Source organism: Callorhinchus milii, unplaced genomic scaffold (assembly GCF_018977255.1).
Source record: "Callorhinchus milii isolate IMCB2004 unplaced genomic scaffold, IMCB_Cmil_1.0 Scaffold5, whole genome shotgun sequence".
In the NCBI taxonomy this organism is placed as follows: Eukaryota; Metazoa; Chordata; class Chondrichthyes; order Chimaeriformes; family Callorhinchidae; genus Callorhinchus; species Callorhinchus milii.
This window is the reverse complement of record NW_024704746.1, coordinates 10089500-10205231: the sequence shown is the minus strand read 5'-3', so window position 1 is coordinate 10205231 and position 115732 is coordinate 10089500. Positions and strand designations below refer to the sequence as shown.

Genomic DNA, 115732 nt, shown 5'->3' with positions numbered 1-115732 from the left:
TGATCACTTAAACAAGTTAATGTAGAGCAACTGGTACGAGTGGAAAATAGGAGACGAGCACTGAGAGGAGTGTAGGAACCTGGAGGATGAATTTTGCGAGGATAAAGTGCAAGACATAGCAGACAATTGAACTAAGAGTTTAGTCATCGATTCCTTTCGTATCCAGTTAACTGGTCTCTGTCCAGTTATTTTTTAAAATTTTTTTTTATATATAAACAAAAACAAAAGGCCCACCCAAGTAGCAAGTAGACGGCCACAGATATCGTTGTTCCTATTGACGAGGCCAAATCACTAGTGTGGACTGCTAAAGAAAAATGTGACTTGGACGTCTCACTGACTCATAGCTCCAAGGTTTAGCAGCTTGGTTTGTTAAGCAAAATCAAACCCAACTCCTCCACTTGGCTAACTCAGGCTCACTGCACGTCTCCCAACCTTTCCGTGCCTCCAGTTATGGCTAAACCATCTGATTCTGTGACTTCACCTCTCAAACTCCCTCCCTCTTACCCCTTGCTTTACCTGTCTACTTCCTGCCTCAAAGCCGACTTCTTGAAACACACCCATGGCAACTTCCCTCCACCGCCCCAGCCGGGGTCAGGGTACTATGTAAATATAAGTTGCTGTTGTTTAAATGAATGTACACTTTAAGTATTGTTTATTGGTCACATACTCATGGCAATAGTTCTACATTCCTTGGGCACACACATCCATTGATCCATATGATAACCAACCTTGATAGTGTGCAATTGGGGCCATTTCACATATACCAGTGAAATCATCCCTTCCATTCTCCATTCAAACCTCTAAAGGCTCTTTGCGAAGACATGGATTCCCCAAGCACTGGGAAACAATAAAACTAAGACTGCCCTCAACTTGAGTGCTTCACAGCTCCCAAAGTACTTTGAAAGAACATCATGTACAGGACAGAAAGTTATGCTTAAGTCAAGCATAGTGTAATCATTCTACTTCAATATGGTTTATTTCTCTCTCTCCCTTCCGTCTCCCCCATCCAAAGCAGTTTTTAAAGGAAGACAAAGGTCTTAATCTTTAATACTAAAGCAAGGAAACCAATAAAGTGACATCCCACATATGCATTAGATACACTTATCTCAAAAGGAAAAATCTCTTAGAAAGGAGATCCCTGGGGAACCTCTCGCTTTGCATCAGCAAACAGCTTGAGGACTGCTGTTCATGTCTTGCATTCAGTCCCAGTGATCAAATAGAAGCAGAGAACAGAGCATCAAATTAACTTGCTTGGGAGAGCTCCATCTCAGATAGTCTCAGAACACACACCCTTATTCTTTCTCATCTTGTTCATTGGTAAAGCTAGGAAACTTTTCCACAAACTCTTGTCTTGATCAACTATAATCTGTAAGATTTTCCTGATCTGGAAATGAGAGGTCCTTTTAAAAAGGAACTCCGCAGTAAGTTTGGATCCGTGCCTACAGAATTCAGATTAAAGCAACTTCAGGTGAATTAAAGATCCCATTTGAGACGAGGAGGGAGTTTCACCTGGTGTCCTGACCAACAACCTCCCAGGTAAAATTGATCATGGTTGTTTGTGGGACATTGCTGTGCACAAACTGGCGGTTGCATTTGCCTACAAATACACTTAGTCACTACATTTGACAATAAACAAAATTGTAAAATGCTTTGAGATGTCGACGATGTGATAAGGATACACCAAGTGCAAAAATTATAATTCACAACCACACATTGGTCTCGACGGTGGGTCATGTATGTGGTTCATACACAAATCCTGGCCAACAATCCCTCAAATATAATTGATCACTCACTCCATGGCTGTTTATGGGACATTCCTGTTCACTGCTGGCTACCATGTTTCATCCACAAAACACAGTCAATCCACTTTACAGTATATCCTGTGAAGTGCTTTGATATGTCTCAACTACGTGATAAGGCATTATATCAAATGCAAGGATTAATAATAATATTCCTTGCATTTGATATAGCGCCTTATCACATATTCTAGACGTCTCAAAGCATTTCACAGAATATACTGTCAAGTGAATTGACTATATTTTTGTGGGCGAAACACGGCAGCCAATTGCACACAGCAGTGTCCCACAAACAGTTGTGGATTGAGTGACCAATTTTTAAAAATGTTTTTAAGGAATTATTACCCCCAGAAAAGTGATCCAACAATTGACTAACAACTGGGTCCTTACTTACTGCTAGGTAAACAGAGGCATGTGGAGTAAGGAAACTTGCCCAATGTTTTGCCCTGTGGGATTCAAACCTAGGTCGGTCGCTTGAAAGGCGAGTGCTCTAACCACTGAGCTACAGAACTCCACATTACTAGCATTACTGTTAAATGTACAAATAATTAAATACACAAATACACACTTTGATCAGCAAATAATAAAGCAATGACATTTTTTTTATTAAAAAAGGATTATCAGAGAAACTAATAGGAATGAGCTGATGAGATGATAAAATAATGATAATTCCTGCATTTGATTTTTCCGCCTTATCACGTCGTCAAAGAAAGAGCCAAACAAAAACTGCTTTGGCATCATAAGCTTTTATTATTTTAAGTCCATAACTTTAGTATCAGAGAGGGGGAGGGGGAAAAAAAACTGTTTCCGCCCATGATAGAATACAATGAAGCAGAGATAAAGACTGGAAAACACACATACATGGAGAGAGTTGGAACAAAGAGGAGTGAGGGTTAGGTGTTGGGGGAGAAGGATTTAAAAACAGAATAAGTGATGAATCAAAATATTCACTGTTTAGACAGCCTGATCGGCAGCTGCAATCCTTAAAAGGAGCTTTTAATAAAGAGAATTGGGGCAAAACCAGAATACATTTTCCATTCAGTTCATAAAATGCGGCTGAATAGTTATTGTAATGGTTCACAGTTGGTCTCTTCATAAACATTGCACTTAGCATTTTGTAGACGGATTGGATTTTACTGCCAGACGTAACTTGGTTTTCCTCCATCCATAAAGGTAGGGTATTACCATCGAGAAGAAGCAGTAAGTTAACAAGAAACCGATGCTCAGACGTCAGAAAGACCTGGTCAAATACACGAGGAGAGGAAGCGCTTTATTTTTTTTAAAAAAACACTGAATCCTGACATTTCTGGCAATGTGAGAACCAGCAGTTAACATTCCTCAGCAATTTATGAACCAATGGATGTACAGCGCTACTCCCACTTTGGCCATGACTGCCTGCGAAGAGTGTGATTTAGCGTGTGCCGTGGAGACTCCCATGTGTCAGCACTGAACTGCCACTCCAGGAAAGGGTCAGGGAGGAAAAACAGCAAATAGAAAAAATGTCTGGAGGGCAGACGTCCAACTGGCCCAGAGAAACAAGCCCTTTGGGGAAACTTTGTGACTGTCAGCTGAGGCACAGTAGCTCCACATCTCCAATGCTCCTGCAATTAGTGAATTTTGTTCCTTGATATTTGCGCCTTTTCCCAATCCCTTTTCCCAACTCCTCTTCCCCCCGCCCCCTCACACCCACAGAGATCTCACTCACCCAATAAACCTGCAGTGGAATTGATAAACTAAGCTTAGAACGCCCACCCTGATGAGATTTGCACAGCTGTAAGTGAAACACTAACAGCAGCCTGTGCCAGTGTCTGTAAAGGTCACTTGAAGCACGGCTGTCAAACCTGATTATAACAAATGGCATCAAAGCATCGATGTTCCCAAGTTGAACGAATCCATAATGTCCTGACATTTACAAACGGCCTGCATTCCAAGCTCGCAACACACACAACGATGGTCCCAAATGACCAACGAGTTGCTCATAACCACCTGACCTACTTTATAGCACATCATTGTACTTAAGAGGAAATCTGATGCATATGTAAGGGAGAAGGGAATAAAGGAGTGTGAGAGAAAGGAACAGGAGGGACTTATATGGAGTATAAACATTGGCACGGACTAGTTGGGCTGAATGCCCGGTTTCCGTGCTATAATTTTCTCTGTAATTGTATGTAATTCAATGGTAAACTATATGATAATCTTGCAATTTTAATCTGGCAATTAAAGTAGTTTTTCAATGAATGTCCTACATGAAGTCTGACCAGCTCCTTTTAACACAGTCAAATCTCCACTTTCAATATATGGCTGAAAGAAAACACTAGGAAGTTTTGCAGCCTCTTGAATTTTTTAAAAATCCCTACCAAATGACATACAATGTTCACAATGAATCCTCCCCTTAGACTTGCAATAGCTTTGACTCATTGAACACTGCATAATCGGAATAATAATCCGTGTATTCAGTATTGCGCTTTTCACATCAGGGGGACATCTCAAAGCGCTTCACAAAATTTACTGTACAGTGTAGTGACCGTGTATTTGTTGTTGAATGTGGCAGCCCATTTGAGCACAGCAATAATCCACAAAGAGCCATGAAGCGAATGACCAAATTTATTTGTGGGATTGTTGGCAAGGACCCAGGGAGAAACTCCCTTCTCTTCATTCAAACACTTGCTAACGTGGCAAGGTTAGTTGTGAAGTTTTATTGTTCAGAACTAAAATCAGCACGCTGAGCTCAGGCACATTTACCTTGTGATCCCAGGGGAAACGCATCCATTCCAGCAAAAACAGACAGGCACATATATCACAGCATTCACTGTCAGAAAGGCTCGCAAAATATTTCACATAAACACAATCCGACACAATGAGCCACGTTGGAAACACGGCACAAAAACAGAGGGGATAGAGCCAGCAACAACAATAGGTAGTAAATCTATCCACCTCGGTAAGTTAATGGCCTGGCTTCAAGTTAACATGTTTAGCAATAGAATGTCAGAATAGAGTCAACGCCTCTACGGTGGTCTCTTCAGTCCACTTCCTGAACTGGATAGTTCCTCAGTAGTCCAGGGCACTGCTGATGACAGACTAGCCAGCTTGGTTCATCAGCTGGTCTTGGAGGACAGATCGATCACTGGAAGCAGAGATTTTTCTCATTCTGCTCCCCTTAACCCTACCAAACAAAGCTATAACTGGCAGATGGTCCTAGCTGGACAAGCAGTAGGAAGTTTGCCATATAACTAAGATAGATAGCAAGCTATGCATTTTTAGCTGGTAGAACTCCAATAGTTACCCTAATGCCTGCTCTGGAATCCCCAAGCTTTGGCTCTCCCAACCTGCACCTATTATTCTTTGGAATTTGGTTAGCAAGGTGCATCCCTCCGGGGAGAGAACACTTTTCATTTCAGACAGTGGGAAATTTCCATAGGACTGATGTGATCTCCTTGTTCTGTGAGCCTGTGCAAACTCAATGGGCTATTTTTACGTTTTTAGGTAACAAATGTACGTTGAACTCTCAATCTGGTTTGGATACTCTTAAGCATGGTTATGGGCTTCCATAGGTGCCAGAAATCTGGCTGACCTCCCAAAAAATAGCAGTAAATACAAGGGGGGAGGTGTAAATCAAAACTTGAATTATTTAGACTCCAAAGAGAAGGTATAACAGATACATCAAATCAGCGTAGTTGTACACCTTTTTCTAGAGTGCTTTATTTTTCACATAATATAAACTGGGTTGTTCTCCTCTAAGTACGAAATAATATTGCAGCCACATGACTTCACAAAGTCATAAAGTAGTTTGTGTGTGTGTTCTTTTAAAAAAAATTGGCAAACTATTTTGTTCCACGACTTACTCAAAAGTGTTTGGCCAGCTATAACAAGGGATTTATTTTGCTGCCCAGCACATCGTAACATGGCCATCCTCCCATGCTGAGTCATACTGCCGGCCCTCAGAATGAAGTAGAGCAAAGCCAATTGCTGCCCACAGGCATCTCGCACAATCGGGCACAATGATGCTCAGAAATTCCTAAACATACACTCTGCTGCCCTCAGCAAAACTGCACCTCCAGCAAATGCCATTCAGTCTAACTGGTGGTGACTCAGTGTCCTGCTTAGTAAGCCTTGATCCAGTCCTCAGCTCTCATGGGATGGAGCCAAAAAAAAAGCTTATCAATGGCTCATCTCTATTGAAGTTAAAACAACAGTTTCCCCAATTGAAACAACGCTGTGTTGTTCTGGTACTGAAGCAGATCACTTGCTTGAGAGCTCACAGCTAACGGTATTCTAATTCCTGGAATTACAGCACCATGACACACATTAACACACAAGGCTAAGTGTCATTCTGAAGCTTAAACACATGAGGACAAAAGGTCAAAAATATATATATTTTTTAAAAATGTGGATCAAAAATCGGAATAGGATGTTTAAGGTCAGACACCCATCTGATAGATTTGCCCTATGAAGGGAAGGACAACAACAACAACAACAACAACAAGATTCCATTTATAGAGCGCCTTTCACGTCAGGAGGACGTCCCAAGGCGCTGCACAGTTGGGTCATGACCCGAGCAGGGGGGAAATGGTCAGGGTGAGGGGAGGGAAGGGAGGGAGAGAGGAGGGGGAAATGGTCAGGGTGAGGGGAGGGAAGGGAGGGAGCGAGGAGGAGGAAGAGAGTCGAGAGGGGAGCTGAAGGCACGGTCAAAGAGAAAGGTTTTGAGACCGGCCTTGAAGGAGGAAAGGGAGGAAGCAAGGCGAAGGCACTGGGGATAGAGTTCCAGAGCCTCGGGGCTGAGAGGCTGAAGGCCCGACCACCGATAGTAGGGCGGTTGGGGCGGGGGACGTGGAGCAGACCGGAGCCAGAGGAACGGAGGGTACGGGCAGGTAGGTAGGGGATAGTAGGTTGGAGAGGTAGGAGGGAGCAAGGCCGTGAATGGCCTTGTAGGTGAGGATGAGGATCTTGAAATCAATCCTCTGGGGGATGGGGAGCCAGTGGAGGAGAGCGAGGGTGGGAGTGATGTGGTCCCGAAGCCTGGTGCGGGACAGTACACGAGCTGAAGAGTTCTGAATGACCTGCAGCTTGTGGAGGGAGGTGGCGGGAAGGCCGGCGAGGAGAGAGTTCCATAGTCCAGCCTTGAGGTGACAAAGGCGTGAACCAGGGTTTCAGCAGCGTGAGGGGTGAGGTAGTGCCGTAATCTGGCGATATTCCGGAGGTGATGGAAGGCGGTGCCAGTTGTGGTGCGGATGTGAGGGAGAAAGGACAGCTCAGGGTCGAACAAAACGCCGAGGTTCCTGACTGGCTTTGAGAGGTGGAGAGTGCAAACTAGGACAAACTAAAGGGAGAAATTGTATGCTCCAACACCTCTCTGCCCTAGTAAAGGCATAGTAATACTCCAGTCTAGACATTGTCTAGTGTGAAATGAGCTCCAGTCTCACAGAAACATCAGTCCCAGCTAACTAATTGCCCCCTCTAAGTCACACCTGTCACTTTCCTCTTCGACCATGCTTCGGTCACTCTGTTTTCCCCCCCACCCCCTATCTGACTCGGCATCAAGTTCTATCCCTGTTAAGCGCTCCATGACCCAATCCACCTGAAGAGGCAAGACAATATAGATCATGACAAGCTGTATCAACTTGTCCAGAATAGTAGAACCAGAGTACACGGCAGTACTGTGATTGAAGGGGTTAAATTCAGAAAGAATCTACGCAAACACTATTTCAGTGAGCGAATAGTGAACCTATGGAATAGGCTCCCTAGGGAGACGATTGAAGCAAGAAATGTTGATTCTTTCAAGCACAGATTAGATATTTTTCTTTTAGGAGAGAACATTATGAGATATAATACATAGGTAGCTTGGGACATGTGTGCATGCGACCGCCAGGAAGGTGGAAGGCGAACTAGATGGACCTTGGTGTTTCTTCATCATCTAGTATTTCTTATGTTCTTAAGGGCACTATCTAAATGTAAGCTGTTGTCCTATCTCACCCCCAGGCCCCCACCCAACCCCTCCAATGGGAGAAGAAATAAGCAGCCAATGATCTTCAAAAGGGAGGAAACTGCATCATATCTTTCACTGTGAGCACAGACTTGGTCCGTTCCAAAAAAACATCTCATCCCCGCAACCTCTCTTCTGGCGGATCCATTTCTCACATTTTCCAACACCACGAGCCAAACTGTGTCTGGACAGCAGCTCTCCTCATGTTCCCGACCATAATAAATCATTGTCAGAATAGGATAACATCAATTCATTTCCCAGTTTTAACAGAAGGCATCTGTAAAATTAATAATTTTAGGAACTGTTAATTGACCTAAAAATAACTGCAGTACGTCACTGCAAAGGGTGGGGAAATAGTGAAGAAATATCGAAATTCTACTAAATTATATGAATTAAAACTATAGGTTCTGAACAAATATGCATGAGCCTGTCACAGTTGGTAGTTCTTTTGCCTCCGAGTCAAAGGTTGTAAATTCAAGCCCCTCGTCAGGACTTTGAACTCATATAATCTGGGTTTAAACTCCAATGCAGCACTGGGGGTGTGTTGTATTGTTGGAAGTGGAGTCCTTTAGATGAGATGTTAACTTAAGGTCCCGTGTGCTTGTTTAAGTGGATGTTAAAGATCCCCCAGATAATATTGATCATTCACTTCATGGCTGGTTGTGGGACATTGGAGCCCACCCAAGTACTTACACTGAAATGTCAGCCCAAACTATTATGAATTCAATGTCCTGACATGGGGCTTCAACCCACATCTTTTGACTCATAGTGTGATCTATGGATTCAGGCTGACACATGCGAATTAGATGAGAAAATGGATTCATAAAATGCTTTTACTCCAATTCTTGGCTGTAAAGCAGCACAAGACCAGCACATGGTTGATTACAGTAAAGGGTCAGTGCACAGATACCAGGTCTGTGTCTCCAGCAGGAACAGCTGAGTAAAAGGCAGTGACAGTGTAGGATTTCATATGTGGGCGTAGGTGCTGGGGCTGACTCAATAAGTAAGCGACTGAATGAGCAAGATATTTATGAATTTTGACTTGAGACAAGCAGCAAATAATTTTGTACTGAGATGGAGGATGCAATCTGTGTTAAGTGTTTCCTTCCTCCTCTCTCCTTCCCTCCCTCCCTCCATGAGTCCAAGGCCAACTAAATGGCAGCCCCGAGGCAAAATGACCCATGGGAAGCTCAGCAAATGTTTACTTGGAAAAAGAGACTCGGTGCCGGTGCAGCACCACAGGAACAAGTTGAGTCTTTAATGATGCAAGCAGCGCCACAGCACGGATTGGGGCAGTTCTTCGGAATAGTGAGCAGGAATGAAACCAACGTCAATCCCTGACGTTTTACTCTTGGGAACTATGTGGAGTAATGGCAACATCGATGCCAACTAAGCTCGTCTTAGCCCTTGAAATGAAATCTGAGACACTGCAGACAATCGAGGCCCCCTTCTAAAAGATAGGGGAGGTCCATCATAAACGAAACTGATAGGACTTTTGAATAAAAGCAAAGCACTTTGCATTGAAAACATTCCATGCTGCTCTTCCTTTATTCTGCCTTCGCCCCTGTTTCAATGTCCCTTCACTGCAATGACCATTGCACTGAATCACCAACACAATTTGGTCAACCAGCAGAGCACTGGCGCTACCTAGTGGAAATGAAAGACATTCACCACTTCAGACTCAGAATTCCAATCAGGATTGCCTTTTACATTTCATAATTATCTTTCCTTATCACCTTGTGGAGATGTCTCAAAACTGCTTCACAAGATTTTTTTGTAACGTGTAGTGGCTGTATATTTTGTAGGTGAAGACAAGAAAAACAGCTATGAAGTGAATGATCAATTTTTATCTAGGGGAATACTTATTCTGAACACCAATTGCATTAGTCTGATCACTGATCTCATTATATTATCATACTATGATTACATAAAATAGCCTTTATTATTAAAACGGAAAAGTAAAGTCAAAGCTATAAAGTAGACACCTACAGAGAAGAAATAATTAGACAGGATTATCTTATTGATTGAGTTGACAGACATACACAAATAGTACAACATCCTTATTAAATGCCTGTTCCAACATCTTTCAAAATAACACTATGAAACACTACTGTTGGCATCCCACTTGTTCATGACATCTATATAACTCTGTTCAATTAGTCACTGAGGGTGACTAATCCATTTGTTATGCAGTTGAGTTGCTCAGCTATTCAGTATAACAGGAGTTAATCTAACAGTCTTACTTGTCTTCTGTAGCCTGGACTGAACCAACCAAATCAAATGCGCATTGAGTACAGAAGTATGTGCTGAACAACAGGATGCACTGAGTTGATTAATAAGTCTAGATACAACTGTAGTGAATTATTCACTAATCTGTTCCATTTACACGTCTCCTTTATCAATTTTTTGGCAAATAAATCATCAAATCCAGAAATACTACAAAATCTTACGCATCGATTGAACAACGTGCACCTCAGCCATAAACTGAAGAGAGTTTTTCTTCCCGGTATTCTGGCCAACATTCCTCCAGATACAAAGGCACAACCTAGTCTGAGTTCAAAGTCCTGATGTAAGGCTTCAACCCATGAGTTTCTGACTCGGAAACAAGAGTGCTACCAACTGAGCTAGGCTGATGCCTAAAAAAAAATGCACCAAGAGAGGTTCTTTGTTTTCACACATGTACTATAGGAGAAACACACTAAATGTCAACACACGGTTGTCAACTGAACCCGAAAGCTCTTTCAAAACACGTCTCATGACATCGAAAGAAAGAAAAACACTCAAAGGGCTACCCGTGCAATTTTTGAAGACAGCAGTTATGAGCGTCCCTTTTGCAATGTCGCATTTGAAATAAAAAATTAAAACTGTCATTAAATTAAAGTCAACTCAGTGCTTGCCTGTTCTACACGCTCTGACTGCAAAGACCTTGCAAGACAAACTGCTTGGAGAGTGCAGATATAATAAATATTGTACCAAAACATTTCAGCATGAATAATCGTAAAAACTTAAAGCCTTCGAAAAAGATGGAGCATGCATTCGCACATCCTCAGTCAGTGATTCGTCTGTCAAAACCCATTTTGAATTTATTTTCAAACGACTTTATGCTGAACATGAACATTGTACCTGTTGAAATTAAATCTCAGTACCACTTCACGCGGAAGTCTTGATTGCCTGAATAATAACAATAATATTCAAGATCCTCATCCTCACCTACAAGGCCATTCACGGCCTTGCTCCCTCCTACCTCTCCGACCTACTATCCCCCTACTTACCTGCCCATACCCTCCGTTCCTCTGGCTCCGGTCTGCTCTACATCCCCCGCCCCAACCGCCCTACCATCGGTTGCCGGGCCTTCAGCCTCTCAGCCCCTAGGCTCTGGAACTCTATCCCCCAGTGCCTTCGCCTTGCTTCCTCCCTTTCCTCCTTCAAGGCCGGTCTCAAGACCTTTCTCTTTGACCATGCCTTCAGCTCCCCTCTCGACTCTCTACCCCCTCCTCGCTCCCTCCCTTCCTTCCCCTCACCCTGATCATTTCCCCCCTGCTCAGGTCCTGACCCAACTGTCCAGCGCCTTGGGACGTCCTCCCGACATGAAAGGCGCTCTATAAATGAAATCTTGTTGTTGTTGCAATAATAATCCTTGCATTTGATATAGCGCCTTATCAAGTTATTGCGATGTCTCAAAGCGCTTCACAGAATTTACTCTATATTTTGTGGGTGAAACGCATCAACCAATTGCTCACAGCAGTATCACACAAACAGTCGTGGATTCAGTTTGCTAGGTAAACTTGTGGAATAAGGAAACGTGCTTAAGGTTTTGCCCCATCCGGGAATCGAACTCGGGTCCTCTTGCTTGCGAAGCAAGTACTCTAGCCAATATGTTACAAACACTGTAGACACTGGAAGTGACCTGGGCCAGGAAAGTAAGAAGTCAGATCTAAAAAATTAACATAGGCTGTCCATACTTATAGAAAACATCCATCCCAGCCCTTCACATCATCACCCTTCATATCCTGACTTTGGGAAGAAAATATGCAACAAGCAGAAGACGATTACAGACCTAAAGGTTCGTGCAACCCAATTGAAGGGGCTTTCCTCGATGCTGATTTTTAAAACAAAGACTTTCTCTTCTGCCAAAGATCATTCTCCGACCTTTGTAGACAACATAGAATTACAACCTTTACAGCACTGAAACAGGCCATTTGGCCCAAATAGTCCATACCTGGGTTTCTGCTCCACACAAGCCTCCACCCCTCTCCTGATTCCCCTCCCAAACCCCTCTCCCCACTTCTCCCTCTTGTACAAAGAATCAACACAGATGATCCTGCAATTTTCAAAGAGACTCTCACACCCAATATAGTATCCTGGAAGTACAATCTCACAAATATCTCTGCCAGTTTTCTTTTATTCTATCTGTTCTAGTAGCACAAAGGTTACCTTTCAGCATTGTAACATAAATGTCTGCTGCAGGGGTGCATTGTACAGAGATCGAAATAGAGGCGGAGAGATTGTTACACCAGCAGAATGGCAGATTGTGTTAAGTGTAATCATTGCCGTACAGAACGAAACAGCCCCACTCTGTGCAGCATACAACGATACAGACCCTCTCAACAACGACAAATTAAATTTATATAACACCTTTCATGTCGGAAGTATACCCCAGGCACTGGACAATTACGGATTTGCACCCAAGCTGATGGTTCAAATCAAGAGGGATAGAGGGTAGGATGGGTGGGGGTGGGAGTGTAGCTGAGGGCACGGTCAAAGAGGAAGGTCTTAAGATGAGCCTTGAAGGAGGAGAGGAAGGGGTAAGGTGGAGCAATTTGGGGTGGAGTTCCAGAGGGTGGGGGCAGAAAAGCTGAAGACCCGACCACCAATGGTGGAAAGGGCAGGACAAGTGCAGTACAGAACAATACTGACCCACTCAGTGCATCATTCCACATATAGTATTCAGACACAGGGAAGGAAACATGTTTCACTCTCCATTTACAGTAGAAATCCATCCGATCAAAATGAGTAAATAGTGCGGCTTTTCCTGGGTCTGTTGTTGGAACGTGAAAAGGCATTCAAGCCATCAACACTAAGGATGTAAACAAACATACGAGTCATTTTTTTCCACAAATAAAATAAGCTGGTGACACATTGGGCACAATATTTTCTCTATCGCTCTCTCCCTCTCTCTCTCTTAAGGCATTTGTGTTTATTGAAAAACAACAAAAATAACAACAGTTCTTAAAACCCAGTCTTATTTTATCCTTGTACAAAGTCAAGGAGCCTCTGACTGCAGTCAGACACTTGAACCCAGGCTGCACTTTCTAGCGATCAATAGTTCCTGATATTACTGGAGTTGCTGCTTTGAAGCAACCAATTTTTTTTCCACATAATTTTTTTTAATCTCCGTTGGTTTTTAGCATCAGTGCTGGAGCATAGTGAAAATATTAATATCAATAGAATACAGATCACCTCTGGCCCAATATTACCCAGTCACATGCTTCACAAGCAGGAATAAATTGAACTCGTCTCTTAGGCAACGAATACCTGGATGGCCTTTTTATGCTATAAATACTTTTCAGTATTTTATCTGTTTTTCCATTTGATATCCATCCAAAGAGTTTTAGATTCCTCCACCACCACCCACTCTACTCCAAGGAAAGAGCTCCCTTGCTAAGATATTTTCTTCTTAGCGTCAGTCACTATTCAGACACTGAAGGTTTTGCTCTGCTGCTAAAAATGTACGATTCCTGCTCAAACAAAAATAGGGTCTCTCGGGAATACTGCATTTGTAAAAGGTATCCAACCAACTTCAAGCCATGATAAGCTGTTGGTCCATAGGTTTAAAAAGTAGTAGTAACAATAATAATGACCCTTGAAATTGCCAATGGCTATTTGAATAATATAAAATGAAGATCCCCACAACTCAGATGTAGGAGAACAAATGGCAGTCAGTGAATAACAAGACTGTAATTCAATCAACCAATTCAAAGAATACTGTATTTTTGAATAGAATTTCAAGGTAGTTTTATATCATCTTAAAATGACAGCCTGGTGTTCGCGTTTGTCATTTATAACAGTAACTGTCAGTCTTCAATCGTCATTAGAAGGCAGGCACTGTAGAGATAGTCAAGAAAATATGAGGGAATAAAAGTAGAGTGGATGTGGACGTTGAAAATGAATTGTATTCTGCTCAATTGTAATAGATTTCTCTTTCCTTTCTTCCCTTCACACTCTGATCCCCAGGGAGCACAAAAAAACACATACTGTGTTCCGTCTAATAGACTGAAAGGGTGTCAGCCTGGCTCAGTTGGTAGCATTCTTTCCTTTGAGTCACAAGGTTGTGGGTTCAAGCCACATGTTGGGATTTTGAGTTCGTAGTCCAGGCTGATGCTCGAATACAGTATCGTGGGGTGCATTGCATTGTCGGAGGGGCATCCTTCAGATGAGACATTAAACTAAAATCTCTTCTGCCTGCTCAGATGGACATTAATACTGGTGTGTGTGTATATGCCACTAGCCGTCTAACCATCACCGCACCACTACTGGTGATTAAATTTGCCCCAAACATTGTTGTAATGCTATCAGATTTTAATCCACAGCAACATATTGGGTAAGAACTCTCTCTGCTCCATTGCCAATGTAAGGCTGCAATTCAATTAAAGGCTCAGATGATGCTATGAGAACTCGGGTATGGCAGTTATAGTCTTGTATTCACAAAGAGGCAGACAGCTATTTGTGTTCATATGAATTATGGTTCAGAATACACATTTTACCTTTGCAGGCAATGTGCTTTCTCCACCCCCCCCCCCCCTTCCACACACACACACACACACACCACACATCCCATTGAAGACTTTGTTAACAGGCACTGGCTGGATTGACAACAGGATTCCCACTATATTAATTAGGAACTGAAAGAATGCGTTTAACCACACAGATCAGCAGCAATTAATACAGGTTGTGCAATGCTGAGGTTCGCACCAAACCTGTGCAGAAAGGAACCCCACAAACCGCACGCTGCATTGTCAGAGGGCATCCTTCAGACATGGGACATTAAACTGAAGTTGTTGTTGCTGCTCAGTCAACCGCAAAACCTCAGTCACCGTCAGAAGAGCACCCGTCAGGCTGGTCCCAGGTGCAGGGACCCCCTGACTGGCTCAATACTCAACTCAGAGTGCAATTAACAAAATGCACAGGTTTTTTTTTGAAAAGAAAGAGACACCAAATCACTGTTAGGAAGAACAGTTTCCAGGTTCACTGCAGTGTAGCCTGCAGGGGGGGGATTATTTCCAATGATTTAATGGTAACGCAATAAGATAGTAAAGCTACTCACTTGCACCCTCTCACTGCAAATGATAAAGTCCCAAAGCAGCCCCTTGAGCAGCCCAATCACGTTTATTTCCGAACTACCCATGGTTTATCACCAAACTATCATAACTACCCATGGTTTATCACCAAACTATCATAACTACCCATGGTTTATCACCAAACTATCATAACTACCCATGGTTTATCACCAAACTATCATAACTACCCATGGTTTATCACCAAACTATCATAACTACCCATGGTTTATCACCAAACTATCATAACTACCCATGGTTTATCACCAAACTATCATAACTACCCATGGTTTATCACCAAACTATCATAACTACCCATGGTTTATCACCAAACTATCATAACTACCCATGGTTTATCACCAAACTATCATAACTACCCATGGTTTATCATCAAACTATCATAACTACCCATGGTTTATCATCAAACTATCATAACTACCCATGGTTTATCATCAAACTATCATAACTACCCATGGTTTATCATCAAACTATCATAACTACCCATGGTTTATCATCAAACTATCATTACTAAACAATGATTTGCTTAATTTGCTCAACTACCATAATTAATATGGTTATCATTAAACGACCATAACTACCTGCAGTTTATTACTAAACCATCATTACTACCTATGGTTTATTGCTAAACTACCATCACTAACCATATTTTATTACCAACCTACCATCACTACCCGTGTTTTATTGTTGAACTACCATAGTTTGCTTTACTATTAAACATACAACTGCAGCACATCTGACATTCGTTAAGTGTCCCTTGTTTTAATGGATGTTTAGATACCTCTCACCTGATTCCTTCCTTCCCATCTCCCTGCACACAATAACGTAGAGAAAGAAAGGGCTCCATTCTTACCTGACAGTCAAGAAGGAAGCACTCCATCACAACAAGATAGAAGCTGCCCCTTTTCCTCTTTATTCACCACTGGTCTGTCTCCCTTTGCTCTCTGCCTGTCTCGCCTGTGTGAGGCTGTACTCTGCAGTCTCTGTGCTGTAACAAGACGCTGTGCCCGTCCACGCAGTTAGGCTTCTAAGCCCATTACCTCCTCTCCACCACACACACACACACACTCCCTCAAATAGACTCTCAGTCTGGGCACTGCGCACCATCTGTTTAAAGAGACACCCACACAACCCATCACACGTTAAATAAAAAAAAATCAAACTTCCCCAACACTGATATGTCATCATTTGCAATGTGTGTGATTCACTATCTGTCTCATACTTTTTTTAAAATAAAAATGCTATTCCATTTATGTACAGCTGCATAGATTTAAAGGGGCCACTTTTTTCTCTCCTTTTTAATCAATACAAATAATGGAATGGATAAAAGTCTGGAAAACTCTATATTTGTTTTGAATTTTACATTTCGTTTTAAACAAATTAATTTAAAAAATGCCATTAAAAAGATGGTCATATCCACACACCATCATTTAAAACTTAAATCATTGCAGCATACGGAAATATGCAGCCAACTTAAATTACAACAAAAAAAATTTGCATTTGTATAGCACCCTTCATATGGGGCAGCATCTCGGAGCGCTTAAATAATTCACCCAACCACCCAGAAGCTGGCCATTGGTGTACTCCAAACATCAGGATCCACACTAACAGCTACAGGAACCTTCAAAATACACAGTCAATACACTTTACAATAAATCCTGTGAAGCGCTTTGAGACAACCTCCTGACGTGAAAGGCTCTATATGATAATAATAGTCCTTGCATTTGATATAGCATCTTATCACATCATCGAAATGTCTCAGAGCGCTTCACAGGATATACTGTAAATGGATTGACTACATATTTTGTGGGCAAATGCAGCAGCAATGTTCCACAAACCGCCATGGAGTGAGTGACCAATTTTGTTTGGGGGATTGTTGGCCAGGACACTGGGAGAAACCTATTCTCATTTCAAATAGGGCCATGGGATCTTTAATATCCACCTGAACAGACAGCTGGGGTCTCGGTTTCATGTCTCATCCAAAGGATGGCACCTCCGACAAAACAACACACTCTCAGGGAAGCATTGGAACATCAGCTTAGACTATGTGATTCCAAATGCCAACTTGGGGCTTGAATCCACAACCTTCTGACTCAGAGGCGAGAGTGCTACCACTGCTGACACACAATTCAAATACAAGGGTTATTTTTATTTTATTATAAGAGGATGGGTAAGCCTCGCAAATCACAAGCAGGGTGATTTTTTTTCCTGCCAGATGTATGACACACTACTATGCTTGAGAGTATCCAAACCAAAAGAGTTCGGTGCATCCCATCTACACATGGAAATTCCTATGTATTGGAATGGAACGCACACTCTCTCCTGGAGGGATGCATCCTGCCTACCTAATTCCAGAAAGTATTAGGCTGGCAAGAGTTTAGGCTTGGAGACCCCAGAGTGTGCATTGGAGTACTGCTGGAGTCTAACCAGCTAAAATCAAATAGTTTGTATTTTTGAACTCTTTTCTACAATAATCATTCCATTGAAATCTCTTCTCTACTGTACTGTTGTTCCACACAATCAATCACATTGCCTCTAAGGTTTTTCTGTAATTTTTTAAACTAAAAGGGAATGCCTTACCATTTCTCAAACCTCAGCAGAGCAAGCGTAAGAAATGGCACATTTAAGGCACAAAATTCCATCTAGTCATTAGCCTCCAAGACTATCTTGTCTTGAAATTTAAGGCGGCAAGGATTGTGGAATTATCTTAAATTTAACTGCAATTTGGAAGACTTGTTTCTGACCTTGTTAAAAATAGGCTTCCAAATGAAGAAGCAATCTAAGAATTTTCCACCAAATCCACACCATCATAAATGTTAAGATAAAATGTCCTTATCTGGACTACCTCACCTGTTAAGCTGTTAAACATTTCTGGCCACAAAAATCCACTATCCTCTATTCACACAGGGCAGACGTAAAAAACTCCGGGACTATGTGAAGATTTTGCCTGAATCTTTCGCTACCAGTGATTGATTTGAATTGGCTTGCGGTCAATGGAGATATTTCCAAAATATCCACACTTTGAGTTAGATCGTGGAGTTCTGTAGCTTAGTGGTTAGAGCACTTGCCTCACAAGCGAGAGGACCTGGGTTCGATTCCCAGGCAGGACGGTCGTTAGGCAAGTTTCCTTACTCCACATGCCTCTGTTTACCTTGCAGTAAATAGGAACCCAGTTGTTAATTGATTGGCAGATCACTTTTACAGGGGTAATAATTACTTAAAAATTTTTTTTAAAAAATAAACAATTTGGTGACATAATCCATGACTATTTGGGGGACACCTCTGTGCACAATTGGCTGCTGCGTTTCACCCCCAAAGAAATACAGGCAATTCACTTTACAGTATATTCTGTGAAGCGCTTTGAAACATCTCAAAGATGTGATAAGCTGTTATATCAAATGCAAGGATTATTATTAATATTGTACCTCAAAAAGTATGTACAAATGGGTTAATCTCCCGCATGATATCTATTGCCCTCTTTATAGTTCTTTTGCCAGTTTATGTGTGAGACTTGAAATTGACCATGTTAGATTTCAGGGGTCATGACAGCTGAACTCAATCCTGTTCTCATCTGACACAGCCAACCCAGCAGGAGTACTGGACAATGACTAGGAGACTGATATTCTCCTCCCTAAGCCAAGGAACTGTGGTCAATTGCCACAAGGTGGGATTTAAGATAGAAGGGGGTAGAAGGCTAGAGGAAGGGGGATCCAGATGTTAGGGCAGAGTGATTGAAGGCTCGGTATGGAAGGAGTGGGGGATGTGCAGCAGACCCATGTTAACTGAGCAGAGGAGACAAGTAGAGGAATGGGAGTGGGAGTAAAAGGCAGGAGAAAGACGAAATGGCTAGTTTTTTTTCAGAGAGCCAGCACTGAATGATGGACTGAAAGGCCTCCCTCTGTCCTGTCCTTCTATGTTTCTGCGGTCAGTTGATGGAACACATCGCCCTGTTTTTCTGCTGGCGATTCCATCGTCTTTTCCATAACACTTCAATTTTTTCTGCATAAAAAAATTGTTCTGCTTTCTTTTTATCAGCCACCTACAACTCACGATTTATAGTAAGAGATTTATGTTAAAAATACTTTTTTTTCTCTTCAGAATTTAATTAAAAACCGAGGCATAGCCAGTGGACAGATAACATCTCTCAAAATACACTACACTTGTGGTTCCCTCATTAGTAGGCACAGATACTGTAATAGAAAAAGGCTCCATGAAAGCAATTGTATTATTCACATTTTGGTACTGTTATGTAACTTTAACTCATTGAGGACCACGGCAGTCATTCTGGAACCAAATTATAAGCCTAGGAACTCAACTGTTGCTGAAAGTTTAGTGAAGATGCAGAGATGTTCTTGATCTTGACAATGCATTGACATTTGTTCAAAGTATTTGCTTTGGCTATCCACGTGAGGGTTGTCAGGGTTGCAAATGGAATAGCGGTCAACGTACGTCAACACTGGGGAATGGAACATTTTTCCATTTATTGCATTAAGCGCCTGTATCAGTACGCTCAGTTCAGGTGTGAAATAAGGGATGTCATAGCACGGTACCTTCACCTTAGATTTAAGCTATTCACAGGAGAGCCAGCAATAGAATCAGATAAATATTTTCATATTAAACTACCGACGTAACTGTAATTTCACAATGGTGCAAGGAGTGTTCTCTCAATGCCCCCCACTCCAAAAATAAATAATAATTTGGTCACTCCATCCACAACTGTTTGTGAGACACTGTGAGTAATTGGCTGTTGTGTTTCGCCCACAAAATATACAGTAATTTCACTTTAAAGTATATTCTGTGACACGCTCTAAGACATCTCAAAGCCACGATATTAAATACAAGGATCATTAGGTTTATTATTATTTCAATATACCTGCATCATGCATGCACATCGTAGGGGAGAGAGAGAGAACACGAGGAGACAGAGAATAATAATCCAAGGGGCCTTGTTATGCCACTGCCAACAATCATTCATTCACCTCACAACTATGGATTATTAATTATTATTATAATTCTGGCAAGATGCTGTCATTACATTATTCTGGTCAGATTCATACACATGTCTCGGAGGTATAATGCTGCCCCGCCAATGGTTATTCGGATGAAAGAGAAACAAGGGTGCAATTTTACAAGGTGTAAAATCAGGTGCTTACTCCAGTTCCCTTCTTGGAAAACATCCAGTATGTAAGTGAAGTAAGTAGGAGGGAGTGACACTAAACCAGTCATTGATAATTGAATGTTTCAATTTGGCGGGGACGGAGAGAGGGGAATATATCCACAATGTAATTTATCCATCAATAAAAAGTAAGCAATAGGCTCCACAAACCCATCACCTCCATCCTTGCCCAGCTCCGCTGGCTCTCCATCTCCCAGCGGATCAAGTTCAAAGTTCAAATTGAAAGTGAATAACGATGTCTATTAATTCCCATATTGGATCTTTGGTAAAAGAAAGACTGTTGAGATTATCAGAGGAACGGTAATAATTCCTTTCAAATATATAAAAACAATTAAATCCACGACTGTTTGTGGGTCACTGCTGCCGCGTTTCGCCCACAAAATATACAGGCAATTCACTTTACAGTATATTCTCTGAAGCGCTTTGCGACGTCTCAAAGGTGTGATAAGGTGCGATATCAAATGCAAGGATTATTATTATTATTAAAATCCTCTTCCTAACCTTTAAATCCCTCCATGGTCTTGCCGAACCTTACCTCTGTGACGTCCTCAAAATCTACAAACCTGGTTGCTCCCTCCCCCCGCATTGCCCACCCCACCATTGGCGTGTGGACATTCAGCTTATCTGCCGTCACCCTACATAACTCCATCCCGGAGTCCCTTCGACTCACCACTTCCCCATAAAATATACAGTCAATATACTTTACAATACATTCTGTGAAGCGCTTTGAAACATCTCAATGACGTGATAAGGTGCTACATCAAATGCAAGGATTATCAACATTATTATCTATTATTGCAATTGAACAGAGCTGGAAACACACCACACTTTCAGGTGAAAGTAACACAAAGAAGCCTTTTATTCTGAATAAATTTTATTCCTTTTTTTTAAAACAATCACAGACAGAATACAAAGAATTTCAGATTCTGAGCAGAAGCAATAAAGAACAGCTGTCCGTCACCTCCAGGACACAGTGTCAACGCTGGGGACCTTGGCGCAGGATGTAAGAGGCCACACTTAGTTGCAAGGTAGTTACCCAGTTTACTTTTTCTTGCACAACTGCTTACAATCTCTTGACAGTCTTGACAGTATGCAACGTGCTGCACATATGTGTGTGTATTTTCTTTTAAGGGATACAAGCCCAAGATTCCAAGCAGAATGTTTTAAACGGAAAAGAGAACTCTCTGGAAAAATTTCACGTACGTAACACAAAAAAAAATACACCAAACAGTGAAAGACTGGAGCACCCCTTTTTACAATCACCAAAAGCAAGCAAAGTCTTCAGACATTATCCCAGAACTTCATGCACCCATTTGAACCGAACATCTGCTTGTAAAGAATACTCTTACCCATTTGAAATGCGTGCTTAACATCTGCCCGCGACACATTAAATGGGGATTTTGTTTCAAAAAAAGAAAAATGTGATATTTAGCCAATGCACTGCAATAGGAGTCATAGTACCACCTACATTATTTAAGTGTCAGCCTGGCTCAGTTGGTAGCCTATCACCTCTGAGTCAGAAGGTTGTGAGATTCAAGCCCTATATCAGAATTTGAACTCACAGTTGAGGCTGACCCACCAGTGCAGTGATAGGAGGAGCACTGTATTATTGGAGGTGCCATCCTTCAGATTTAAATGCAAGTTGTTCCTTGCATGCAAATTGGTGGTTGCATTCATCTACAAAATACACAGTCATTGCACTTTACAATATATCCTGTGAAACGATTTGCGAAGTCCTCCTGACTTGAAAGGTGCGGAATCAAATGCAGGGATTATTTCATTTAATTTAGTAGTTAAAAGATTGTAACTGAAGCAGCTCATGGTTTAAATTTTTGCTACAAAAATCGACATTAATATTCCTATAAGATAAGGAAAGACAGGCACAGTAGGTTGGGAAAGCACCTCATAATAGTCCTCCTGTGGACTGGTGTCAGAGCATCAGCAGAGAGAGATCTCAAAGCACTCATTAAATTGATACAGAGCACAAAACAGCAATGTCGATAGGGTCTAAATCAAAACTTTGCTAATAATTGAACTTAGTTTCTCACAAGTCCAATTGGGTTATCAAGAACAGGCATAAATGTTTAGCTCTTGGTGAAAAAGAGAACAAAAGGAAAGCAGAAAGCATTCTGATATCAAAAAACAAATGAATTTCACTCCTTCTACTGGGTGGCTTTTCACTTAATTCAGTTACATTTTATGAGTCTCCATTCAAACCTGGTTCCTATACATCATACTGCTTTAAATTAGTTCATGTTATATCATTCTCGTTAACTCCTTGAAATTTTGTACACCTACAGCAGTACATTATATTACACTTCTTTATAAATCCTCCTATGTTTAAAAGACAGCACCCGATGCAAACCTTCAGTGACCAACGCGTGATATAATATATCAAGCCAAAATCATCCCAGATAAATGGATTATGCAATCCATGCACCCAGTGTCCTTATTACACACTATTATTTGGCTCCCAAACAACAGCAGTCGACGGCATGTTATTATTCTGTGTGTTGTGCAGTCGTCTGATTTCACAGAAACACAGAATCTATAGGATTCAGCAGAGCTACGCACAGCTTATTAATAAAGTCGTGAATAATATCTACACAGACTACATAAGTTTTAAAGGCAGCCAAGTTACTTCCCAAATATAAAATTCTATGCGCTAACACATCAGATTTTTTTATTTGAAAGCATTTTGCTTTCATGACCTTTTATAGTAAATCATGACCTTTTATAGTAAATCTTATGCAACATTTTAAGATAATTTGATGATGTGACAAGACACTGTATCAAATGCAAGGATTATTAATTTTTTCCCCCCATCGGGACTTTTGAACTCACAGTCTAGGCTGACACTCCAATACACTCCTGGGGCTTTGCAGTATTATTGGCGGCACAGGCTTTCAGATGAGACATTGAACCAAGATCCCATCTGTCTTTCCAGGTAGAAATCCCGCAATGCTGTTCGAAAAGTGTAGGGAGGTTTTCCCGCTGTCCTGGCCATCAATCCTCAAATAAACGTCGGAACCCATAACGTCTAAACTGACACTCAATGCTTTGCTGAGGGGTGCTGTATTGTCAGAGTTGTTGGATGAGACTTTAATTCAAGGTCAAAAGTATTATTGTTAAGATTCATTGACAATCCACATCCAATTATCCTGGGGCATTTTGTACCAATCTCCCATAGTGGTGAGGTGGTAGCAAGCAGAAGGGATAAAAATTCCATTTAGCATTAAAATCCTGACTGGGTGCTAGAGGATTGCTGGAAGCAATTCATGGCTCAGATTAATACAGACTAATGGCTGAATGATAATCTTTATAGTTCACAGAAGCATTTCAACTTAATTCCTCCCTTTCAATCTATTCCATCAATCTACTGGGTTTTATGATAGATCCTTTGTACTGCTGAATGACACATTCATCATTAGGTGTCAAGGCAGCTCAGTTGACAGCATTCTTGCCTCTGAAGCACAAGGTTATGGGTTCAAGTTCTATGTCAGGACTTTAAACTCACACTAGGCTGATACTCCAATACAGTGCTGAAGAGAACTACATTGTCAGAAGTGTCAATCTTCAGATTAGACATTAAACCAAGGACCCATATGTCTGTTCAGATAAATATTAAAAATATCATGGCACTATTAAGAAATAGAAGGGAGTTTCTCCTGGAAGCTTGGCCGACAATCTCCCAGATAAAATTGGTCATTCAATTCATGGGCTATTTTTGGGACAGTGTTGTGTGCAAATTGGCTGCTGCATTCGCCTACAAATTTTCTATAATTCCTGTGAAGAGATGCTTTGACAATGAAATAAGGCATTAAATTAAATGCAAGCATTGTTATTGTTATTTGCCTGAAATTTCATTTTGCCTTAGCCCGCACAACCATTTTGTTTTAAGATTTAAGATCAGGCAGAATTGTGGAAAATTCCTAGATGCAGTTTGGAAGACAGTTCTTTTAAAGAAACTCAGAAACCTAGCTTCCAAATTCAGGCAGAACTTAATAATTTTCAACAATTATGCACGTTCAAAAATATTAGGACAGTCTATGGTGGAATTGGTGGAAATTTCAAGCCCCATCAAATGTTATCTTTAGCTATCATTAGATTAAGAGTCTACTTATTCCTACATTGGACCAGTTTGGCCAAAATCTTCCAGGTAGATTTATTTCCAACCTCAGGGCAAAAACCTACATTACACTGCTGTAAATTTCTCCAAGCAGCTTATCCTGATGTCCTCACTGAATGGAGACAACCCAGGGGACATGTGGGCACTGTGCATTGTGTCAAGACTGGTCAGTCTCATCAAGAGAGAACCAGCAGATAGAGAGGTCATTCATCACGTCACTTTGGACTGGTGTTTAATCCAGATTAAAGCGTTCTTTTTGGTTGGTATGGTTCAAAGCTTCCAAAAAACCGTTTTTTCTCAACATTATTGAGAAAATTCACCACGCGACTGGATGTTTTATAATATCACTAAAGGAGGCCCGACTTCAGTGCTCAAAGCACGCGCCAAAGCACGGAGGCTCAGAACTCTATCACCTGCAGTTCGGTTTTACACGGCCCCGATTCGAAAGCGACTAGAGAAGCAAACATAACATCAGCTTCCCGCTGCCAGCACTAACCACACAGCAATTGGGGTTTTGATCCCCAATCTCACAGCATAAACTCAGGCGCCCGCTTTGCATAGCAAGCTTATGCAAAAGACCATGGACCACATTGCGGGCAAAGATTTGGGGGCGAGATGAAGGAGCAATTAACATAAAAAAAGCAGAGAGAATCAACTTTCCGGAATAACTGTGCTGGAGAGTTTCATTAGGATCAGAACTGGGGGCTTAATTAAAAAACAGGATTAATCAAATGGAAAACATTGAGGGCTAGATTTCAAACTCAGTAACATCACCACAATTTGAATGCTAATGGGATTTCTCCACATGACTAACAGGGAGAGGTGGGATGTGACTGTTACCTTTGGTGTAGAAACAGGGAATTTAACCATTTAGTGGCACTCGGAAACAAACTGCCAATAAATGACCCCTTAACGGGATAGCAGATACTCAAATTAGCTTATAAACGCTTGATCCCCAAAGCAGGGCAGGAGTTACGAACAACCCAGGGATATTTTCAATCCCAGCTAAAAAAAAATAAATAGGAAAGAGAGAGAAAAAAAAACACGAGCAAACATAATCACACACGCACGCACATAAAATTCCTCTTTAGAATAACAAATGTGGAAGCCTGGAAGTATTTATAGATACTCCGCACCAGCGGAAACACAATAAGATTTACCTTTGAATATTAGCTTGCCCTTTGTGATAACAGCAGTTATAAAATGTAGCCCTCAACACATTTTGTTTTGCAGAGTTGAGTTAGCGATTGCGCAATGAGCACTGCTCATTATTTGGACGCCCCACCGTGCGCAACCACAGGTTAACATCCTCTGCAAGGTTGCTGGTGGCCGCGGAAAGCACCCACTGAATAGCGTTAAGAGAATTTCCATACCCGTAACATTGTCGACCATGTTATTGGAAAGCAGCGCATCGTAGAACGGGTGAAAGCCGAGGGAAGTATTCAATTAGTGTCAAACTAATCCAAACGGGAATTAATGATTGGTCACCAAAATCATTCGCTGTCGTACCCTTATTTGAAAAATAGAGTTAGAAGTATCCCAATCGATCCTACTTCACATTTATCCCAAGAGATTTGGCGCTTGCCTTCTGGAATCTATTTTAACCCACACTACACAAGATTTGACAAGGAGCGACTCTGATCACAGATCAGAGCCCAAAAGCAGCACCGCTTACGGCATCATAGTTCGTCCCGAAAGGCGGTGTCAATTGGGGGTGGGGGATGAAGTGCGTCCGTGTTCTGGGCTTCAGTGCTGATCTCCCCTTGCTCCCTGGTTTTCCTTGAGTGCTTGCGGTTCCAGTCTGTAGGCACGTTTGTATTGTCCCAGATTGTGGAGGTTTCAGTGTCACTGAAGTAACCCTCTTCTCCGGTGTAGTGTGTCGGGAAAACCAACAGCGGCTCAGCTGAGAAGGCTTTCAAGTCTCGAGGCTTGTAGAATTCCATGTAATTTTTCCTGCGAAAAATAGAATCAGAGACCATCAGTTGTTTTAAAAGCCAATTGGAGAAACGCTTCACAAAGTAATGCATTATATAAAAAAAAAGCTTGCCAGACAGAGATATCAATGGCAAGCTATGTGGTTTAGCTGGTTAGACGCCAGCAGTACCCCAACACACACTTTCAACCACCCAAGTCAGGGCTTTGAATCACATAGTATTTAGCAGGCACAGGTTGGTGGGAGCCAAGACTTCAGGACTCCAGAGTTGGGGTAACTCCTGGAGTTTAATCATCTAAAACCATATAGCTTGCCAGTGAGACATTGGTTGACACCGAAATAGTGCTGGGAGTGCGCTGTTTTGTTAGAGATGCCATTCTTCAAATGGAGACATTAAACTGAAGTCCCTTCATTCTTAAAAGATAATGACAACAATAATTATTCATATATTTGATATTACGCCTTTCATTCTAGGGAGATGCCTGAAAGCACTTAACAGAATTCACTGTAGTGACTGCAGACTGTATATTGTAGGCAAGGATGGGTTTTGCTAGATCCAGTTGGTCAGGAGACAGACAGAATGGTGTAATATTTTTGGTATTCCACTGTTGTGCTACATCGGTTTCAATATTTTGGTTCTATTTATTTTACATTTGCAATGAAAGGCATTTCAATTGAATCTAGGAGCTCGGATGGAGTGAAACCTTACAAGGCATGGCTTTGTCCCACTTCACTTGTGTGTCAGCTGGAGCGGAGTGTGTTTCTAAACCAAGTGAGAGCCAGGGAGAGGAACAATGCTCTGCATTATGTGTGGAGCCCCAGCTCTATAGAGAGAGTGACAGAGCCACTGTGCCAAAGCTCCCCTCGCAGATAGACTGAGAATATACACTGTGTCAGTCCATCTCTCAAGGCAAAGGAATGTTTAAACAACTGTGATAGTAACATCATAAAACTTGGCAGATTGAACATTCAGCTTAATTCGTTATGTTTTAGTTTAAATACATTTTTTATACTCCCTTCCCTCTCTTTTTGTTTTCTTAATGGATTGCCTGCTGCCACGTACGATGCTCTGTCAGGAAATGGGTCCCTCCCAACAACTCTTCATGTGCTCTTGAAGGCGAACACACTGCTAATAATAATAATAATAATCCTTGCATTTGATATAGCGCCTTAATTCGTCTTCAAGACGTTGCAAAGCGCTTCACAGAATATGAAGTGAATTGACTGTATATTTTGTAGGCGAAATGCGGCAGGCAATTGGGTACAGCAGCGTCCCACAAACAGTTGTGGATTGAAGTGACCCATTTATTCTTATTTTTAAAACCTTGGCGAGTTTCCCTACTGCACAAGCCTCTGTTTATCTGGGGGGGGGGGGCTTTTTTTTAAAAAAAGTTGTCATTCAAGCCACTGCTCCGTGCAACTGACTGCTGAGTTTTGCCCACAAAACACAGAGTCAATCCACTTTATAATAATATATTCTGTGAAGTGCATTGAGACGTCTCAAAGAATTCTTGCTGTATCAAATGCAAGGATTATCATTATAATAAAAAGAGCCATCACAGTGAAGGCCTGATCTTCAGTAACTTACACGGGATGTTTGTTGTACATGATGGGGAGAAATTCATCCACCGGCAGCATCTTCCCGAAAGGTTCAGCCGCCAGCAGCTTCTTGGACCCCTGCAGGGATATGATATAGCCCAAAGTCCAGTAGGAATAATCCGCTTCCACCAGGTTCTTAACGCCAGGCACGGACTTCTCCGGCCTTTCCACCTGCATCCGCTTCCGACCGATGTAACTGGACCAGGCAATAACAAACAACAGGGGAAGGATGGTCAGACCTGGTTTAAACTGGATGTCAAACCCATCATCATAACAGCTGATGGCACAGAAATTATTTGTGCCATAAATCCAGACACACGTCTAAATAGCAACCAAGCGACACGTCGGGAATGATTGGGGATTTGTGGGTCACAGCAATGCTCACAGAATAGAAAGCTGATACCCCTTTGCTCAACAAACACTGTCCTGAATCAATTCTCCATTGTACCTGCCCCACCATCGGAGGCTGGGCTTTTAGCCTATGTGCCCCCCACTTTCTGGAACTCCAACTTGTGCCTCAAACTCTCTCCACCCCTCACCTCGTTCAAGGTCCATCTCAAGACCTATGTCTTCGTTTGCGCTTTCAGCTATTTTTCCTTTCCCCACCCACCCCCTGGCTTCCACCCGCAGCTCGGGTGCCAAGTCAGTTGCGAAGGGCAATTGTAGGTTAAGACACCACAATGTTTTTCCTTTACCCAGAGAGTAATTAACGACTGGAACAGGTTGTCAGGAACAGTGGTTGAGACCAGAATGCTGGACTTGTTTAAAAATAGTGTAGATTATGTTGTGATTGGAAGATGTTAGGATAGCATTGTGGAAGGATGAGATGAGATGTGATCAAGCGTTTTTAAAGGAGATCAATAGATATTTGGGAAATAAGGGTATTGTGAGTTGTATAGCCAAGGCAAGGAGTCCTGTAGCTCAGTGGTTAGAGCACTCGCTTTGCAAGTGAGAGACCTGAGTTCAATTCCAGGCAGAGGGCGAAACCTTGGGCAAGTTTCCTTACTCCACACAGAGCCTAATAATAATCCCTCCAAAAAACCAAAAAGAATAATAAATTGGTCATTTTCAATCTACGACTGTTTGTGGGACATTGCTGTGCGCAATTGGCTGCCGCGTTCGCCCACAAATATACAGTCAATTCACTTTACAGTGTGTTCTGTGAAGCGCTTTGGGACGTCCTCCCGACGTGAAAAGCGCTATATCAAATGCAAGGATTATTTATTATAAGGAGGTAGAGCTGCAAAGAGATAAAGAGCTGCCATGAACCAGTATAAAGCAGAGCACTCATGTATTTGAGTTGCTTAACATCAAAAAGGTGTTTGAAGTTGATTCTGTTTTACAAATTGATAATTCATGAAATAATAACCTTATGAACAGAATAGTAAAGTAGCATTCAATGTACAGCATGACATTCATTCAGTTGTTGCTTATGTGCTAACTATACTAATAAGCCAAACCAATTTACTCAGTCTGGTGAATTACTGTTCAAATGATGGAAAATCCAATTAGGAACACATACCAGCAGGTATCTGACCCCAATAAGAGAAGGATACTGGGCTGTTCTCCAACACATGACACTCTGTGGACACCTAGTCTAGTCTTGCAGTATTAGGCTGAGTTTTTTTTGAAATCGTTTAAATAGTGTTAGACTCACATCAGATCCCAGTCCAGCTGACTGTCTTCAACATCCGCCATTAGTTTCATTATCTTTTTCCGAAACTGTGGCTCAAACCTCACATCATCTTCCAACACAAGGGATTGCTTCAGATCTCGATCAACCATCTAGACAAGAGACACAAGGACGTACAGGGTTCAACCCACATCAACAACAACTTGCACTTATATGGCGCCCTCCAGGGCAGCGTCTCAGACTGTTTAAAACTTGTGTATGAGAGGTAAATAGAAACATTGGAATAGCACAATAAAATAATAATAATCCTTGCTTTTGATATGGTCCCTTTCACATCAGGAGGATACCTCAAAGCAGTTTGTAAGATTGAAAGCAAAATGTAATGACCGTAATTTTGCAAGTAAATGCGATATCCAGTTTGCACACAGCAATGTCCCACAAATAATAATAATAATAAAATAGCTCTGAAGTGACTGACCAATTTTATTTGGGGGATTGTTGGCCAGGACGCTGGGGGAAATCTCCCTCCTCTTTTTGAACAGTGTCATGGGATCCTTAATGCCCACCTGTACACCTGAACAGGCAGATGAGACCTTGGTTTAATGTTTCGTTCCAGGAACGGCACCTCAAACAATGCTGCGCCCCTCCAGCATTGGACTGGAGTGTCAGCCTGGACTAGAGGTGGCCAAACTTGGCCCGCGGGCTGAAAGTGGCCCAGGGATGGTGAAGAAGTGGCCTCTCACCTGAACATTCACACGAGTCTAGGTAAATCCGTGTTCAATCGGTAGTGTAGTGTTTTCGGTTTTTGCTTGATTGAATATTTCTTGATTTAAGGTATAAATAAACATTCAATCAAGAAAAGGTATATTGTTGAACAACTATAAAGGTTGGCCACCACTGGCCTAGACTACGTGAATTCAAAATCCCGACATACAGGAGTACATTTGCCAAAATTATTGAAAAGCTGGGTTATTGCAATACAAGATCTGAGAGGGAGAAGCTGATGGAGGGGAATAGGAACTAGGGATTAGAGGAGGCAGAGGCTGGTGTGGAGTACAAACACTAGCATTGACTAGTTGGGCTGAATGGTTTCTGGCTGTGACATTCCCTGTGTGTTAAAAAAATCAATTAAGTCATTTCAAAAATACCGAATGGCACCGATTTTTGCCTACCTAAAAACACGATGGCAGTGGGGAAAATAACCAGAATTGTCCTGCATTCCTCAATCTCGGTGTAGTTTAATGGAGCGGATTTGGTGTCAGAATCAGTAGCAATGCTAAACATTCAGTGTCAACTCAAGTATAATTTAGCATTTTGCAAATGGGCCTCTGGGGCTTTCTTCATTCCAAACACCTCTTGTGATTAAACTGACTCTCTTTCCCTCCTTCATGTGAAACTAGTTAATTTAAGCCTTGTGTTTCCCTGTCACAGCTGCAGGTGGCGCTACTCTCTTTGTTAAACACTTCTGTTTCCCTGCAGCAATTCTCCTCTAACTAATGACTGTGGTCAGTGCTTGTTTGTCTGGTTATTCCAACCTGTTATTACCACACTACCTCATCTGTTCTCAAACCTACTCATTCTCAAAGTTGGCGAATGGAGCTATTTTTGAGCAGCGTTTTCTTAAAAACAGATGTCTACATCCAGAGCACAAGCTGAGGAAAGACATGACAATATGCACTCCTCTGACTGGACTTGATGTGTGCAATGTAATGTATAAGCCCTGTGCCTGTATCTTGGCAATTCCAAAGTGGTGTGTAACTGTAGAGGTATTGGGATCTAATTTGCGGTATTTCTCAACAGCGTTCCTTAATAAGAAATCATGTTAGAATTCCAATCAACAGGATGGAAGTCCGCTCTGGAAATGGCATTATTGGAAAGGATTCACATTTACTCAACTCAGATTCTTTATTAAGGAATCCCATTAAGAACTATGGGATTGAAAAAGTAAACCTGGAATAATACTTTCAGATGCACAGAGACGAGAGAACAAGAGAACATAGGTTCAGGGTTGCAATGCACAATTTTAGGACAGACATCGGTATTTCTTTATCCAGAGGGTAATTAATGATTGGAACAAATTATCGGAAAGGGTGATTGAAGCCGGGGTGCTGGACTCAATTAAAAAAAACAGCTTGATGCTATGATGGGAGGACATGAGGTAGGTAATCTGGAAGGACATGTTCAAATAGGCTAAAGGGCCATCTTCATCTGAACTAATCTTGTGAATTTCAGGCCAATTGTCTCAGTGATGGATGGAGAATGTCTAACAATACAGCCTCCAAGAAAATTCGATGGAGCAGACAGTCAGTGTTGTCTTACCTCTTTCCAAATGTAGTAATGGCTCAAGAAGCAGCCAATTTCTCCTCGTGTCAATATTCTCCCTGAGTACGGGTCCTGGTATCCAGGCAGCATTTCTATGTTCAGTGCTTTGAGATGGCTTGTGTTCAGAGCTCTGTCAGTGGAAACAGGCAGCGTGTTATTATGTTGCATTTCTTTTCAAGTCTCAGTGTAGCATGCGTACTTTGTTGCCCTGTAATTATAATCTGAGATTAAACCAGGGAAGTATTCGTCGGTCTGTTCAGGTGAACGTTAAAGATCCCACGGCACTATCTGAAAAGTGAAGAGAGTTTCTCCCGGTATCCTTGCCAACAATCCTCCAAATAAAAATTGGTCACTCGCTCCATGGCTGTTTGCGGGACGTTGCTGTATTCAATTGGTTGCCCTGTTTTGCCCACAAGATACACTTTACAGTATGTCCTGTGAAGCGCTTTGAGACATTGAAATGATGTGATAAGACACTACATCAAATGTAAGAATTATTATTATTGTTAAGGGTGCCTGTAATTCTTTCTTTCTCTACACATGCGTTTGCACATGGTGCATAATAGACCCTATGTTTGAGGGAAGAACAAGTAACCCAGGTATTCACTGCTGCTTAAATTCTGCACTAGACACTGTTAAGGTGATTCACTGTGAGATGTACGGTATAAACTAGTGTGGATCTGTGCGACTTTGAAATAGTGCATTCGTTGAACATTCAACACTGTCTAAACTGCTAAATAGACAAGCAATACGAGCTTGATATTACAGATCGTGGAGGCATGGGTGGTCGGGAATTGAATTTTACAAATAACCTGGAACTGATTCAGTTTGACGTATGTAATCATTAGAAATTGTTACAATTCCCATGCTAAGGTTAGAAAATTACATCCTGCTACAAATGTTTGGAATGTGAAACACTGTACCATGCCTGGCGCTGGGAAAGTGTTCCACCATGTGTGAGTACATTTTATATTCTTGGCTTGTTAGGGAGTACCACAGACCATCCCACAGAGCAGGAGAAGGCAGGAGCAGTGCATTAGACAGATGTACAGTATTTGTATCGGGAACCAATTCAAGTTAACCTCCTGCCAAACCTAAAGCCGCACCTAATTTCCGACGTTATTGGTCAACGACGTGTAAACATAAACATTTCCGTTCAGAGCTGTTATTTTCTTCAGGACTTACTTCCCATCCACAGCGTCCACCACCTTGACGTCTATCTCTTGTGCTTCAAGGGTTCGGAGCATTCGATCTCTGCGGTCCTGCCTGCGCTTCAGGTTTATCAGGAAGATCTAAAGAAACAAGTTCAAGGCAAGTGATTAACCAGCAAAGTCAGGATCGCACATAAGCATTAAAGTTTTGCTTATTTTATATACAATGGGGGAGGAGGGCATATTTCTGTGCTCTTTGTGCGCTTATAATCATGGACAAAGCAGAACAGCACCCTATGTCTTTGGTTTATCCCAGTGCTTTTTGCTTCCATGGAACTTTTCTGCTTTAGTTCTCAGGACACACATAATAATGATATAATAATCCTTGAATTTAATATAGCGCCTTGTCATGTTGAAACGTCTCAAAGCGCTTCACGGAATATACTGTGAAGTGGGTTGACTGTTTATTTTGTGGGCAAAACGTAGTTTCACAATCTGCAAAGCACCTGCTTCCAACATGGGCTCACCTGATGTTAACTAAACAATTTAACCCTTTGTGCGCGACCACGGCATAATGCTATGGGATTACTATTATGATAATCGGTCTAATGATGAGATAGAGGAAGAGCTCAGCAAAAGGGGAAGATAGGGGAAGAGGAGGCACAGAACAACAGAATTAACAACTCGACAATACATTTTTCAATGAAAATAGAAATGAAACTCTTTATATTTTGGCCAAACCTCATCCTTAAGAAGGAATCGGTTCTCTCAATTTAATAAGGGTCCGTGCTGCTTGACTTAGTTTTGTGATTAGGATCCAAATTCTGTTGTTAAGGATCCTGTTGAACTGTAAAAGACCCCCTGGCTTTTCATGCTTCAATAATCATTTCTGACCAAGAGCTCAGAATGACTGTGGTATTAAAGTGGTGCACCTTCTCTCACCTCATCAAATTCCATCTTGTCTGGGTGTTTGGGAGGTACAGAAACAAACTTGGAAGGCTCCATAGCAGGACGGTCGACTGGAATGCAAAAACACAATGAGGAAATACCGCATGCATTTAGCTTTTTATCATACTGTAGCTTTTACAATGTCAGCATTGGCGCGAAAACGCACCTTGAAACTAAACGGCACTGCCAGAATTCAGTCATATAAAACGTGATGTCCAGACTAGTGTGGCTAGAAGCAGATTAAACAAAGAGCAACACCCAGACCATATTGCTGTATATAATGTGCTACAAAGCAAAGGGCTGAGATTACGATTACATGTTACCAGCAGTATCTCCCCTCCTTTGGATGAGTTACCGTCTCCAAACAAGCATCATGGTGTGTGGCTCTGCACACTGTATCCAAACATAATGTTATTTATGACATTGTACTGTCATGTGGCAATGGGGTGCTGTACCTGGTGTTTACCTGGTGTTTGTCATTTGCTAACCCATTTAATAACCTAATAATTAGAACACAATATCAGTAATAAAATAACAGCACCATTCACAGCTTCAGTGTGGGATTACCATCAACTACATTGAGGATCCTGACCAGGGACTGGCAAACAACGGGTCCAAATCAGAAAACATAAAACCACAACCTCCGCACTACATGTTATAAAGATTGTTTGTTGTATGGCAATGATTATCAAGCAGACTGCCATTACAGAATGCTCATAAACACAGAAGTTCTCTCCAAGTACCGAATGCCGATAGCCAACCATTCATTATCACTGCATAGCATTCGTTATCTGGATATAATCTTCTCCAGTTGTTATGCTTAGTGCATTTAGTTCAGGCAGTCAGACAAGATCACAAGAGAGGTTCGGATAAAGAAGTCCTTTGGCCCATCTGATCTCATCCTTCCAGAATACCCACCCATCTGTCCTTATATCACATAATCAAGCCGTTTCTTAATTGAGTTCATGGTGTCAACCACCCTTTCTTGGTAACCTGTTCCCATTGTCAATTACATTCCTTGTAAAGAAATACTTCCTGTATTAAAGGAAATACTTGCTTTTGAACCCTAAACTTGTATCCTCTCGTCCTGCTGTTTTGGGATTACTCTTTTCAATCCCCATTTAGCATTTTATATATGTCTAAAAGGTCCTGTCTGAGATGTCTCTTTTCATGGCTAAAGAGCTCTATCTCATGTTCAGCAGAAAGTGTGAGAGTACTGCTGTGTTTAATGAGCTACAAGCAAACAAACTCTACCCAGTGTCTGCTCTTGAAATGGCTCTTTATGAACCGTATTCAGTGCCTGCTTTTCCTTTTGCCCTGGCGTTTCTGACTCAGGATCTCAATATGCTTGACTTGCACCACAATGTACATTCCAAAACCTCTTGCTCTACTAGAACATAACTTCACAGAACAAAATCGGAACCAGATAATAATAATAATAATAATCCTTGAATTTGATATAGCACCTTATCATGTCTTTGAGATGCTTCAAAGCACTTCACAGAATATACTAAAGTGAATTAACTGTATATTTTGTGGGTGAAGTGCGGCAGCCAATTGCACACAGCAGTGTCCCACAAACAGTCATGGATTGAGTGACCAGATTATTATTATAATTTTTTTAAGGAATTATTATAATAATAAATAATAATCCTTGCATTTGATATAGCGCTTTTCATGTCTTCGACATCTCAAAGCGCTTCACTGTAAAGTGAATTGACTGTATATTTGTGGGCGAAACGTGGCAGCCAATTGCGCACAGCAGTGTCCCTCAAACACTCGTGGATTGAAAATGACCAATTTTTTTTATTTTTGTTTTGGAGGGATTATTATTACAATTATTACAATTATTGTAAAGGGATTATTCGAATTAACAAATCCTAAATACTGCACAATACGGAATCACCAACTAAAGGGTCGGTAGTTGAGTTTCAGCAGGAAATAAGTATGTCTTTGCTTCTTCTTGTGAGTCCTTCATTATTTTTTTATATTCTCAGGGAACGTATGTAGGATTCTGACTGTGTGAGTGTGAATGAGATGTGTGCCTTCCAAAAGAGGCAGATGAGCACATCTGACTGGAGTACAAAGCCTGGTTCACAAAGGCTGGATCAAACCCAACCACTTTCAATCCGAGAGCATTAGATTCATTCCTGCTAGTTGGACCCTGGGATAGTAAAATTCCTGAGCGAACACTTCATTCAGATTTCATGTCTTTCCACTAGTTACAGCTGAGAAAGCTCCAGCTGTTCAGCCATATGTCCCGTATGTTTGCAAGAGACAAGCTGTTGTTTTCGTCTTCACCAGAGTTCGACAAGCTGAAATGATACCAATTTACATCCAAAGAATTTTTAGATGTAATTTGAAATAAGAGGAATCTGGCTACAAAACACATTTGCAGTTATAACCATTCAATGCAAATCCACCCACCTCACCTCATGACACAACTAATGAATGGTGCAATGTATTTCAGTTAACATAATTATTAGTGGGGGTAGTGGGGGCTAGTTGGACAGCTCTTTTAAAGAGCTGGCACAGGCACAATCTCCTCCTTCTTTGTTGTAAGATTCTATGATTAAATTGTTCAATTCATTTCAGATTTTCTTGAAGTAATATTTATTTTTCCCCTCCTTTATAACCCGCACCTCCATTGCTACTCCACAACCACCGAGTGGAGGTGGCTGTGAGCTGTGATAGAGAATGGGGAAGCGATTTGTTCTGCCTGCCCCAGAGATGGAGCGTTCCTCTGCACAGGGAGACACCTTCCGTTCACTGTAATGGAAAACAAGCATTTTAAAGGAAAGGTATAATTGGATTGGGAGACAGGTATGAGTCATATCCAGCAATGGAACTGCTCCAGTGTTAGAATACCAGATGGAGACACTTTGCTTTTTTAGATCTTTGCTTTTCACTTGTAATCCATTAAAAATTGCAGCACGACAAAGCTCAAAGGCATAAGGAATTGATAGACATTTGGTACCATGTACCCGCAGGATACAATTATATCAAACTTTGTCACAAGCAGGTTGCTGCAGTCCATTAACAAGTTGAGTCGGTTACCAGCCAGTTGGCTCAGTCAATGGAACAGATTGAGAGAGTCGAGTGAGCCTAAGCATTCTGCTGATTGGTTTGGGATATTATGCTCCCTTAAACCATCCCAGTGTCTCAGTTAATTTCAAGATTAGTTTATTTCCCGTACTTCGGATTAAGTGATCACAATGTGGAGTAATGGGCAATGGACCTGCAAACCTGTGAGAGGCCGCAGGGGTTCTTAATCTTTGCCTTTGAGAGGCCAAAAGTGGCAAACCCATTGGCTACCCTTCCTTAAGCATTTTGTACAGGTCTCTTGCCACAGGGGACAAGAGGGGAATTAACTACAACTCCACCAACACTGCCTGTTAACAAGGATAGGAGTTTGAACTTGCACAGTCTAGGCTGACACTTCAATCCAACGCCGGAGGTGTGTCGCATTGTTAGAGGTGCTATCCTTCAGCTGAGATGTTAAACCACGGATTGAACTGCCTGTTCATATGGGCTTTAAAGATCCCACAGCACTATTTAAAAAGAGAATGGAGTTTCCCCCAGTGTCTTGATGAAGAATCCCTCTGATAAAATTGATCATTCACTTCATGACTGCTTGTGGGACATTACTGTTTGCATATTGACTGCTGTGTTCCCCTACAAAATACACAGTATATCCTGTGAAACACTTTGAGACGTCTTCCCAATGTAAAAGGCTCTATATGCAAAGATTATTATTAATAATAATAAAAAAGCATCAAAAAGTATCAACCATAGCCAACCGTAGGTAAACTTTGGATGATAGGCTTTGCACACTGGGCTGCGCTTTTTAACCTATACAGGTTAGTAAACCATCCACTGCTTTGCTTGGCGTTTTATCGCAAAGGTTAGGGTGTGCTTAAGGATCAGTTCCCTGCAATAATCATGCAATTCCCTTCACGGCTCTAACCGTGAGCGACTGAACCTGTCCAGCCTTGTTACCATCACACAGAGCTAATGAAAAAGCAAACAGAATTCATTGGGCACCTGAACAAGTTAAATGTTCACGCTTATTAGCTGGGAAATAATGACTCCCATAAATTCAAAAGTCAGTGACTCATATTCTTTTTCTGTTTAAAATAAAATTATTGCTATTGAATGCCTTTAAGGTCATTTTTAAAAAAATATAGGTCACTGGCTAAACTGGTTTGGTCACAAGTATCCTTGTGACTACTTGTATAGTGTTTCAAACGTGTTTACATTGGAAAGAATCCACATTGGTTAGGGCATTTCTTAACGGGATTATACAAGGTTCGCAAAAAAGTGTTGCTTTGCTCTCATGAAGTTGTACAATAGAATAAGAGAATTACAGCACATAAAGTGGCGATTTAACCCATCAAGTCTACTGGTGTTTGCTTCCCCACCACCATTGGAGCTATCTACTTTAATCCTGTTCCTGCTCCATTTCCTATAATCTTCAATATAATTTTTCCTGACGTAACCATCCAATTCCCAGTTAAATGCTATTATACACTCAGCCTGGGTTTAACAACCATTACTTATTAAATAATATTAATGTAGACTCAGTATGACAAATGTTTGGGCTTAACTGAATTACTAAATTAATTACAGTGGCTGCAACAGTATATTAAAAGGTTAAACAGCGCTATTACACAAGGCATTTTTTTATTGCTGGACTATTCCTGCTTTGTTCCTTGCTGCTGATGGCAGATACTATATCTATCTCTCACTTTGTTAATTCCCTAAAGATCGACTCCTGCAAAGTGTATATAATATTGTGGAAATCTGTCCTACACTTAACAGAGATGCACTGCGATGACCTTGATGCATTAGTGTAGCCAATTTAAACTGAAATGTGGACGGGCATTGTGACTCCTACTGAACAGCAGGAAAACTAATGACGCCAACTTGCGGGCAACAAACCGACAGAATCAATGTCCTCATTACCACATGAAAGGATTACTTCGGAACTGCTCTCAAATATCATGCCATGAAAAAGCTGTGTACTGTGAGGGCAGGATATTGTGACACTGCATGTTTCTTTAAACCCAGTGCTTAAAGCAAAGGGAGAGATAAGTGAGTATGCAATGCTCTCATGTCACCCTGTCTCAGTTTCTAATGTGACACAGCCTTACAACGAGCTTGTGAAGGGCGCCAGTGTTGCTGCTATGTGAGACAGACGCCTAAATTAACTTTTTCCATTAGAATCCTGCAGTCAGGCTCACAAATGCAATTTCTCTTTATGAGCCAGCTCCAGTGTGTCCCTTTAATGGTATGCTGCACCCTTAATGTAATGCTCCTTAGCCTTGTAGTAATGAGAAACGCAGTTCATTCACGCTGAGCTGATTGCGAGGGAACATAGCTCAGCTGAAACGCAAGTGTAATGATTAACAAAGACCCTCCCCCAACTCAGCCTTGAGAACTCGACTTACAAAAATTATGTTGAAAATTGGTCTTAAGAAATTGTTCCAACCTGTCAATGTTTTTCCGGACAGTAAATTGGTGTGTGTGCGTGAGAGAGGAAGATAAACACACCTTTAATTCACTGATATTAAAAATATCAAACCTCGTTATTATGGCTTCACAGAACCTGATCTACTCCTTTCTCACTTTGGCTGTCACAGAATTCGAGGTGAATCTATTGACCCACTCAAATGCAGTTGGAGTGCACTGTGATAGATCTGGGTTCAATTGCCGGCAGGATGAAACCTTGGGCAAGTTTCTTTATTCCACACACCTCATAATAATCCCTCAAAAAAAATAATAAATTGGTCATTTCAGTCCACGACTGTTTGCAATTGACTGGCACATTTCGCCCACAAATATACAGTCAATTCACTTTACGGTCTATTCTGTGAAGCGCTTTGAGATGTCAAGAAGACATGAAAAGCGCCATATCAAATGCAAGGATTATTATTACTATAGAGGTGTGAGTGGAGTTTTCATGCGCACTGCACATACACAGAACCATAACCAACTCCCTAACACGTTTGTTAATTACTGAACCTGTTATGAAATGCTGTATTTTTCACCCCTATATATTTCGTGCTTACAGAGCAAAAACGTGCGACTATGAACAAGTACGAAAAAAAGCATTGAAAGTGATACCTACATTTACAGGATTAAATTTGCTTAAACATAAATGTATCCACTCAGTGAATGGAATGGAAATATAGGTGTGTTTGCCAAAAGACATGTTGGGGTTGGGAAACTGTGACTTTTTTTTAAACTGGGGAGTAAGTTATACTGTAGGTTATACTGTTGGAACTGTTACTGTTGCTGCCACTCCCACATACTGTGGGTTTATGATTGGCCTACATCCACCATCTCCTATTATGATAGATCATTGCTAACTCTCACTGCAATCACTAATAGTGGCTCCGAATGTCTTCCTCTAGTTAGTTAAGCAACTGGACAGAATAGTGTGACGAGAGTTTACAGGCTTTGCTTCTCCCCCACCTCCATTTTTAAGCCACCTATTTTGAAAATGTCCTGAACTTAAAAGTCTTGTGACAGATGAAAAGCTTTGTAAAAACTTACTCATTGCTTCAATCAAAACGTGGTTAAAACTTTCAATCTCCTCTTCCAGGGTCTGTTGGGCCTTTAGCGGCACACTCAGGTAGCCGTAGTGCTCCCAGTTGCATATATACATCTGGATACCTAAAGTCGAAAGGAAACAAAATTAACTTGATTAACAGGGCTCGACCTGCACTGGCGTCTTTCAGTGTGGTGTGTAAGGTTCGATTCAGTCGAAGGGAAATAAAGAGTTTTAACATAAACACCTTTTAGGTTGGGAAGTCAACCCCAAAAGGTTTCACAGAATTTGCTGTCAAGTGGAGGGTGTATTTGTAGGGAAACGTAGCAGCCCAATTGCACATAGCAATGTTCCACAAACCAAATGATTAACTTTATTTGGAGAATTGTTAGCCAGGATACCGGGAGAAATTCCCTTCTCTAAACTGCTCAGTATCCAGTGTATCCTGCAAAGCACTTTGAGACAATGAAAAAAGTGCTACGTCAAATGTAAGGATTATATTATAAACCTTATGCTTAAATTAGTCCAGTAATACCTCTGTGTATAATCACTGTATAATGTTTAACTACATTAAACGTCATGCTGTTCATGGAACCAAGGGTCAATTTTATTGCTTTTAATATATTAACAGTTTGCTACCATATTGAGCGAAAAAAAAGTAAAGTGGGTTTAAAATTATTAAAATGTTTATTCCCAAAATACATTGAATAAATGTATTGCTCTTGGGAGCTGAATCTAAGCATTTCCTGCTTTCCATTATATAAGCCTGCCAGAAGTGGGCTGCCACACACTGTGGGTTTATTATTCCAACTGGGTAGACAGCAGATGGCCCAGAACCAAGATAAGGCAAATCACTCTGTATGGAGTAAGACAGATTGTATGGGGTGAAGCTGTACTGCATTCACGTTATTGTGAAGCCCTCTGACACATTGTACAAAGTGAAGCGCTCTCTATATATAAATGCAAGTTGTTGGTATTGCTGTTGTAGCTCGTAGAACATTATTGGACTAACAGCAACCCGTCGGCCTGCCTTTTTGGTTGGTAAATGCAGAGAGAGAAAAAAGTATTACCCTAAAGCAACAGTTTTCATTGTTCACTGCAATCAATTATTGCGCAACAATAAACTATTTATCCTCAGAGTGTTGTCACGGTTGACTGTCCGAAGTTTAAAAGCTGCAAAAGGCAGAATTTATGTAAGCCCCCGAGGAAAGGTCCTGCGTTTGACTAGAACTTAATAAGGTTGGTCTCACTTGTTCTGTGTGATTAGACATATGTCCATCTTATAATCCAGGCCTATAACAAGGGAAAAGATGACAGGTAGCCAACTGATTCCAGTGCTTACTTCCTAGCCTGTGAGTTTGAACCTCAAGGGGATATTCATCTGAACAGGCAGAAAGGAACTTGTTTAACAGCACATCTGAAGGATGGCACCTCAGACAATGCAACAACCCCCCAGCAATGCATCAGAGTGCCAGCTTGCGAGTTCAAACTCCCAATATGGGGTTGAACCCACAATCTTTCGACTCAGTGACACGATTTGAAAAGTGAAGGGAGTGTTTCCCTGTGTCCTGGCCAACAATGCTCCAAATAAATTGGTCACTTGCTTCATGGTTCTTTGTTGGGGCACTACTGCAAATTGGCTGCTGCATTTAATTTACAAAATAAATACTACTTCACAGTACATACAGTGAAATACTTTTGAGTCATCCACCCAATGCGAAAGGTCTTATTATTATTAATCCCAATGGTGTGACTTGCTCTGTATAAATGTACATGGTTTGTTCTGGGAAAAAGTTTACCCAAGCATCTGCTTCACTTATGTTTATTAGCAGAGATCTTAATGTGAAACATATAAGATTCTTAAAGGGCTGGATAGAGTAGACACTGAGGGTCTGTTTACCCTGATAGGAGAATCTATAACCAGGGGTCACAGTCTTAAAATTAAGGGTCAGCATTTTAGAACAGAGTTGAGGAAACATTTCTTCACTCAGAGGGTAGTGAATTCACTACCCCAGAAGACTGTAGATGCTCAGTTCTTGAACATCTTCAAGGCTGAGACTGATAGATTTTTTAAAAATAGAGGGATTAGGGGATATGGGGATAGGGCAGGTAATTAGAGTTAGGTCTGAAGATCAGCCATGATCTTATCGAATGGCGGGGCAGGCTCGAGGGGCTGAATGGCCTACTCCTGCTCCTAATTCTTATGTTCTTATGTTCTTATTTACAGAAATAATTGCAGCCAAATCTGACTGATCCTTCTTCTGGTTTGAATTTGTGTATTCATTGCCCAAATTAAGAAAATACTTTATTCTCAACCATTTTAAACCAAAAATTTACTAGGCATATATAGCATGTGAGATATTGTTTTATTTTAGCTAGGTCTTCGCACTGGCAAGTTTTTTAAACTGAAAGCTCTAAAGATATTTTTCCCTAACAAATTATTTCCCTATTCCAATCTCTGACGGAGAGCGAACAACAATAAACTTACATATCACTTTGCAAGTCTGGATGGTTCAGTGCTGGTGCAGTGCTGTATAATATAAATGACAGGAAGCAACATTCAGTCCATCGAGCCTATGCTAACCCATCTAATGCAGCTTTCTACCCTAATCCCAATTCTCAGCTATTTCCCTACATCGCTTTATGTTGTTTCTCTTCAAATCTAATTCCTTTTTAACTGTTATCATGGGTCATAGCTTCATCCACCTGTGAATTAGGCTGATAATAATAATCCTTGCATTCGATGTAGCGCATTTCATGTCAGGAGGATGTCGCAAAGCAATACATAGGATGTACTGTAAAATGTATTGAGCATGTATTTTGTAGGTGAACACAAACAACCAATTTGCTCGCAGCCTTGAAGTGAAAAGTGTCTCAGGCTCATTATGTTGAACATGTAAACTTTTTAAAAAAGCAAAGACACTTTCAATGTCAATACTTAGATATGGTTTTAAAACCTTGTTATCAAAATGCCAAGGCAATGTCAGCAATTGAGGTGCTCGCTCCAAATTTCTGCATCAGTACCCGACTTGCTCTGTAGCTTAGTGGTTAGAACACTCGCATCACAAGCGAGAGATCCTGGGTTCGATTCCCGAGCAGGGCGAACCTTAGGCAAGAATCCTTACTCCACAAGCTTCTGTTTACCTAGCAGTAAGTAGGAACCCGGTTGTTAGTCGATTGATGGATCGCATTTCCAGAGGTAATATTCCCTTCAAAAAAAAGATTTTTTAAAAAAATTTGGTCACTCAATCCAAGACTGTTTGTGGGACACTTCTGTACGCAATTGGCTACCGCGTTTCTCCCACAAAATATACAGTCAATTCATTTTACAGTATATTCTGTGAAGCGCTTTGAGACACCTCAAAGATGTGATAAGGCGCTATATCAAATGCAAGGATTATTAAGGATTATTATTGTTTGTGCTGTAGCGCAGGTTCCACTAGTTAAAACACATTACAATCTATTTTTCTAGCTGTTAAGCACAAGGCAGCAAAGAAACATCCTCCTAAGGGCAGATTGAGCTGCTCTATGATTGAATCAATGGGAATAATCTTTTTCTCCCCCACAAATTTTGCCATCCAACCATCCCCCAAAAATATGAACACATTAACATTCCCAAATCACTTACTTCACTTCACCACAAACATCCAACAAGATTGCTGTGATAAACTTAACCAAATGCTTTTTTTGGATTATGTAATTCCCTGCACTTGGTCCCCAAGGTCCTAAAGCTCCTGAAGTTCATGAGCACTTGGCTGCAATGGTAATAAATATTCACCTTACGCAATAATACTGTATAACCTAGACTGACTCTTCAATGCTGTACTTGGAGGAGTGCGGCATTGTCAGATGTGCTGTCCTGAAAAGATATTAAACCACCTGTTCAGGTGAACATTAAAGATCCAGTGACACAATTCAAAAAACAGAAGGAGTTTCTCCTGACCTGCTGGCCAACAATGTCCAGTTAATAAATTGTTTTGAGTTTTGACTTTGCAGAACACTGCCACACGTAAAGTTGACTGTGGCTCAGTCGCTACACTTTACAGTAGAGTTCTGTGAAGCTCTTTGAGACGTTTTGACGATGTGTTAAGGTGCAATACTAAATAAAAGGATTATTTTATTAGTAATTATTATTGTTAATAATATTTTTTCTGCCCATCTGCAAACTCTGTAGATCTCAGAGAGTTAGCCCTATCCTCAGAACATCCTGGCTTTCCAAGTGATTCTGAGCAGTCCACAATATTGTAGGTACAGTGTGCCAAACAGAGGTCACAGCTCAATGCTTGTGAAGTCTGCTGCTCTCAGCTTCCCAATTAGAACCATTCCCGTTCATAAGTTTGGTCTTGGTGTCCAATTATGTGGTCAAATAATGATCCAATTTACAACATCCTCCTGGATGCCTTAAGCTTTCAATTTAGATCTGCATTTGTTGTAAAAAATTTCATCAACCATATCTGAAATTCAAGTTACATACACCAACCTGCACTTATGTAGCACCTTTCACACACATGAATGCCTCAAAGCACTTCACAAAGATAATGCAATCACTGCCAATAACTTGGAGTTATTTTACATTCTCAAAGAATTTAAATACGTTTCAGGCATAAACTTGTTTTGTTGTGGATTAAAAGCTACTCCAGTTTAGAATTCGCATCCTCAAGGTATGAATAGAATAATGGTCATCTTGTTTTAGACTGGAGAACAACTTGCATTTATATACCACCTTTCATGCCTGGATGATATATTTTAACTGCAATCAGGGGTTCAGGGTGATGGGAACAAGAGATGAATCTGATGAGATTTGACACATATCCAATTGGAATTGGAAACAAAATCATAATGAAAATAGTATATTGCAAAGAAACTGGGCAATAAACGGAATGGATGTGCTATTGACTCACAAGAGATAAGCAAAATGCCCCTTTCTGATCCAAAATGCCCCAATACCCAGGTAACTCTGAAAAGCTTTTGCCTTCTTATCTGTGATCGGACATTATAGTGTTACAGCAGATGCATATTAAGTTAGTGCATGCAAGTATGTTAAAGAAAAGTAATAAGGGTTTCATCTGTATGCAGTTAGCCAAGTGATATCCCCCTCTGTGAACAACACTGATTAGTCTTTTTTCATAGAGCAAATGAATATAACCAGCGTGAATATTTGAATACATCCAACATGAATTCCTATTCTTAGCAACCTTAGACCTACTTCGAAGGAGCTTTAAAGTATCTGTTTTATACCTCCTCGGGGCCTAATGAAAGCCCGCTGTTGGTGGTGGGTTGATGACTAAAATTGCTAGGTAAATGGGAATTGGATAACGGGAACAGTCTCTATAGGGCCAGTTCCTATTAGAAAACCTTTATTGTACTTTTAACAAGGGTAATGGAAAACCTTTCCCTCATGTTACCCCAGGTAACAAAGCTGTTTCTCTCAGCGTGCTTCCAATCACAAGACTATGGCTGGGGATCCTTTGGGAGGAGTAGGAAATGTCAATTATTGGCAGTAACAAAACTTAAAGCCACCACGCAACTCAAAGGTCAATCTGACTCAATGCCTGATAGGAAAGACCCCCAATTGCCTCAGAGCAACCTCTTCCTTCCCCACCCCGGTTCACTGGCAACAAGACTTTCTGTTCTTTCAACCATGAAACATTCTTTAAGTTATGTACGTGTCCTGCCAACAGAGTCAATGCTTTAATGTATGTGTCATGAAGTCACGTAAAATAACTCAACCAATATGTAAGCTATAGGTGAACGCTAAAACAGAACCTCCCCCATGATCCTGACACACCCCATCCCCAAGCCTTGACACACTCCACCCTTGGGTCCCTAACACACCCCTCACTCAGGCCCTGACACACCCCTCCCCAGGCCTAACACACCCCTTCCTCAAGCTGCTAACACACTCCTCCCACAGGTCCCTGATGCCTACTCACTCACACCCTGACACACTAATAGCTGCAATGAAGCCCATATATTTAAGGGCAAATAATTTCAAATAAGGGCAAGTAAGTGCTCTCCTCTGGTTGGAGAAAAGTGCACACATGAGGAAATGCTTCAACATTAACAACAATTTTCCACTTAAAATGTTCCTTTGAAGAGTTCACCTGGACAGGCGAGATATCAGCAGGGGGGTTCTTTAAATAAAATCACGTGCATACGTCATTATGTACGACTGACTAGAAGAATGCAATAAAATGAAATAAAATTCATTAACTGTTTATTATAAGTCATCCTGCACAAATAGGGTACAAACCTGGACATTTTTCCTATAAAAATTTTGTCACAATCTCTAATGAACGTAGTGAATGGCAGGAGATCAAATTCTGCTTAGGAGTCACTGGTGGTTACAGGCATCCGATTACAGCCATTCCAATTGCTAAACCTTCTGGTTCTTATTATACATGCAATTAATAATCCAAGTTACAACTGAACACTGACCCCACACAGCAACTGATTTAGCCATAAAGTTCCTGCGAGGGACTTTACAAATGGTCATCTGAAAAACTCATGAATATCCACTGCAGTAAATCCAATCCTCAAACAAGTCCAATAAATGTGTTAGCATAGGAAGGCTTTCATAAGCCCATGTTGGCTTAGAGTTATTGCATCACTTCCCAGATGTTTTTAAATTGGATCCTTTGTAACTGTTTCTGATATACCTCACACTACAGATATCAAGCGGGGGTTTGGATCAGGAGGGGTGGAGGGCAGGGAGGTAGGGGAAGGAGGGTGACTGAAGACGTAGTCGAAGAGAAGGGTCTTGAGACGGGTCTTGAAGGAGGCAAGGGAAGGGACAAGGAGAAGGGACTGTGAGATGGAGTTCCAAAGGGTGTGGGCAGAGAGACTGAAGTGTGTGGAGCGGACAGGTCTATATGGAGTTAGCAGGTCACAGAGGTAGGGAGGAGAAATAATAAACAGATTTATTGCCCGTTAGTCTATTGGCATTTCTAAGCTTCTCTTCCTACCTGTGTTTTTTAAGAATTTTTCTTAAAAGGCATCAATTAACAGCAGCCTTCAAATCTGCCATAAGTGAGCCATTTTTAATACACCGAAAAATGATTAAAATACATTTTTAGGATCTTTCCGTTACCTCTTACTGGTAACATCTACTCGTGTGACTAACTGGGAGAGTCTTGGAATACTGTAATGTAGTGGGAGGTTGGAGTTCGCTATGCATTGGTGCTTCAGCTTGCTTTGAATCAGCTGGTCATGCTAAATGGAGGAAAGTCTGATGTTATATCAGGCACACAGCCATTACAATGGGCTGATTATTCATGTGTTCAAGGGGAAGCCTTCTACACATTAAAAATGTGGCATATTAAAAATGTTGTCTCCTCAATGTATCAAGGTATCCATAAATTCCATGGGCTAAGGTTTGACTGTCATTCACTCAGCCAGACTCAAACAATCTCTAAACAATGATAATAATCATCATCCTTACATTAGATCTAGCACCTTTCATGTCAAGAGGACGTCTCACAGGATATACTGTAAAGTAGTGTGACTGTTTTTTTTAGGCGAACACAGCAGCCAATTTGCACACAGCAATGCCCCACAAATAATTTGGTGCAGGTTGGCAAGAGCCAAAGTTTTGTGGGAATATTGGTGTGTAACTAGCTGAAATCGCACTGCAAGCATTGTCTGGCAAGCATTAATAACTCTCCAGCTCTTTGATAACAATAATAATAAACCTTGCATTTCATATAGCACCTTGTTACTTTGTTGAGACATCTCAAAGTACTCTACAGAATATATTATGAAGTGGATTGACTGTGTATTTTGTGGGCGAAACACTATAACATTAAAGCCTGGGTGTATCTGTTCATATAAACAACAAACCATTACCTGCTTCCCTGGCGCTGAAGGCAAAGACAATAATGTCGTCGAAGGCCCAGGTGTAGTCTGAGTGAGGCGGGTAAAAGGCCAGGTGATTGGTAGCTTCCCTGCGCAGGTCAATGAGGAACGTTGAGTGGATCATTGGAACAGGGTAGCAACCCAAACGTTTCCACTCCCTGATCGGAACATAGTCAGGAGTCCTTTTGTAGTATCCCTGAATATCAAAGCAGGGAAACAGACAAAGACATCTGACTGGAGAAAGGACAATCCTTGTAGGTTTGTGACTTGACTTACTGTGATAAAAATTGAATGGCTATTGCAGTACACAGCTAGCAATGGAAATCCTTTGAACGGACCAGTAACACAAGTTTTCTTTCCTTAGTCCTCAGTTTATAGAATTCAGTACAACAGATGCAAAATACATTACATTTATTTCTGACTTGCTTACAATGTAAATCAGTTTTCTGGCTCTGCTTGTAGGGTTGAGGACATGTCTGCATCTCCACATCTACCCCAGATTACTGAGGCCCTTCCTGGCTTCTCCTCAGAACTTGAAGAGCACTAATGGACATAATAATATTTTACTGGCAGTATATATTAAAAATAATAATAATCCTTGCATTTGATATAGCACCTTATCACATCTTCGAGACGTCTCAAAGAGCTAAAGTGAATTGACTGCATATTTTGTGGGCGAAACACGGTAGTAAAGTCCCACAAACAGTCACGGATTGAATGACCAAATTATTATTGTTATTTATTATAGTTAGAATATAATTGCTCAACGACTAATTTTTATTCATTAATAATTTTGTTCACTAAGAGTTGGATTTAGAATCGCTTTTTTAAAGCCACTCTCTTTACGCTCCATTTTACCCTCCTCTCTGCCACCCTACTCTGCCACCCTCCTCTCTGCCACCCTCCTCTCTGCCACATCCACCACAGTGAAGCAGTTGCCTCAGCTTACCTGTGGGGTCATCCCACACCAGAAATTGGAGTACAAAGACCGAGATTCCAGCATCGGAGCAACAAGAGTTAGGTTCTCAGCGATCATTAAATTCAATGTCTGATCATTTGTCAGGAAGTTGTCGCTGTCCACAAACTGGAAGAAAACAGAAACGGTCAGTCAGTTGTCACTAAGAACAGGCTGGTCAATCAGTCACAGCTCGTCAGTCAATCAGTAAGTCATTTAAGACCAGTCTCATTAAGTTAGAGACTACCAGTCAGTAAACTTCAACATACTTGAGGAAAGAAACTTAGAGACACACACACAAAAACTAGTATTAGTTTTCCTCTTGTGTCAAGCAATGATCCATCAGTTCCCTTATATGAAAAGTACGGAGCTGCTTCCCCTTTTTCTCAAATGTACAGCAATTCTAATGGTGGCAAGATGAGAAACTCAAAATGCAATTGCTTGTAAACCGAGATCGGAGGAGTTTTGTAGAATGACTGAAAGGGACGCAGTTCCAAGTGATGGGACTCACTACAGGGATGACTGAATGAACTAGTCACTCCTTTCTTCCTACAGTACATTAATGTTACGGAAGATAAAATCCAGGCTACAGCTGCATGTTAGTTCTATTCACAGATGGAACAGTGCTGTTCATGGGGATTAGTACAGATGCGGCCAAGGGACTGTCACCAGACAATGTGTTGCCTTTTGAGCAATTTAGTGAACAAATATGGCAAAGGATATAAGGATTTCTATGCTCCTGGGACCTACTAGTGGAGTGGATTGAGGCAGGGGGGAGAATATAATGTATAGAAGCAAGGAATCCAGGTTTCACTCAAGCATACGGATGAATATTTTGCAATGTTTGGGATATGAATGAAGATTTTGACTGCTTTTGGAGTCAGGGAATGCTTGTGCACTACTATCCACCAGGCAAATGTAGAATCCATTAAGAAATTTGACAACTGATTGATACGATATTAATTTCATCTGATATGGAGAGAATTCATGTGAAGTGATGAAATGGAAAGTTGATGCTGTGTTATAGGGTGACAGGACGCTAACTGAGGTCTGTGTTGTTTGAAACACAATTTTTGCGAGTTGTAAATGGACTGGTAACCAGCCAGCAAGTGTTTTGTGTACCTGGGCACGTGGCAGATCTGAGCTGCCAGGATGAGTCATTCAGCCAGAGGCAGGAGCCTGAGCTTCTGTTGACTCTAATCTGGCTTCAGGGTCGCTAGAACCAAAATCATCATCCGTATGGAGTTCCAGCGGTTCAGCCTCAATTGCAGCAATCGACAGTTATAAATCCATCAACAATCGTCACATATTAACAAACCAACCAACCAACCAGCTCACAAGCTAGATCATTTGTTCACTCACTCACCAGGATGTATTCTGCCCATTTGTCCCTCGCTGTCTTCATTGCTGATTCCCTGAGCTTCATCACGTGCGTGAACCTAGAATTGGTCCAATGTTTTGGCCCCACTTCATCATTATAGAACCTGAATGGCAACCAAGAGTTATTGGATCAGAGGCAGGAATGAGAGCCAGCCTTGGCAAGAGTTAGCAAGCACCATGCCAACATTTCTTTTCCCACAACAGGACAACGCAATCCAAACGTTTGATCAATCATCTCAATCACTCATTACTGATGGTTAAAAGGCACTGTGAAAAAGATGCAAATGACAGCAAGTGTCCCAGCACTCAGCCAGTACTTCATCTTAAACAGAAATTGTTGCAGAGGAATTATTAAACTGTAATCTTTCTGCAGGTTGTGACTCATGGTTTTCCGTTGCGTTATGGTTTGGTTCACATACAACACAGAACATTCAACCCAACTGAAGCAAAGCAACTACAGACACTCACAGAGCAAACAAAGCACAGGAAGTGACCAAGAAAGAGTTTTGAACTTGGGGTTTAACACAATGGGAATGAACGGGAAAGGGTTTAGTCCATATGGAAACTGTACAACAACATTGAAAGGGAAAGGATTTGGTCCATTGGAAGTCTACCGCACTTGCATTGCCAAACCTCGCTTCACAACTTGGAGCTGCTGCAGTGCACATGGATATACAGTGTCAGGTTTATCCACCAATTTCTGTGCTTACTAAATATGTTTATGATAAATTGGTTACCCGGCCTAAGCCAGTGCAGTACCCCAGGCTTTTGGTGTACTATGTGAACATTGCATAATGGGTTCAAAAAGAAAATAAAACGCCTGGCATACACTTTTTTCATGAAGTTCCCCTTTTATGGGATTCGAAATTCCACTGAAACACTTCTCTATGTTAAAGAACACAAACTGCTTTGCAATCAATGTTTCTCTAGAATGAAATGGAAGCTGTGTAAAAATACGGCTCTGGTAGTTTCAAAAGGGACACTTAGTTGTTGGAAAGGTTCTGTCACTTACTTGGGTTCCTCCATTGGCCTCCACTCCACATAATGGTACAAATACTGCACATTCTGTAACCATTCCCGCAGGACTGCGGTGGTGTTGTCAAGGTTGTGGTCTGTGGCCGCCCTACGAAAGAAGAGCAGTGGTGGTTGAACAAAGTCCCATCGCTTCAGAGTTTGCAACAAATCAGACTGCAGACGGTTCTGCAGCAGTTCTGACCCGATACACAATAATGCTGGATGGCCTCTTGGATAATAGGCCTGTGCATTACTCAGCCATTTAGACTAAAAGAGCCCACGATTTGACCCTGACCTGAGCTATGTTAATTTTTCTCAACCAGGCAAGCATGACTCTCCAGTACCTTTTAAGATGTGACAGTTCTCCTGCTTGAAAAAGCTGCACCTTAAAAGTTCCCCATTTGCGGTGGATAGTATAGGAGATTCCACCTTTAGTACCATTATTGAGACATCTTGAAGACGTGATAAGGCGCTATATCAAATACAAGCATTATTATTATCATTATTCATCATTACAGTAGAAGGTATTAAGGAACAGAGTTTAGCTGTTATTATGTTGTCCTGTTATGTTGCCTGCACTATTCAAACTGATCAGGTTGATGCTGTTGAACCATAAACCTGCCCAAACACAATCCTGCCTCCCTCTGAATGGGTCAATAGAATTATTTAGTTTGAACGTCTAGAATGTTACAACCACGTGTTTTATACTAACGTCCTACATTTTCATTAAAGGGGGCATTGTTGTTAGGAATTTTTGACTTGCAAGCCAGAAATTCCGGATGCAAACAGTGTCCGCTTTAGCACCACTGTGCAACGTGGCAGCGGAATGAGAGTCCACAGCCGACTGATCGGGATCAGCTTCAAGCTGGCTTCAGTGTGAAGATGTTCACTGTTTATGTGACACAAAATGTACTGAGCACTGTGAAGGGCTGAGAGTGACTGATGAGAATTGCTGTTTACTCCCAGATTCAGATGATATCATTAGCTGTGAGGGCAAAACCCCAGCAGTATATTTTCCCAGCAACACCAGAGGCAGTAATTTCAATGCACCATCAACTGCACTTCTTAAACTGTGTTTATTTTTTTAAAAAAAAACTTTATTTTGGCAAACGGATTTTCATTTCTCCTCTAAAAGCACAGGTTAATATGCTAGAGCATGTACCTGGAGCATCATATGCCCTCCAATACCTCGCCCAAGTAGTCACTCTTCATGTAGTTACTGGGTCTTTTGTAGGTTGAATTCTCCCAGTACAACAATGTCCCACGAACAGTTATGGAGTGAGTGATACATTTTATTTGGGAAATTGTTGGCCAAGACACCAGGAGAAACTCCCTTCTCTTTTCGAAATATTCCATGGGATCTTTAACATCTGTCTAAACAGGCAGACGCCTTAGTTTAATGTCTCACACAAAGGATGGCACTTCCAAAAACGCAGCACATCCCCAACACTGCACTGGTGTGTCAACCAAGACTACAAATTTAAAGTGCCGACGTGGGGCTTGAACCCAGAAGCTTCTGACTGAGGTGAGAGCGCTCCCAAATGAGCCAGGTAGACAGCACTGTGTGTCTGTTAATAAGTAACAGAAATTGAAACAGAAGTAACAGAAGACTGTGAGAGCGAGCTGTGGGGTGCTCCTGGCAGAAAAAACACTGTCACCTGGTTCACAGGACAGAATAAGTCAGGATATTATTCATGAGCTTTGAATCATGAATCAGAAAAGACCACAGAGACTTATTCCCAGTCACTGCTGGCCACCGTACTGGGTGAACAAACAAGAAAAGTAAATGTTATTTTTCCACGCTAAAATCCAACAGAACCTCACTCTTATAGCAACACTGAAAACATGGCATCAGCATTTTAGGCTTACTGACACCAGTGCAGATTATTGGAACTAACTCCATTCACAACACACTGGTGTGTCTCGGCTGTAGGTGAAGTGGGTTTAGAGTCAAGCTGAACCACCGCTAGTAAGTCTAGTGATTGATGCAGTAATACCATGGGTGGATGTACTCATCAGCCTTCTCACTTTCCCGTGGTGGCTTATTATTTTCCCTTATTGTCCATCCTTCGAAGTCTATCAACAACAACAACTTGCTCTTATGCAGAGCCTTTCATGTAGGAAAATGTTTCAAAGCACTTTGCAGGAGATTGAGCAGAATAGGAGTCGATGGGGAGTGGGGAGAGGGAGAGATCATGGAGTTGGAGGAACGATGCAGTCAAAGAGATCGGATTTTACGCGGCATTTGAGGGAGGGTACAAGGTGAAGGGATGTAGGCAGAGAGTGCCAGTGATAGCGGGACACAGTAGCTATCATACACCAATCCCATTATATATTATGCATTTCCCATTATAAAGGCATACTGAAGAAATTATTATTGTAGTCCCCAGAGGACAATAAATTTCTCAGTGTTTTTTCTCCTGGTGAAAGATGAACAGGCGTGTCAGTCACATCAGGCTGAAATGTAGGAAATGCATGAAAAATGCAAACATATGTATGTGTGTGGATGGGATCTTGCACAATGATTCACCTTGATGTAGTGGCATATTCAAGGATTTTTCCAAAAGATAATCCTCAAATCCCACTGAAAGAGCCCTCTCCCAAAGAAAAAAGGACCACACATTCATTATACGTTACAAAGTCTGCCGCACAATGTGCATGTAATAGACATAGGACCATGATCAGGTCAGATGCTAGAGAGGTAGAAGAAGAAAATAATACAAACAAGAGGCTTAAAATAATTCTTTCAATAATTTGCAGGGTAAGAAAAACTAACTCTATGACCTCCCCTTCTCCCTCACTTGGCATCCGATCCCGTCTATGTGAAGTGCTCAGAGATGTGATCCTACTTAAAATGTGTGTCAACCTGGTGCAGTGGTAGCATTCTTCCCTCTGAGTTAGAAGGTTGTGTGTTCAAACTCCATGTCGGGACTTGAAATCACATGGTCTAAGATGACACTCCAATGCAATGCTGGGGATGTATTGCATTGTCCTTCGAATGAGACGTTAAACTTACGCCTGTCTATTCAGATGTTAACGAGTTTCTCTGGTGTCCGGGCCTACAATCACCCAAATAAAATTGGTTACTCAATCCATGGCTGTTATCGACATTGCTGTGTGCTACTGACTGCTGCGTTTTATCCACAAAATACAATGTATCCTGTCAAGAGCTTTGAGATATTGTTGGTGTGATAAGGCGCTATATCAAATGCAAGGATTATTATTATTTAGAGGGCTGTACAAATGCAAGTTTTTGTTCTTACAGTGCAACTTAGGGTGGGGGATGAGGGCCAAGAGTTCTTTCCCTGCACACCTCTGTCTCACAGCCCCAACTGCACTGGTGAGAAAGTAAAACTGGTTNAAAAAAATGAAAAGATTGAGGACAGGAAATAGATATCACACATTCTTATCTTCTGCCCAGTAGCCTCAACACGCAGATAACAGCCACTAAAACACCTGTATTTTCATGTCCTACAGCTGGGGGTTTCAGTTTTGAGAGAAGTAAGGTGACTGCGATGCCCAGATCTAGAGACTTGAGGGACCAAAGGGAGACCTTCAGGAACAAGGGCATTGTCAAATTGGATCTCTGTTGGACATTCAGTGAAAAACAAAACACTAAATACAGCTTGCTACAACACATGTGGTCCAAGCAACACACAATGCTTGCTTGTCCATAAGCTCCCATGCATAGAATAAAGGCAGTCTAACACATTCAATAGATAACAGCTCTGCTGTTATCTGATGAATGTGTTAGACTGCTCCGCTCCAACTATTTTCCCACAAGTCATGAGCAGATTAAAAATCAGTCTACAAGTAACTATAAATTGGTTCCTGCTGGTTGTAATGTGGCCACTCCATAACTGCGCAACCTCCCACCCTCACCACACCACACTCCCCCAAGGTTTGTGGTCAGTCAGCACAACAAAACAGACCTGAGCCTCACCTATAAAATAGCTTTATAAAATAGCCCACAAGAAAATGTTACACAATTACCACCAGCAGCACACAAATAACAGAGAATCAAAACCACAATAAAACAAGCCACTCTTTACAAGCTCACTATCTCTCTGGACTCCAGCAGTACCGCAACACACACTCTGGGGTCCGTAAGTCTTGGCTCTTGCCTATCTGCACTTAATACTTTCTGGAATTACCTTAGCAGGATACCTCCCTCCAGGGAGAGAGTGTGCATTCCATTCCAACTATCTATCTCTGGAATTTGCATGTGAAGGTGGGATGCATGGAATTCTCAGCTTGGTTTGGATATGCTTAAGCATGGTGATTGCTTTCCGCATGCGTCAGACACCCAGGTGACAAAACAAAATTGTTTCCTGGCTCACGATGCAACAGCTGCAGTGAGCACTCTGATATCCAAACATGACCCATCATCTCACAAGTAACACAGACCCAAAATATCACCATAGCTTGCCACTGAAGGCACTGACTGGCAAGATTCCCATTGTTTATCCAGTTAGGACCACTCCATTAAGCCTTTGACTTACAGGGTTAACAGGAGACGAGTAGGAAGAATTGCTGCTCCCACCTGCAAATCCTGCCGATGAGCCTTGTAATTAAACCAATTAATTTAAATGAATAAAATTAATTAATTACATAAATTCTTAAATTAGAATTCTTAAAAACAGCTTTGCTTTTAAATGATGAACCAGCTTACGAAATAACGACTGAATTCAAGAATTTTCCACAATTCAACGAGATCTTATGTTTCAAGAAAAGTGGCCTTAGAGGCTAAGAACAGGTGGAATTTGGGCCTCTGGTGACCAGCAACTAAATAATTTGGGAACTACAGTGTAAAAGCTAGCCTAGCCACAAATAACTATCATTACAAATCTCCATGATTCAGCCTCCTACACTCACAGTAAAAACTTAAAATGTTTAATTGAGTTCAAAATGGTTATTTGAAATGCTTAACACAGCACCTTTCCTAATTGTATAGCTTAGCGTTGTATGGGGCGTCACCTTTACCCACTAGAAAAGGTACTGACTCAGTTCAATATCAGGAAATGATCCCTTTTGATGAAATCAACCAGGTCAGCTTCAGAGAACACATGGCAGGGCAAGTAAGCCAGCAGGTGGAAACTTGTGCATTAGACAGGCAATGTTCATTTAAAGTACATTAAAAGCAGTCTTCCACACCCTTCCTCCCAACACACACACACAATTTTCTCCTGAATTCACGCTGTGTTATGGTTACACAGATACTGGCAGATGTCCACCTGGCCACTGTTCAGGTGTCAGGCTAGACACTGGGTTTCAGCAGCCGCCTGACTGTGAGGCATTAAAACCAAATGTTCATTGTTTGCCTCTCACCCAAACCATACTCTGCAGTCACTGGCTGGAAACTCCTGACTCCAGGAAGTAAATCCTGGAACTGTCCTGATGCCCCAATTTCCATCCAGTCTTAACCCAATTTCTCTTAAAGATCAGACTGTCTTAACATTTAATGTTACAATTGCGGAAAACTCTTGACGCTGAATCCTAATTTGGAAACAGATTTCCTTTTAGGAGCTGCAGGAATCTGGCTTCCAAACTAAATTTTCCACAACTTTGGTCAATCCTAAATGTTAAGACAAAATTATCTGCCAGCCACTATCCCCGAAACTCTGGAACACTCTCCCTCAAACCCTCCACCTTGCTCCCTCCTTCCCCATTTTCAGTACACCTGAGACGAGTGCAACATTTCAACTTCAGAGCGTTGGTTGAGTTCTGCCTGTATCACAGAATTCAAGATCATCTCTTCCAGGAGGTTTCGTTACCAAAGCCAAACTATGAGGACTGTGAAATTGGCAGTTACAAAGTGCTTCAAAGCTCCTGATTAGAGCACGGCAACAATAGAACGAAATGGGATGTCCCTTGGTCTTGGAGGTAAACCTTGGTGGAAGGCACTGATGTTACAATGTTCAGCGGATCTGCTCTAGACAAAAAGTGCAGTGTGCTGCTGATGCTTAAAGTTGATCAACAGCATCCTTTTCACAAGCCCGATTCAGGTGAAGACGGCCCTTTATCCCATCTGATCCACATCCCTCCTGAACCTACCTCACTGACATCCCCCCAACAGCATCCAACATCCTTTTGTTCCACTGTCAAATTTACAAGCGGATGGAAGCTGCTTGTTTCGAGTCTTGAGGGACAAATAAAAATATACAGGCTTGTTTTTGCTCCTCCTCCCTAGAAAAATTCCATCAGCCGTTCAACTGAACACAAATTGCTGCCGACTATTTTCGTACCGAGAAGTTCTGAGTCTCAAAGAGATCTCTTGGCCCTTATATTGTTTACCTGGGAAAACACTATTTGCAGTACATAGTGTGCTTTTTCAAGCTCTGTTTAGTCCTTCTAAATGCCACATGTGTTTTGGAAAATAACTACCGAATATGTTCATGACTGAAACTGTTATTGTCTGACCCGAATCAACAAGTTTATCCAATTGCCCTCCAATAGTCACTGGATGATTGCTCAGAAAGCTATTTCTCCTCACCATAATCCAGCGGCACAGTATGTTATTTGCCGGCATATAAAACCCTCACAATTTCTTCATACAAGCACAGGCAAGCCAAAAGTAATACTATTATGTAATCTAAATGACCAACGGGGCAGAGAATTTAATAATAATAATAATCCTTACATTTGATTTGGCGTCTTTCAAGCCTAGATGATATAATACAGTAATAATAATCCTTACATTTGATATATCACCTTTCATGTCATGGGACATCTCAACCCTAATCACAAGATTTACTGTAAAGAATAGTGACCATGTGATTTAAGGGCAAACACAGATGCTGATTTGCGCACAACAATACCAAACAAACAACCATGAACTATTGTAAAGCGAAGTGACCATGTCTTTGGTAAGTGAAAACCATGCAATGTCAAGAATTTTATTAAAGGACAACATCAGCTCCTTTCACTCTGTCTCATGCCGATCACTAACATGATTTTATATCACTGGGATAGTGCAGTAGGTGTCAGCCTGGCTCAGTTGGTAGCACTCTTATCTCTGAATAAGTGGGTTCATGCTCTACACCAGGCCTTTGTGCCATCCTTCGAATCAGATGTTAAACCATCTACCTGTTCAGACAGGTAGTAAAGATCCCCTGGTACTGTTCAGAAAGATAAAGGAATTTCTCCTGGTATCTTGCTCAACAATCCCCCCAAATAAAACTGCTTGTTCACAATATAGCTGTTTGTGGGACATTGCTGTGCACAAATTGCCTATGGCTTTCGCCTCCAAAAATACACAGTCACTACACTTTTACAGTAGATACTGTGAAGTGCTTGGGGACATTTCAACAATTATTGTTACTATCATATTGGTCTTTATAGTATGAGCAGTCCATGTTCCTTATACTTCCTGTTGTGTTTAGGGCTGGAGTGTAACAATGCATGGGCCATCTCTCTCTAAGTAACAGAGGCTCGAATGTTGAGGTGGAGGGGTGGTGGGGATGGAGGTGTTGCAGTTAACGGACATCAGATTTGGAGAAGTTGGAGAACAACCATTGAGAATCCTAAACATGGCAACAGACAGAGATGTCAGAATCAAATTCCTCAGAAAAGTGCTTCCTCAGAAAAGGTCATCTTCCATTTGGCTTTTTTTTAATCTCAAGACGTTACAGCGATGAACTAACCCTTACTGTGTTTCCATTGTTGCTTAGCAGTTAGTCCAACAACCAAGTTATATTGGAAGATAACAGCACAATATCTGTGATACAAACGATGGTCCCTTACCCAATGTGTGCTAAAGAAGGATTCTTCAGTGTTTTGAAAGCGTCACTTACATTGCAGGACCAGAAGCAACAGCATAGAGCAGTTCAAGCAAATGGAGGGCACTGGTGTCCGGCACATAAGTATGATTATAATATTATATTTTAGATGAGTATAATTCCTGCCGCATTTTGCCCACAAAATCACACAGTCAATCCACTTTACAATATATTCTGTGAAGCGTTTGAGACATCTCAATGGCATGATGAGGGACTATATCAAATGCATGGATTATTATTATATTATTATAATAATAATTATTATTATTATTATAATTATTATTATTGAGTTGCAACAAGTGAGCTGCTCGTTACCAGCCACTCTGCCTCCACCCCCACAACTTGTTAGTCCATGTTTGCACTTGCCATTTTCAGTACTTGGAGCACCACAAAGAACGTTTCCATCTCAAAGAAGTTAATGATTCACTGTGCAAGCCTGGATTACCTCACTTGAGAGAGAGGGTGACTGCCCAGAATGTCTGACTTCTCTCCCTGACTGGAGAGACCAGCAGCTCTTCTGTGCTCCTTCCAAAAGACCTTGGTTGATGGTAAAAATGGAAACATTCTCAATACTCCCCAGTTACTGAAGGACACTTGTTCTGCTGACACTGTTTGTCTTGACAGTACATTAGGCGTATTCCAAGAACAAGCTACTTAAAGGCCTTTACACAATGTAAAAAGCCTTGGCCCCAGGCACTCTATTACAGTCAGCGATTAAACACTAAATACACACGGAAAATCTCCCAGTACAACAATTGCTACTGCTAAATTTTAATTCTTGCATTTCATAAACCATCTATAATTTTGAATCATCTTAAGGTGCCTCACAGACAATTGCCATCAAGTGTAGTGACTGTGCATTTTGTAGCCGAACTTGGCATCCAATTCATAAAGCTATGAAGTGAATGAATCAATTTATCTGGAGATGGTGGACCAGGACACTGACAGAAATTCTCTTCTCTTTTCAGATGGGTGGTCGTAACCTTGTTTTTTTACCAAGCTGGCAAAGTACTTTTAAAATTTGAATATACCGTTGGCAATACTTTGCGTTGCTGGTGATGCGCCACCTGATAATAACAATAATAATCCTTGCATTTGATATTGTGCCTTATCACATCATTGAGACATCTCAAAGCACTTCACGGAATGTATTGCAAAGTGGATTGATATGTATTTTGTGGGCGAAACGCGGCAACCAATTGCACATAGCAATATCCCACATACAGTCATAGAGTGAATGACCAAATTATTATTATCTGGGGGGGTTGGCATTATTAGCCCGGAAAGCGATCTGCCAATTGACTAACAACCGGGATCCTACTTATTGCTAGGCAAAGAGAGGCACGAAGAGTAAGGAAACTTGCCCAAGGTTTCGCCCTGCCTAGGAATCAAACCCAGGGCCTCTCATTTGCAAGACAAGCACGCTAACCACTACACTACAGGGCTCCACATCCCTGATGCATCGGGAGGGGTGGGGGCCATACGCCAATCGAAGCTGCAAAAACTGAGGCCAGACTTGGATCAGAGAGTGCCCAGAGATGCCAGAAAAGTGGGGCATCTTTAGGGCAAGGACAAGCAATTACAGTGCTAGACAAAGATCACACGTGTACTTCAGAATGTGTCTCCCATTTTACAGCCAATTCAGTCACAAGTGTCAGAGAAACAAAAGCTGCGGTGCCCTGCAGTACAGTGGATTATTATTACAACGATACATCACCCGCCGGGTAAACCTAACCTTTCTCACGAGTGCCTAACCCGGCTCACGTTCCATATTAATGGGCAAACACTAAAACTGTACTAGCAGAAAGCCTGCAGCACAGAGCAGCTCCAGGGTAATTGCTCACTTCATTCTGCAGTAGCTGACGTGGGTTTGTGCTGGTGTAAAGCTAAAAGGTGCAGTGCCTTACAAGGTACATATAAATCAAACCGCAGCTGGCTTGGATTGTGTGCAGCACATTTCATCAACTCAGTGGAGAATACAAATCTGGTGATGGGCCAAATGGACCGAGGTGGTCTCTCCTGCTACTGTACGTTCTTATGTTCCTTCGTAATGTACCAGTCCTGATCGCCTTTTTCAAATAATGTTTTATGAAGCGACTTGACGCCTCGCTGTAATATGTTATACAAGACCCTCCTCCCCTGGAAGTGCTGGCATATTTATTCCAGGATATGGTTCAATGGGCAACCGTCCAGCACGCTGTTATGTTTCAGTGGTAAGACTGGGCGTGAGTGTCGGCACGCTGTTCAATCACAGGCAACCCCACTCTTTCTCTCGCATTTAACCATTCAAACACCTATATACCGCAAATACACCATATGCCCATACCCACACACTACACATACACTATGTACACACTAACACTACAGGTACACACACTGGTTAACCCACACACACGCACATTACACATACACTATACACACAAACAGGTTAACTAACATACACACATGTTCAGTGGTTCACGGAAGAAAACTGTTGGAGGAAAAACAAGAGATAAACCTCACTATAATACACATGGATACTTTGCATAACATACTCTGCATTTCAAAGACAGCTTTATGAAAAAAAAATTAAGTGCAGTACTCAGCATTGGTGCTAGATGTAAGGCTGCTCATGATGGAGTTCTTGGGGTCAGTCTATAAATCACCGTAACTGGTAACGGTCTGGGATTTGCATTTATCACAACATCTAAGGAAAGAGTAAGTCGAAAACTAAATTCCAACTGAGGCAGGAGCAAAGATCACAGGGCAAAGATCAGCAATGTGAAAGACATAGACCCAGCATTTCTGAAGCAAAATTCTACTGTAAAAATATTGCTAATATCTTCACTTTGAAAGGCAATGAAATCGGGGAAGCTATTTGAGAGACTGTACACTTGGAAAGTTACATGAAGATTTTCGTACAGTGACTTCGATAAATTCTTCCTGTGGCTGCAAAAGGGAAGGGTGGCAGGGTGGGCGGGTGGAGAAAGAGGGGATGGAAGGGAGAGCCATAAACCACAGGAATACACAGTAGGAATTGTTATAAAACTGTGATGTTTTATTACAAATTCAGCAGTACATTCCCTAAATGTCGAATCTGTTGTGAAATATTACATTTTGCACCCTAATATGAATTATATCATTGTATTATAGTACAGTATTGTCCAGTACAGTATATATAATATCATATATACTATATTATATATTTATATTGTATTATTTAAGCACCAATGTAATGAAGAGGACATCATCGTAATAATCCTTACATTTGATACAGTGCCTATAAATGTCAAAACATCTCAAAAAGCATTGATGGGAATTGCTGTAAAGTATAATGTATATTTTGTAAGCAAACATGCAGATAATTTGCACACAGTAATATCCGATAAACAGCTATGAAACGGATAATCAGAGAAAAGAGAAAAAACACATCCAGTGATAATCTGCAGAGCCAGACTCATGCCTGAATGATACATTCAACCATGTGATACATTCAACCATTCAGCCACACTCCATAACGTCAAACATGGAAACATAATCTCCGGAAAACAAGACATTAATAGGGGCTATTCTTTATTTATTGCGAGCAGCACGTAACCTAAAAGCAACAGCTGATATGCGATCCTATAATAGAAAGATAACAATAATAATGATCCTTGCATTTGATATAGTGCCTTGATATAAACATCATTGAGACATCTCAAAACACTTCACATAATATATTGTAAAGTGGATTGGCTGTGTATTTGTAGGTGAAACACAGCAGCCAATTGCGCACAGCAGTGTCCCACACCCGTCATTTCTAAAAAAAAATAAAAACACTGTTTGGTAGATGTGTGTCAGCCTGGCTCATTCAGTAGCACCGGGTCAGAAATGTTGTGGGTTCAAGCCCCACATCTGGATTTCAAACTTAACGTTTAGGCTCATTGTTATTTAATAAAAATACTAGCATTCAATAAAACACAACGTTTCAAAGAAATTTGCACAAGATACTTTGAAGTGCAGTTACTGCTGATTGCAGGCACGCAAAGAAACTAAGCTGCATCAAGCAACATCCAGCAAACGGTGATGAGGTTAAGAGGGAGTTTGCCAAAGACACGGGGGTGGTTAGGTGGGAATTAACCACAGAGGGAGGGTATGTAAGAAACCTGTCTGGAACAATGTAGATATGTATGACCTGCCAGTAGACCCCTCTCCCATTACCCATCAGAGAGAGCCTTAAAAACCGTAACAAATCATCCTGAAGAAGTCATCTACCTCATCCCTGGCCGGCCTCTGCAGTTACTTTGCTTGTAATATGGGTCCCTGCTGGGTCCCAGCATAGGAACCCAATTACTCTGGTAACGCAAAGCAAAACAGCAATGATGGGAACATAATTTTGCAGCCCTGGAAGATATCAGTCAAAGGCTTGTTTCCATATGTCATATCACTCATTGTAACTCTGTATAATGGATACAACTGGTTTTCAAAAAGCACTAAATTATACGGTAGAATATTAGAGAATGCTGTGCACTGTGCCACTAGTGGCCTCTCCGATTCTCCACAGTTTAATTTGATTCCCTTACATACAGCGTGTACTTAGCAGGCTCCCACAGTGACTGAGTAGCATTAAACTCAAGCAACACTGTGTTAAGTGCCTCAAAGCACACCCACTTTCTGAGAGGCATAGAAATTTCCACAACAAATACTATGCACCGCAAATCACTAAGCAGACATGAAGTAGTAGCTAATAGTTCGAAAGTAGCTTTCAAAAGAGAATTGGATATGTACTTGAAAAGGGAAAAATTGCAGAGCTATGTGGGAAGAGCGGGGGAATGGAACTAGTTGGTAGCTCTTTCAAAGACCGGCACAGGCACGATGGGCCTAATGGCCTCCTTCTATGCTGTAAGATTCTATGAAGTGCCAGCATCAAGAGGAAATGCCAGTAGGGTGCATGAGAAAAAGGAACCATAAAAGATCTCAGTCCACAGTGGACATAACTTTATATGCCATGACTACAGAACTCAATGGAAAGTAACCTCAGGTATCTAAGCCAAACATTTCATCCTTTATTTTTAAAACAAAAAATAGCTGGTACAGTATTAATTTACTGATATTAGAAGCAAAAATAGTAATAATAGTGATTTAGCGCCTTTTATGTTGGGCGGACGTCTCAAAGAACTATACAGGATACACTGTAAAATGTCATGATTTGGTTTTGTAAGCAACAGCATTGATCCTCAAACAGCTATGAGGTGAATGACCAGTTGCTTTTTTTGGAGGATGTTTGGTCAGGCCACCAGGAGAAACTCCTTTCAATGGTCAATGAGTGAAACCCTTTTGATGATGCGCATCGATAACAGGAGTTTTCACCGTCAAACTTGCTGTAGGCAAATTGGCAGACATATTCATCAAATACACAGAAAAACACACAGTCACTACACCTCACAGGAAATTCTGTGAAGCGCTTTAAGACATTTTGGGGACATGATAAGGCAGTATATCAAATGCAGGGATTATTAGTAAGTTATCGAACAATTCAAACATTGGAGATGGGAGTCTAAATAAGTGTAGGAATTCTATCTAACAATGATTCACAATAGACTCAACAATGGGTGGAAATCACATGTGGCAACACCTGTCAACACTGCCGACATTCACTGAGTTTGCAATCCTATAAGCTGTAGATTCCCATGCTCACAACAGGAATAACAGATTTCCAAAATGTTGTACAATAATATGGCCAGGAAGCTGGGGTGAAAGTTTCAATCACATCTCCACTCAATCTGAAATTCTACATGTTCCAGCCACATTGTGAATGCCCATCATTTATGCCTCGTCAAGTCTGTAAGCCTACTGCAATGAAAAGTATTTAACAGTTAAATAACCCTGAAGGGCTTATCAGTCAAAAGCTCCCAGTCAAATGACAGATGTCGATTCTGAATGCAGGACTCCCGATAATTACTTCTGAGAGATTGAGTTTACTTGAAAGGATGTTACAAGGGTGAAAAGAGCTTTTGCTAGAATTACAGCCTCATAGAGATGTGGGCTGGACAGTGGGCTGTTGGCTGTACTGACTGGTAATGTTCATCAAACTCAGTTAGGACATAGACACATTACTTTAATAGTCGAGGCCAAGGTAAGATTAGGACCAACTGTAGTGACAATTTCTTTGGATGTAGCAAGGTCCCATAAACAGCCAAGGAGGTGAATATTCTGGAGGACTGGTGATCAAGGCACCAGGAGAAACTCTCTTCTCTTTTCAAACAGTGCCTTGGTATCTTCAATGTCCGCCTAAAACAACTATCGTCTGGCCCACCATCCAGAAACACTCACTGATTGTCTGAATGAAAGGACAGCCCATACCACAGCAGCACATGCACAAATTCGGAGTGGAGTCCAGATGAATTCAACCAAAACATGGCCACACAGCTTTTTATTTGATATCTCGCAAATCCTTATGGATTATTGCCTCAGACACCACATTTAGCATTATGAACAGTCTGCTGCACAGACTCTAATTCCTCTGCCCTTGGAATAAATTCCCTCACGACGTGCAAAGCAGACAAGAATATGTCAAACTCTCAACAGCATTTCAGAAGACTCCAGGACTAATAAAGTAAATTACTTCGAGCCATTATGACAGCTTCCTTTTATAGATGTAATGGCATCTGTCCTGCGAATGAGGAACCAACAGGTTGGTGGAAATAAACCGGGGGCAGTCATATTCAGAAAGTTGCTGGTGCAAACCCATTTGCAAACCCACTCAACACAGACCTAAAGCCAGCCCCAGGACTGAAAACTGCCAGCCTTATACATTATTGCTAGACTGTGATGATAAAAGGGACCAAACAAAAGCAAGGATTATCAGGGTGAGATCCCTTTCATACTACTACTACCACAGCACAAGACTTCAACATTCTTCTTATGTAGCACTAGAAAATATTTAACAGTCTATGGCTCTGTGGAAGATACGGGACTCACTCCTGACAGAGAACATACAAGCTATCGTGGATTATCTGTCGTGCTGTGAAAATGAACCTAGTTTTACATAAATGGATTAACCTGACTTGCAGAATGTTAGCAATGTTCATAGCAGTGTCTCTCTGACCCTGGGGCAAATAACCTGCACTGACCCACCATTCCCGAAACCTATCACGGTCTGATGCGTAATCGCTGCTCTTTCTCCACTGACACACTCCAAATGGGTTCTCTTCTTTGATCGACTCTTGACATCTGTATCGACAAAAGGAATGACAAAGCACAAAAGCAAAACCTATTCCAAAAGACAACTTGCAGAGTATTGAGAGTTAAAAATTTCAAAAGTGGGTGAGGTTTTTTTTGGAATTGGAAGATTTCTAATACCTCGGTTATAAAAGAATCAATAAATCAGTCAGTGCTGAAAGAGCATTATGGTAGGCCTTATAAAACTTTCAAAGATGCCTTCTCTCAAACTGCAGAATCAGGAGTGCGTGGGCGAGATCAGTGCGATTCTGGTGTTCTCCTCGTCAAGGCACAAAATGTGGGCACGAGAAGCTTGGAATTTTGCAATGTCCCAACCTTAAGGTCATTTCCTTAAAATTTACGACTGCAGAATTTTAGAAGGAACTACAGAAAAGGCAGGACCTCGGTTTCATGTCTCATCCAAAGGACTGGACCTCTGGCAATGCAGAAATGCATTGGAGTATCAGCCTAGGCTTTGCGCTTAAACTCTTAATAAGTGTTATCATTCATTGTATCTATCCAGCCAACCATTCATCGTATCTATGAAGACAAAGTATCAACTCAGTGGTGTCCGTTGTGACAGCAGGCCAAGTCAATCACCATCATTTTCAGAATGCCAATCTTTATTGGGATGAAAGTAGACCCCACGGCTACCACAGTTTTACAACATAACACAACCCCTTTAAATGGTAGCCATAAATGGCGTAAATGGCGCGCCATTTACCTTCCACTTTTCTTGCTTTGTTGCACATACTTGTTGTGTGCAAATGGGCACGTTCTCCCCTAGGCTTCCGGACAAACACACTAAAGAAAAGGTACACTGAGGAGGAGTAACTAACTGCACTTTCTTGCTGAGCAGACTCAGGAAATGTAACTTGCGAATTTCTTTACAGGATATGAGTTTGCAGCAGCTTTTGCCTGGAGCTCCAAATACGATCTTACAAAAACAGTTTAATCCTCTCTCTCCCTCTCCCCCCTTGCCTTTCCATCTGCTTCTCTCAACCCAAACTAGTCAATCCATTTGCTGCAGTCAGTGGAAGCAGCACACCACAAATTAGGGGAAACCCAAACACAACAACAAATGAAAGTCATTATAAAACTCAGACATTTATCAGCTTAATCTACAACAATGGACTTTCATTTTCTGCAGATTGAATGTGACACTAGCACCTTTGGGCTTCTCAGCAACTCTCTGTAGTAACAGCACATGTCAGAACACATCACTGCATTCTGCTTCATAGATCTCAGAAATTGTCAATCGTTGCCTATATATACACAGTCACTACACTTCACAGTAAATCCTGTGAAGTGTTTTGAGAAGTCTGGACAACACGATACGGCACTATATCAAGCGTAAGGATTATTATGATAAATAATCCGTCACATAATGAAAATAATGACAACAAGGAGACAGTTCATCACATCGAGCACTTCTTTTTAGTCCGTGGCAGTATTTTAGCATTTGAATTCCACTTCCTCTCATCTTTCCCTTCCCTTTCTCTTTAATTCCTAAACTCCTTCAGGGGCAGGACATTCCAGGCTCTCCCAACATGAACTATCTTGGTTCTAATTTGAATCTGATGTCCCCTTGTGTTGGATTCATGTCTCTTTATGTAAGGTTATGTACCTTGTTTCTCTCCATTTACATTTTATAATGCAATATTTATGCTTGTCACAAACAGGAACGCAAATTCATGTTGCAACTTCATCCCCCAGTTATTTTGTGGTCAAATTTCAATCGTTGCATGAATATCATATCACACAGCAACAACAGCAACCTCTACAAAGTGCATCAAGCTCACTTGTTTAACACATAACCATGTGGGCAACACATTTCATACAATAAGAAACAACTACAACTTGCATTTCACCCACAAAACACCAGAAACACTTTCCAGTATATCCTGTGAAGCGAATTGATGTCTTGCCGACGCAATAAGGCGCTATATCAAACGCAAGGATTAATATTATTATTATTTTTTATGCAGTGAACTTTACGCAGGGCAGTGTCTCACTGTGCTCAAAATATAATAGGAACAAGGAAAAAAATAGAAGGCGCTATATCAAATGCAAGGATTGTTAATAATAATAAATAAATACCAACTGAAAACATGGTGTACGTTAGTAACTACATGATGTTATCTCCCTCCACCATTTTGTTGCTGTGTTGGATGCTTTACAGAAACTCATTAATCCCACGTAACCAGATATCTGGATTGGTGGAAGGAATATTTAAGATCTAAGCAAAAGTCTCTTTGCTTCTTTTCTGCCCCTACCCTCTGGAACTCCATCCCTTTGCCTTGCCCGTCTCTAGACCTTCCTCTTTGACCGTGCCTTTGATCCTCCTGCCACCCCAATCCCCTTGGCCCCAACCTCTCTTCATACCAACTCCCAGCTCGTGTGCAAACCCTTGACTGTCCAGCAACTTGGGACGTCATCATGATGAGAAAGGGCTGTATAAATGCAATTTGTTGTTGTTGCTGAGGGCTTCAATTTTTGGGTGGGGGTTGCTCAGGGGGTAATCCACAGTGTGTATGGCACATACGGAAACCCATCACTGGGCTTAAGACTATCCAAACCAGACTGAGCTCCACATATGAATAAGTTTCCCTATGTCCAATCATGCCCAGGAGCATGATGTCCAGATCTATATCAAATTCAAGGATTATTAATATAAAGCACACTGTGCTCCCGGAGGAATGGACCAATTCTCCACAAAATGCTGGCAGTTCCTGGGTCACTACCTTGGACTTATGCCCTCATCCTCTGACAAGATTGGTGAAGCACATGATTTCCCAGTCTCTGTCTGATGAGACACATCAGGGGCAAGGTATTTCCCCACAAGTAGAGAGAGAAAAATCAATGAACAACTCGCATTGATCTGGTCCTCAATCCGGTCTTACAGGTCTCCAGACATTTAGTTAGAAATTCACAGGATCAGTGAGGAAACAGCTGTCACATGGTAAAAAAGCACACTGAGCAGGAGTTGAAATGAGAACAGGAAAACTGGGAGGGAGAAACATCGTCAAAGGAATATCTTTTTAAAAGTTGCCCGAGATCGGGATCACCCATCGTAACACTTACCTTGCTGTAGATAGATTCATAAGAGTGCAAAGTGCAAGATGGTTTTGAATAAGCGCTTACCCTGAGACACAGCGATTGATTGCAGATAGGAATATTATTCAAAACTCATTTGATTCCCTCTTGAAGCACATCTGTCCTCTTTGGTGCAGGATATCTGTGTGCCTAAGTGGCAGTGCTGCTCCCACCCACTTCAACAACAACACAATTACATTTGTATAGCTCCTTTCACGTCAGGAGGTCGCAGAGGTAGGGGGAGCAAGGCCATGGAGGGCTTTGAAGGTGAGGACCAGGATCTTGAACTGTATCCTCTATGTGATGTATTCTCTGTGTGAGCACTTTTGGCCTTTCTCCCAAACAATGTGGGTGGACCTCAGCTAGCTTTCTTGCAAAACCAATCTGTGTACAATGGTATATCAAAGCCACATATTGAAATTGCTTTGTGCTTTAAGGCAACATGTACAATAACACTACAGAGGAAGACAAGATTTGAGCGATGGGCATATGACAAAACTACCCAAACGTTCCCCATTCACTCTACTCCCTCTCCAACCTCTAACACAGAATGATAAAAATGGGGAAGTTAAATTAGAGCAACAACCCCAAAAAATAACATTTAAACCATAAATCATTAAGAAAATACGGGCAGAAATGTGTTTGGAAAAGACGTATGTAAAATGCATTCAGGTGTAAAATTGGCTCAGTTGGTAGCTCTAGCTTCTGTGAGTCAGACGGTTGGTGGGTATCAAGCTCCAGTGCAGGCTGACACTCCAGTCAGCGCTAGAGGCATTCCGCATTGTTCCTGGTACTGTCCCTTCAGAGACGTCAAACCGAGGTTCCCTCGGGACACGATCCCATGCAACAATTCAAAAAGAAAAGAGAATTTCTTCCAGTGTCCGGGGCACCAATCTCCCAGTTAAAAAAAAATTAAATTCCCTTTTCTTTCTCTTTTTGGGTACCATCTGATAGTGACTGCCCTGAGATACATCACTAGATATTGGTGAATATCACATAAAGACCACTATAATGAGTCATCTCACCTGGTTTCCCTTCCGAACCACTGACTTCTCACTTGTAGAATATGAGCTGTTGTACACTCACCACACGTCAACAACAACAACAACAAGATTGCATTTATGGAGCGCCTTTCACGTCAGGAGGACTTCCCAAGGCACTGGACAGTTGGGTCGGGACCCGAGCAGGGGGGAAATGGTCAGGGTGAGGGGAAGGGAGGGAGCGAGGAGGGGGTAGAGAGTCGAGAGGGGAGCTGAAGGCAAGGTTGAAGAGAACAGGGTTCAATTGCTTCCACACGCTGCTCAAAAGCCAAACAGCCAAACCAAGAGCAAGATTATTTTCCAATTTGGGGTTTTAAAGCAGGAACCAATTTGGCGTCTTTGTGAATGGTTTAACTCACTGTTGACCAACAGTAGAATTCTGTGTTTTCTGACATTTTCATTTCAAGCTGCTTCCGATAGCTTGATGTCATATCTACCCTTCGTTTGTCGGTGCTGACGGCAGTGTCCACCATGGGTGGCACATTCGAAACAAAACTGAGGAAGTCTGCCTGCCGCAGGCACAGCTAATCATTTCTTCCCTGCTGGTGGCATTGCTGTGCTGCCTCTGACGGAGTGTTAATTGTATGCCGCTGAAGCCTTGCCCATTGCAACCATCTCCCATATGAAAACACTGTGCACACTGCAACTATTCAAGTCGAGGCTGATGCTCCACAGAGATATAGACCTGTAGAGGTATTTAAGTTGTTTAATGGGAGGGAGGGATGGAGGGAGTTATTTTTCAGAAAGTGTTATTCTGAAAGCAAACTCAGAATAACATTTTCAGATACACCAAGGCAGCAAGGCAAGAGGGTTCAGGCTCAGGATTGCACATGTTAATACAGGACAAGCACCGGGAAGTGGTTCTTCCAAACAATTACATTGGCATTGCAATTTACAATGGAAAAACAAAACAAGAAACTTTAAGTACAGTAGAAAAAATTAGGTTAGTTGGGGGGAGGAAAGCAGATACTGAAAGAAAGAAAAAAGAAAGAACTGTTACATTTGATATTACGCCTTTCACATTGGGGGGATGTCTCAAAATGCTTCACAGGATTTACTGGAAAATGTAGTGACTGTACACTGTGTTGGCAAATGCAGGTTTCGAAACACATAGAGAGAGAAAACAGAGACACTTTGTAAGAGAAAGGCTGGTCTTCAAAACTGGAGAAGTTTAGATGTCCGAGGGCAGCTGAGATGTTAACTTACTGAAGTTAACTTGCTGCAGTGTTTTTCAAGTACTTTGGGACATCTTCCTGATGTGAAAGGCGCTACACCAGTGTGCATTGCATTGTATATCAATGCAAGTTGTAGTTGTAGTTGTTGTATTGCTGTGGATTTGTTGCATTTTTGTTCTCCTGCTCTTATAGGTTTTGGAGTCTATATGAGGCAATAAGTGTCCAAAAGGGATAAGTAACTTCATAACAAGCCCCAGGGTTTTCAATGATGATTGCACACATCATACAAAATACAAATTGTCCTAATTAACTATTTGAATCCAGCTGTACAAATTACCTGCTTTACTGTGTTAGTTGTGAGATTTGTCTTTTCTGTTAAAGACCTGACAGCCGTTGCAGCAAACAAACTTTTGGGTCACTTACACAAGGGAAACTGTATCCTTCTCATTCTGGGCTCTTGTGCCCGAGGAGTTTAGGAGCCCTCAGCAGGGGTCTACTTCCTGGTTGCTCGCCAGTCACCTCTGCGGGAGAGAAGGCATGTGCAGCTGTTGGGTCAAAGCTGCCAACACTCACTGCCTGGACTGAAGGTCAAAACTGAGGTATTGCGGGTCTGCAAGTACCAATGGAACCATATCCCAGTGCAAGTCAGCTTCTTTGTGAGAGAAGAATTTGGATCTAAACCAGTGGTGGTCAACCTTTTTGGGTCGCTCAACGAGATACATTTTCTTGATTGGATATTTCTTGAATGATGGCCACACGGTAAACATCACCACTCAGTAGCTACCGGCAACGAAACATCGATATGAAACAGCCTCACCTAGACGAGTGCGAATGTTTAGTGGGCCACTTCTTCACGATTCAGGGTCCATTTCCAGCCCTGGGCCATGAGTTGGCTACCACTGGTCTAAACCCAACCCTTCCCATTCAAAATGCAGGGTCATTGAGGCTGAGCTTCTCTAGTTGCTGGAACTTATGCCGGAACTATCAAAAAAAATTAAATTAATTCTTTTTTGCAACAAGAAACGAGACAGAAAAAAACCTGACAAATGTCTCTCCCATAATGATTCTGCTCCCAAAAAATGTGGGATTTCCATTACAGCTGAAAAACCTCTGTGGGGCAGAGAGCTGTAACTGAATATGCTGCAATAGAAATGATGCAGGATGTATGCAGTGAAACTCCGACAGAAGCAAAAAATATACAACCCTAGTGCAAATCCTTGTGTTAGTGTTACACGAAGTGTTACAATTTATTGAATTTCCACCAGCAACCTTTGCGTTGAATCATTTCACATTGCAGTATGTAGGAATGTTTCCTGCAAGTTCTGCAGTATAGTGGTTAGCCTATTCAATTCACTAGCGAGAGGACCCGGCAGAGCAAAACCTTATGTAAGTTTCTTTACTCTACATGCCTCTGTTTACCAAGCAGTTAAGTAAGAACCCGGTTGTTGGTTCATTGGTAGATCAGTTTCTGGGGGTAATAATACCTTCAAAAAAATTATAATAATAATCTGGTCACTCAATCCACAACTGTTTGTGGGACACTGCTGTGTACCACAAACAGTTGTGGATTGAGTGACCAAATTGCTACGTTTCGCTCACAAAATACACATATAATACACTTTACAATATATTCTGTGAAGCGCTCTTTGAGACGTCTCAAAGACGTGACTAGGCTCTATATCAAATGCAAGGATCATTATTATTACAAGGGGAAAAAAATCACGTTCTCAATTGAATGTAAGAAATAAATTGTTATTTTATATTTTTGGATCTTCTTTTGTTAAGAATTCAGTTGAGTTGTGTCCTTATTAAAGAAAAGGTAGAGAAATGGTTAACAATCAACAAATCACTTAACTCCCTCTGGTGAGCAGATACTACATTTTGTATTCTGGGCCAATCCTTAAAAGTTTCTGAAATAATCTACCGCTCCAAGTACAGAATACAGCTGTACTCCACATGTGGAGGGAGGGGCTGTTATGAAGTACACAGTACGGATGAATTAAAACAAGCTTTCATGTGTTAATGCTCATAAAAGTTTTATTTTTACAAAAAGCAGGAAATGCACTCATTAAAATTGGCCCAAACCTTTCTCATGGTCTCATATTTGGATAATGGGAACGCTCCTTTGAATGCCCAGGAGCAAAAATGCACAGGAAAAAACATAGTCATTCTTGGAACTTGGAGAGCTTTTTTCCCCTCTCCACCTTTTTCTGTCAATTCTCTACCCTCTCACTCCTTCATGGGAGGCGTTTGGTTTATATTTTCCTCCTTCTAAAGTTGGTCACCCTCCTGGATCTCACCCTGATTCACGTGGGAAACTAGGCACTGAACATGAGCAAGCAGGGAAGGGGAGGGAGAGAGAAATCCCAGCCAAAACTCCTGCAGAGGGCTAGCTTTCAAAGTGTTTGGAACATTGGACAGGATTCTGATCATCAGCCTCACTCCTTATTGAAAGTAAGAGCTGTAAGAGAGAAGATGGAGTGGTTAGCAAGAAAGACAGCATCAGGGTGGGTTAGGTTAGAAACAAAGATTGAGGAAGTAGCAGAGAGGAGGGTGGGTGTTGCTCACGACAGTTGTGAAGGGTGGAGAGCGGAGTAAGAGCTTAGAGCAAGCTGGAAGGTTTGAGTTAAGAGAGAGACAGGAACTGTGGATATTCATTGTAAGGGGGAAAATAGGTTTAAGAAGAAGCAGCGAAGTGGGGATTGAATGCATCAGGGAAAGTAATTCACTGAAACATGCACAAGAATACGAAAAGGAGCAGCACAGATATGATGTGTCATCAGAAATAGAGAAAAACTACTAAATACAGAACAATTAATGAGTAAAACATTACTAGCTAATTATGTTTAAGAATAGAATATGGCATTAATCATAGACACACTACTCCCAATCTGGAATAGGAAGCAGATGCCATCTTGAAGATGTTCGTTGGTTGTCAACTCGGTACAGACAGTTGGGTTGCCAGCTATTTAACAAAAATAATTTGGAACTAGATTTATTTAACATTGTTATCGACATGCAGTAGGAAAAAACACGATTCAGCCAACATGTTGTGCCAGGACACTTAATGGGATAAAGAAAGTAAACCTGAAACTGTATCAGGCTGGCTCAGTTTGTGGCAATCTAGCCTCCGAGTCAGTTTACAGATTCAAGCCAGGATAGTGCTGGGGCTTGGACAGCTGCAAAGTCAAAGGTCTTGTCTTTCAGATTAGATGCTATGCCAAGGTCCTGACTGCTTGTTCAGGTGGACGTTAAAGATCCCACAATGCGATTTGATAAGAGCAAGAAGATTTCTCAGCGTCCTGAGGAAACATGCTCCTGATCAATTAGCCATTCACTTCATAGCTGTTTCTGGGAACTTTCCTGCTCAATATAGCCACCTCAATTACCTCAACAGTCCGTACACTCAACAGGACTGAAAATACTTGTGAAGTGTTTTGAGATGATTTAGAGTGCTAAAGCACTCTTTAAAAAATATGTACAAGTTCCTTTCAATCTGTGCCGAGCGAACAGCAGGATTACTTGTCCTCATAGCACAGATGCTTCATCAAACAGGAATGTGAGTTTGATTTATTGTTAATAATATCAAAAAATATTTTTTTAAAGATACAACGCATGCAGAGGTAGTTCAACTCCCCCCCCCCCACCCTCCCCCCCATTCTCTTGGAGATTTGGCTGTCGTATTGGGGGGAAAAAAACTATTTTACCCATCTCCTCAGATAATTTTTCCTTTTGAGAAAGGGAGGGGAGCACATGGGAAAGGAGGTGGAAAAACAAAAGGTTGATTTTTCCTCACACATGCCATGTGAGCCCCAGACTGGAATTTGGACTATTTGGAACCAGCTGGTGAGTTTCAAATAAATCAGCGAAGGCCGTCAACAATGATTCCTTCCCTTGTTTACGAGAGGATGGTGGTCAGTATGTCAGTCGAAAACCTGTCACAAAATAGTCTCTGTGATTGGGAAATAAGTACACAGCAATAAAATCTGCTAACACTGTCAAGTGGATTGAGTCTAACCTGTGCCAGGCACAAGCCCTAATGAATGACAGGGAACAGAATCTCTGTCCTAGACAGAAGGACCTGGATCTTATGCAAGTGTACTGTGCGAGAGCTGAAATTAGTATGAAATACTTGAGGCTGGATACACTGAGATGAGAATACCCCCGGTGCAATACCAGAATGTGACTGATCTGACAAGGAGGTGGAATAACATACCCAATTCTCTATTTTTCTATTGCGGACAGAATTTTGATTTCAGGGCATTTCTTGGCTGAAAAAGAACTGAATGTCCAACAAAAACGTTGACCACAAAACAGCCTCTGTGATCATGACTTGATCAATTTTTGTTTACTTGGCAAATTCTGTCACAAGTAGCAGGGTATATCAGGTACAAAACAGAAATCACAATTAGCTTAATTTGTCAATGGTGCATATTCAACCCTAATGTTCTATTTCTCCTTTCAGAGCTCAATTCAGAAAGTGAAGTGGAAAGTGGAATGAACGGCTTTAATTAATGTGAGTCATGTAAACAGCCATAAAAAAACATAAGACCTGCCTTAAAAGGGAACCTGTCAAATACAGTTTGCATTCATCTCTACAAATAGTGCAGGGCTGAAATATGAATAATATTGAATTAACAACAAAAAATTACATTTGAATAGCGCCTTTCACGTCAGGACCTGAGTTGGTGAGTGGGTTTAGAAGGGGTGGAGGGCTGGGAGGGTAGGGATAGAAGGATGGTGGGGGCAGAGAGGCTGAAGACCCACCCACCGATGGTAGGGCAGGCAAGGTGGGTGCCATGAAACAGATTAGGAAAATAAGCAGGGTTACCATTTACATTTAAACTCTCAAAACATCAAATCCTATTGCATTGAATCCATTCTCCAGGTACAGACACTAGTCTGCTTGAAGAGCACAGAAGGTTCACCAAAATATCTAAACGCACAGATAGGTTTATTTTTGTTTTAGGTGGTATCTTTTTTAACGGGGGGTGGGTGAAAGCCAAGCATTAGGGGCTCACTGCTATAAAGGTCATTCCACATACAGAAGTGTAAAGGCAGTCATTGAAAAGAAAATGCATTAGTGATGTCTTTGGAGATTTCCTAGATACAAACTGGTAGACCTCTCTTGAACAGTTGAGGTCTGATTCAACCTGGTGGTAGGTCAGTACTTACCAGGATTGGCAACATGTAGGTTACAATCATTTCATTACAGGTTCACTCCACAAGTTAATGACAGGTGATAAATAATAATAATAATTTTTGCATTTGATATAGCAGCTTATTACGTTGATGAGATGTCTCAAAGCGCTTCACAGAATATATTATAAAATGGACTGACTGTGTTTTGTTGGCAAGACACGGCAGCTAATTGTGTACAGCACTGTTCCACAAACAGTCATTGATTGAGTGACTACATTTTGTTTCTTTGAGGGATTATTACCCCCAGAAAGCGATGCGCCAATTGACTTAACACCGGGTTCCTACTTACTGCTAAGTAAACAGAGACGTATGGAGTGGGGAAACTTGCCTAAGGTTTCGTCCTGCCCGGGAATCAAACCTGGGTTCTCTCACTGGCATGCAAGGTGCTAAAATGACCTTCCTTTTAGTTCCTTGCGCCTTGTTTTAGTTCTGTGTCTAATATAAATGTTTCAAACAGTTCCGAAGTTTGTGCCATGTAATTGCTGCTCGGTTTGTTAGGAATGAGATTGGCAGCACTGCAGCAAACCATCTGCAATGATATCATCCCATAACAAGCTGACACTCCTTAGGGACCTGGTCGAAATTTCACAGATTACCGTAAAAATTCCATATCAGAAATTGCCCTTGATCACATACAAGTTTCTTTGCTGTGCTACATTAACAAAGTAGGCTGAGAGAATAAAATACCGTTCGGGGTGAAGTATGCAATAACATTATTAAATGTACTGATTACTTACTGCAACACATTCAGTGTAGCAGAATCCTATTGACAAATAGGAGCGACATTAATAAGAGAGGACAGCAACACCCTCCATCAGGCAGGAGGAGCTGAACCGGAAACACATGTTCCTATTACATTTAATGGGTAGAGGAAATGCCAACCTTAACACTCCTAACAGATTACACAACTTGGTTTTGTTTCATGTGGACTGTCTCAAATATAATTTTTTTGATATTAAAAAATACTCTACATTAAAAAATGACTCTGATGTTTATGATTGCGTTTTCAAATGCATTTGACTGAAAACCTACAACCTCAACAGAGTTACTGTTCCCTGCAACAAATGACTCACTTTCTATCCCTCCTATATGTAAGATGACTTCAGGGATGGGTTTCCACCATGTAAACAAAAATTGTTAGGTTTAATGTTTAAACAATTACTTTCTGCTCACCAGGGGGTGGTACACCTCTCCTGGGAAATAGATTTAAGCTTGATAAAGTTACTGATTGAAAGTTGCACACTTTCAGGCAGATTTGGCTATTTTAGGGACCCTGTGCGCAAATTGGCTGCCACATTCACCAACAAAATACATAGTCAATACACTTTACAGTAGATCCTGTGAAAATTTCTTTGAAATGTCCTCCTGATGTGAAAGGCGCTACAACAACAACAATTTGCAGTTATATAGCGTCTTTTACGTTGGGAGGATGTCCCAAGGTGTGGGTCAATGAAGGGTATGGCACCCGAGCCATTTATTCATTTTTAACAGCAAAAAATTCCTCTGGAATCACTGCAAAACGTTTCAGCTATTGTACTTCATGTTCTTAAGGCGACTTTGAAAGGAATTACAAAAGCACCAAGTAACTTCAGGACAAAGGACTTTCTGATCTCTTCCCACATATGTCGGAGCAAGTATACCAAGGCACTATTATTGCTACCCAACCTGATAACATCTTGAAATAAAGGACCAAAAGTTGAACCTTTCCACCAAAGTCAACTAAAATTCGTGAGGCATGAAGGAAACACTGAACTCTTCACCAAGGTCACTTGATAACTTTTCCTTGGACCTCGCCTTCCATGAAATGAACAGCTGTTAATGTTCTTCACGTGGCGTAATCTTACTGACTGAGTGCTCTGTGCAGCCACCATCCCTGATACAATCCACTCCTTTGTCCTTTACCAGCCTCGTTCTGGAGAAATACTCGATACACAACTTTGACTCTTGAAGATACTTATCGGACAAAAGAACTGAAACTCCTCAAGGGATGATTTTCCCACCTGTTTAGTTTGAGATTCGAAAAATCCCATCTGTTCTTTGCCTGAAAACCATTTGGTTTTTAAAATATAAGAACGTGCAGAACAGTGAAAAATTCTTAACTTCACTCTTAATTTTGAAGTTTGAATTGATTTCAGTAAATTGTTAGGAAAACAACAGCAGTGAATTCAGTGATCAAATGAGGAAAAGAATCTACAGACACTATACAATCAATTTCAGGAATCACCGGCCCAAACCGTCAAAGGAGTCTTCTTAGCCCGAAAACCATTTTGCTTTCATCTTAAGACTGCAGATTTGTGCAACATTCTTAAATTTGGAAGCTATTGTAGCCTCAGTTTCTTTAAAAAAATGGTTTCCAAATCAAACTGGTAAACTTTCAACCATTCCGCCCCTGCTTTCAGGATCTCCCCCTCCCTCCCTCTTTGTTTTCAAAGCCCCACTCAATATGTACCTCTTTGACTGTGCTTTTGGTCATCTTTCCCATCCCCACCCAGCTCAGGTGCCCAGCTTGCTGTGTAAAATAAATCGTTTTGAGAGTCCTCCCTACATGAAAGCCCCAGCCACATAAATGCAAATTGCACTGTAGCCTTATTCAAGCACAACAAAGAGGCAGGTTAATGTTTCAGGTATAACCCTTCATCAGAGAAAATCTTATCTCTTGCTTGAATCTTTTCAATTTACGTGAATCAATGTCATAGGTAGAGAATTCAAAGTGGCAGATGTAGATCAGTAGGTACAAAGTGACCTTAGATTACATTGCAGATAAAAGGAAATCCTGAAAGGGCATTTTTGTGCTATTGAAGTGAGCACAAATATACAATTACCATGGTTCAAACTGATTCTTGAATAGGACTCGCTCCAATTCAACTAGAGTATACTCTTAAGAACAAGAGGACACAGTTTAGAGTTTCCAGGGGCAAGTTCAGGACAGAAGACATCAGGGTTTTTTTCTTTACACAGAGAGTAATTAAAGAGCGGGACAGGTTACCAGCTTAATACTGTGATGGGAGATTGGGAGGGTGGGTGTTCTGGAGCATGAGATCAGATGGGCTGAAGGGCCTTCTTCAGCTGAATCAATCTCATGAAGTGTACAAGTTAAATAACTCTGTATGTGAAAGGTTCACCTCATCCCACTTGTAGTTTCTACTTTTCTTTACAGAAAGACTGACTGGGGCATGGTTCCATGAGTGCTGACAGCCACCTGGTACCTCATCCCAGTTAACATCTTCCTTATCTGAAGTTGGACAATGTGAGTGAATGGGCTACTCACCCACTGAGGGTATCGAACCCGATTCTGAACATAGACCTACAGACTCCAGTAGAGTTCACCAAATAGTCCCAAGGATCAGCAAAGCTTGGTTGATATTTCCCCTTCCCACCACAAAGCCATTGGGGCAGCATCATCTCTCAATATGTATAGTTACCAACCCTTGAAACATTTACATGAGAGGAGAGAGCAGTACAACAATCATTGTAATTGTTACAGAGCAGATTTGGCTCCGACAATGACATTGTTCTCTGTACACATCCATGTAATTGAACTAAATTATTCATAAAGCTGGAGCATTGCAAAGTGCTACAAGATGCTACCCAATGTGAAGAGCACTATATAAATGCACATTGTTGTTTGTTGTTGTTGTATTGCTAGTGCAAATGTCTACAATTCTTGGCAAATGTCCAGGTGCCTGTCAGTGCAGCAGTTATTGGGAGTTATATTTCTGTTGTGGTTTCTTGTCCTCACGTTCAAATCTCTGCAGCTTCACCCTCCCCTACTTCAGTGACCTCGTGCAATTCTATTACCCCAACTGCTCCCTCTGCTTAACAAACACCAGCCTACTTCATGTCCCCTCCTGCACTTCCCCACCATTGGTGGGCGAGCTTTCAATCATTATAGCTCCACTCTCTGGAACTCAATAACAGAGTCCCTCCACTTTATCCTTTCCCTCACCACCTAAATATCTATTTCTTAAACTAACTTTCAGCCAACTCTTCCCCCCCAGCCCCACTCCCCCTCAGGCTCGCAGTTAGCTCTGTGAAGCCCTTTGAGATGTCCTCCCAACATGAAAGATGCTATATAAATGTAAACCAACCAGACACATATAAAGGGGAGAAAGCTTAGCGGCAATCTTCCTCTCTTCCAATCTTGTTACGTATGAAAGATATGCATTTCCAGTCAGGAGGACATCTCAAAGTGCTTAACTCAGCTGGGGACCTGAGCTGGGGGTAAGAACTGAAGGGGGTAGGAATGGGGAAGATGGCCAAAGGTGCAGTCAAAACGGTATGCCATGAGATGGGCCTTGAGCAAGGTTGTGGGAAATATAAAACTAAACGTTTATTTAATCATGCTTAACTCCTGGACTCTAACTACACTCATTGTGTTTAAATTAGTTCATGGTGTACCATTACTTACCCTTGTTTGAAGCTTGTTAATTGTTAATGGCCGCTGGCCATTAATGGACAATTCAAGGCGCCAGATGCAGAACCATAGATGCAAGGTGACCTTAGGTGGCATGATCATGCTGCAGTTAAATCAGCAGATCAACATACAAAACTGATTGTATCTGAAGCCAATTAATAAGCTTGAACTCTCTCAAGCAGACCCCGTTCCAAATACTTTCACTCTGGAGCGACGTGGCTTCAGCTAACACGTCTACATACAAAACTGAGAACCAAAGCCAACAATCTCATGCGCATTGGTCACCTGTGATTTCCAAATGTTTTTGTTTGTGTCAGATTTCTATGTCAGTTTTTAAGTCAAATTGGAGCACTCAATCCACGACTGTTTGTGGGATACTGCTGTGCGCAATTGGCTACCGTGTTTCAGCAACAAAATATAGTCAATTCATTTTACGGTATGTTCTATGAAGCTCTTTTGAGACGTTTCGAAGTCATGAAGGCGCTATATCAAATGCAAGGATTATTATTATTATTACTGGTATTGCATTCTGTATCCCATGCTCCCCATCCAGATGATATTGTGTCTGAATCTGTTGGCGTGGCACGCTTTCATACAGCCTTCAAGTTGACTATTGGATTCCCAGACTGTAAGATGAGGGCATAAAAGTAAAGGTCGTCACCGAAAAAAAGTTAAGAGGGAAAGTTGAAAGAAACTTTCATGCAGAGAGTCATCAGAATATCAATCATTTTGTCCATGAGAGCTGCAGGCTTTTAACATGTATTGCTAACAGGATATGGATCAGGGCTTGAAAAGGCAATAAACAGTGTATGAGATATATTAATAAACCTGCAATTAGAAACAATAATCCTTCTGTTTGATATAACGCCTTATCACACTGTCAAGACATCTCAAAGTGTTTCATAGGATTTTACCGTGAAATGTTGTGACTGTGTATTGATAGAAAAATGGGCAGCCAATTTGCAAGCAGTATGTCTCACAAACGGCCATGAAGTCTACATCCAATTTTCTTCATGTATAGTATAAAGTAGATCTGTTCTATTAACAACTCGTCTCCTGCTGGTGTTCCGCAATTTGATTCCCTCCTGGTCGCCAGAGCTATAGGAACACTGGGTCCAAAACATCCATGTGCCATACAGATGTACATTATCAACCCTTAAACTGATTAGTTTCATTATCCGAATACTAGCCCCAAGGAATTTATAATTCAGTTCAATGCATGTGCAGGCAATCTGGATATAAGTGAATTCCTGACAATTGGGGTGGGGGTGAGGAGTGGGGGAAGAAAAGCACTTAAACAAAAACCAGTTGAGTAACTGGGGCCAAAACCTCAGGATTTAAATTCCAGCTCAGAACTTTCTATACATCACGCTGACTCACAAGACCACAGCTGCAAGGTGATCTTGGGTCAGAGTGGATATCTGCCCAGTCAGTGTGAAATACATTGGGATCCCTACAGCAGATGCAGTCTGTGTCCCGCAGCACTTATTCCAGTGCAGGGATCTATTTACACTTTGTTTGTTCAAAGGTTTCACCGCAGAACTGAATATTTTCACAGTCAACGTGAAAGCACACCACCATCCAGCTACGACCTGCAATTATTTCAGAACTTCTTTTGTATTAGCTCATTTTTATTTTACTTCTTTAAGATCTAGTTTCTTATTTCTTCCTTGCAAGCCAGAGTAAGGATCAGCACCCTGGTGTATGAAAGGAAGGAAACATAACGACTTTATATCAAATGAAAGGATTACTACTATTATAATTAAAGTTAAGAACCATGAACACACCAGTTAAGTGTAGAAACGCAACATTTCCACAATTTGTAGGAAAATGTTGAAGTATTCAACTGGATTTATGAATTGAAACTACATTTGTGCACCAGCCTGGTGCTGATGATGACACTCTCATATCTGCATCAGAAACTTGTGGGGTCAAGCCCCACTTCAGGACATTGAAGTGTCGGGCGAAATCTTGGGCAAGTTTCCTTACTCCACATGCCTGATAATAATCGCTCAAGAATTAAAATAATAAATTGGTTACTTCAATCCACGACTGTTTGTGAGATGCTGCTGTGCGCAATTGGCTGCCGCGTTTTGATGTAGCGCTTTTCACATCTTCTAGACATCTCAAAGCGCTTCACAGAATATGCTGTAAAGTGAATTGACTGTATATTTGTGGGCGAAACGCGGCAGCCAATTCCGCACAGCAGAGTCCCCACAAACAGGATTGAAAATAACTAATTTATTATTGTCTTGGAGGGATTATTATTAGGCGTGTGGAGTAAGGAAACTTGCCCAAGGTTTCGCCCTGCCTGGAATTGAACCCAGGTGTCTTGCTTACAAGGCGAGTGCTCTAACCACTGTGCTACAGAACTCCACACTATTCCTCCTCTCCTCTATTTATTATAGAGCTGAAGTAACTGATGGTTTCTAACAGTCAATATATTCTATCATTGTTGAAACAGAATGTTTGGCAAAGAAGATGCAAAGCAGTTACAAATCATCTCTGTTTTTATTGAAGAAAGTGGTGGGAATACACATAAAGCAGATGGTTGTTTAACCTTCAGAGTCATACTGAAGTAAACTCAGATCAAACGATGGAAGGAGTGCAGTAACTTTATCATTAACTCCTTTGGGTGTCGTTTAATAATCCAGTTGGCAGATTGAATTCTTGTTGAATCCACTCTTGTAGCCTGAATGTGTAACACAGTGGTGTGAATATGTAAACACAGTGTTCACTTGAGGTATATTAAACAGACATCATTTCTTCTATGGGGCACTTTTGACACTAACTAAAATACAGGTTTCAGCTCAGCATAGTTCAGCACTGTAAGATCCAAGTGGTTATAACAATACCAAGTAATTCAGCATTGCAAGATCCCGACTGACATATCAGGACCTCACAATTCAGCACTGTAAGATCCTGACTGATGTAACCTGACCCCACATTTGGGCACAGAAAGATCCCGACGTGAATGCCAAGACCGTACAGTCCACACTACAAGATCCTGACTCGAATGACAGGTTGCCACAGTTCACATTGCAAACATGATGAGATCTCGGCAGAAAGTATGATATTCATCAATTCCCATACATCAGAACCAAAGCTGACAGAAGTATCATTTGCCACAGGCGATTTCTTATTTTACTTTGAGTTACCCTAGGTTTAATGTCTGGTTTCACTAAAAAGAATCCGGCAAACAATACTGGCAATACGTTCATTTATTTACAAACATGTGACATGAATTACGATGAAACGGATCACTTGCACATGTTATCAGATATATAGCAGATACAGAGCCCTGTTCTCCTGCATCCTGGGTCCTTTCCCCCCTTCCCCCCAGAAAGAAAACCAGTTTGCCAAGCACATTCTTATGAAGTCAGTGTTCCCTTTCAAGATTATTTTAAGATCAGACCTGACGCACAGTAATACAAATGCTCACTAATTCCTTACACAAATCAGTTCGCCTACAATTACTGAAGCGCTTTGAGCTGTTTCGACATTGCAAGGCGCTTTTGGGGGGGGGCAGCCGGGTGTCTGACACACGTGAAAACTCATTGCAATACTTAAGAGTATCCAAACCAAGCTGAGAATTCCACGCATCCCGCCTATGCCTGGAAATTCCATATGTTTGTATATTAAAATGTGTGCGGGTCAGTTCCTTTGAAAACATAAGCCCCTATTATGTTTAGTATTTGAGCACTTAGTTTATACAGTGGTCAGTTGCCCTCCAGACAGACAAAACTATGATTTACTTTATGAAGTATGAATTTATTTCCTGACAAATTTAAAATCAGCCCATTCGAATGCAAGATGCCAATGGTGAGACGAGTTCAAAAACCCTGCTGCGTGAGTTCCTAAGATACTTTGGCACAAAAAAGGTCACAGCCCTGCAGCGAAGGCTTAAAGATCAGAAACTATTTATTTCAAAACTACTGCAGTAAATTCTCTCCAAATTTAATAATGATAATCCTTGCATTTATATATAGCACTTCATCATGTCGAGTTCTGACAAAGGTTCGTGGACCTGAAACGTTGACTCACTTTCCTTTATCCATAGATGCTGCCTGACCTGCTGAGTGTTCCCAGCAACTTCTGTTTTTTGTTTCAGATATCCAGCATCTTCAGTGTTTTGCGCTTTACATTAAAGTGGATTGAGTGTGTATTTTGGGGCAACCACAGCTGCCAGTTTGCACGTGGCAATGTCCGACAAACAGCCATGGAGAGAGTGACCAATTTTATTTATGGGTATTGTTGGCCAGGACACCGGGAGAAACTCTCTTCTCTGGGATCTTTAACATCCATCTGAACAGGCAGTCAGGACATCGGTTGAATGTCTCATCCAAAGGACTGTACCTCCGATAATGCAACACAACCCACCCTGCATTGGAGTGTCAGCTTAGACTATGTGATTCCAAGTCCTGATGTTGAGCTTAAACCCACAACCTTCTGACTCAGAGGCGAGAGTGCTGCCAAATGAGGTGGGCTGACACACATTAGCCCTATCCCCACCACATTAACCACGCCATCAATTTTATATTTCTCTATCTGAACAAGTGAAGAGGACTTGCTCAGACAATAAGAATTAGCACTTTAATATATCCTTCCCTCGATCACATTCCTCCCTCTCAACAAGCCTGAAAATGAAACCGCTTTTAAGGAGGGTGCAGAAGATCACTCAAGATTAATTTAAAACAAGGTTTACTTGTTGAGTATGCAATAAAATGGTCTTGTAGCAATATACGTGTCATATATCATGCTGGTGAAGTGCTGAATTGCCAGAGATGCCATCCTTCAGACAACAAGAAAGATTGTTAGAAATAACAATTTCTAATTCTAAGTATGGCTTTGGAAGCACAGTTTAACACAAAAAAGATCAGATTTCATTACAGCCTTTGGAAAGCATTTTCTGATGGCTTTATTTTGTCCAGAGTGTGGAACTGATAAGCTAACACAAAGCAATGGAGCCAAGCCTACCGTTGTCTTGACATGCTCTGTCAGCAACGGTGCAGTACAAATAAAGATTTCAAGTGATAAATAAAATGCTAGTTTCAAATGATAAAGTGAGATTATTACAGTTTTATGCTGATAACAGGTTAAGACTAGTTGATAATCTATGCTACAAAATCAATTCCAGGCAAACTTAAATCTAAAAGTGTTTCTGTGTGATTTTGCCTATTTCAGTGACAAAAATAATATAACACATCTTTCGCCCACAAAATGTACTGTGAATCCACTTTACAGTATATTCTGTGAAGCAGTTTGAGACATCTCAACGATGTGATAAGGTGCTATATCAATTGCAAGGATTATTATTATAATTAGTAATCAATGTGCAATAAGTAAATTCCCATCAACTCTCTTCCTGGCACATCACAAAGCTCTAGCAATGTGTGCCAGGACGAACAGAGGGATGAAATAATAATAAATAATAATCCTTGCATTTGATACAACGCCTTAACACATCATCAAGATGTTTCAAAGTGCTTTACAGGATTGTACTGTGTGATAACTGTCAGTGAACTCAGCAGCCAATTTTGCACATAGCAATGTCCCACAAACAGCCAAGAAGTACTCAGAAGTGAGTAACCAATTTTATCTGGAGGATTTTTGGCCAGGTCAATGAGAACCTCCTTCCGCTTTTCAGATAGTGCCAAGGGATCTTTAACGTCCACCTGAACAGGCAGACGTGACCTCGGTTTAACGTCTCATCCGAAAGACGGAAATCCCATTCATGAGAGGAATTTCCCGCTTTCAGGTTCCCCGGATTCAACAGCTGCAAAGCCTATAAGCAGAGAGTCAATTGGTGGCTGACAGATATCAATAAATACAGATATCTCCCTTTATAAACGTTATTGGGCAATCAGAAATTCTCCATTGAGCTACAGATTTAAAATATACTCGTCTGCTTTTCATTTGAAGTAATAAATTTAAAAAGGCTTTTAAAAAAAACGAAAGCAAGAGAAAGGCTTCCATGTGCTCACCAGGTGCTGGAGTATCCAAATATGGAAACAATCATGAAAACTGTATTTTCTATTTCTATTCCAATACACATTTTGGACTCTCTCCATCCCAGAATCCCTCCACTCCTCACTCCTTTCCTCCCCATCCTTAAAGCTCACCTTGAGACCTATCTTTTTGACTGCAGTTTCAATCACCCTTCTCAGCTCCCCTGTCTCTTCACCCTTTCCCCACACACACAGTCAGCTGTATAAAGTATTTTGTCATTTACTTGACATGAATATAATTTGGTATGAATTGTCAATGGTTTCATGGGAAGAGGTTATTAAAGCCACAACAATTATGAGAAGAAGGTATGTCATTCTCATTATGTTTATATTTTTCAGCAGTAAAACAGGACACCTGTAGTTAATTGCTTAATATGTTTAGATAGAAGTTTGCTTAAGGCGCAAGACCAGACTTGTAATAACTTGGATGCTTCATGCTCACCACAAAAGGAAGGCTTTGATGGTGCCACTTTGGATGGTATAATATTCAATTGAGCTTGTCAGTCAAACACTGGCCAACATTCCTCCTGATCAAATTGGTCATTCATGTCATGGCTGTTTGTGGGACATTGCTGTGGGCAAATTGCTGCATTTGCCTACCAAATACACAATAACTCCACTTTGCAATACACCCCGTGATGCACTTTGAGACGTCTCGATGGCGTGTGGAGTCCTGTAGCTCAGTGGTTAGAGCATTCGCCTTGCAAATGAGAGACCTGGGCTCAATTCCGGCAAAACCTTGGGCAAGTTCCCTTACTCCACACGACTGATAACAATCTCTCAAGAAAGAAAATAATAATTTGGTCACTCAATCCATGACTGTTTGTGGGATGCTGCTGTTTGCAATTGGCTGCCGCATTTCGCACACAAATATACAGTGAATTCACCTTACAGTATATTCTGTAAAGTGCTTTGAGACTTCTCGAAGACATAAAAAAGAGCTATATCAAATACAAGGATTATTATATCAAATGTAAAGATTATGATCTCACCTGTACTTTCCATCTTTAGAGCAAGTTTTAACGAAATCCTGTGATGGGAAGTATAAATTTGGTTTTCAACACACATTAAAAGTTGAGTGGAAAACTATTATGTGCAATTCTGTATTAATTGCTATTAAACCACATTACAAATATGCAGAACTAATATTCAACCTGACACATTGAAAATAAATCATCCACACAGCTTTGTAAATGGAATATTCAGGATGTGCACAATGGAGCTCTGAAATACAACACCAGAGGATGTAAAAACATTGAAATTTAAGCACAGGAGACTTGGCCAATTGATATTATTCTAGATCATCCACTGGAGCCAACTTCTCTAAAAATCAATTGCCTGTCCTTTTCACGATATAGATTTTTCTCTTCAAATATTTATCTAATTCCTTTTAAATGCTCTCATGGTTGTAGCTTCAATAGCTTTTTGTGGCAAAAAATTCCATTTTTTAACAATATTTTGTATGCAAAAAATGTCTTCTGACTAGCTCCTACTGTAACTCTTTCAGTCCTAAACTCTTCCAAATCTTTTGCTTTTCTTATGACAAATTCACCAATTCACAGAAACAATCTTTCACCATTTATCCTCTCGAATCAGAATTTTGAATAATCCCTGCATTTGATATAGCACATTTCACAGAGGGAGGACATCCCAAAGCACATCCCAGGATTTACTGTAAAGTGTAGTTGTGTATTTGCAGGCTAATACAGTACAAAAACAACAGCTTGCACTTATATAGCGCCCCCCCCCCACCACCCCACCCCCATGCAGGGCAGCGTCTCAGAGGGCTTGTTTGTAGCCAGTAGCCAGTTTTACGCCCTGCAATCTCCTACAAATAACCATGAAGTCAGTGATACCAGGAGAAATTCCCTCGTCTTTTCAAATAACGCCTTCAGATGTTTAACGTCCATCTGAAATAGGCAGACTGGTTTAATGTCTCATCTGAAGGAATGAACTAAGAACTAAGCAGATGGAAAAGGTTTTCTGCTGGCTCAGAGCGAGAGCAATGGGAACAAAACGGCTTCTATGTGTTTCCAGTATTGCATGGATATTATGAAGCTTTAGTCAGTAACCCATGTGGATCAACAGGAGTAGGTAGTATGCAAAGTGGAGGTTTCAAGGAAAGGTATTACATTTATGAAGGGACACATATGATAACTGACGTGCGAATTGACACGTTAGGCTAGATAGTAAACCTGTTGGTGTCAAACTGGTTTCTCTCCTTCCCTTTGCAGTTCTTGTGCATAAACAAACAAGTTTCTTCCAGAACCTGCCCTGCCTCACCCACCTTAATGAAGTCATTGTGGCACTGCTCTCATCTAAACACTGCAGCGTTTAATAATAATCATCCTTGCATTTGATATAGCGCCTTATCACGTCTTCGAGACAGCTCAAAGCGCTTTACAGAATATCCTGTAAAAGTGGATTGACTGTATATTTTGTGGGCGAAACATAGCAACCAATTGCGCATAGCAGTGTCCCAAACAGTCATGGATTGAGTGACCAATTTATTATTTTTTTAAGGGATTATTACCCCCAAAAAAGCGATCCGCCAGTCGACTAACAACCAGGTTCCTATTTACTGCCAGGTAAACAAAGGCTTGTGAGGTAAAGGAAACTTGCCTAACATTTTACTCTGCCTAAGAATCAAACCCAGATCCTCTCACTTGTGAGGCGAGTGCTCTAACCATTGTGCTACAGGACTTTGTGTATTTTGTTCACAAATAACAGCCTATACTGCTATCCTCTGCCCACAGCTCAACAGCTGCCCACAGTTTGACAGCTCACTTGTTTCAATGTTACGACTGGTTGTCTCAGTTACAGACACACAAACAGCAATGCATTCCTCTCAGGCTTCTCTAAAACATGCATGGGTACAATCCACGGGGAGAATAACATAGGAAATATACAATACTACTGCAACATTTTGATAACATAGTGGCACATGTACTCACTACTATTGCAAAATTTTGATAACATAGAGTACTGTAGATTCCAATTAGGATTACAATGTTACACTATAATATATTACAGGGAAGCTTTGTGTTGCATTACTGTGGAAGTAACGCGTTGACAACCTCATACAACTAATAATAATCTTCCTTGCATTTGATATAGCGCCTTTCACGTCTTCTAGACGCCTCAAAGCGCTTCACAGAATATTCAGTAATGTGAATTGATGGTATATTTGTGGGCGAAACGCAGTAGCCAATTGCGCACAGCAGTGTCCCATAAACAATCGTTGATTGAATGATTTGGTTTTTTGAGGGATTATTACCCCTGGAAAAGTGATCCCCACCAATCGACTAACAACTGGGTTCCTACTTACTGCTAGATAAACAGAGGCGTGTGGAGTAAGGAAACTTGCCCAACATTTCGCCCTGCCGGGAATAGAACCCAGGTCTCTCGTTTGCGAGGCAAGTGCTCTACTACTACTGAGCTACAGGACTCTTAGATATGTTGATATACCTTCCCACTTAGATCCTGCGTGGGGAGATATATCAACACACCTGCAAGCCAAAGCCCTGATGGGTAGGGTGGTTGTAGTTGGACAAGCAGCAGGAAAGTTTTCCAGGTAGTGCTTTTAATGGCAAACTATGCGGTTTTAGCTGATTACACCCCAGCAGTAGCCCAACGCACACTCTAGGGTACACAAGCCTTGGCTCTTGCCAACCTGCCCCAGCATTAGGTAAGCAGGATGCAGTCCACCAGGGAGAGAGTGCGCATGCCATTCCAACAAATATCTCTGGAATTTCCAAGTGTCGGTGGGATGCATGGAATTCTCACTCTGGTTTGGATATTCCTGATATGAGTTTACACACATGTCTGACACCCAGCTGACCAAGAAAAAAGGAGCTAAAGGCAAATCTGGAGCCATAAAACCTATTTCTTTGAATTGGAAAAAACTAAGGCCCATAGAGAAGGGGACTGACTAAGTTGGAAAATAGAAAGGAACAGGTAAGATCATAAAAATTTTATACACTCTAGCACCTTTCATATTTGTTCACCTGCACAATTGCAAATGTGAATTTTTTTCTTGGTTGTGATTCCCAATAATAATAAATTGGTCACTCAATCCACGGCTGTTTGTGGGACACCTCTGTTTCGCCCAAAATATATACAGTCACTCCACTTTACAATATACTCTGCGAAGCGCTTTGAGATGACTCAATGGTGCAATAAAGTTCTGTATCAATGCAAGGATTATTATTGTTACAACCTTGTAGCCATATACCAAGGAGCACAAAAGAAAATTTACACTGAAGTAGAAACAGTGCGGTAAAGATGATTTCCACAGCAAATCTTTTTTCTAAACACAGTGGCAATCATCCAGCAGTGGAACTTTACTCGAGTGGCAGCAAGGTAACAACGAAAGAACCTCTGCTTTACATAAAGCGTAAATGGTGAAAACTGCAAAGGTGATGCAAACAATACAGAAAGAGCAGTGGGTTCTACTCTAACGATTCAACCAATGGGCAAAATTTTAATGGGAATATACCTATCGTGGTAAATGTCAATCCAAGTTAGTACATAATGTTGTCGTGAAGTGAATAGAGATGATCCGCAAATCTTTCCAGGCATCATCTTGTTTTATAGTTGGACAACAGGGGTAGGGTATATAGTTAGAGAAGGGGGTTAGATGTCCTGAGACAATAATTCTGACTAGAAACTGCCCTCAAGCTTTCCCCATGTGTTTCAGAGCACGGTGAACATTCTGAGCACAATTTACGAGTTAAGACAGAATAAGGGGCCCTCTGTGGTGAGCTCCCATGTGTATCATATTATATTAACAAACAAGGAGAGGTTATGTCTCAACAGCCCAGTCTATGCAATACGTTTTACTTTGAACACTGGACCACATTCAAATGTTCCTTATATTTTCCAGGTTTTTTGTGTTTTGAAAAAAAAGTGCAGAGAATTTTTTTTTAAAAGGAATTTGAATTTTAAATTGGACCCTTTAAACTAGGATTGGTTTTAAGAAATATAAATTATTCCTGTCTTGCCCACTATTTTTTTCTGATTTCACCTCATCACTCCTCTCCTGGAAGTGGCAGCTCATGCAATACCATTGGTTACAGTGACTTGGTATCTTACTCACGCAGCCTTTCTTTATGTGTGACCTTCGCCAGTACACCGGCCATTGAGAGACATCAGAGCAGAACCCAACCTGGACCTCACCCTGAGTCTCCACATGCCCTTTTTACAACAATGGTTAGTGCACACGAATCAGCAAGTCTGGCTGATATTTCCTGGCCTCAGGAGGTTTTGAGTCCACTGTTTTACCCATTTGCTGAAATTATTACAACCTTGGAAGGAAAAGAGGTTAAACCTGGGATCCTGTGTTTTACCTGAGTCCAGATCACCTTCGCTGGATTCCAGATCAGATCATATTTACCAACCAAGAAGTTTAGGAGACAATGATAAAATGTCACTGTTTTAGTTACTGTGACAGAAGCATTTTCACTTGTTATTTAAAGAGAGTGTTAAGTTATTCCATTCAGATTATCTGGTCTCAGAATAGAATTTAAAGCATAATTTTGCCCACAAAATACACAGTCACTCCACTTTACAATTCTGTATATGTGAAGCAGCTTGAGATGTCCTGTTGATGTGGTAAGGCACTATATCAAATGCAAGGATTATTATTGTTGGAGAAATTCATTGTTAGAGCATATCATCCCTCTCTTCGAGTTGACAAATTAGTTCATATGAGCAGGGCAATAAGTTTCCATGAAATTGAAGACTAATCTTGTTTATTTAGGGTAGGTCCAGAACTACACAATACAATTTGGCACATATTGCTTAGGTTTAAAAGAGTTACATAACAGTATTCCTTTCATCAACACAGAGAAACCTCTAAACCACTTTAATGTTCAAAATTTCTTAATCTGGAGGACAAAGCTATTTTAATCTCACTGTTCATTAGCTTTGATGAGTGTTAAAACTGCAGTTTAACATTATTATCGTGTTAGTGTTTTAAAGTAAGTCATCCATATGAAATCCTGTGATCTGTCTTTAAGGTTTTAAAATACTTATATAACATTTAGTTCAATGATCGCTGTAGAAAGATAGGCTGAGCATAATCCATGTGTTGACATACTAAGACACAAGAGTTGTGCTTTCCCCATTACACTGTCCACTGCTATTATGACAACAGCTGTGTCTCTGAGCTTACTCATCACCAACACGCAACTGCCCTCTCACAATCATTTTGAAGAGAGCGAGCGGCAGCTGATCCTTTTCATGATTTGGTAAAGAGAACGAAGGATCAAATGTTTCAAAGTCTAAAAGACACTTAATTCTAGTAATGTCAATCTGGCTCAATTGGTAACACTCCGAGTAAGAAAATTGTGCATTCAAGCCTCATGTCAGGACTTTGAACTCAAGAGTGTAGACACTGTAATATAGTGCTGGGAGAGCACTGAATTGTCAGAGGTGATGTCCTTTGGATGACACACTAAAACCAAAATAGTTTGTCTGTTCAGGTGAACATTAAAGGTTCCATAGCACTATTCAAATGTAATTTCTATTGTATTTTATTGTATAAAATGCTGTACCATACAACATGTTACAGTAACAGGAAACTCCTGATAACTCGACCCTGGCTTAACTTTTCACTACCACTTAAGTCATCATGCTATCAATATCCCGCCTACATTTATTTATGTATTTATACATATGCCTAACTCGCCGCTCTGCATAACTAGTCACTGAGCCCTTTTCCCTTGGAGTGACCAGTTATCAGGAGTTTACTGTATTTAGCACCATTCAGGAGGATGTCTCATGACAATTCACAAAACAGTATTTGATTGATAAATATANTTTTTATAAATATGTATATTATATACAAAAACGATCAGAAATGTTTTTTCTCTATGGTTATTTTTATTAATAACTTTCAACAAACCTCCTCAGTAATAACACTGAACAAGTTAATAAACGTGGACTGTGTATATTTAGAGTGTAATTGTAACCTTCCTGTAGCAAAACCAACAACTTAAAGCAAAACAAATATGTAGGGATAATTTGTAGCAAGATCAGTCAGCGAGAGAGAGAGGAAGAGAGAATAAAACAGGATCATTTTTAATCCTAATTCTAAAAATGCTGAGAACTGAAGACAACAATATCGAAAATTCAGTCAATTCAATTGACTGGAGATTTTTTAAAAAATTGTTTTTTTATTTCTAAAAAAAATTTAAAACCACCAATCTCGAAAAAAAACACATTTTTTATTCCCCAATGACAAAATGTGCTACAAAATGGATGGGCCGAGAGTTTTCTACAGAATGAATGAATTGAATGAATGAATGACTAAATAAATAAATAGATAGATGATGAATCCATGTCCATTTCAGGCAGTCTCTGCTGCTCTTCTGCGGCTCTGCCCCACCAGCTCTCAAAGCCTGGAGTCCGTCTGGACACCCAGGTACCTCGGCACCAGCCCAGTCCAGCAGGCCCAGCCCACCCCAGCCCAGCAGAGCCCAGCCCAGCCCAGTAGAGCCCAGCCCAGCAGAGCCCAACCCAGCCCAGCAGAGCCCAGCCCAGTAGAGCCCAGCCCAGCAGAGCCCAGCCCAGCAGAGCCCAGCAGCTGAGGACAGACCCAGTACATCTGTCAGTCAGTCAGTCACACGGGCGACAGGGCAGGTCTGTTGGGGAGGGGGACAAGAGGTCTATGGTGACGACCTGCACCAGGTTCCACTGGTTATTGCACAGCCCTTTAACATTTTCAGCTGTTAAAAGACTTCACAGCGCCAGCCTCCACTGTGCAGCCAGTCAGCAAGCTCAGTACCTTAGCTCAGGGCTGGCTGGTAGGGTGTTAATGCAGCCGAATAAATATAAATATAAATATAAAACGGGATCCAAGGCTGCAAATTACTGTCACCCCCAGTCAGGGACGTGTTTGGGAGTATTTCTAAAGAAAAAAAACAATAGACTTTGCAATGACAAGTGGAATTCAGATCTAGTAAAGTAACTTTTTTTTTACAATAACTTTATAAATAATAATAATAATTTAGTCACTCCAATCCACCATTGTTTGTGGGCCACTGCTGTGCACAATTGGCTGCTGGGTTTCGCCCACAAAATATACACTTTGCAGTATATTCTGTGAAGCGCTTTGAGACGTCTCAAAGACATGATAAGACGCTTTATCAAATGCAACGATTATTATTTTTCTCCCCTTCAGCATTTCTAGTTAGATTCTGCTGAATCAGACTCTGGCTGGTTTCCAGGCACAAGTTGAGTCACACTAGTCATGAGTTTCTCCACCCAGAATTGCGTCTATTCATGCAAAAAAAAATATTCAACAATATGCAACTACCTACTCCAGGTAACCAAATCAGGACCTCAGGCAGTTAAAGCGTTGCTGAACCATGTATTTTGTAGTGCTTCATTGTCGGAGGTGCCGTTCTCCAATTGAGACATTCAACTGAGATCCCCTCCACCCTTTCAGGTGGACGTTAAAGATTCCTATTGTTTGAAAAGAGAAGGGAAGTTTTCTCCCAGTGTCCAGACCAACAATCCCCTGGATAAAATCGGTCATTCACCTCATGGGCTGTTTGTGGGATGTTGCAGTGCACAAATTGGCTTTCGCATTTGCCTGCAAAATACACAATCACTGCACTTTACGGTGAATCTTGTGAAGTGCTTTGGGATGTCCTCCCAGTCTTGCTACATCAATTACAAGGTTTATTATTTAGTGTTAATTTTAAAACTGGAGACATCTGTCAGCAGGAAAGCATTTTGAATAACTTGTGAAATGCACCTCAGGTACATGTAAAACTAAGGGAATAACATTGCTCACTGCACTCATCTCTCTCCTATCACAACCAGCATGGTTAGCTGCCTTAACTCCTTTAAGACCTTCAGAGATGTATTGTATAAACATTGGGTTGAGAGATTTATTCTCAGGCAAATGCAACTGTCGTATCCTAAGACTTTTAATCTCAATTTTATTTTATTACATATTCATGTGATTGTAAACTAAATCCATTCACATGAAGCAGCAACAGTAATAACGGTTGAACAGGAGTCCGTCCAATGTGTTAAGTCCAATTAACACTGGAGTTAACATAAGGTTTATAAATGCTCTTTAAAGTTAATTGACTGAATTTGACTCTTTTGGAGGTGGCTATATAGCGCAGTTTCTTTACATAACATCATTATGTTTAACCATTCATAGTAGAGAGTTGGGAGGGTTCAGAGACCTTTTTAATAGACTAATTGTGGAAGAAAAATCTTATTTATCCACCCCTTAAATTGCGCGTGTGAGGGGCAGCGCTAAAGCTGTGTATTGGAGACCTATTACCAGACACTTCTCTCTGCCTTATCTCCCTCCCCACACCTCACACCACTGGTTTATTCACTGCACAAGCAAAATTCAACAAAATCTAAATCAATCCGAAGTTCTGATTTCCGCCACTGCATTTGCACAACGTGTGGCAAAGCAGCCTCGGTGGTCAGATAATAATAATAATCCTCCTATTTGACATAGCACCTTATCACGTCGTCTAGACGAATATACTGTAAAGTGCACTGACTGTGTATTTTGTGGGCAAAATCACAGATTGTTAGCAATTTGCCTTTATGAATCAGAAATGTCAAGACTCAGGGAGGAAAATCTCAGAAAAAAAAAGACCTTGGAAACTGAGTCCATACCACCTTGCCCCTACAACCGTTCCGTATTTCTGCAATTTTGCCGTGACCCGCGTGATGAGGCCAAAGGGGGATCTTGCCCGCTCTTTAAATCTCCTCCATCTCACCCGCTCAGTTGAGGAGGTGGAGGAGAGAAATCTAGTGAAAGGAGAGCCATAGCTGATGGCTCTGCCCTTCTAAAGAGGAGCTTGTCACGTTGCCTCTAAAATATTGTATGATAGGAGCTGTCAGATTTCTCAGCTCCCCTTCAAATCCCTGACTGCTCAGCTGATGAGCCTCAGGAACGTCCTCCCGACGTGAAAGATGCCTAATGTATAAATGTCACTGGCTGTTGTTGCTGAGTGTAAGTGCCATTTGAGATTGCACATCCCACCAGTGGTCGGGAAACAAATCTACCGACTTGATCCCGTGCCCCGACTCCCTCCGACCCTGAGTGATGATCACTCAACACACTGAACCAGTCTTTATACTTCCAGTAGTGTATTTTTGCCTGGAATCAACGTATGAATGAATGAATGAATCAACTCAATCAACTCAATCAATCAATCAATCAATCAATCAACTCAATCAATCAATCAATCAATCAATCAATCAACTCAATCAATCAACTCAATCAATCAACTCAATCAATCAACTCAATCAATCAACTCAATCAATCCACCAATCCACTGAATGGCTTCAAAACCCGTCTGGACTTTTTTTTGGAAACAAATCTCCATTCGCACTGATTTCTCAAAGGAGGGCTGTAATTCCAGTGTGACTTTGCAGCCCCCCCACACCCCCCCCCACACCCCCCACTCCCCCCCCACACACACACACACACACCCCCCTCTCCCCCCACACCCCCCCCCCCCCCACACCCCCCACACTCCACCACCACCACCACCACAAAAAAAATGTATCATTATTAATAAAAAAAAGTGACCTACCACAGGGCGATCCTGTCTTTGGGGTAATCCAGTTTCTCGATGCAGCTCAGGTAGTAGGGCAGTGTGTGCCCGGTGTTCCTCGCCAGGATGGCTATTAAAACCTTGGGTCGCAGGAAAGCGGATTCTGCCGTCGTTTTCTCCTCCGCGAAATACCCGGCTCCCACCCCACCGACAGCCACACACAGCAGCGCGACCACCGAGAGGGAGACGGGCGCAGCGCTGCCCGCAGCCATGTTGAAGGTGCTGCTGAAAGCGCGGCTCCTGTGAGGCTGAGCTGTGCTGAGCTATGTTGGGCTGAGCTGAGCTGTGCTGGGTTAAGCTGAGCTGTGCTGAGCTGGGCTGGGCTCTACTGTGCTGAGCTCTGCTGGGCTATGCTGGGCTGAGCTCTGCTGAGCTGAGCTCTGCTGAGCTGAGCTGTGCTTGGCTGAGCTCTGCTGTGCTGGGCTGAGCTCTGCTGGGCTGAGCTCTGCTGAGCTGTGCTGGGCTGAGCTGGGCTGAGCTGTGCTGGGCTGAGCTCTGCTGTGCTTGGCTGAGCTGTGCTTGGCTGAGCTCTGCTGTGCTGAGCTGAGCTGGGCTGAGCTCTGCTGAGCTGTGCTGGGCTGAGCTGTGTGTTGTGTGGCTGTGGGTGCTGTTATGTAGCAGCCGGGCTCTGACTATCACTGGCCCGATTACGTACACCTCCGCAGGCAGCCCCAGCCCCAGCCCGGGGGACACTCTCTGTACACTGTCTGTCCAGCGCAGTGTCAGTCAGGGCTGTTGTGCGTAATTAAAATCGTGTGACACCAGCACAAAAGGGGAATTGCATTCAACCTCTCTAACCCCACCCCACTCCCTCAGCCACCCACTGGAACTCCATCCCACCAGTCCCTCCGCCTCGCCCCCTTCCCCTTGCCTCATTAGAGACCCAATCTCAAGACCCTCCTCTTCTGCCGTGCCGTGCCCTTCTACCCCTACGCTTCCCCGCTCTCCGCCCTTCCTGATCTCAACCATCGGGTCGGGTGCGGATTCCTGACTGTCCAGAGGTTCGGGATGTCCTCCAGGCGTGAGAGGTGCTACACAAATGTAATCTGTTGTTGGTGTTGTTGTTGCGCTTAACGCACAAACCATTGCTTAGCAAAGAGCAAACTTGGTCTTTTTTTTAACACGTTTTTAGTAGCAGATGTCATTTTCTCAATTGATGGCATGTTCCTATTTTCATTTCGCCCGGAAAATACACAGTCAGTCCACTTTACAGTATATTCCTGTAAAGCGTTTTGAGGCATCTTCATGACGTGGAAGGTGCTACATCAAATGCAAGGATTATTAATGTTATTCAAAGTTCCTCCTGGATCTGAAGACAGCAAGTTGTTTATCCAACTTAACTTTTTTTACACACACACATGTGCACACAATGGTAGTCATTTAAGATACTTTGTTTAACACCTCCAGATATGCCAAACATTATACATTCATCAAGGATCAAAACCTTTATTTCTGGGGTTTGAAAACTGCATATGGCAGGAACTCATCAAAGCAAATTCAATGAATAGAGGGAATGATGTAGAGGAGATATCAGCTGATGGGTTGATGTAATGTATCCCTGGGGCAACTTGTTGTTGTGAGAAAAGACTGATTAGATTTTTTTAAAAAAATATTCAGACATTCAGTGGGGTTTTTAGGGTTAGAAACACAGATTTGAAATATCACCCAATCTTAGCCTGTAAGATTATCCTCATCTGAAATTGTAAGATTCCACAGAATCGTGCAAAAATTCTTAAATCCAGACTTCATTTGGAAGCCAATTTTCCACAGTTCTTAATCGGAACTTTTTTCCAAATGAAGACAGATTTTAAGACATTTTCCACAATGGACTGAGCTTCTCCTTACAGAAAACTGTGCAAAAATTCATTATTACTGACTGGATCCTCCTCCTCTACTGGCCCCCTAAAACCTTTCCCACCTTCATCTCCGATATTTCTACCCTACTAGCATCTCTCTGTCTCTGCTCTGATTGCCTCATCATCCTGGGCGACTTCAACCTGAACTTCACCCCCTCCTGCTCCATCTCCTCACACTTCTCCTCCCTGCTCTCCTCGCTCAACCTCTCCCTCCATATCAACTCCGCCACTCACATTCACGGCCACCCACTCGATTTGGTGATCACCCGGGGCCTCAGTGTCTCGGATGTCACCATTACCGACAAGGCCGTCTCCGATCACCACTTCATCTCCTTCACAACCTCCACCCCCCTTCCCACCTCCACCAGACCCACGACCATCTTCTACCGCCCCTGGAAGAAGTTACCCCCACAATCCCTAACCGCTGCCTTTGAGTCCTCTGAACTCCTCTCCCTCTGGCCTTCATCCCTCACTAACCCCTCTTCTGCTCTCACCCTCCTCCACAACACCCTCTCCTCCACTCTCAACACTCTTGCCCCCATCCTCCCATACTGTCTCTTACTCTCGCTCCTCCCCCTGGTTCACCACCCACCTCCGCTCACTGAAGAGCCAAGTTCACCCTCTATATGCTCCCCCTTGATGACATCATCCGCAGACATGGGGTTAACTTCCACAGTATGCGGATGACACCCAACTCTACCTTTCCTCCTCTACCCTCAACTCCACGATCACCGATGTCCTGACAGCCTGCCTGTCTGACATTGAGTCCTGGACGAGAGACAACTTTCTTCAGCTCAACGTGCGCAAAACTGAGGCCCTTCTGATTGGCTCGCGTCAGCGCCTCCGCACTTCAGGCGCTGACAGTATCAGCATCCAAGGCTGCACTTTCCACCTCTCAAAGCCAGTCAGGAACCTTGGTGTTCTGTTCGACCCTGAGCTGTCCTTTCTTCCTCATATCCTGTGCCTGTACCCTCCATTTCTCTGGCTCCGGTCTGCTCCACATCCCCCGCCCCAACCGCCCTACCATCGGTGGCCGGGCCTTCAGCCTCTCAGCCCCCAGGCTCTGGAACTCCATCCCCCAGTGCCTTTGATTGCTTCCTCCCTTTCCTTCTTCAAGGCCGGTCTCAAGACCTTTCTCTTTGACCGTGCCTTCAGCTCCCCTCTCAACTCTCTACCCCCTCCTCATTCCCTCCCTTTCCTCCCCTCACCCTGACCATTTTCCCCCTGCTCGGGTCCCGACCCAACTGTCCAGCGCCTTGGGATAGTACCTCATTCTGATTCATTGTCTTGCTTCCAGATGGGGCTCATCCAATGGAGTCTGTTAAGACAATATCACTAACATGAGCAATCTTTTTTGTATCTTGTTAATGGTAGGAAATCAATGGAGGTACACTTGAAGTAGATTCAGAGCATAAGAAGAGTTTATTCTCCCGAGGGGAGATGAATAAGCAACATCACAAGAATCACAAGAATGTGAAATGTGAAAAGACTGAAATATTTCCTTGCTTCCAAATGGCAATTGGGCAAAAAGATCACTATCAATGTAAAATTACAGGTAGCATTACTACCCATGAAACATGACCAGCTGTGTGTCACAAATGACATTCCCATCATCCCATTACAAGCATGTGTAATTGTAGAATTTAAAATTGCAAGCTTTTGGTTTTGATGGACTGAATCTGACACCCTGTGTCTTCTTGTGTTATTGCACATTAAATATAACCACAGGAGGGGGCTGCTATTTCCTCCATACACAATATACAATTGCTTGAAGATAATACAAAAGTCTTTAGTATTCTCTTTATTTATAGCCCTTGCATTTATTCCTGTTAGTTGATTTTTTTGTCTTTAATCAGTAATATTTTCCTTGTGGAAGCCTTGTTTCTGCATTCTTGAATTTGTTGCCAAAAGTGTTCCCGGGAGCAATCTGCCTCATGTCCTTCACATTGGTTGTAGACACAATACATAGTTTTATACTAATCCTTACATCTGAGATAGTGCCTTTCATGTTGGGAGGCTGTCTCAAAGCTCTTTAAAGGATTTACGTAGTGTCTGGGTATATGTATTTTGTAGGCGAACGTACATTGTGCTAAAATACTGTGCATTACGAGGCAAAAGCACATTAGTTGTCCCTCATAATTCCAACATGTGTGTCCGGTCAGTCAGCTGAGGCTCCAGACCCACCACGATTGGGACTGCCCACAATCAATTGCCTACAAATGCACGGTCACTATACTTAACAGTAATTCCTGTGAAGAGTTTAAGGCAACCGACAACATGATAAGGCATTATATATGAAATGCAAGGATTATAATCAAATCTCATGTTTTCTTCTTGCTTGATACCTGACTGTCCAGCACCTTGGGAGGTTCTCCCAACGTGAAAGGCACTACACGAATGTCATTTTGATTTGTATTGTATTGATAAAGTAGTTGTACAGTAATAGTTGATAACTGGTCCATCTGACCAATTTTATTAACTGAATCTCACTGTAATCGCCTCGCAAGTGGGCGGACCCGGGTTTGATTCCTGGGCGGGGTGAAACCTTAAGAAAGTTTCCTTACTCCACACACCTCTATTTGGAATCCTGTTGCTCAGTGGTTAGAGCACTCGCCTCGCAAGCAAGAGGATCTGGGTTCAATTCCCAGCAGGGCGAAACATGTAGTGCGATAAGGCGCTACATCAAATGCAAGGATCGCTAATCTTATATGTTATTTACCCGGCGGCAAGTAGAAACCCGGTTTGCCGGGCGATTGGCGGATCGCTTTCTGGGGGTAATAATACCTTCAAGAAACAACAGTAATGCGTAAGGAAAGTAATCGAAACCACGGGCAACTCTATATGAACCACTGGAAATATAAACACGCGCGCTTTTTATTTTTTATTTTCGAGCGATTTAGCATCGGAAATCCAGGTCGTTTGTGCATGGGAGCGACCACACCTTGGGGCTGGGGCTGTGTGTGTGTGGGGGGGGGGGTCTCCTTTGGATTGAGGCAGCGAGGGCGGAACCAAAATCCAGGCGCTGGTGTGGCTGTGCGGGAGGGGTGTGAGCGTGACACCGGCGGAGTGAAGTCAGCGGTGACACACACTCTCACACGCACACACACACACACACAGTGAAGCGCCCCGGAGTCAGGAGTCATGGCGACGGCGCAGCCCGGCAGCTCCTCCGGGAAAGGCCAGGAGGCGGATCCCGGGGCGTCAGTGGGAGGAGAGCGGCTCGACTGGATGGTGCAGCACCCCAAGGTACAGATTTGGTGAGGGAGGGGGCGCGCTGTGCTGTGCTGTGCTGTGACACGCCGACAGGTACGCGGGGATGGCGCGCTGCACACATGTCACCAACTGATGACTGTCCTCCCGGTGTTGGGGGGGGAGGGGGTGGGTGCGGGGAGGGGGCAGGGAGGGGTTTGGGCAGGGTGCGGGGAGGGGGTGCGGGGAGGGGTTTGGGCAGGGTGCGGGGAGGGGGAGGGGGGGGGCAGGGGAGGGAGGTTTGGGCAGGGTGCGGGGAGGGGGCAGGGAGGGGTTTGGGCAGGGTGCGGGGAGGGGGCAGGGAGGGGTTTGGGCAGGGTGCGGGGAGGGAGGTAGGGAGGGGTTTGGGCAGGGTGCGGGGAGGGGGCAGGGAGGGGTTTGGGCAGGGTGCGGGGAGGGAGGTAGGGAGGGGTTTGGGCAGGGTGCGGGGAGGGGGCAGGGAGGGGTTTGGGCAGGGTGCGGGGAGGGGGCAGGGAGGGGTTTGGGCAGGGTGCGGGGAGGGGGCAGGGAGGGGTTTGGGCAGGGTGCGGGGAGGGGGCAGGGAGGGGTTTGGGCAGGGTGCGGGGAGGGAGGCGGGGAGTTGGTGGGGGGGGGGGTGGGGAGCAGACTCTGCTCGGAGCTGAACTGGTTCCCAGGTGATGTTCTTGCCGACAGAACGTCAGAATCGAGCCCACTCTCTGGCGGTTTCCGGGTGAAATAATAATAATTATTGCGTTTGGTGCAGTGCCGTATCACCGCGGGCGGATGCCTCAAAGCGCTTCGCAGGGTTGACTTTGTCTATGTGTAGGAAAACACGGCAGCACAGTTGCGCACACCACCGACCCACAAATAGCCACAATTTTTATTTGGTCGATTGTTGGCCAGGATACCAGGAGAAACTCCCTTCGCTTCTCCAATAGTACCATGGGATCTTTATCGTCCTCCTCAATAGGCAGACGGGTCCTCGGTTTAACGTCTCACCTGAAGGACAGCACCTCCGACAACGCAGCCCACCCCCAGCACTGCATTGGATCGTCAGCTTAGACTTGTGTGAGTTCAAATCCTGAAGTAGGATTTGAACCCACAACCTTCTGACTCAAGAGTGGAGAATGCTTGCAATGGCACACAAGTCCAGTTCCTGAGCTACGGGATCTATCCACATCTATGGTCTGCAGAGGGCATTGGCAGCGTACACAACTCACTCGATCTAATCCATCTTTCAGTAGATCTTACAATGATCGGATATGAAATAATTGCATTCAAACATTGATCATTTTGAGTGAATGTTGCTGCGGGTAATGCAGGACATTGCCCACTGGCAAACAAGGTAACCCACCCTGGTATAACAGTAAATGATATATCTGTAATGTAAGATAGCGTGAAGCTTATCATGTGTGGCAGTGAAGTATAACATTGAGAAACATCTTGTTATCTATGACAGGGATGGCCAACTTGCTGGCCGCATTGCTCATGTGTAAAATAGTTACGTAGGCCTCAAGTTGCCATCTGTGATCCAAGACCTATTAGTGCACATTTCTAGGTTAGCACCCAAATCACAGTGCGATTCTATACTAGGATTTTCACGTAGCATAAATGCTCTTTGAAGCATAATTATACTGCAGCATGAACTTGGCTGTAACAGTAATAATACACTAGCAATTGTAGCTTAATTAATAAAATGGTTAACAGGAATTGAATCCAAAGCTGCAATCTAATGGAGGGAGTTCAGAATATTACTGGTCTTTATCACATGGTTTGTGTCTTGAAGCTTGTCGTTGGATTACAGCTTTGACATTAACTGCTAGGTCTCTGCCATACTCTTTTATTTTAATCATTGTGCTGTTTTCTGATTTCCATTTCTGGTTTTGATTTCAGTACACAGAGATGATGGCGTTAGATGTTTCAGATAGTACACAGGTTTATGCTGCCTTTCTGGTATATCTTGATCTCCTAGAAGGTAAGAGAATATGGAAGATGGGTTAAACAGAGTGAAGTGTGTCTGTGTTTTTCCACTGCCCCTGGACTATATTTGTCTTTGATTGGAGGTATTTTTCAAAATAACTTGTTTTGTTAGCCATTTAAATCACATTGGCTATTCTACGAGGCTATTATTTTGTAAAGTGCTCCAGTACGCTACCCTGTGTGAAGAGCGCTATATGAATGCAAGTTGTTGTTGTAGTAATTTATCGTCCAACATATCCTCAATATAAAATTACTCAATTTTTTTGCTCTTTGTGTGAACTTACTGTGTACAGATTGGCTGCTGTGTTTGTCTACGAATAGAATCACTGCACATTGCAGAAAACTCTAAGGTGTTTTGAGGCATCTTGATTGAAGAGACGCTACAACAAATGCAAGGATTATTATTTACAACGGCATCTCGTTAAACTGATCTGCTGCCATCACAGTGCACAGTCCAACTGTGTGAAATTCTTGCCCGATCCACGAAATGGCGCTGACTGAAAATGTATAGAGTCATACATTCGAGCTGAGGGAATTGAATGTGATCCGACAGCCAGGCTATTATCTCTTGTCTTTGATGTGGTTTTTACTGCACAGAAATCTGTTCTGTTCCTGCTTGTGGAAGCTCAATGAAAGAGTGCTGGAGGAATGTTCATTATCCCAAAACAAATTAGGCTTTATTAAAATAGAAATGGTAAAGTTGATCTTGGAGGTTTAGTAGAGCAGAAAACGTTTTGCTCGGGGTACTTTAATGCCAGGGATGTTGCATTGAAGTATGTCTGTAGTACCCTTAGCACAGCATAATGAAGGCAGAATTCACAGGGAAAGATTCTAATGTGATTGAATCCATTAAACAGCATGTGGGTATCATTCTGGTAAAGCTTTGGGTAGCTCAGATTCTCTGAAATGCAAGATGCACATCAAATTTGAATGTTTTATACAAATACTTAAATTTGTGGAGTATCGTATTTTAATTACATTTATAAATAGTAAACGATGAAAAGAACAGTCCAGTTTCAAGATTTAATAGATAAAGGTATTTTCAGCACAGAAGGTGGTTTTCGAGCCCACCATCTCTGACCAAAGTTAATGGAATAATGTATAAATGTCAAACCAAGCCACCTAATAACTTCTGCATCTATAATATATAAATAATCCTTGCATTTGATATAGCGCTTTTCACATCTTCTAGACGTCTCAAAACGCTTCACAGAATATGCTGTAACGTGAATTGACCGTATATTTGTGGGCGAGACTAACAAAACAGTAAGTTGATAAAATTGAATTATTGACGTGATTCTGTTTCTTGCACAACCGTCATGATACTATTGAGTTTAATAAGATAATATAATAATCCTTGCATTTCATATAGAGCCTTTTAAAGTGCTTCACAGAATTTACTGTAAAATCTAGTAAAGTCAGTAAAGACTGTTTTGTAGGTGAATGCAGCAACCAATTTGCACTCGGTAATGCCCACAAAGAGCCAAATGACCAGATTTTCTTATTTGGAAGATTATTGTCCAAGATACCCAACAGCAACTCTCTTCTCTTTCTAAATAGTTCCATGGGATCTTCAAGATCCATGTATTTCATTTACCTTCATTTAATTCTATATTTGTGTAGAAAGAAGTGTTGCCTTATCAAAGGCCTGGAGCTGGGTGAGAGTAGCAATGCAACACTATGTGATAGCCATGCTGTTACAAACGGGTTTTGTTTGGTTGTTAATTTGAGTTGGTGGTGGAAAAATTGATTTGCTGTTTTTTGGTTTACAGTCTTTGTTATGTGTTTTTACAGCCAGGAACTGGAAGGATGTGACCTGCAGAGGATCAGCTGAACTTCAGTTGGTCTATTTACTAGGATTTCCAGCAGAGCAGGAGAAAGTTCATGTGGTGGTGCCAATGCCTGTCCATATGACACTAAGTCATGCAAGGTGAGGGATCATAGCACTCGGTTTAATTTTATGTTTATTTCCTTCCAGATTTACACTATTCAATGCACTCTGAGATGCTATCTGCATGATGGGGACTATATAAATGCAAGTTGTTGTTAGTATTCTATCTTTTTTCCTTCCAAATTATTATTTCAATTCTGCTTTCCTCGTCCGTCTTCTACTTGCCACTGTCTATTCTGGGGGATTTTTTTTAAACAATTTTTTTATTTCCTAGTTTCCTAAAGGCCAGAATCTGATTTACATGGTTTCATGTGTACGATGGATCCATCTTAGACATAAAATCGAACTTGAACTGTGTCTCGACAGTCCCAGAAACTACTGGACATGTGAACTTCCCCTGGTGGTTGAAGGGTTAACACAGTTACTGTGAAACTTCTTCCAGTTTGGGTTAACACAGCTAATCCTACCCTAATTATGAAGTCAGGAAAGCTTCTGTGATTTCACCTGACATTGGAATTTGTCAGTGTGACTGCTGTTCGTGCTGAAAAATGGTTCCTGTAACTTTACACCGACTGGGATGAAATAAATACCAAGTGAATAGATGGATTTATTATAATGTGAACAGTAATCACCTTGCAAGAAATGTTACATTAACGATTTTTAAAAGGTTTTCCCAGCAAAGCTACTGGAAGCTCGTGACAGCTGTGATTGCAGGGGGATGATGGGAATCACAGTTGCCAGTCAAAGCTCATTGAATGAGAATGTAAATGAAAGACGGATTGTGGATTATGCTACGTAAAGTAATCCTACACTTTCTCATTTTGAATAAAAATGAAGTGAATTTTCTGTATTTTGTGTTCAAATCCGTTTCTTAATGTACTATTGTTTTTTTGGGGAAAAATTCATCAAACTCCAATTAGTGGATGAGAAGAAGAGCTTTATTTCTGTCAGTTTGGGTAGGTCCATATTGTCAGTTTTTTTAAATCAAATTTGCACAATAATTAGGTCTGTGCAGTATGGTTGGAGAACTGGATGCATGGTGTTCAGAGATGGGACTGCCCTTGTGAATACATATGCAAAAGAATAATTGAGGTGTCTGTTTTCTGATATCAACCTCAGTCATATTGGCTGAACACAGCAACAACAAAATTACATTTGTATAGCGACTTTTCACGTCAGGAGAAACACAGCTGCCATTAGTGGAATCCAGCTGCATTTCCTTTCTGCTAGAAGCCTATTTTCCCATGGGTTGGCCATTAATGGCTTTGCCTATCTCCTACGCAGTTTCTGTGCGATACTTCAGGAGCATTGCATGAGCAGTAGAGATTGGACTGAGAGAGAGAGAACAAGAGCAAAGCTGTACAGGCCTTGAAGACCCTTTCAGAATTTCATTCACAAAGTTGTCAAGAGGCAGAATTAAACGGGTTTAAAGATGGATTTCCCTGTGAATTCCCGGCAAATAAATATAGAATTGAATAAACTGAGCATTCTCTATTCACCCTCAAGGTCACACACACATCAGTTATTATTCTTCCACAAGTGTGCAAGATGTAAATCGTGAGTGCTTTATAGGTAAGAGTGAGTTATGCAACGATTGCTTTGGACAGAAGCAGTACCTCACCCTTTTTCTTATCCTCCCGTATAAGTAAGTGGGCCAGTCGGATGGGGAGGAAGCAAATATACTATAGCAGCCTGCTGTACAGAGGCATTTTTTTCCCTTAGAAAAGTACTCTTCAAATCTTACAACTTAAGAATTATATAGAGCTATTCAGGTCAGGAGGGCATCTCAAAATGCTTCATGTACCTGACTAGGAGCTTGAACTGAGGTTAAGAAGGCAGCTGAAAGTGCAATGGAAAAGATAGGTGTTAAGGCAAGTGTTGAAAGTGAGAGGATAAGGACAAGATGGAGCGACTCAGGGTGGAGTTCCAGAGAGCAGGGGCAATATGTAGAAAGCTTTAAAACGTTAACATGGTAGAATCTGTATTTTGCGTAATTGGATAATTTTTCCTCATTCTCATTTTCTTCAACTAGTTTTTGAAAATAAGGCTCAGCTGTACACAACTAAAGTACCATTTCTTAGGTTTAATTTTAAATTCAGTGATTCAGTCATTCACAAGTCATTCTCCATACCTCACGCATTACCTAATACAGGCCTGATATTGAGTGCACAGTGTTAGAGAGGCTTTGAGGTTTAAAATCTCATGCTTCTGCTATGCCCTGTGTATTTGACAGCGGATACAGTACTGGGGGAGCTTGGAGCACAAGAGATGATTGTTGTATTGCAGCCACTGTGGAGTGTCTGCCTCTCATTTTCACCAGTCGGATATTAGCATTTTTCAATGGAATGTAACCCATGCAGTTTTATATTCTGCAAGCTGTTTCGAGGGATTGTGCTGAACCTGAGGCCGAACAAGGCTAAAGTGGTGCCTCAGGCACTCAGTCAAGGAGCAATAACAGACTTAAAAGACCGGAGATTTATACTTTACACATAGGCTAGAAATGTTACCCACATCACTGTGCAAACATTAGCTCTCCATTCAGATATAGGCACAAACTTACAGCAATAGATTGCGACTGAGATGGGTTAGGTTTGATAAATTGCAGCTGATTCCCAGGCAATCTCCACAAAAAAAATCTTTGTTCCTTCGAAGCCATGGGTTTAGTTTCTCGGTTTAATGAGAAACTAGATATTTTATGATATTGGAGACGTCGAGTGAAATTGAAGTAAGTGCAGGTACCCTGTGGCTAAATGCTGTGAATTTCAATGTGATTAAGTTCTCAAGGAGAAGCAATAGAAAGTAGATTCAAGCAGTTTGTGTTTCAGAATATTGAACAACTTTTTAAAAAGTTATGCATTTAGTTGTTACAAAAGGCTTAGATGAAAAATTCTCTTTAGCCCATTAGATCTTATGCTGTCAGAATACCAAACCTTCTGTCTTCCCATTTTGGCATCCTTAATGAATCCATTGTTGTGGACTTGTCCAACCTTTCTGCGAATACGTTGCCACTCTTTATTACCCTATTTGGAAAGAAATATTTCCTCGCATCTGTTACAGCCCTGACCTGTATCTTCTTATCCCTTGCAGATCTACAAGTGTTATTCCAAGTTATTTTCTTCTTCCCACAAATTATCTTCTATACAGCTCCCTGATGAGTAAAAGAGTCATTTTAAATTGCTTCTATCTACTTGTACTTTAATATAACCTGTGGAGTCCTGTGGCTCAGTGGTTAGAGCACTCGCTTTGCAAGTGAGAGTTCAATTCCAGGCAGAGGGCGAAACCTTGGGCAAGTTTCCTTATTCCACACGCCTAATAATAATCCCTCCAAAAAAACAAAACAATAATGAATTGGTCATTTTCAATCCATATGACTGTTTGTGGGACATTGCTGTGCGCAATTGGCTGCCGCGTTCGCCCCCAATATACAGTCAATTCACTTTACAGTGTGTTCCGTGAAGCGCTTTGGGACGTCCTCCCGACGTGAAAAACGCTATATCAAATGCAAGGATTATTATTATTATAAACAGAGTACTGCAGAAAACTATCCGTGATATTAAACTAAACAGAAACCCCAAATGTATTTTTCTACAGTCCCAGTTAGTGTTGAGTTAAATAATGAGGATTAAAGTGCCCAGTTGTTTTTGTTCTCTAATTCATCTTCATTCATCCACTGTAAGGAGAAATTGGATATTATGATGCTACACTGCTACACAGGCCGTGCTTGTGTGATTTTAAGTGTCTGATTTAGTTGAACTGTGTCTTCTCAGACATTTGCCACAACTGATATAGCACTGGTGTCTGCTAATGGCTGTGTTTTGAATTCAAATTGTTTGGTGGTTGATAAACATTGAGCGTATTAACTTGCTTACTTAAGCCAATGTTTCATCTGGAGAGCTAGCTGCTATACCTGAGGGCAACTGGTTGTAATAGAATTTGGTGCTGATAACTTCACTTTGTAATCATTATCCCAGCCTAGTAACCAGAGCTGTTTTTAATCATCTGTTCCTTGTGAATTTACCTAATCAGTGAGACTGCTGGGGGCAGAAGGTGGTGAAGTCCTTCTGAATCATAAACTGCAATGAGGAATAATGCCCCACGTCTCTTTCCAGTAAAGTTTTGAGCACAAAATTGTTATAATAATATTCCTTGCATTTGATATAGCATCTTATCACATTGTTGAGACATCTCAAAAGTGCTTCACAGAATATACTGTAAAGTGGAGTAACTATGTACTTAGTGGGTGAAACGTTCCATTTCGAGTGTGTTGTTTATCTTCAGTGCAGAGTTAAGGGAAGAAGCAATCTCAGGTTCATCAAAGCTTTTCTAAATATGCTATTTACCTCCACATATCAAGGATGCAAATTCATTTAATGTAATGTTATAGTTGTAGATTCCTGTAGCTTATGGAGTTGTGGAGTCCTGTAGCTTAGTGATTAGAGCATTCGCCTCGTAAGCGAGGGAGCCTGGTTTCGATTCCTGGCAGGATGAAACATTGGACAAGTTTCCTTACTCCACACGCCTCTGTTTACCTCGCAATAAGTAGGGACCTGGTTGTTAGTTGATTGGCGGATCCGGAGAAATCATTTCCATAATTCCTTTTAAAAAAAATTTGGTCATTCGATCCACAGCTGTATGTGGGACACTGTGTGCTATTTACTGCCGCATTTCACTTTACAGTATATTCTGTGAAGGGCATTGAGATGTCTCAAAGATGTGTTAAGGCACTATATCAAACGCAAGGATTATTATGATTATTAGATTGTGTATCACTCGCGTTCCTGTTTACAATTCATTTTTACAAGCCTTAAGAGATTTTCCAGATTAAGATGACATTATTTTACACTTGTGCAGCTCAACTTAGCAGTGATTTCCCACCAGGCGTACAATGCTAACGGAAACTAGGGCAGCAACAACTTGCATTTATATAGGGCCCTTCGGTTAGAAAGACAATGTGGAGTGCTTGACAAAGCGGGGGTTGGATGCCGAGCTTGGGAGACGGGGAAGAAACAGCACAAACCATGTTGGAGTCCAGTTATCGACATTATCTGGAGTCGGTGGTAATGATTGAGATACTTGAGATATCTGACTTGAGTACCGAAGCCTTTGTTGATTTTTCTTTCAAGATCCACTGCTAAAAAGCTTCTGAATGAACTGAATTCGGACCGTTTCAGCCTATTTTCTCGTGGTCAGAAGTCCACCAAACAAACTTGCTCTAATTTAGTACTAGCTTGGGCACAATGGTGGCTGTGTGCGAAGCGGAAATGTCCCCGTGGTGGATTCAGGCCGATTCTTCTAAGGTTGGGGTTGAATTACGTGTTTGGCACAGAGTCAGAGGGTTTTTTGATCTGCATGAAATGCATTACGGTGCTTGGCTGTTAGGTATCCCTGCCTACAGTGGCAAATTGTGTTTTCTCCAGCGCTTGCAACCTTCGCTTTGAACATGCAAATATTCACTTTATTTTGTACAAATTAATATTCAACATGATAAAAGATTCAGCTGTGGCCTTTGTTTTTTTAATGAAGGCGGCACTTCATCTTTTTGAACTTTTCTGCTTGCCTTATTCTGGGCCTGAAGCCAGTTGGAGCTGCCCAGAATTTACATGTCAGAAGAAGATTGTTTGATGTTGAATTAATAAATAATTGATAATTAATTATTTGCGCTTGATACAGTGCCTTAACACATTGTCCAAACATCTCAATGCACTTCACAGGAATTACTGTGAATTGCAGTGACTTTACTTGCAGACAAATTAGATTGTGCACTTCTATTCTGACTAACCATTTGCTTCCTGTGAATGTATAATCTGTTACGAAGGTCAACTGCACAGTAAAGCCTTTTTACTTACCTTTCAGCTATTAATGTTTCATTGACTCACTCCAGCAGAAGTACACAGTCAAGTCAGTCGAAGGGTTCATTAACCCTTTTCCAGCACAAACATGCTGAAATGTTGGGCAAGTTTCCTTACTCCACATGCCTGTTTACCTAGCAGTAAGTAGGAACCCGCTTGTTAGTCGATTGGCAGATCGCTTTTCCGGGGATAATAATTCCTTCCTTCCAAAATAAAATTTGGTTTCTTCAATCTACGACTATTTGTGGGACATGGCTGTGCGCAATTAGCTGCCGTGTTTCACCCACAAAAATGTCCTATGTCCATCCCGCACATCTCCAGTCAGTCTAGTGGATTATTGAAATGCTTTTATCAAATAACTGTCAGTTCAGCATTGTTGTTTCAACATACTAAGTGTTCACTGTGAATGTGCGCCAATCCCTGACTGAGCTGTCAGCTAACCCTCACTTCTTAATTCGGCACTGCTCTGAAATAATTTGAAATACTCTTTTTAACCTCAGTTTTATCCCATGTGGTGAGCTGGGAGCAAAACTGCTGACTTTGAGTTCTTAGCTCTAACCTCTCTTCTCACCACCTCCCCCCTGTCTGCTCGAGCTCCCAGTCAGCTGTGTGAAGCATTTGAGACATCCTCCCGATGTGAAAGGCACAATATTAATGTAAATTGTTGTTGGCTTCCATGGCACAGCCTTAGGCAGAGGCCGGCCTGGCCTGTGAGTATAGGTCGGTGTTTGAAGTCAATTGTTTTTTCTTTTGGTGACTTACACGTCAGTAACCGCTAGCTGCATAACGACAAGGAAGAGGTCAACTGTGCATTACTCCTCCCGCTTTAATAATGTTGAAGCAAACTGTAGTGTCTCCATCACCAACCCATCCAAGATAACCTGTCTCAACAAAACACACTGTTTAGTCACATTAATTAGCCATGCATTGAAGGAAATGCCTGAGGATCCCTTTCTACATCTTACAAGTATTCATTTGTTTCAGGATCAGAAGAATCATGGAGTCGACTTGTAACCAAAGTGAACAGCAAGCTCTGTTTATTATCCTTGCCATTGTTGACTCTGACTCCACTGTAGTGTATTATCGACTGACTGATGGCTTCGTTGTACCAGACCCACCAGACGTTACTGAAGACATGGACAACAGAAAACTGAGGAAACGACCAAAGTTTCACAGATGACCCTTCACTTGTTTAAACATCCCTAATTCGAAGGAGCTTAGCTTGACACGGAAACCGATGTGTTCAATTTGGCATCGCACCAGACGCATTATTGCCCTTCACAATCACAGTCATGATCCTTTGTATGTAGCTGCTCCATGTTCTGGCTTATTGCTTCCACAATTTGTGGGAATCGTTGGTTTGTGATGGCCTTGCAGTGTTGCTGTTGGTTTTATGCATCGGGTCCAATGCAAAATGGTCTTGACAGTCTGAGTCTGTACATTTTTTCATCCATTGTGCTTGCTAACACAGTATCACTGTTTGCCTTTATTAAAAAATAATATTTGTACATGAGCTGCCATTCATCTTTTTCAAAGGAGACAGCATTCCTGGTGAGTTGACAAGACTTGCACTGCCTACCTTTTTTTGAGGTTTAATTCTTTCATCTATGCCTTGTTACTAAACATTGCAAGTAGACTGTGTGGCTGCTTGATGTTGGAAGCACTGACTGCATTCAGCACAGATAATGATGAAATCTTGATGAAAAGAAACCACATTAACTCAGGAGAAAAGAAAATATGTATAATATAAACCAGTGTTTGCTCATTCAAGTATGCAGTGGTTGATTTCCTTATCCTTTTGTTCTTTCTTCCCCCATACGGACAGAAATTGTGTTCATCAAAGATAATAGCTCCATCGGCAGAGAAATTTGGGGGACACAACAGGCTGTGCTATTTTTTTCTACCTGCCAGTCATTGGTTCCGAAGTGGTATTGCCAGACCTTATCAATTATTATTAGTTTTATTATTATTATTACCTGAGAGGAAGTCCCACACCACCTTCCTTGACTGGGAATGAGCTATAGGGCAGGACACACTGAAGAAAGAAAGAATCTCCACCAAAATGAGGATCATAAGATAACACAACATAGAAATAAGTACAGAATACCATCGTACATTTCAATACCTCTAAACATTCGCTCTGTCAGTTTGCTTTGCTAAAAAAAAGGTGAAAAATCACGGGTTAAATCTTCCCCCTACAATGTAAAATGTAGGGGAGAAGGAGTTATCATTCAGGTGTATTTTAATTGAAATGGTTCAAAACTTTCGCAAAACTAATGCAAAGATCTCATTGTCAGTGATACCTTGGTCAATATCTCTGATGTTATACTAGTGTGTGTACTCCTAATGAGTGTCCAATGCAAGTATAAAACAGTGGCTCCTGTTAAAATCAGTGGAACTATTGTGGAATGTGTGCAGAATGTCCCAATACTGAGAGCAGAGTGCTTCGCAGGAGAATAATAATTGCATTTGATATAATGCCTTTCACGTAGACAGGATGTCTCAATTTGCTTCACGTGATATACAGCAAATGCGGTGACTACTTGGTAGATGAATGCATCGATCTGCACACAACAATGTCCCACAAACAGCCACAAAGTGAATGAAAGTCAATTTTATCTGAGGGATTGTTGGCCAGGTTGATTTTATACTTTGAAGTTAGGATATCCTCC

At 41.6% G+C, this 115732-nt stretch overlaps 2 protein-coding genes across 5 annotated transcripts; one reads left to right on the top strand and one right to left on the bottom strand.

The window, feature by feature from the left end:
* Positions 1 to 24060: 24060 nt before the first annotated feature.
* Positions 24061 to 98478, bottom strand: colgalt2b (collagen beta(1-O)galactosyltransferase 2b). The gene is made up of 12 exons (XM_007895692.2): positions 98254 to 98478; positions 51774 to 51884; positions 50748 to 50865; positions 49376 to 49510; positions 48418 to 48622; positions 40578 to 40697; positions 34014 to 34090; positions 33106 to 33212; positions 31918 to 32050; positions 29623 to 29750; positions 27955 to 28161; positions 24061 to 26386 (listed from the first exon to the last, which is right to left on the bottom strand). Exons 2-12 carry the CDS (start codon positions 51785 to 51787, stop codon positions 26113 to 26115), a joined length of 1518 nt encoding a protein of 505 aa, XP_007893883.2. The 5' UTR covers positions 51788 to 51884; positions 98254 to 98478; the 3' UTR covers positions 24061 to 26112.
* Positions 98479 to 103236: 4758 nt separating this feature from the next.
* Positions 103237 to 114568, top strand: tsen15 (TSEN15 tRNA splicing endonuclease subunit). 4 transcript variants are annotated; one of them, XM_007895597.2, is made up of 4 exons: positions 103237 to 103376; positions 105234 to 105315; positions 107115 to 107250; positions 114045 to 114568. In XM_007895597.2, the coding sequence occupies exons 1-4, from the start codon at positions 103272 to 103274 to the stop codon at positions 114238 to 114240; spliced, it is 519 nt and encodes a 172-aa protein (XP_007893788.1). In that variant the 5' UTR covers positions 103237 to 103271; the 3' UTR covers positions 114241 to 114568. The 4 variants fall into 4 exon arrangements, with proteins under 4 accessions (XP_007893788.1, XP_007893791.1, XP_007893789.1 ...); XM_007895600.2 differs by lacking the exon at positions 114045 to 114568 and adding an exon at positions 113065 to 113120; XM_007895598.2 differs by lacking the exon at positions 114045 to 114568 and adding an exon at positions 107879 to 108015.
* The last annotated feature ends 1164 nt before the right edge of the window (positions 114569 to 115732 follow it).

Bases quoted from the DNA above. Each gene is read 5' to 3' on its own strand.
- tsen15 (XM_007895597.2), top strand. From the start codon at position 103,272: ATGGCGACGGCGCAGCCCGGCAGCTCCTCCGGGAAAGGCCAGGAGGCG. The intron at 105,316-107,114 runs GTAAGAGAATAT...GTGTTTTTACAG, and splicing joins ATATCTTGATCTCCTAGAAG to CCAGGAACTGGAAGGATGTG. The intron at 107,251-114,044 runs GTGAGGGATCAT...CATTTGTTTCAG, and splicing joins ATGACACTAAGTCATGCAAG to GATCAGAAGAATCATGGAGT.
- colgalt2b (XM_007895692.2), bottom strand. The intron at 28,162-29,622 runs GTGAGTCTAACA...TGCCTGGTCCAG, and splicing joins CAGCTGGACTGGGATCTGAT to TTACATCGGTCGGAAGCGGA. The intron at 26,387-27,954 runs GTAAGTTACTGA...TATTTTTCGCAG, and splicing joins ATGTACAACAAACATCCCGT to GAAAAATTACATGGAATTCT.